General features: G+C 43.9%; 1 protein-coding gene and 1 long non-coding RNA gene across 5 annotated transcripts; one reads left to right on the top strand and one right to left on the bottom strand.

The window, feature by feature from the left end:
- Positions 1 to 43,795: 43,795 nt before the first annotated feature.
- On the bottom strand, positions 43,796 to 142,155 carry PAX3 (paired box 3). 2 transcript variants are annotated; one of them, XM_040450891.1, is made up of 9 exons: positions 141,722 to 142,155; positions 140,179 to 140,414; positions 138,723 to 138,852; positions 137,453 to 137,587; positions 76,435 to 76,640; positions 66,367 to 66,532; positions 65,054 to 65,268; positions 45,843 to 46,089; positions 43,796 to 45,345 (listed from the first exon to the last, which is right to left on the bottom strand). In XM_040450891.1, the coding sequence occupies exons 1-9, from the start codon at positions 141,804 to 141,806 to the stop codon at positions 45,311 to 45,313; spliced, it is 1,455 nt and encodes a 484-aa protein (XP_040306825.1). In that variant the 5' UTR covers positions 141,807 to 142,155; the 3' UTR covers positions 43,796 to 45,310. The 2 variants fall into 2 exon arrangements, with proteins under 2 accessions (XP_040306825.1, XP_040306826.1); XM_040450892.1 differs by having other exon boundaries at positions 138,723 to 138,849.
- Positions 84,955 to 97,379, top strand: LOC121014509 (uncharacterized). Of its 3 annotated transcripts, none has more exons than XR_005783252.1 (4): positions 84,955 to 85,289; positions 87,342 to 87,397; positions 91,150 to 91,234; positions 96,145 to 97,379. It is a non-coding gene; the product is annotated as an uncharacterized LOC121014509 (long non-coding RNA). The 3 variants fall into 3 exon arrangements; XR_005783250.1 differs by having other exon boundaries at positions 84,955 to 86,704; XR_005783251.1 differs by lacking the exon at positions 84,955 to 85,289 and having other exon boundaries at positions 86,851 to 88,718; positions 96,145 to 97,378.
- Positions 142,156 to 144,179: the final 2,024 nt, after the last annotated feature.

Genomic DNA, 144,179 nt, shown 5'->3' with positions numbered 1-144,179 from the left:
AATACGCATGAAATACACAAGTTAACAGTGCAAAGGAAATAAAACGCCAGAGGAAATAAAAACGCAAGTTAACAGGGCAAAGGAAAACCAACAGTAAGAAAATAACGCGAGGCCAGAAGTGTGCGGCTTATTTATTCCTCCGTGAGTTCAATCAACACACATTTACCTGATGCCTGCTGGCGCTCGCTCTGAGCCGTGGGACAGTGCGGTGGCCAAGACATGCGATTCCACATTCTTGGTCTGTATGTTTGAGAAAGATGAACGGCATGTAAAGTGCCCTCTGTATTGAAGCTTTAACAGCCATTTCGTCCTCGTTTTTGATACGTTATCTTGAAATCACAGTTAAATCAATGTAAATATAAACTCTCAGGGCAGATGTGGAGTGAGGATAGTGCTTTATACTATGTGCCTCAGTATGGCCTCACGGCCCCAGGGATGGATCTAGAGGGTGAGGGTTGGACTTCCTGCCTCCATCTGTCCTGTATGTGTGAGCACGTTTCCTGGCTACCCTCTAAAGAGGCATAGCACACACCCCAGGGGATGCTCGAAGTGACTTGGGGGCGGAGGAAGACAATTTCAGATTCTACTTGTATTTTGTAACAATAAAGAAGACAGGTTACACTTTCTTCATATTTAAGGTATGGGTTGGCCCCTGTGCCCTCACTCCGACTGTCCCTGGCGTGCTCCTTAGCCCCTGGCGTGACCTAAGGGAAGAGCCTGATTGACAGTCACAGCTTTCTAGCATTGCATCCTAGAAAATTCGGCAGTTTACATGTGCCAGGCTAACCTGTTTTAAGAGTGGTGTTACCTGATTTTAACTAAAACAAATAACAAAATGAACGAGTGAATTAGAAAGAGTTTGGCAATGGGGCGCCCGGGGGGGCTTGGTCAGATGGGTGTCCGACTCTCAGTTTCGGGTCGGGTCATGATCTCACGGTTCATGAGTTCCAGTCCCACTCCGGGTTCTGCGCTGACAGGGCAGAGCCTGCTTGGGTTTCTCTCTCTCTCTGTCTTTCTCTGCCCTCCTCTCCTCTCTCTCTCTCTCTCTCTCTCTCTCTCAAAAATAAATAAATAAATAAATAAATAAATACACTTAAAAAAAAAAAAAAAAAGAGTCCAGCAGGGAAACCATGCTTTGAAGATAATACAAATAATGGAGGTACAACAGAACAACTTTTTTTTTTTAAAGGCAAAGCTGAGACTTCTCCTGTCCCTAATGCATGCTCTTTGGTGTCACAGTAGTAAAAACAATGACAATCTCATCATATCTGACAAAAAGATGACCAGAAAAATGAGATTGGAAGCACGAGTTTTTATCCACTATACCCGACAATGACCTCGCCCTAAGTGTGTATGATGTGTCCTGAGATATAATACAAGGAGGGGTTTTAAGTCATCATGATAAGCCAGGCACTTAAAACCTTATAAGCATCAGGAACATGAAATCCAAACTGTGATTTTTTTTTTTTCAGCAATTTTTAAAGCCACAGAACAGTCAGGGCTTTACAAAATTTCTCTGAACCTTAATGGAAAATGTTTTGCAGTCACTTAGGAGGTTTCTTGCATAATAATGAGAGCCAAAAAGTATTTGTCTGGCACAAACAATTCTGGGCTAAGATTACAGAGATACCCTTGCACTTGAAACTCCTACCCGGCTCAGAGCTATTGCAACAAAGAAGTGAAAGCCAGAAGTGCACAGATTTCTTCAGGAGGCCATTGGAGTCCTTAGTTTTCCAAAAAATAAGACTTTCCTGTAACAAAATGTTCATCATGCTTTGTCATCAGATGGAGTGATCAGGAAAAGCTTTTGTAACACGGAGGTTCCCCGGCCATCACTTATAATCTTGAAAGTTTCTCAACTTAAAAAAAGAGTGACATATTTTTCTTTCACTACAACACACGTGTTCCAAATTTGCCAACATTTTCTGTAAGGACTGGTCGTTCTCAGTGGTATGCTATGTAGCAGATCTATATCACAAATCTCTACGTATCTGTATTTACGTCTCTTTATCTCTGCCTATATATTTAAATTTCACTTATCCCCTCCAAATTGAGGTGATAGTTTAATAATAGCCGAAAAATAATATTGTTTTTAGAAAATGGTTCAAGCTATGAATTTCAGGCATCTGAAAATAAAAGCTTAGAAATATTGTCATTGTTACACGATCTTGTGGAAGAAAAAGAATGTATGTCACTATAAAAATTCAGATCTGTGCACTCAAACCTGGAAAAGAACTTTCCAACCTGTTTTCAAAACATCTAAATGAGGAATTTCAGGATTTAAAAAATCACAGGCACCTGGGTGGCTCAGTTGGTTAAGCGTCTGACTTCAGCTCAGGTCATGATCTCACGGTTTGTGGGTTCGAGCCCCACATCGGGCTCAGTGCTGACAGCTCAGAGCCTGGAGTCTGCTTCAGATTCTGTGTCTCCCTCTCTCTCTGCCCCTCCCCTAATTGTTCTCTCGCTCTCTCTCTCTCTCTCAAAATAAATAAACATAATTTAAAAATTTTTTTAAAAGAAGCATAAAAATCCAGCATATTCTGATTAACTTGGGAAAATAACTATATAACATCAGAGACTGGAAATTTACCAAATTTCAATAAAAATGAATGATTGACAGAATTTTTAAGTATCACAGTTTAGAAGACCCCACCATGGATGCACATCTTTCATTTGAACTTATGCATCTCTGAAAGGCATTTTTTTCAGCTATGAAATCTGTTATAACCAAGGATCCAAATAAACTGAACTTTGAGACAGATTGTCAAATACCTGCTTCATAATATATTTAACCCATATTTTCAAAATAATGGAGCATGTTTGATCACACTGCTCTTATTAAAATATAACTAGTGATAGCTAAGAGTTAAATATGTTAATAATGTTCTAGTGAGAGCAAAGAGTATACACAAGGATGAATAAAGTTCTAAAATTTATAAAATATTATGTTTCTTCTTGAGAGCATCCTGAAATGTTTAACTTCCATTCTCCTATGTTTTACAATGTGCAGAATGTGCGTATGTAAAAAAAAATAGAGCAGTAGATCGTTTATAAGTAAATCTATTTATAAATAAATGTTACAGCTAGATGTGCATACGTTTACCACTAGGGGTTTGGGGGGGGGTAATTTTTGTTTGTTTTTAAATGTTTATTTATTTGTTTTTGAAAGAGAGAGAGCATGCAGGAGAGGGGCAGAGAGAGAAAGAGAGAATCTCAGGCTGGTTCCACGCCACCAGGGCAGAGCCCGATGCGGGGCTCAAATCCACGAACCAAGAGATCGTGACCTGAACCCAAATCAAGAGTCAAACGCTTAACTGACTGAGCCACCCAGGCGCCCGGTTTTCTTGTTTTATTTTATTTTTTAAAAAGGAGAGGTAGATCACTCTGCCGTAGAGGCGTATTTCTTAAAATGTGGCTTATGAGGGGCACCTGGGTGCTTCAGTCGGTTAAGCGTCTGACTTCAGCTCAGGTCACGATCTCGCGGTTTATGAGTTCGAACCTGTGATGGGCTCTGTGCTGACAGCTCAGAGCCTGAACCCTGCTTCAAATTCTGTGTCTCCCTCTCTCTCAGCCCCTCCCCTACTTTCTCTCTCTCTCTCTCTCTCTCTCTCTCTCTCCCAAAAATAAAGAACCATTTTTTAATGTGGTTTATGAACTGCCTGCCTGTTAAAAATTCTTGTTAAAAATGAAAATTTCTGAATTTCACCCCAGAACTACTATTTCAGCATCTCTGGAGGTGCAGCCCAGGTTTTTGCACTTTCAGCAAGCTCTTGAGGTGATTCTTAGGCATGCCATTGTTTGCAGACCAGGGCCTCCAGCCAAGAAATTCATGCCTGACTCTGAGCCATCAGATGCACATTCTGTGCCCTGAGACCAAAGACTGAGTATCAAGGACCCATCCCCTTGGTTGGTCATGATCAGCCCAGTAGCCCATTCTCAGACTTATTGAGAATAATGTTGGAGACAATAACAGCTGCATGGCCAAGAGAAAGAGAATGCCTTACATACTCCCGCCAGAAAGAGGAAAGAATTGGGTTGATTAGGAAATTCTTCACTTCTCCAGGACTTTTCATCCTTGGAGCTCATGGTAATTTACGGATGTTAACTTCGTTAACCACACAGACCCCTATGGGATAGGCAGGAGGTCAGACTAGGACATTCTGACTATAAAACAAAATATCTAAAGGATAGTACAGTAAAGAAATACAAATATCTCAGTGGGCATTTTAAAAAGATAAGTACTCCTTTATCTCCGAGTAAAATTACACGCAGGAAAACGAGTGTCTTTTGCATCCAGATTTCTGCCAACTGGTAAAATACAACTTGGCCCCCCATTCTGAAAATAAATAGGACTTTGCTTCAGTAATACAGAACCAAGAGCAGCCATTCCAGTGCTGCCTGAGTCCCTCCCTGGCCTTATAATCACCAAGTCTTAGGCTCCTTGGGTCTTACCTTATAATTTGAAGGAACATCTCAGCTTTCCTCGTCAAGCAAAACCTTCCTGCATTTTCGTTAGTCCTGCTCTGTGTCATCTGTCTGTCAAGAAAGCAGTTGCCTGTTTGATTGTTAATTGCTCTTGTTTTTTTTATTATAGGACGCATTCACATTTTGGTAACATGTTCTTCTTTGTAATTAGATATAGTAGTTAAAACATCTTTCAATTCACCATGCCATTTTCCTTTAATCAGTGCATCAGCCAGGCTTTATGATGATGGAACCGTATCTGTATTTTTCCCACAGCAGCGCCGCTCAGAGAAGATTGTGTTGCGAATACATTTTGCAGTTGGAATGAAATTCAGAGGTAGACGTGCTTTGAGTTTGCAGGGCCTCGAGTGTGTAAACCAAATGAAAGTAAGAGGTGGCTGCTTCAATTATTCGTATCACCAAGATCCAAAGATTTTCTATGGGGCGGAGGACACAATAGCTACAACTATTTGGTGACCATGGGTGAAGTTGCCTATCTGAGAAAGTATCAGAGTCCTCCAGAATCTTCTCTGCAGGCCACATGGGCAAGCTGGACACTGGCAGGATCTCTAGACTGCAGTCTTGAGGTAGAATTCCTTCTTTGGGGAATCTCAGGTTTTGCTCTTATGGCCTTCAACAGATTGGAAGAAGCCCACCCGCATCAGCAAGGATGAGTTTCCTTTCTGGAGAGTCAACCGATTGTAGATATTAACCGTATCTAGAAAATGTCACCACCTCGATTAATGTTTGATTAGATCACTGGGTGCCGTAGCCTGGCCAGGCTGATACAGAAAACTACTTGTCACCGAAGACAAGAACATTTTAAAGCCTCTTCTCATTAAATTCCCTTCCAGGGAAGTTGTATTAGCTGTGTTTTACAGATAAGGAAATTGAGGATTAAAAAAAGATAAGTGAGTTGCCCCGGATCAAGGAGGACATAAGCAGATCAGCCGGCCTCCCTCATTCAAAGTCCTGACCCACAGAGCACACCCATCCTGTGCGACTCCCTCCCCTCTGTGGATTGGGAACCGGTGTGAAAACAGGGCTCTGTCCCCCTGCCTGTTGCTTTGATCGCAGGATGAATGGGCCCCACAGCATTTCTCCTGGAACCACCTCGTTCACGAATGAGGGATCAATCCCAGTAACAAAGCAGAAGATGGGGGACTGTTGGGTAAGACAGTGATTGAGAGACGTCCTAGAGTCAGACACCTGAAATTCAAATCTCAGTTGGGCCAAATCTCGGGTAAGTAATACATACTTTCACAAAAACAGCATAACGTTAAGTGACTGTGTCCCGAAGCTGCCTGGGTTTGAAGCCCCATTCTGCCTCTTACCAACTGAGCAACTCCGGGCAGCTGTTTACGTCTTTATGCCTCAGTTTTCACATCTATAAAGTGAGGACAATGGTACCACTGCATTAGGTTACAGTTAAATGACACGATTCCTGTAAAACACTGAGAACCGAGTCTTGCACATAGTAAGGACCCAGCTATCTTCTGCTATTATCTAGAATTCTACTTCCAATATATAAAATGAGGATAGGGGCGCCTGGGTGGCTCAGTCAGTTAAGTGTCTGACTTCAGCTCAGGTCACGATCTCGCGGTTCGTGAGTTCGAGCCCCGCGTCGGGCCCTGTGCTGACGGCTCAGAGCCTGGAGCCTGCTTCGGATTCTGTGTCTCCCCCTCTCTCTGCTCCTCTCCTGCTCCTGCTCTGTCTGTCTCTCTCAAACATAAATAAACATTTAAAAAAATTATTTTAAATAAAAAATAAATAAAATGAGGACAAAAATAGAATATCAAGGGGTTAGTGTGGGAACTAAATTGGCTGATAAGCATGGAGTGCTCAGCCTGGTCATAGCTCACTGGCAAATGCCCAGCAAATGTTAGCAGTCCATTCAAATGCAAGTTCCCAACTGTGGGACCGGTTACCCCTCCTCTCCACTCCCTCCCCACCACCTGACTTGTGGCAGCCGGTTTAAAACATTAAGAAACATAGAATTACCGATAGCCAGAGGCCACACCTAGCAGAATGGCATCCTGGGACTGACCCACTCATCGGAAAAGAAAGGAAGCTAGAATCTACCACTGTGAGTACATGCAGAGAGAGCCATACTTCTTAAATTAAAAAAAAAAAAAAAAAAAAAGTAGGAGGGGCACCTGGGTGGCTCAGTGGGTTAAGCAGTCGACTCTTGGTTTTGATCTCATAGTTCGTGAGATCGAGCCCCTCGTCAGGCTCTGAACTGACAATGGGGAGCCTGCTTGGGATTTTCTCTCTCTCTCTCTCTCTCTCTCTCTCTCTCTCTCTCTTCCCCTCCCCCGCATGGGCATGTGCTCTCTCTCTCCCTCTCTCGAAATAAACTTAAAACATGTGGGAGATAAAGTGCTACTTTTGCTTTATACATACACATCCTTGAACATGCATATTTCTCTACTTTTGTTATGTCCTCTCAGGCAGCAGAAATAAACCCAGAGACAGCGCCCAGAGAGCAGTGGTTAGTATGGGTTCTCCTAGAAAGGGCAACCCTCTTGCACTGTTGGTGGGAACGCAAACTGGTGCAGCCACTCTGGAAAATAGTATGGAGGTTCCTCAAAAAGTTAAAAATAGAACTGCCTTAGCATCCAGCAATGGCACTACTAGGTATTTACCCAAAGGACGCAGAAATATAGATTCAAAGGGGTACATTCACCCTAATGTTCTTAGCAACACTATCTATAATAGCCAAATTATGGAAATAGCCCAAATGTCCACTGACTAATGAATGGATAGAGGATGTGTGGTGTATATATACCATGGGATATTACCGGGCCATCAAAAAGAATGAAATCTTGCCATTTGCAGTGACATGGGTGGAGCTAGAGTGTATTATGCTAAGTGAAATAAGTCAGTCAGAGAAAAACAAATGTCATATGATTTCACTCATATGTGGAATTTGAGAACAAAACAAATGAACAAATGAGGGGGAGGAAACAAAGGAAAAAGAGAGGGGGAAACAAACCATAAGAGACCCTTACCAACAGAGAAAACACTGGGGGGTTGATGGAGGGAGGTGGGTAGGGGGTGGGCTAGATGGGTGATGGGTATTAAGGAGGGCACTTATTGTGATGAGCACTGGGTGTCACATGTTAAGAACTGAGTCACTGAACTCTACTCTTGAAACCAATATTGCACCAATATTGCACTTGACAGTAACTAACTTTAAAATTTAAATAAACATTTGAAAAGGAAAAGAAAAAGTTTGAGTTCTGCTAGCACATGGCCTGCAAGTCAAATCCCCTCTGCCACCTGTTTGCCTACGGCCCACCAGCTAAGAGTGGCTTTTCAGATGCACATTCACAATTGCTTTGATGACAGACAAGTAACTTTGAATCCAAATTAAGTGCAACATTATCCCCCCCTCAAAAACATTCTTCTCATTAGTAGACCTGCATTACAAAAATTGTACACAGTGATCATTATTATTATTTTTTTAACTTTGTCAATAAAAACATTGTGAAAAGTATTTTCTCTCTTGTTGTGTAAGTACCTACATAGTATCTTCAATATTGCCTCTTAACCTACAAAAAATAAATTTAAATAATAAATATTATTCTCTGGCCTTTTACATAAAAATGTTTGCCAACCCCTGCATTAGAGATTCTAACTTGTGACTTTTTAGTCCCAACAGCTGGTTCCTATGAACTCCAAGTGCTTCCCTGATGAGCACATTCGATTTGAGAAGAGGGAATATATTGGTGTCTCAGAACACTTCTTAAACCACAGGGGAAAAAGAGTTCTTTGCCTTGACAGTTTTAAACAAGAAAATGTTACTCACCCAATCCCAGTCCCACACACTTAACTGTGAAATGTATTTATAAAGCCATGTGATCAGAAACATTGTGTAGTGTTTTCTGGTGTGGGAAAGAGGGCCATCCTGTTGCCTAAATGGACCCATTCTTTGGGAAGAAGTTATTTCATATCACATGATTAAAAGTTAACTTCTTGGAACCTCTCCTGAGATTCTGGAAGCTACCATCTTCTAAGCTAGTTCACTTGTTTAAAATGTCACCTCTTTCCAAGAGCCCTTAAAAGTGCACACTCTACTTATTTCATGCTGGATTAAAGCATTCTGGCTGTTAACGTTTCTTAAATGACGGAAGTTAATAATTTCAACTAGCTTCAAACATTAAAAGTCTATTGACTTCTGCTCTTGCCCAGCAGCTTCAAACGTTAAAACTCCAGAGCTAAGGAACCTGTACAGGAAAAGAAATTACAGAGATCATGCCCTTTATTCAGATCCTTATGATTCAAACAACGTTCTCTCCGTAAATGCAAAAGTCAGGTCTGCGTCAAATGGCAAAAGAAGAAAGAAATAAAGAAAGAAAAGGAAGGGAGGGAGGAAGGAAGGGAAAGAGGAAAGAAGGAAAAAAAGAAAGAGAAAGAAAGAAGAAAAGAAGGAAGGAAGGAGGAAAGAAAAAAAGAAAGAAAGAAGAAGGAAGGAAGGAAGGAAGGAAGGAAGGAAGGAAGGGAGAAAGAAAGAAAGAAAGAAAGAAAGAAAGAAAGAAAAGGAAGGGAGGGAGGGAGGAAGGGAGGAAGGAAGGGAGGGAGGAAGGGAGGAAGGAAGGAAGGAAGGAAGGAAGATGAAGGAAGGTAGAAAGAAAGAAAAGAAGGAAGGAAGGAAGGAAGGAAGAAGGAAAGAAAAGAAAAGAAAAGAAATGAAGGAAGGAAGGAAGAAAGATAGAAGAAAAGAAAAATTTTCAGGAGTGAAAAGGGAATATACATATGCATATTAACAAAATATCCTAAGACATGTCAGAATATGGGAGAAACAAGAATGCACAAGTACAAAAAGAGAAAAGCAGTGTCAGATGCACCCTGCTTGGGTCTTTTATCTCGAGAAACCCAGTAGGAAAATGAGGCTGGAGGCCAATTGCAACACCCAGCGCTGTCAGATCTGCAGATAATCAGGGAACATCACAAACAGTGCTCTCCCAAAATAGAAACTCTTTACTTATAGAAGCCATAGGTCATGACCTCCCCAGTTTGGGCCTCCTATGGATCACCCAGTTCTAAAATTACCCTACACTGCCTGCCTGCAGGGTCCACTCAGGGAAAGGAAACAAAGAGGTTTTGACAATTCTTAAAAGTAGAAAATGAAAAAAGCAATGCCTTTGCCTGTTTTTTTTTTTTTTTCTTTTCACCCACTCGGATAGGGAACATCAAATTCCATATACAGTAAGTTATAGATAATTTATTAATATACCCAAATATTAAAACAGCTTTAGGGGGCTTAAGATGTCACAAGCATCCATAAACATCTCTTTAAAAAGGCAAATAAGTATAATTTCTCACCACAAAACTTAAAATACACATTTGAACTGAATAATGTAAACCATCAAAAGACTCAATGGTGCTTTTCATTGACTTGAAATCCTCATAAAAGGGTCCATATATCTCCATCACTTCTTTAACAAGTTTTACTACAGAAAGAAAAAAATCAAAGAGAAAACCACAGAACCACAAATCTTAAAGATGAAATTGACCTTGAGACATTAATTACTCCATCACTCAGCTGCTCCTGCTGCCCTCACATTTACCCCACACCACAACCCAAAGAATATCTTTCATTTTAAGCCTCAAAATATGAGATGCCACCAATTTCCAAAACAAGCAATTGCCTCTTAAAGAAAACTTGACTTACAAGTGACCTATGAGTATAAATGACCACTTCATGCCCACTTGGTTCCAGACTCGCTGGTAGAGGGGCTATACCTTCCTAAGGAACCACTCTGTCCCCTCATCTCTCTTGGGAAAACCCCCACCCACAATCCACTCCCAGCCAGAAAAGTACCAGTACCAGTTCTTACAGGAGCATGTTCCTAGGAGAAGTCACTGGAGTCTCCAGACCCTGCTCCCTGCAGTCAAACCTCGGCCTTGTTCCTTCTTCAAGTCTGTACCTGAAGCCCGCCTATTGCCCAGTTTTGTCTAAATAGACCAAAAGTGGGATGGGAAAGCACCAAAATTAAAAGGCATATATTTATAAACATACAAATATATTAATGCATAATATACATGCATTGTAAATATATATATGTACATGGATGCATAGAAATACCTGCAAACCTGTATGTGTGTTCCATGTACATAGAATGTAGAGATAAATATATGTATATATATATATACACACATACACATATATACACACATACATATACACACATATATATACATATACATACACAAACACATATATATACACATGCATATATACACATGCATATATATACACATACATATATATACATACACATATATACACACATATACACATATATATACCCACACATACACATATATATACATACACATACACACACATATATACACACATGTATACACACACACAAAAATATACATACACATACATACACACATATATGTACACACATATACATATGTATATGTACACATACATATACACACATATATACATACATATATACACACATACACATACACACACACAGATATATACACATGCATATATACACACATATATATACATACACATATATACACACATTATATACATACACACACATATATACACACATGTATACATACACATATATACACATATATGTACACACCTATATGCATACATATATATACACGTGTATATACATGCACATATATACACATATAGAATATATACATACACTGTATACACATGTGTATATACACATATATATACATATATACACACATATACATATATGCACACATACACACAAATATATACACATATATATATGCACAAACACATAATACATGCGTCTGTATACATATACACGCATGTGAAGCCAGGTAGGGATTATAGCAGGCATGGTTGATGCCCCCTCCAGGCCCACTTCCATTACTGAACCAATGATCCCATCCGCCGAGTCTGATCCATCCCCCGCCTCCAGCTAGTAACTCACAGGAAAAACAAAGGACAGAGGAACACACTGAACTGTACCAGGAGTTTCAATCAGCAAAATCCACATGGAGAGAGACTTTACAGGTCACACAGCCCGGAGTGTACAAAAGATAAACTGCAAGGAAAAGACAGGGTTTAAGAGATTCCCTGGAAACAGACTCTGAGACAGATTTGCATGCAGAAGGTTTCTTGGGGAGTGAACTGAGGAACAACATCTGTGAGAAAGAGAGAGAAGCAGGACTGGGCAGAGGGGCGACTGAGCTACCACTTGGTTAGCTGGTCACACAGGAAAGTAAGGGAGCTGGGTGCCCTCTCCCACGTATTCAAACTGACAGAGGGAGGCTGAATCAGGCTCTGCTCAACCAGTCATCAGAAGCAGACTGTCCCCAGGAAAGGAGTAAATGACCTAGCAGCCACCCACAGTTCCTTGCCATGTGGGCTTCCCCGGAATGGTCCCTGACTTCATGAAACCAGCAGTAAGATGCTCTGCCGTGAGTGGGCTGCTGACGATACACAGCCTTACATATGTAACAATCACAGAAGAGACATTCCATCACTGTCACCATATTTTACTGGTTAGAAGCAAGCCATAAGTCCTATCTGCATTCAGTGGAAGAGGACTATACAAAGGTATGGACACAAAGAGAAAGGGCCAGCCTATGAGTGTCCTCCACGGTCCCCCTGGCGGATGGATGTAGGAGAGCCTCAGTCCTGAGGGGCAACTGGGGGGACCCCACGGTCTCCACTCTAAATAGCACCCTGTATGATAGAAGGCACTTACCGATCCGCGAGACCTCTACAGCTTATTAAAAATGGGCAAGACTAAACCATAGTGTCTAAAACCAGACAGTTTAGGGACACGTTTCGGCTCAGGTCATGATCTCACAGCTATGGGAGTTCAAGCCCCACATTAGGCTCCATGCTAACAGCTAGGAGCCTGCTTCCAATTCTCTCTCTCCCTCTCTCCCTGCCCCTCCCTGCTCATGTGTGCTCTCTCTCTGTTTCTCAAACAAACTTAAAAAAACTAAATATTAAAACTGGACGGTTTAGTGATAATATAAGAAAGAGGCTCAATGAAGTGATAATTATAAATGTCATGACCTCTGTTGGGGCTGAGTAAATGGGGCTTCCCAGTTGGCTGACAAAGTCCTGTTACTTGATCTGGTGGGGGGAAGGGGTTTCCCTTATTATTATTATTCACCAAGTTATGCATTTGTTTTGTATTTCTTTTATGTCTGTATTTTATCTTGAAGTTTAAAGCTTAAGAAAAATCCCAGGATAGAAATATGATTAGTCCCACTGAGGCAATTGTCCAGTCTCTTCAATTAAGTTGCAGCTAGAAAGTACAAGGTCATCTATAAAAACATGGCCAGGCAAGTCCACCCCTTTTAGTAGGGCCCTATCAAGTGGGCAACTTCAATAAAGGATATGTGGACGAGAAAGAATGAACAGGCTTCTTCCAATTCCAAACAGTATATTCCCAGCAGAGGCAAGTTGAAAAAAGTAATCTCCAGTGATAGCATTTCCAGCTAAGAAACCCTTTTTCATTTGGAGTAATTGAGGTCAAAAAAAAAAAAAATGTGGATACTTTCTAATATTATCCAAGCAGCCATATGGGTGATGCAATAAAGCTATATCAAAACTTTGGTTCAGCGGTACTAAGAGCAGGTTATATCATTGGGAATGTTATTTGGTTCAAAGCAACAGAACCAAACTCAAAGTGGCTTAAGCGAAAAGAATCTGTAATGTCTCACATCACAGCAAGTCTGAGCTGAATAAAGCTTCAGCGTTGGTTATTCCGTAGACCAACCATGTCAAGAGGCACCCAGGTTCTCTGCCGTCTTCTGCTCACATCAGACGCTCCCCAGGTTGGATCCAAATGGGCACGTGAAAACCAAACATCACATGATGAAACAACATCAGGAGAAAAAGACAGCGTCTGTCTTTTCTTTTGACTTTTTTTGGAGGCAAACTTTTCCCGGAAACCAGCTTGTAGACGTCCCCGCATTAAGTCACGTGCCCAATTTTAAACAAATCCTGATCGAGAGGAATGTGATTTCCCCTTAGACCAGTCACGCCCACCCTGGGCTGGGGCAGCCTCCCCCCAGATACACAGCAGCACGGGGTCGACCGAATACCTGAGTAATATCAAAGTTTTCTGCCAGGAAGGAAGAAGGAGGAAATGGTGCTGTGAGGTCCATTAACAAGGTAACTAACAATGCAACCAGCAAGTGCACCACACAGATAATCCATCCACCTGTGAGCTTGGCTTCTTAAAAGACACAATTATTGACCACAGAACCTTGTGGTTTCCTTACATACAGAAACTTGAAGTCTAAAAAGAAAAAGATTTAAAAGATCGTGCTGTACATTTTGGGATGAGCACTGGGTGTTGTATGGAAACCAATTTGACAATAAATTTCATATATTGAAAAAAATTTAAAAATTTAAAAATTTAAAAATAAAAAAAAAAGAAGATCGTGCCGTAAATACGCGAGCATTCCCCTTTTCTTGTTTGTTCATTCTCAATAGGCTAAACAAGTGTACAATGTCAAGCTTAAAACACACGTAAAAAAAAAAAAATTAATTACGTGTTTTACTAACTCCCTATAAGGTCCCTGCCCATACAGTTTTCCTACACCCACTTGTGGGTCACCGCCATATCATTGCCACAGCCTCTGGAACATGTCCCCAGTAGCAGGAGCAAATGTAGGGACCACAATGCCAAAGGTGGAGTTTAGTTATCCTGGTCACTCATCAGCCCTTCTCTGGACCCATACTAAGCTTCCTGTCTCCAGGAAGTCTTAATGAGCTAGGCCTAAGGCCCTGTAACTAACAGTAAGGAAAAAAAAAAAAAAAAAAAGAGCTTGTGATTCAAACAAATATGGATTCAAACTCAAGTTCACCTTGACTTACCATCAGTGTGACAGTTGACAAATTTCTTAATCTCTCTTTGACTCAGTAAAGTTGGGTAGGGTAATATCTCCCTCCTAAATCCTGGTGCTGGTTAAATAAAATAATGCCAGTGCACTGCTAACTTAATGCCCAGCACAAAGGAAACATTTGATAAAAGTTAGCTTTCATTGTCACTTTTCTCTGGGAATTTGATTTGTGCTAATAAAATCATTATGCTGTAATTTCAAAGTGTAAGCACCCATCTACACACTGGTGTCTGATGTTCTGGGGATTTTTTTTTCTCTTTCTGCAATAGCAATGATTTAAGGAATTTATTGGGGACTTTTCTCCTAAATTAGCACTTGGCTATTTTTGCTATCACTACCTATCCTAGTTTCATCCTTCTATTTTATTTCTCCCTCCCCTAAATGAGTTCAGCACATCTTAAAGCTGAATATTTTTTTAATGTTTTTATTTATTTTTGAGAGAGAGAGACAGAGCACGAGTGAGGGAGCGCAGAGAGAGAGGGGGGAGACACAGAATCAGAAGCAGGCTCCAGGTTCTGAGCCGTCAGCACAGAGCCCGACGCAGGGCTAGAACTCACGAACCGCCAGATCACAACCTGAGCCAAAGTCAGACGCTTAACCGACTGAGTCACCCAAGCGCCCCTGAAAGCTGAAGATTTAAATTACAACATACTAGAGATCCAACCCATTTACCGCTATTGCACTAAAAGAATGAATGACAATTTCATGATCTAAAATAACACCTCTGACTGATGTGGATGATTGCAATGTCTTGATCACATACGGCTCAAGTTTGCACTAAGATAAAACAAAACCGCGCCGTGGAGCGTGAATAGAACCGGTCCACAGGGGAAGGACCGAGCAGAGCTGCGTTGGAGAATTCTACCTTGTGCACAACTTGCACAGCTGTATGAGCAGCCATGGGTCCCAGACACGTCATTTCTCACCTGGACCATTTCAGTAGCTTCCTGGCTGATCTCCCTGACTCCACTCTTGCTTCCCCTGAGTCTATTTTTCAGACAGCAGCCGGAGCGATCTTTTTTTTTTTTTTTTTTTGGGGGGGGGGGGGGACAGAGAGAGACAGAGCATGAACGGGGAAGGGGCAGAGAGAGAGGGAGACACAGAATGGGAAGCAGGCTCCAGGCTCCGGGCCATCAGCCCAGAGCCCGACGCGGGGCTCGAACTCACGGACCGCGAGATCGTGACCTGAGCCGAAGTCGGACGCTTAACCGACTGCGCCACCCAGGCGCCCCCGGAGCGATCTTTTAAAAACAAAAGCCAAAACCCTCCAGTGTCTTCGCTTCATGCTTAAAATAAAATCCAACATGCTTAATGTGACCAGTGAGGCCTTGTGCGATCTGGACCTTTCCCACTCTCCCGGACTTGTGCTCACCACTCCCTCCCTTCCACTACCCCCCACACACAGCGGAATTATTCCTCCAATATGACAGACTCTTCCTTCCACACTGCCTACACGCTTTCTGATCTCTCTGCCAGCATCTTCTTCCCCCAGATCATTATGTAACTAACTCCTATCATTCAAGTCTGCTCAAATATCACCTGCCTGGACATACTGGGTTTAAGCCCCGCCCTAAAACAGCACGCCCAAATCAAACCTTTTACCCTGCTTTGGTTTTCTCGTTGCCATTACAAGTTGGCCTGGCATTTATTTATGGTCTGTTTCCTCCATCTGATTTAAGGTCCCTGAAGGTAAGCTCTTTGTTTTGCACACCCGTACATTTTATTTTTTATTTTTTTTTTAATGCTGTATTTATTTTTTAAAAGAGAGAGTGCAGAGAGGGAGGGGCACAGAGGATCCGAAGTATGCTCTGCACTGACAAGCTGACAGCAACGAGCCCCGTGTGGGGCTCGAACTCACGAACCCGGAGATCATGACCTGAGCCGAAGTTGGACGTTCAACCAACTGAGCCACCCAGGCACCGCACAGATCTATACATTTTAGAGGTGTGTCTGTCATAAACTAGACATCCCGTTAATGAATATGTAGCATAGTGATGGAAGTTGGCCACAGCACAATAATTGTGATGCTTTCATAGGTAGTGGGAACCATTCTTATTTACTACTAAGTTTCGCAGAGTGAAGTTTGCTAATGTAGATGGTGTTATTGTTCTTAAAGCCACTTTGAGAGTGCCACTGAAAATTCTGATATTCAAGGGGCACCTGGGTGGTTCAGTCTGGTAAGCATCGGACTCTTGATTTCAGCTCAGGTCATGACCTCACGGTTCATGGGTCCGAGCCCTGTATCAGGCTTTGCACTGACAGTGCGGACCTTGCTTGGGATTCTCTCTCTCTCCCTCTCTCTCTCTCTGACCCTCCCCACTCCTGCTCTCCCCCCCCATAAATAAATAAACTATTTTTAAAAAAGAGAGAAAATTCTCATATTCAAAACATAGTCTCTAAACTAGTCTATAATGTCAAAGAAATTGTTGACAAAAAGAGTTAGACAATCTGATACATTGTAAATAAATACACATTAAATATACTGCGCCTTTGGGTTGACTTAAGTAGTATTAAAAATACACTTTTTTACTACATTCATAGCAATCATTTGTGGACATAAGTGACCATTAACGGCCACCAATGAAAATCAGACAAACACTCGCGTTATGAGATTTATGAATGTTTTCAAGTCATGGAAAGGAAAATGTCAGCTTTCAACTCCTAGCTTTCCAGTAAAAGGATATAAAACAGCACCGTAATTATGTTCTGCAGATGTTGTGCTAATAATTTTCCCATTGCATATGAACTCAATCCAGTGGAGGGGGTGTGAGGAGGGAATTGATATATTTCCATATTCAGTGGTATTAGTTCATAAGGAAGGATAAAACATGTCCTGCTATACTGCATATACTCCCAGAGTTAATTTCGCCATGGAAGGAAAACCCGTGGTCCTTAGGGCCAGATAATATCGTAAGTGACAAATTCCTTCAAACGATTCACCATTCCCGATTTTAACGGTTTTCTTCTCTCTCTGCCCATGATTTAAAAGAACACAATCCAAAAAATTCCATTTCTGATGTGCCACGATAAATCAGTGGTGTGTTTAGTACCAACTTATAAAGGAAGAAAAAAATCGTTGTAAGTTATGCTGTTGTGGGAAAGGTCTTTTGCAAATAAATCAGGTTTTCAGAAAGTTGGTCTTTTTTCTTCTGCTTCAGACGTCGTCTGCCTTTAGACAATCGTTTTGGCTTATCAAGCTGGATTTGGCTGAATAAGGTGTCTTGTTCCCCCCTCCCCGAGATAGGAGCCTTCTATAAGCATTTAGCACTGTATCCTTGTTTTAGTGTTCAAAGGATGATTTCATCTTCAAAGTAATACTTTTCTGCCATGGACGGGTCACATTCTTGTTCCAGTGCTTACTCTCATTGAACTCCCCGGTAAAGATCTTTCTTTGAAATGGCTTTCTTGGAAGAACTATAACCCAAAAAGACAGTTAATGCCAGGAAAGAGTAAAACAACAGGACAAAGGAAAGAAGAAATAGGCATTGTCATATGGTTTGGATTTTGGATTCTTTTTCTCCTCTGTAACATTTTTTACTTCGCTTTCCAGTTTTCTTTCCACGAGTTGAAAAACCCTGAGAGATGCGACACTCCCGTTTTCCTGATCCACGCCGTAGCCTTTCTCGAGAACACAAAAGGGTAGCTTCAGCCTGAGACCAGTGTCCTGTTCATTTCCTCCTTGCTAAGCGGTTGACTTCCCCACTCGCTCAATTCTGGCAACTTGATCACGGACGATTCGTCCCCAAACCCGATGTACCCTGAGAAGTAAACTCATTTTTAAAACAAACTGAAATGCACTTACACCGTGAATACAAATATAAACTCATTCCAACTTTAACCCAAACAAGCTTTAATCTTAGAGTAACCTGCAGGCTTGACTTCTTCCCCCCGCCTCCCCAGGAAAAATAAACGAAAGGGGAAAAGGATACGTTGGTTTTGTATGTATTATTTTCAAACACACGTCCGAATCCTACCTTTCACTTCAGGTATTTGTCCTTGAAAAAATAAGAGCTAGAAAAGGCATACTCTGACACCCCCAAAACAGACTCAAAACGTAGGTTTTCATTTCAGGTCCCAAACAAAACCATGTTCTAACTTCACTCCCAAGAATAGAAAATACTTTCACAAATTTCTCAGAAAATGAAATCCTTAACGTCGTGCACAAGGCAACTGCCTGGGGAAATTTCAGATGTCCTTTTTGGGGGAGTTGGTCCCGGATCAGGTCTCCTTTCTTGGTATTAATGACCTGGGCTGCTGGGTGCTCTAACTTCCTATGGTGTTTTACCAGCACAGGCCTCTAAAGTAAACTGTTGTCCTACAAAGTAGTGTAACCCTACCTCAGCTACAAACATGCTCAAACACACACAAACCTTCCACCTCGGGACAAACGACAATCCCAGCTGCTTTCTGCCTGGGATCCGGATTCTCGCGGCCAAGCACGCCCCCTTTGAAGTGTAGAGCACCTCTGTCGACCTGCATTTCGCAAACTTTGCACTGTTTCTCTAAGCCTGACCCCTGAACTGATTGTCTGATGACTAATTCACATGCTAAGCTGCGGTATATCAGTATCACTGGCCTGCCTGCGTTTGTCATTAAGGGTTTGCAGTAAAAAAGGAGATGAAAAAGAAAGGTGTAATATTAGACCAGTAGCCAAACATCTTATAAGTGTTTTGAAAACGTGAGTTTAAGAGAAATAGGCAACTCGTCTTAAGTAAGTCTTTCAAGTTATATGGAAGGCCTATATGTTTTTATTTTTGACGTGACTTTTATTCCTTTCTGTCCAAACTGTGGGCTGCTGGTAAAAGCCAACCTCATTCAGGAACAGACTCACTGCTGTGTGAGTTTCAAACCGCAGAAGAAAGTAAAGATGAGCTCTTCGATCGCCCCTGCTTCTGAAACGGACCTGTGTTGCCACCACTAATGTCACCAAAGTAGTCTAACAGAAATTAAAGAAAAGAGTGTCCATGGATGTTTTCTGATTGAAAAAGCGGCTTGTCAGGTCAACGACTGATCTTGCTGGGTGACAACGTTTTGTCTTACGCGTCCATGCCGAAGGTGAAAAATCTCACTTCTTTGGAACTTTTCATCACGAGAGACAATTGCATGAAGCATCATTTTTGTCCACAAGATTTGTGTGCTATTAATACTGTGAAAGATAGTCTGTTGGGACATCTTGCCAAATGCCACCACAAGATTCTTGAAAGGAACAGTGGGGCCTCAAAATGTGGATAATGGCTCTTTGAACAGACTCGGAAGACCCATTTCCATAGACTGGACCAGCTCTTTTAAAGAAATACACAACGAGAAGTCACATAAAAGGGGTGGGGCAAAATGAGAAGATTAAAAAGAAAGTAAAAGATTAAAAGAGGGAAAGAATAGAAGGAAAATTCAAAAGGAAAAAAGATCAAAAAGAGGATTAACCATGTTACTTGTTGTTTTTCAGAAATTAAAAAAGTATGGAGGATAAGGAATTTGTTTCCTTTTGGCCCAAGAAAAATGCCAATTATGGTAGCTAAAGTGCCCGGATCACATATCAGCCTGCTTTGGAAATGTGAGAAATGGTTGGGAACTATAAACACGGAGCAATAGCTTACAGTTATGTTATGAATTAAGCCAGAAAAATATCAAGATTTAGTCACTGAATCAGCTGCCAAGGTTAATTTTCTCTGATGAACTTGAGCAAGATCAGAATAGAAGCGATAGGACTGTAGTTACATGTTTCGTGCAACACCCCCACCACTTTCTAGAATCAAACTTCTCTCCTGGAAAAAAAAAAAAAAAAACTCAGGCTACGACAACGTAGTCAACAATAATGAGGTCACGAAATTCCCTTTCATTTCTTGATTTTTATTTGATCAGTGCCCTAGCTCTGGGTTTAGATCTCGGGTAGAGTAAAATGAGGTAGCCAACATTGATTGCTGTGTTGCCGTCACTTAACAATGCTTTTTGCATACTCGTCCCCTTCGGCTTCTCTTTCCTATCCTTTTGATATCAAGAATTAATCATTTAGGTTTGCCTTAAAATACAGAAAGTGTTTGGGTTGTTTATATTAATCAATTTGGTGAAATTGATCTTGTACATCTTAGAGTATACACTTTATCGTTGGATGTATGTCTGTGTGTGTGTGTGTGTGTGTGTGAGAGAGAGACCATTTAATTTATTTTATTCCTGGTGAATTCATAGCAGTTTTCTCATTACACTTTTTCTGGTCCACATATTTCCTTTTGGGTTTGGCTTTTAAGATGTTCGGTTTTGTTGTGGTGGGTTTTTTTAACCACAGAACTGTTTAATTGCCAAATATTAATTGCTTCAAAAATAAGAAAATCAAACAACTTCCGTGCTCCAAAAGACACAGCAGACAAACAGTAAATCATGAAAGAGAAGCACAAATGAAAGGGGAGAAATCAAAACGTAGTTGTGTGACACTAATATCAAATGAATTCTAATAAAAATACAGATTTAAATTTTAAATTATGTGGTAGAACTGTATAAAAAATGTTTTTGGCATTCAGGCATGCTAATGGTATATTTAATATAGTCTCTCTCACAGGTAAACTATGTAAATTTTACCTAAGTCCCCATGCTTTTAGTTTTCTTCAAATACCCTTAAGGGCAAATCGCACCGACAACAATCCAGAAAAGTGAATGAATTTTATATTAATTGCTCCCTTTGTCAGTGGTCAAAAGGAACAGACTGCCGCTTCTGAGGCGTGTCACTATAAACAAACAACTTAGGTCAGGAGCCACAGAAGTTACTTTACCTCCCGCTGTCGCCATCTTGTGCGCACTTTGGTGAGATGGTTGGGGGTGGGAACTGTGACCCCAGCTGGAGCAAGAAGGATGACAGGTTACTGAAGGGGTGGGAAATTGAAAATAGAGCCCTTACCAAGCCTGCTTCTGGAATCCATCTCATAGAAGCAAAAGTGCCAACATGGAATTAGATATCTATATCATCTATATCTATATCTATATTGGTATCTCCATTCTATCTATCTATCTATCCATCTATCTACATGAGACAGAGAGAGAGAAGGAGAGAAAGTTTACCACAGTATATTTACTGGCAGAAAAAAATCTGAATGTCCATCCATCTATCCATCAGGAAATGGTGTCATGAATTATGACTGATCCCCCCCTCCCCCGCAGTATTATGTAGCAGATGTCCATGATAGCATCTGTTAGGTTAAAAAATAAAGCAGAGGGTACTAAAGACAAAACAAAACAAAAAAACAACTCCGCGTGTGCAAATGAAGGTTGTATTTGTTTATATGAGCATAAAGAATTAGTGAAAGAATACTATTAATTTGGGGAGACTAGAGAAAGATGAGTCACACTTTCAGCTTTTTATTTATGTGCCTCTCTCTGGTATGGTTACACAAAGTGTGATTTCAATTTTACATACGTATTCAAATAAAGAATCATTTTAAAATACATAAGTTTTTTCCGCTATCTGGGGGATAGGAATCTTTCCTGGGGGTAGGAATCTTTGTTATAGAATCTAATTGTTTGAACCAACCTTTAGGCCTCTGAAGATGGCAAAGAAGAATGAGGGGAGGATTTCTAAGCAGGTAAAAGAAACAGACGTTGCAAATACCTGGAGAATGAAGCTTTCAGGAGGAATAAACATCAAGTGCAAAGGCCCTGAGGTAGCTGATGTTTGGAGCATTAAGAAATAGCAGGGCCAGTGTGGTTAGGGCTGATAAACAAGATGGGAAGAAAAGAGCTTTTAAAGAGATCCAGGGACAGATTATAAAACGTGTGTGTGTGTGTGTGTGTGTGTGCAGGCACGACTAGACATAGGGATCACAAACAACAGTTTGAAAACCACCAATCGGATTGTATTCTAAGGGTGAGAAAAAGTCACTAGAAGATGTGAGCTACATCGAAAAGAATCCCTGTGGCTGCTGTGTGGAAAACAGACTTGGGGGGCCATGCGGCAAGAGTGGGAGCAAAGATTCCATTTGGGGGGTGTTGCGGTAGTGGTCTAGGTAAGAGAGGATGACGAGGACACTAGACCGTTAGCAGCAGAGGTCATAAGAGGTTTTGAATTTAGGATATATTTCTACTGCAAAGCTGCTCCAGAAGGCGTGACCGTTTGGATGTGCAGCAGGAAAGAAAAAGAAGGCTCAGAACGACACCCCATTTCCAGGCATGACCGACTGGGTGAATGGTGACGTCGTTGACTTAAATAAAGAGCAACGGGACAGAATGAGATGGTGATGGAGGGGGAATACTGAAATCTGCTCCGGATACATAAATTCGAAGTCAACATGACCACGCGCCTGCTTTGGCTGATGGCACATGGGCAGTAGTGAAGTGCGCCAGCCTGGTGAAGACATAAATCTGGGTGACCTCACTAGATGGCCGGCTAGCAAAGCCATAGAACAAAAGGAAATCTTTGAGGGCGAGAGTTTTCAAACTGTGCAGCTTGGCCATGAAATGAAGAGTCATGAAATGAGTACAGGGGCTGTGACCAGGAGTCTTTTACCAAAATGAAATTAATGATATTGGATTAGATAAAATTGAATAGAAAGGAATCTGACTGGGGCGCCTGGGTGGCTCAGTCAGTTGAATGTCCAACTTGGGCTCAGATCATGATCTCACGGTTCGTGGGTTCAAGCCCCGCGTCAGGCTCAGTGCTGATGGCTTGGAGCCTGGAGCCTGCTTCAGATTCTGTGTCTCCCTCTCTCTCTCTCTCTCTCTGCTCCTCCCCCACTGGTGCCCTGTCTCTCTCTCTCTCTTTCAAAAATAAATAAGAATTAAAAAAATTTTTTGTTTAAAGGAAAGAAAAAGGGGCGCCTGGGTGGCTCAGTTGGTTGAGCGTCCGACTTCGGCCCAGGTAATGATCTCACGGTCTGTGAGTTCGAGCCCCACATCGGGCTCTGTGTTGACAGCTCAGAGCCTGGAGCCCGTTTCAGATTCTGTGTCTCCCTCTCTCTCTGCCCCTCCCCTGTTCATGCTCTGTCTCTCTCTGTCTTAAAAATAAATAAACATCAAAAAAAATTTTTTAATAAAATAAAAAGGAAAGAAAAGAATCTGACTGTATTGAATAGAGTAAAATAGAAAACGTGAAAAGTACCGCATGTGTCCTTGACAAAAACCGCGGCCACTCTGGGGAGCTGTGTGGAAGGCAGTTAGTGAGGGTGATGTCGCGAATCCGTGGATTGACAAACACTACTGTAGATTTGGCCCAAATGCATCTCATTTAACTTTCCAGTAGGTGATGGTTTACCATAACAGGACAGTTAACATCGTACTCATTTTTAGTTAGGACACAGGACGTGAAAGTACGTCAGTGGAGAAAATCCCCAGGCCACAACCTAATGCCAACTCCTCTCCCACTGACCCTTTGTTGCCTTGTTCTTTTTCTTTACAGCCATTTATAACTCATATGGGATACATAATATTAAAAGGACTGAAGGGCCCAGTCATGACCACCCCTCCCACGGTTATTTCTGCGTGTACTCAAGGATCTTGATGATGGTGTCATTTTACCCATCCACGTCCAAGCCTCTACTCAAACCTGTGTGCCTTGGAAGTTAAAGATCATAAAATTAATAAATCCCAGTCTCCTTTCTCATCTTTAAAGTTCAGGGTTGCAGGGTTAAGCCTCCGACTTCGGCTCAGGTCATGAGCTTGCAGTTTGTGAGTTCGAGCCCAGCATCAGGCTCTGTGCCTAGAGCCTGGAGCCTGCTTCAGAGTCTGTGTCTCTCTCTCTCTCTCTCTGTCCCTTCCCTGCTCGTTCTCTGTCTGTCTTCCTCCTCTCAAAAATAAATAAACATTAAAAAATTTTTTTAGGGGCGCCTGGGTGGCGCAGTCGGTTAAGCGTCTGACTTCAGCCAGGTCACGATCTCGCGGTCCGTGAGTTCGAGCCCCGCGTCAGGCTCTGGGCTGATGGCTCGGAGCCTGGAGCCTGTTTCCGATTCTGTGTCTCCCTCTCTGTCTGCCCCTCCCCCGTTCATGCTCTGTCTCTCTCTGTCCCAAAAATAAATGAAAACGTTGAAAAAAAAATTAAAAAAAATTTTTTTTTAATTCAGGGTTTCTACTTAAGAATAGAAAAAAGGATGGGAGAATCTCGAGGGTGCCCATACACTTGCTCTCAGATATTTATGGAACAGCCGTTAGGTTGCGGGAAAACTATCTTGTGTATTTCTTATGACAACCCTGTGAGAGACGAGCTAATATCTCTATTCAATCACCGAGAAAACCAGGACTCCTGAGGTTTAAGGAGTTGCCTGTTCAGCGAGTAAGTGGGATTTGGGATTACAAACCAGGTCTTTCTGAAGCCAAGCCAAGTTGGTTCTTGTTACGCGACACCACAGCAGCTTTACCTAGGTGTGCTGGTAGCACTGTTGTCGAAAGAGGAGGTTAGAAACACCCTACTTGTCCACCAAAACAGGAGCGGTGAATTATGGTATATTTGATGATGAACGTAATGGAGGAAAAACTATATGGAGAAAGGTTTTCAACATATATTACGTAGGAAAAAAACATGTGACAACCAAGGTGGAGAAAAAAGACAGAATGTGTTTATTACAATTACAATTACAATTACAATTACAATTACAATTACAATTAAATAGGGGCGCCTGGGTGGCTCAGTCGGTTGGGCGTCCAACTTTGGCTGAGGTCATGATCTCACAGTTCATGAGTTTGAGCCCCACACCGGGCTCTGTGCTGACAGCTCAGAGCCTGGAGCCTGCTTCAGATTCTGTGTCTCCCTCTCTGTCTCTGCCCCTCCCTGCTCATGCTCTCTCTCTCTCTCAAAAATAAATATTTAAAAAAATCTAATAAATAAAATTAAAATTAAATAGTATTTATTAAATATATTCTTATTTAAGTACCAAAAAAGGGGATACATACATATATCCAAATACACACCACATATGTTTGCATATGAAGAGACTATTTGGAGCAAGATATACCAGAGCCTGTTAACAGGGGCTACTACTGGAGAGAAGGACGGGGGGTCTAGAGTAAGAAATTAAATTACTTTGTATTGTTGGGGCGCCTGGGTGGCGCAGTCGGTTAAGCATCCGACTTCAGCCAGGTCACGATCTCGCGGTCCGTGAGTTCAAGCCCCGCGTCGGGCTCTGGGCTGATGGATCAAAGCCTGGAGCCTGTTTCCGATTCTGTGTCTCCCTCTCTCTCTGCCCCTCCCCCGTTCATGCTCTGTCTCTCTCTGTCCCAAAAATAAATAAATGTTGAAAAAATAAAAAAAAGAAAAAAAAAATAAATAAATAAATTACTTTGTATTGTTAACCAAGTGCATTATTAACTTACATGGTCATCATGAGCACTGTAGTTAAAATAATTCCAAATCTGTTTCCAGGCACACAGTGGGAAGGCATTTCCCCCACCCTATAAAGGGTGTCACATCTAGACAGAAGTCCTAAGAGCCAGCGCCCAATGCATCCATCCCCTTCTGCCATCCTAGCCACACGGAAAGGAGAAAGCAGAAACAAACCCTTCATGAGCCAGGGTCCCCGAGTGCCTGGGATGAGGGGAGCACTCCTCCAGCCTCTCCTGGATGATACGACATAGAAAAGAAAGGCTCGTGTATAGAAAAACATAACCCTGGCAATTACATTAGAACTTCTCAGTATTTTTTTTAAGTTTATTTCTTTATTTGGGGGGGGGTGGGGAGGGGCAGAGAGAGAGGGAGAGAGAGAATCCCAAGCAGGCTCCATGCTGTCAGTGCAGAGCCCAACTCAGGGCTCAGTCTCGAGAAACATGAGATCGTGAGCTGAGCCGAAATCTAGAGTTGGATGCTTAACCGACTGAGCCACCCAGGCGTCCCGGAACAGTTTCATATTTTTAAATGGTAAGGGAAAAGATTTGTGTTAAAATAATAAGTTGGGTCGTTCGTTAGTTAAGTAAATATTTATCGAGGACCAAATATGTCCGAGGCACAGGGAAGTTCCATCAAATAAGACCAACAGGATCCTCACGTCCACAATTAACACAAACAAATAAATGAGCAAGAAGCTATCAGGTCACATTATACCCATCACACATCAGGTGTGCTCCAATGAAAATAAAGCCGCCTGAAGCTTTGGGGAGGGACCCAGTGACTGGTTCGGGAGGTCAGAGAGACCTCTGGGAAGCAACGTCTTCAGCTGATGGTTGCAATTATGATGAGAGTTCTAAAACCACAAAGAAGTTTCTTTCAATTTCTCTGTAGTCTCCAAAGTTTCTCGAGTAGGTCTATATTTCATTTCAAACCAGAATAACACCGTAAAATAAATAGATAACAGTGGATAAAATGAGGGAGTAAGGGAGTCTTTACTTAGAAAACCCCGGAAAGTGGAGAACATATTCAGTTACACCTGCAGATGGAACCGATAGAGTCGTAAGTGGATACAGAAGCAAACGTTGGCACCTCTCTCAGCGGAGGAGGCCACGAATTGAAAATGTATCCCGTAAAACATCCATCAAGATAGCAGTAAAAGGGGTGAAATGTGTACACACATAAAAACAATTGGAAACATATTTGCCTAATTATACAGACAAAGATATCAGGATGAGTGTTGAAAGGGGCTGAGAACCTCGAAGATGTGGAATCTCTGCCTTAATGGAACCCAACCAGGGCTGGGAACATGGCCTCAGGGACAAATGCCACCAATTACAAAAACATTAAAGAGTTAATAAAGCCTGTGAAGTGTTTCCAAAGAAAGGAGGAAGTGAGAGGAGGAAGCCACAATTCCTCTTTTATCAGCAATTATTCTTTCATATGTTTGTATCAAGCGAACTTTATTAAATCATTCTGCAAAGGTCAAGTGGGATGTGTCTTTCCTAGACTATTTTCATATTTCATGACACAGACTGAGTAACTGGATAATATGCACTGTATTTCCGAAGACTGGAAGACATTTACGCCTGAGCACTCACTTCCTGTCATGTGATATTAGTCATTTAGACAATGGGGTTTTATACGACGCAGCATATGTACCCAACTCAGCCAATTCCTTTTTCAGTGCCTGAGAATCTTCCACTCAGCAGCTGTCAGAAACACAGTTTACCTGCTTATCTTTAGGAAAAGCGACTAGTTCCCCGTTCACACCTACAGCGACAAGGTGTGACCTCCCAGGGGACCAACGGCAACACTTTTTCTTAAATCAAATAAAGCATTCAAAAGATTGAAAATCCGTTTCGCGGCTCGCAGAATAATCCATGAGATACAAAGTTCTCTTAGTGAAGATGCCTTCTCTTCCCGAAGGATGGGGCAAGGCTCGAGGCTCTGAAAGCCTGACCCATCCGAGAGGGCCCCGGGACTCACATTTGCCATGGCTTCACCGTTATGACCATTTTGAAAGTGACAGTAAGACTGCAGTGTGCTACATTGGTGTTCCCTCGTTGTTATCTTCTGTCCAGAACTTTCAAAACTTCTCACAAATATTATGTCATTTTGCTTTCGGCACGCCTACCAAGTAGGCACCTATCTGGCGTTGTTACCCCCGATGCGGAGAGGCAAAGGAAACCACACTAAATGTTATCAGTGCTTCTGTTTGAGTTGTGGCTCCTCAGATGAGGGTTGTTTTCATCTCTCTGCTTGGCTGCGTTTTCTATTGTTCTTTAATGGGCCTTTATCATTTTACAACACATTTTATAGTTGTTTTCAATGTTTATTTACTTTTTGAGAGAGAGACAGAGACAGAGCACGAGTGGAGGAGGGGAAGAGAGAGAGAGGGGGACACAGAATCGGAAGCAGGCTCCAGGCTCTGAGCTGTCAGCACAGGGCCCGACGCGGGGCTCGAACCCACCAGCGGAGAGATCGTGACCTGAGCTGAGTCAGATGCTTAACCGACTGAGCCACCCAGGTGCTCCTTTACAACAAATTTTTAATGTTGTGAGGCAAATGCAAACAAACCCTGCTATCCCTGCAGTAGACCCTGTAAGGCAAGGATTCATGTCTTTTCTCTGTGTTACTATCACCAGCCCAGGGCCCTCTAGGCTGCACCCTCTTCTTCATTAAGTACATAACATTCTTGGGGCACCTGGGTGGCTCAGTCGATTGAGCGTCCGACTCTTGATTTCAGTTCAGGTCACGGTCTCATGGGTTCCTGAGATTGATCCCCACGTAAGGCTCCCTGCTGTCAGCTTGGGATTCTCTCTCTCCCTTTTTCTCTACTCCTCCTTTGCTCACGCGCGCATACGTGCTCTCTCTCTCTCTCTCTCTCTCTCTCTCTCTCTTTCTCTCTCCGTGTCTCAAAATAAATAAATAAACTTAAAACAAACAAACAAAACAAAAAGTAGATAACGTTCTTTATCTACACCCGGTAGGGAGGAAAAGAAAATTAGCATTTCTTAGTAGTTGCCCGTGTGCACGGGAACTGAAATAAGACGCATAAAATTCACCCAGTTAATCTCGCTATCTTGGGAGCTGTAAGTATTTACTCACGTGATCTGGAAAGTGGCAGCTCAGAGAAACTACCACCTTAAGGACATTAGTAAATGAGCAACAGGAGAACAAATCAGGATTCAAGCCCCCGCGTGACCGATTTCTCAGCCAACACTCTCTCCAGTACGACACACGCGGGCCATCCTTGTCATGCTACGAGTTCAGTATTTCCATCCTGCCTCCTTCCAATACATCCTCCATGGAGGAGGGGCATTAGCTAATGTTCCTCCTCTGCTTGGAGGCCGCCAGTCACTTCCCATTGCAAATGGAATTTAATCCAAGCTCCTTATTGTGGCTGCACTGGCCCAGCCCAGAATGGCCTCATCCCATGCTCCACTCCCCCTCTGCATACCAGACATAAGGACCTAATTTCAGCACCTCAAACAGGCAAAGCTCTTTCTCAGATTCAGACCACCTCACATGCTGCTTCCTCTGTTTAGAAAACCTCTCTGCTCACTTCCCCAGGCTCATCATACCTGCCAGGCCCTCCCTGACGATTCGGTGTAAGAAGGCCCCATGTTTCACCCTTTCGATCCTCTTTTCCTTCCCCACACTCAGCACGATGCCTAATTATAGGTTCGCTTCTTTACTCGTTTTTGTCTGTCTTCCCTATGTGAGGTTCAGCATCTGCCAAGAACCATATTGACCAAAACATCAAAGACATTCAGTGATTCCCGGCTGACAGAAGATTCTCACAAAGTATTTGCCAAATAAACGCATAAAAGGCTCAAGTCCCGGTGACTCCCAGTTCACATTCTACTTCACTTCCAGGTCATTTGGCCTGCCTGGGTCCCACTGTGTCATCAATCAATCACATGTGCCTTCCTCTCGTCTACAAGAGTGTGTCAGTGGAATTATCGGAACACAATCCTTCCTTACCTCCAACCCTTGCCCTGGATTCCAGTAGGTCCATCTGACCTGAGCATCCACTTGCCATGGAACTGGACAAAGTTGGGGCTCTTTCAGCAAAGAAGAAGACAGATGGAATGACCACCCCCTGCCCACAGACTTGTGCCTATAAAATCTACTCACCTTTCCCCCGCCCCCCACCCACTGCCAAAGACAGAATTCTGTAAAAGCCAAACCAAAAAGAGCCATCCCTCCAAGAGATTCCTGAAGTCCCCCCAAAACTGTTACCCCAGTGCCACCCTCACTGTTAGAAATCGGTCTTGCAGTGGGATAGTCCCCAGTGTATAAGCAAGCCAAGGGGGTGAGAAACCCTGAAGACTATAGCTTCAGACTGATCCTTGCTGTTCTTTCACTGGGTCTTAGACACATACCTGTTTTCATGACTAAAGTTGCAATGGTAAATAAGCCACCATTGGCAAAGATTCTTTGGAGCAGAGGTCAGCTCATTATTTTCTTCTTTGTATCTTCAGTCCCATTATTTTGGGAACTCTCAGTGGTTAGAGGGAGTCGTTTCAAAATTATGACCACACATGGAAAAAAAAAAGAAGAAGAAGAAGAAACTATGAATACATCTCAATAAATTATATTCACATAAAAGCCATTTTTTTGTGACTTTTCCATTCACAGTCATTAAAAATAATCTCTCAGTTATTTTAGTAACTTAGATAAGTGAATGAGTAAGTTTAAGAGCCCAGGAACATGTACAATCTGCATATCATAATTAATGTGATTAAGTAACACTATTGGGACACCTGGGTGGCTCAGTCGGTTAAGTGTCCGACTTCAGCTCAGGTCATGATCTCGCGGTCCGTGAGTTCAAGCCCCGCGTCGGGCTCTGTGCTGACAGCTCAGAGCCTGGAGCCTGTTTCAGATTCTGTGTCTCCCTCTTTCTCTGACCCTCCCCTGTTCATGCTCTCTCTCTGTCTCAAAAATAAATAAACATTAAAAAAAAAAAAAGTAACACTATTCATTGCTAACACTTACCAGTAGCTCACCATCAGTCAGGCATATGCAAGGTAACATTTGACCCTCAACAGAACCCATTGAAGAAACCATCATTTTTCTTTTATTAGAGAATATTCGTTTATGTTTTATTCTTTTTTGAGAGAGAGAGGCAGAGAGAGAAGGGGACAGGAGACCCAGAGCGGCCTCTGCGTTGACAGCAGGAAGCCTGGTGCTGGGCTTGGACTCATGAACCGTGAGATCACGGCCTGAGCGAAAGTTGGACGCTCAACTGACTGAGCCACCCAGGCACCCCTTACAGAATTTGAAATTAGTTTAAAAGAAATCAGATAACGTATCCAAAATCACACAGCTAGTACAAATGTTTGAGTTGCCAATCCAGAATTTCAAACCAAGGTTTTGAGTCCCCGGAGGTCTGTAGCATTAGGCTACACGGTCCTCTACTATTCTTACGATGGCGCGCCATTTTTAAGGACTTAGAAGATTTAAAGAGGTAGGGTTGTCTCGGATGCTCTGGAACCTTATCGAGTCCAGCCTCTTGAGGTGTCTGGGGGATCCATAGCAAGACATGAGTTCGTCTCTTCTCTGGCATGCCATGGAGCCCATCTTGGTTGTATTGTCCCCCAAAGCAGCTCTCTTAGTGATCTTTCCAACAATGTATTGTAGGTGGTTTCTCTCTGCTTTCAAACCATAGCATAGCAGCCTCACATGTACTAAGGAGCAAACCTTCCAATGGCCTCAATGGCCCTCAAAGGCCCAGCAAGACCCAGGCCCCTGCCACCTCCTCCGATGCCATTTCTGCCATTCACACCTTGCTCACTATCCTGCAAATCCCCCTCAAAGAACCAATCTGGTCTCCGGGCCACTCAGTCCCTTATATCTGAGCCACAAAGCACAGCTAAAGAAAAGCACTCCACCCTCACCCGGGCCTCAGGGCTGTTCCACGACCTCCGTGTCCCAAGACAGAGCCCGCACCGCTCCACTGAGACCACTGGAGATGCTTGTGCCTTCCCCGCCGCCCTTAGCCTCGGAGACAACAGGCAGCACAAGTGAACTCCCGCAATTCCACGACCTCCCTCTGGGCCGGCACACACGTCTGTGTTCTTCCCTACTGCCCTTACTTAAGCAGGAAAGGTTTAAAATGATGCTCTCTATCCGGGATAAAGCCAGTCTGTCTAAAACTGCACTGCATCTCGCTCAATCCCTTCCTACTTTGCCGGGCCTACTTGCCTCCCTCATTGACCGTCACTCACCTCCTTTTTTTACACCTCCAGCCTCTCACTGGGCAACAAAGCTTACCGTGTGGCTTTAAAAAAGGTGCTTACGCTTTCTGAGTATCAGATAATGTTACCACATTGTTGGGTTGCTGCGACGGTTTTTAGACAATGCGTGTCTGCAAAAGCTCAATAAAATATAACTATTGGAATTAGAGAGTAATTTCCTAAGTCACGAATCTATGTTGTCAGTCTTCTAGTTAAGAGTTCTTCAATGGCATCCCTTCACTTTTTTTTTTTTTTTTGCATTTTTTAAAGTTTATTTATTTTGAGAGAGAGTGAGTGGGGGAGGGGCTGAGAGAGAGAGAGAGAGAGAGAGAGCGAGAATCCTAAACAGGCTTCACACTCAGTGCAGAGCCTGACACGGAGCTCAATCCCGCGACCCTTGGATCATGACCTGAGCCGAAATCAAAGAGTCAGATGCTCAACTGATTGAGCCGCCCAAGTGCCCCCCTCTCCTTCACTTTTAAAATCAAATACAAATCCTTGGGGCACCTGGGTGGCTCAGTCGGTTGGGCGTCTGACTTCGGCTCAGGTCATGATCTCACCGTCAGTAAGTTCGAGCTCCACATGGGGCTCTGTGCTGACAGCTCAGAGCCTGGAGCCTGCTTCGGATTCTGTGTCTCCATCTCTATCTCTCTCTCTGCCCCTTTCCTGGTCATGCTCTGTCTCCCCTGTCTGTCAAAAATAAATATTTAAAAAAAGTCATCACAGGAAATAAAATAAAATAAAATAAAATAGAAATCCATGAACATGGTATGATATAAGGCATTCTGGACTGGACCCAGACCACCTCTCCAAGCTCATCATTCTGTCGTATGGACAACGGATGTTATATTTATCATTAAGTCTCAAAGGCAGCTTAGGTCTCTTTGTCCCATTCTCCTTGCTCTTCTCTCCCACTCCCCCTCAACCTGCATTTATTATTTTTTGAATATAATTTATTGTCAAATTGGCTAATATGCAGTGTATAAAGTGTGCTCTTGGTCCTAGGGTAGATTCCCGTGGTTCATCACTTCCATACAACACCCAGTGCTCATCCCAACAAGTGCCCTCCTCAATGCCCATCGCCCATTTTCCCCTCTCCCCCACTCCCCCCATCAACCCTCAGTTTGTTCTCTGTATTTAAGAGTCTCTTATGATTTGCTTCCCTCCCCCTCTGTTTGTAACTATTTTTTTCCCCTTTCCCTTCCCCCATGGTCTTAGAAAGACAGATATCCTATGTTTTCACTCATACGGAATCTTGAGAAACTCAACCTGCATTTACACAGCAATTCTGGAGCCGTCAATATTGTAAAGTTGAGTGACTACACTCATTCCTCTTTGTATCAGCCAGCTGGCACTATCTGGCTCTGTATTATAGTATAGGAACAAGCAATGATTCCTACTGCCTCATAAAACTCAGAAAGCTACTTTCTCTTGTAAGTTTAAATCATGTAAGCAGAGACAGACAACAATGTTGAGTTTGTGTTTGAAAACCCACTGAGGACATGCTCTGCTGGATGCATGGTCTTGTAGAGAATCAGAAGCTGAGAATCAGAACATCTGAACTGTATTCCTAAGTCTACCGTTAACAGCTGAGTGTGAAACTGTGGATGATCATTTCACCATCCTGTTGCTTGACATTCTTGCCAAAGACTGAGGATTGTATTCCTGACCTGCCTTCTTCATGAAGATACTGGGAAGATCAATATGATGTGTGTGAACCTTCCTTGAAATTCTCAAGTGTCATACAGACCATTGCGGGTACATAAATACTACTCCTCAAACTCTTTGATATTTATGATGAAAGACAAAGTCTGCAAGTACATGGAGACGTTTTCTTACAATCAATTCTCAAGGTGATGTCTTTTTCCAGTGTTAAATTTGAAAGTAAAGACAAAGGAGAAAGGAAAAGAACTCAGGTCAGGTAAGAAGCCCAAACAAACAGAACCCAAAAGAAAAAAGCTTTTGGATTTTGGGGGAAAAAACAAACAAACAGATTTAAGGAATTTATTTTTTTATTTATATTTTCTTTCTTGTACACTGTAGGTAGAGCAGAAGTCTGAACACAAAAAAGAACTCATAAAAAGCCCTGTATCAGACTAAATCATGAGGGTAACTACATTTCTTGAAAATTACAGTGCATACATGGAGAAAGAGACAACTATGATGTAGAGATTGATATAAATGATTTATTTTTCTTTCCATGATTCCATTTTACTGCTTTTAAAGAACAGTTTTTGTGGCCCCTGGCTGGGTCACTCGGTTGGGTGTCTGACTTCAGCTTAGGTCATGATCTCACGGCTCGTGAGTTCGAGCCACGGCTCGGAGCCTGGAGCCTGCTTCGGATTCTGCGTCTCCCTCTCTCTCCACCCCTCCCCTGCTCATGCTCTCTCTCTCTCCTTCAAAAATAAATAAACATTAAAAAAAATTGAAAGAATAGTTTTAAATGTTGCTATAGACTGAATGTGTCCTCTCAACACTTAGATGATGACATCTAATCCCCCAATGTGATGGTATTAGAAGGTGGGGCCTTGGGGCCTTTTGGAGGTGATTGGGTCATGAGGGTGAAGCCCTCATAAATGGGATTAGTGATCTTGTGAAAAGGGTACCAGAGGATCCCTTCCCTCTTCTGCCAGGTCGGGACACAGACAGAAGACAGCCACCCACGAACCAGGAAGTGAGCCATCACCAGACAAGGAAACTGCCAGTGCCTTGATCTTGAATTTTCCAGACTCCAGACCTGTGAGAAGTACATGGTTGTTGTTTATAAGATGCCCAGTCTTTGCTGTTCTGTTGTAGCGGCTCAAACTCACTCTCAGTGTAATTGAATGATCATGAAAATATATCGGTACACTTAGTTAAAGACTGAAGACAGGGGCACCTGGGTGGCTCAGTCGGTTGAGCATCCGACTTCGGCTCAGGTCATGATCTCACAGTTTGTGAGTTTGAGCCCTGAATGGGGTTTGCTGCTGCTCAGCGCAGAGCCTGCTTCCCTGCTTGGGATCCTCTCTCCCCCTCTCTCTCCGCCCCTCCCCTGCTCGTGCTCCTTCTCTCAAAAATAAAACATTAAAAAAAAAAAAAAGACTGAAAAGAATATGCAAAGCTGAAAATGTCTCTTATGTTGGTGGAACAACATATTTGTCAAACGTTCTCCAGAGTTGGACTATGGTCTTTATTGTTTCAGAACTGGAACCAAATTGAACTGATAGAACTTGTTTTATTATAGAACAGCTTTATTACTGTCAAATATGTATAGTAACTTCAATTACCAACAAATAAAACGTTGCCAGGTATAAATTTCTATCAGTCTTTTAAAAACAAAAGACACGTTCCTCTGAATAATAACTACCATATAACTTTGTTCATTCTTTTTTTTTTTTTAATGTTTATTTATTATTGAGAGACAGGGCGTGAGCAGGGGAGGGGCAGAGAGACAGGGAGACACAGAATCCGAAGCAGGCTCCAGCCTTTGAGCTGTCAGCACAGAGCCCGATGTGGGGCTCGAACTCACAAACCTCGAGATCATGACCTGAGCCGAAGTCGGACGCTTAACCGACTGAGCCACTCAGGCGCCCTTAACTTTGTTCTTTCTTTAATGATTCCTGTGCTGATCTCCAAGACCTGAGCTTTTTAAGTAGGCTGATTACATCGGTATAAGCATATTTACACCATAATTTTTTTTTTTTTTGGCAAATGTTTTCTTCGGTTTTAACACAAAGGTATACTAAAACTTAGCTTTCATCAAATAGTCTTACAAACTACATCATAAATTCATCCATAGATGTATTTATGAGCTTCTTTAAGCAGGAATCATGGTTTGTTTTGTCTTTTCAAGCTCCCCAGTCCTGGGAACTAGAGTAGATTCGGCGAATTCCCTGAAGCCCTACACACTCTCAATATTTTTCCACTCGTAAGACACCGTGCACGTTATATTATCAGCAAACTATAAGCACTAAAATACTACATAAAATTCTATAAAATGCTGTAGAATTTAGTGCTGAACTCAATTACAGCTGAAAACAAGTGAATCTCTTGTATTCAAGGCGCAAAGAACTGTTCGAATGCTTCATAACAACCAAGCATAAATAGTAAGTGACGATTTGGTTCCGTTCAATAAACGCGTCAAGCAGGTTGACAGCGAACAAAATAAAGCTGGAAACGCAAAAATAACCGAGCCGCTGGCCTTGTCTTCCAGAAACTTAAATTGTGGAGGAGATAGACAAGTTTAAAACAGTTATAAAATTATATGGGCAAGGCTTATATTCCAGGTTTCTTGCTATGATAACTATAAAAGAACATGGTCCCTTTCTTTTTTATGTCCAGCTTTTTTTTTTTTAATTTTTTTTTTTAACGTTTATTTATTTTTGAGACAGAGAGAGACAGAGCATGAACGGGGGAGGGTCAGAGAGAGGGAGACACAGAATCTGAAACAGGCTCCAGGCTCTGAGCTGTCAGCACAGAGCCCGACATGGGGCTCAAACTCACAAACTGCGAGATCATCACCTGAGCCAAAATCGGCCGCTTAACCGACTGAGCCACCCAGGCACCCCTTTTACGTCCAGCTTTTTAGAGTGCACACGACCATCCTGCTTAACCCCAAGAAGTCGATCCTGTGACTAGATTCCTCTCACCCGTGTGTCCCCGGAAACTCTTGGCCGATGACTACCTCTCCTGTAAATCTGATCTGCCACCTCAGTCAACCCTCTGACTTTGGGAAGGTGCTGTGCATGACGCCCCTTACCCTCCCCATATCAGCAAACAGTATTTGCTTGTGTGTCCCCTTAGCCCCAACTTGGGCATGGACCCTTCCCTTAATTCCTTAGGATGACAGCTAAGGCCTGACTTCTGTGGAGAGCTGGGAACAACGGGAAAAGACGACAAAACAGAGCACTCAAACCTAGGTGCAATTTGTGGACCCTCCCAGATCCCTCGCCGTCCTTCCCACCCTGCTCTCCACGTAGCAGGCTGCTATCCGGGCCCACATGCGTGGCTCCTGCACCCTCTGGCTTCTAACTGGGTTCGGCCAATGGGACCCCCAGGAGGAGTTGGGAGAGACGAGGAAAATGAAGCCAGGATATTTTCCCCTTGGCTCCCTCTCCCTCGCAGTTGCCTCTGGATGTCTGTGTCCTTTCAAGAGCCATCGCTCTCAGAGCCAACCGTTCTACGTGACGCTCTCTTTCCAGGTTCCAGTAAGTTCTCCCTTCCCGTCCCCTAGCAGCTCTCCTGCTCTCCCCAGGTTTCCACATAATCCCTTGTGATTGCCCTACACCCTCCAACTTTATAGATAATCTCCTTATTGGGAATCCTTCTCTAAATTTCCAAATTCAAGTGTGGCATCTGTTTCTGTTGACTGAGACAAAACCATGGTTGCCTGAGAGCACAGCCCCCTCCCCACCACCCAAGACCCAAACGTTTCCAGAAGGACTCTCAGCGTGCCACTGTGCTTTCGGGAACAGTTGACTTCTCTCAAGCAGGCCTCTGCTGCTGTAAGCCCAGAAAGAAATAACTGGTCCCCTACAAGTAAATATAACACGCAAAGCTGCCTAGTTTCCCGACATCTGTACCTCCACCTATATGTTCTTTATTCCCCATCGCAGAGAGGATATTTGCTCCCTTCTATGTGACCAAGAAACCCAATAGGGTGCATTTGGGAAGGGGGAATGGGTACAATTTGTCCAAAAAGAGAATTTAAACGCGGAGCTTAAAAAGGAAGAAAAGTATTGCTTCCCATCTTTGCCCATCAAGGTTGAGCAAAGAGATCTTGGGGCCCAAACTCAGCGGAGCACCCCATTACACACATTTGGATAATTAGTCACAGTGGATCGTCTCAGTCAGCCTGTAATGAAAGGTACTGCAGGTTCCAGACCTGCGACAAAGAACTTTCCACTGATGAAAATGCAGCTGGGGGCGCCTGGGTGGCGCAGTCGGTTAAGCGTCCGGCTTCAGCCAGGTCACGATCTCGCGATCCGTGAGTTCGAGCCCCGCGTCGGGCTCTGGGCTGATGGCTCAGAGCCTGGAGCCTGTTTCCGATTCTGTGTCTCCCTCTCTCTCTGCCCCTCGCCCGTTCATGCTCTGTCTCTCTCTGTCCCAAAAATAAATAAACGTTGAAAAAAAAAATTAAAAAAAAAAAAAAAAGAAAATGCAGCTGGACCACAAGAGTTGGCATTACACCCCTCCCAAGCTTTTGAGGATCTGTTTAGAAAGGCAATAATCGGGGGGTGCCTGGGTGGCTCAGTCGGTTAAGCAACTAACTCTTGATCTCAGGGTTGTGAGTTCAAGCCCTGTGTTGGATTCCATGTTGGACGTGACACCTACTTAAAAAAAAAAAAAAAAAAAAAAAAAGGCAATGATCATAGATATGTGTTCCTTCTCCCCCAAGTTTCTTATCAGGCTCCCTAGGTAAAAGTCTCTCAATCCATTATTAAGGAAAAAAAGTAATTGCTCATTTAACCTAATCTCCTATCCTTTGAACTCTATAAACTAGGGACTCCCAGAAGGCTCTGGCTTCTTTTGTCTGGAGCCCCCACAGCTAACATCATATAAAAATGAAACTAGGGGTGCCTGGGTGGCTCAGTCAGTTAGGTATCTGACTTTGGCTCAGGTCATGTTCTCACAGTTCGTGAGTTTGAGCCCCGTGTCAGGCTCTGTGCTGACAGCTGTTTCAGATTCTGTGTCTCCCTCCCTCTCTGCCCCTCCCCCACTCATTCTCTCTCTCTCTCTCTCTCTCTCTCTCTCTCAAAAATAAATAAACATTAAAAAAATAAAAATAAATGGAACTGACATGCCCTTTGACACTGCATCTGCCCAGTAACTTCCTATTTCTCCTTAGATATTCTGCCCCAGGGTCCCTTCCTCTGAAAAGTATACAATGCCAGGCGGAGTGATGCCCCGTCTCCTGGCGTTCCCACACTCACTTTCCCTTACGTATCGCTTTGTGTCCCAACACGTTATTTACTGAGCCAGCTAATTCGGAGCTGGGGTCCTCTGGAAGCAGGGACTGTCTTACTTTCCATTAAAACCCCACTGCCCAGCATACAGGAGGAGCTCGGTAAGTATCCAACAAATCATTTAATTAGGAAATAAAAAACACTACCTCCCTCCGTCACTCTACAAGTAGTGAAAAGAACCGGCATTTGTGGGTTTCTGTTCAATGCTCAGGAGCTCAGGAGCTCGGCGTCCCAGATGAGCGGGACCAAACGACAGTCATGTTTTCGGTCCCATGATTCAAACTCTCCCGAATGCCACAGGATCACAAGAGCCTGGGGCACAAGATGTCAATGCACCACTTGGGGAAAAGCCCCACCACTACCGATTGTTGTGTGGTGATGTCCAGCTGGAGAGGTGATGGGGTCATAACACAATGCCAATCAGTGATTCCACACGTTTCACCCTCATTTATGTCGCCCAACTGCCGCCTCTCTACATTTTTCCCTCTGGTTCAAGAACAGGGGGAATATAAGGCTAAGGTGACCTCATATGCCAAAGTGACCTCCCTCGGCTGTGCTGTGAAGAATGACCCTGACCGTAGCTCTGAGCCCCAGAAAGCCCATCAGCCAGTTCCCTGGTCGAGTGTGGCCAAGACTTCAATCCAGCCAAAGGCTTCTCTCTGAGCTCTTGCTTCATCGACCCTCTCTCTGCCCATCTCCGTGGATTCTGAGTCACAAGGCTGGGTAGACCCAGCACTACTTTTTAATAATTAGGTTATGGTACAGGTAGGTGTGAGAACCAGTGCCATCAGCCATCAACCAACTGGCTCTTTCACTGCCTTGTGCCATCTGCCTCGGTCAGAAACACCAGAAAGATGACTCTCGAGTGACTTGTTAGACCCCTGACTCCCGCTCCTTCCCTAAGCTTTTCTACTAATCCAATCCAAGATAATCTGTGTGCCTTTTTGGTCTTACATTAGCCACCTAGCTGGTCCCGCCCGAAGGATTATTGCAATATCAGACTTGTTCACCCCACTTCACACACCCTCAAGATTGAGCTTCTTCTTCAGATCAGGTCAGGAGTACAGTACAAGAGAATCGCTCTTCATTCATTCATTTATTCATTTATTCATTTACTCAACCGGCAGGTACTGAGTACTCATTATGGGCCAGACATGGTGCTAGGCTCTTGGGATTCAGCGGCCGGTGATACCAAAGAGTGGATCTATGAGAAACAGACTAGTTTGTATCACCAGCATTGACAAGAAGGCTGAGCCTAGTTCTGTTTCTTTCTTCTCTCTCACATATTATCCAACACTGATTCCAGACCCAGGAGTGCTTGTCTGGGGCTGAGGTTGGCCTTGTAGATCTCTTTGCATAAACCCTGCTCCTTGTCACTTGCTCTGCTCCTCAGTGTTCAACACCAGCTCTCCTTATCCATAAATAATTAAACACCAAAAATCATTTACTCAGGATGAGGCCCAAGCCTGCGTCCCCAAATAGATTTCCTTTCCATAGACATCTTGGTTCTAGCTCCATAGAGTAATTATGTATTTGGAGGATTGAGTCGTCCATCATATGTCTGCACAAAGGGCATCAATAAATCTATCCCCTCCCCCCATTTCAGACTCTTTCTAAACTCACACCCACGAGCTAGTGACCTTGTCCCTCCCACTGGTTCTATTGCCAGGACTGAGAAGATCCCTCCGAACATAGGATGTTCCCCCAAATACCCAGCGCGTGTGAAAACCCCTTTCCAAACTGGACTAAAACAATCAAGTTTGTTCCCATCGCAGATGTGAAATATGATAGCTATTCCTAGGAACATTGCTGCCAAGGAAGGAATGACTCAGCAACTAACATTCCTACATCCGTTATTTAATAATTTGAGGTTCTAATGTTCAGTTTTTCCTTGTAAGTTTTCAAGCTAAACTGTATTACTATACGAACTACAGGAGCAGGGACTCCAACGAGTGGTCAGGACCGAGGGGAGTCAAGTCCTTGCTCCTCTGGAGATGGATTGGGTACAAACAAAAACACATAAATACGTCAGGGAAAAAAATGATTTCACAGAGACTTTCAACGTGAGGAACATGAGCCGAGCAAGAGATCTCAGAGACACACAGAAATAAGGGCGTCAAGAAGCGTATCAGCAAGAGACGTGAGCGACACACGCCAAGTTCTGAGATTGGGAGGGAAGGGAAAGTGATGTGAACGATCAGGTTCTGTCGTATAATCCCACCTCCTGGAACTTCTGCTCTCATGTCCTGGGAGTGAATCATTATTATTTTTTTTAATACCTGCTTTCAGCTTGAGTTTGGCCCGAGGGTAGGTTGACGTAAGGAAGTGAGGACTGCGAGCAGGATTTGGAAAGGTAAAATGAAGACGGGTTCTGCCACCAGGCTGAGCAGAAGTCAAAGCCTGCTTCTACTGCTCTGTGTATGACCTCGGCCCAACTAATAAACAGCTCGAGGCCTCAGTTTTATTTATAATTTGGGGCTAATGATGCCCACCTCACGGGATTGCATGAAGATTAAACAGGATAACAAAAGTGGTAAAGATGACCTTCCTACCCTGTTCTTGAAACATTTGGGGGGGGGAGGGGGAGGGGGCGCTGGGTGGCTCAACGGGTTAAGCGTCTGACTCTTGGTTCCGGCTCAGGTCATGGTCTCACGATTCGTGAGCTCGAGCTCCGCATGGGGCTCTGCGCTGACGGTGAGGAGCCTGCTTGGGATTCTCTGTCTCCCCCTCTCTCTGCCCCTCCCCTGCTCTCTTTCTCTCTCAAAAATAAATAGGGGCGCCTGGGTGGCTCAGTCCGTTAAGCATCCGACTTCGGCTCAGGCCGTGATCTCACAGTGCGTGAGTTCGAGCCCCGCGTCGGGCTCTGTGCTGACAGCTGGGAGCCTGGAGCCTGCTTTGGATTCTGTGTCTCCCTTTCTCTGACCCTCCCTCGTTCATGCTCTGTCTTTCTCTGTCTCAAAAATAAACAAACATTAAAAAAATTTTTTTAATAAATAAACATTTAAAAAAATTTTTTTGCAGTAGATCATTGTCTCTTTCTTTCTAAGGTTTATTTTTTTGAGAGAGCGAGAGGGAGAGAATGTGTAGACAAGTGGGGGAGGGGCAGAGAGAGAGAGAGAGAGAGAGAGAGAGAGAGAGAGAGAGAGAATCCTAAGCAGGCGCCAAGCCATCAGCGCAGCTCTCACAAACCCTGAGATCATGACCTGGGCCAAAATCAAGGGTCAGATGCTCAGCTGACTGAGCCACCCAGGTGCCCCTGGAAAAGATAACTGTCAAAAAAAAAGAGCAACATACTTGACTGGAAACAAGTGAGCTAAGAACACCTGACACATTTAAAGAATTTGGAAGTTTTACCTCCTGCACTTCAACTCCTGGGGGTTTTAAAAAGACATGCCTTGGGGTGCCTGGGTGGCTCAGTAGGTTAAGCGTCCGACTTCAGCTCAGGTCACGATCTCGCGGTCCGTGGGTTCGAGCCCCGCGTCGGGCTCTGGGCTGACCGCTCAGAGCCTGGAGCCTGTTTCAGATTCTGTGTCTCCCTCTCTCTCTGCCCCTCCCCTGTTCATGCTCTGTCTCTCTCTGTCTCAAAAAAAAAGTTAAAAAAATAAATAAATAAAATTAAAAAGACATGCCTTAGATCAGAGCTGACCAACAGAACCTTCTGCAATGATGGAAATGTTCCATGTCTACACTGCCTGATATAGTGGCTTCTGCCTACATGTGGCTATTGTACACTCGGGACGTAGCTAGTGCAACTGAGGGACTTTTTAGTTTTATTTCCTTCTATTATAAGTGTAAACAGTCATACGTGGCTAGCTGCTTATGGAATTAGATGGCACTCCTTTAGATTTTTCTAGAACTTTCTCTCACACTGGACTTGAGGAGCCAGAAGAGTGACTTTAAGCTCACAGGCTCTGGAAGCAGTGTGCCTGGAATCAAATCCCAGCTCTGCCACTGGGGGATCTCACAAAAGTGCCTTATGCCTCAGTTTCCGCAACTGTGAAAGAGTAATGCTAATGATGCCTGCCTCATATAAGGTATTGGGAGGAATAAATAGATTAATGCAAGTAAGAGTCTCCAAGGGTATTATGACCCATTTACTCAATACTAACAGTGCCCATGGGGCACCTGGGTGGCTCAGGTGGTTGAGCGTCCAACTCTTGATTTGGGCTCAGGTCATAATCTCACAGTTTGTGAGATCGAGCCCCACATCAGGCTCTGTACTGACAGCATGGAACCTGCTTAGAAATCTCTTTCTCTCTGTCTCTCTCTCTCTCTCTTGGAAGGCGGGGGGTGGGGATGAAGGAAGACAGAAGAGTGAATGAAGTAGGCAGTAAGGTTTTTCATGAAGAGTGAAGACAACTTCTAAAATAAAATAAATGACACAATATGAAAGCTCTCAATAAAAATTTCAGCGGGTGACCATTGAAGATGAAGACAGAGAATGTAGTCTGGAGGAAGACACACTCCCAAGTGGTAGTTGAGGAATTCGATCGCTTGGAGAACCACAGAGAGAGAAAAGAGGGCAAAGGCGTCTACTTAAACACCACATATACAAAAATAAAACCTTCAGGGGCGCCTGGGGGCTCAGGAGGTTATGCATCCAACTCTTGATCTCCACTCAGATCACGATCTCATGCGTCATGAGCTCGAGCCCCGTATTGGGCTCTGCACTGACAGCAAGAAGCCTGCTTGGGATTCTCCCTCTCCCTCTCTCTCAAAATAAATAAATAAACATTAAAAAAAAAAAAAAAAAAGAAACCTTCCGTCATTTAAAAAGTGTGCTCAACCAAGCTTGTTCAAGACAATACAATTGTCAGGTATGTGACCCTATCTGTCCATGGTATAGTCTAATCCAAAAGTCACCGTTGTCAGTGAAGTGTGTGTTGTGTGGACTTCCCATACCCGCATTTTTATTAACCCTACAGTCACCAATTCCCCAAAAAAGCAGTATTGGGCAAGTTTTCATAACTGTTTATTCATTATAAATAGTAAATATTTACTGCACTTTTTACATGAAAGACATTTTTACAACACATCGTTGTTGGTTGAGGCTGCGACACAAAGCCCATCGCCTTCTAGGACCAACGTATGAACTACTCTGGAACTACACCTAATCTCACTAACCGACTACATCATCATCCTTAACTCTAAAGGGAATGTATCTGTGCCTACCTCGCTCATGGTTCCAAGAATAGAAAGAAATAAATAACACTGCCTTCCACCTTCTCGTTCCTCGTAACATCTCGAAAAACAAATTTATTGACATTCTAAAATGTCACCACACAAACGTATGTAAACCTCAGTTCCTCTGGTCTTTTAATGTTGGGTATCCTTGTATAATTTAAAAGTACATGAGAGCCACGTGGACATTTCTGTTCTTGCCCTGCCTTTCATAGAAAAGAGAAGAATGTAAACGTCGTCATGTTAAAAGCATTATTCTCGAACACGGTCTCTAGTCAAAAGGAGCAAGCCGGGTGTTGGTTGTCCATTAAATGGCGAACATCATGCATTCTACCGCAATGAATCATGGGCTGCGAAAATAAAGCACCTGCAAAAATAGAGTTCTGATTCTGTTTCTACGGGTCTGGCCACTGCCAGAGCATCCGTGAGGTACACAGTATTGCACACCGATAAGCAGCTGTGGGAACGCACGTCACTTCTTCTCCACCACGCCCTCCCCCCAGGTTGGCCAGGTTGGCTTCCAAACGAAAACGAACTGGGAAGATGTCACATACCTCTCCCCACACCAAGAAAGAAAACAAGCTTTCCTTCCTGTTATCCCATATCCTGTCAGCAAGGCTGCCCGCCCGGGACATTATTTATTGACAACTGGGTTACAAAGGAGGGTGAGATCACAAATAATTTATTTGGGAGGTCCTTTACATCTAGTCTAGCTTCCTAAAAATGGTGCCACTTATGTTTATATCGATTTCCAGTGTGTAAAGGTCAAGGATTCCTCCGTTCCTGCTTCGTTACGTGAGCAGTTTTAAGATCGTAGAAGTGTCAGCATTGAAACATCAAACATGTCATACTTTAGAGTACTTTCTGACTTTACTTTAGAAACATCCTGCTTGCCTGAACCAGTCCAGATAAATCTCACACACACATACACACACACACACACACACACACACACGCACACACAAATGGAATGTTTTAGCTCCTTGATCATCAGCACAGAAGAGTTGGGGTATTTGATATGTAGCCATGTTAAATCATTGCCTTCAAATGTTGTGTTTGTCTTTTTACGGTTCCAGGCCTTCCTTTCTTCCATCGCGTTTGTCCAACACGTTCAAAAGAATTTGAGACCAACTACCGGAGGGGGGGAAAAAAAGAAAAAAAACCACTCTTCTTGGTCTCCTGTCGAGACTGCCCCCCAAAAAGCTGTTTTTGTTTTCTGAGGAGATTCTTCATGTGTAGGCTGGGGAGACCGAAACAAGGCCAGTTCAAGCTCCAAGTGGACAGTTCACTTACGCGATATCAGGCTTGAGATAATGAAAGGCACCTGTAAGGAAACACACACAGCTCTTTAGGTCACGTTGGGACAATTCACAGCAAGAGGCAAAATCAGCTACAGGCTGACGATGTCATATTTCATACCATGGTATCAAAGGATCGAGACCAATATTTTTATTCCCGGGACAAGTTTGACACAAGTCTGTGTCCTTGGGATTATACCCCATGTGATCCTTGAGCTGACCTCATTAAGAACATGTGTTTCTAATGCCAGGGGTTATTTCATTTTGGCCAACCCTCGTGTTTTACCTAGTGGCAATCAGGTTTCACATCTCAGCAATTAATAACCGCAAGATGTTGTTGACATCAGTTAAGAAAATAATTAGACAAGGGAGCCCTTGCCGGGACAATCGGCTGGCTTTGCCACAACATTGATACTGGGATATAAGGCCTAATGGTGCCTCTGCTCCCCCCTCTTTCTTAAGGAAGGGTGGGGACTTTTTGCCCTTTCAGGAGGAAATCCCCCCCAGAAAGACCAAGGCTTACTTTGTCCATACTGCCCATATTGGTAGCCGGTGACAGGGTCCATACTGTAGCCCGTGGTGCTGTAGGTGGGTGGACAGTAGGACTGAGACGTTGGCAGACTGTCCAAGCTCTTCATATGGTCTAGTCTCTGACTGCAGCTGGCCGACACCGTGGTGGTAGGTTCCAGGCCCCCGGTGAGAGGGGAGAGAGCATAATCGGTCTGGGGCTGATGGGGTACACCACCGTGGTTGGTCAGGAGTCCCATTACCTAAAGTAGACAGGCAGATTGGGAGGAAGTAAGAATGCAGGGCAGACCAGATCAGAGCCGAAAGCTGAAAGCATCACCGGAAAGGTCCCTTTTTTATTTCTTCGGAAATCTGCTGTTATAGGGCCTTCCAGAAGACGAGGACTGCAAGGCAAAGGGGCGTGGACACTGCCTCGTGCGCAGTGATAACATCTGACTGCAGTTTCAGAAAAAAGGAAGGAGGGGGGAGGAAGGTGTAGGGGGGAGCGGGGAGGGAAAAGAAAAAGAGGTGGAAAGAGAGACTCACCATGCCTCTCGTGATAAAATCGGACTAGAATTTCAAAGAAGGGGAAAGGAAGGAGGGACACAAGGACAGAGGGAGACATTATATCTGTTCACGTAGAGCACTGGCTAATCATAGATTACATCTGGAAGTTTCACATGTGATTTTTTTTTTTCAACATTTATTTATTTTTGGGACAGAGAGAGACAGAGCATGAACGGGAGAGGGGCACAGAGAGAGGGAGACACAGAATCGGAAACAGGCGCCAGGCTCTGAGCCATCAGCCCAGAGCCCGACGCGGGGCTCGAACTCACGGACCGCGAGATCGTGACCTGAGCTGAAGTCGGACGCTTAACCGACTGCGCCACCCAGGCGCCCCATCCCATGTGGTTTTTAAACACACGTTTGCTTATGTTTTTTAAAAAGCTCAGTGGAGTCCAATGAAATCCTCGTTGTGTATTTTCAGATGTCTAGGTCTACTTTCATAGCGTTCCCTCTCCAGAAGGTTCCTCTCCCTAACGCGGCCATCTTTCAGTAATTAGAAATAATTACTCTCTCCCCGATGTTCCCAAGCCTTGTATTCATCCCTCCCACTGCGCGATCATGACTTTGCTCACCTACTTTGAATTATGAGAGTTTTGAGGCTAATAACCTACTTACCTTTATAGTCCTAGAACCTAACTTGGTACTTGTCACATATTAGGTACTGAGGGAAGGAGGGAGGCAGGGAAGGATGGATGAATGGAAGGAAGGAAGGAAGGGAGTAGTAACCAACTGCCTCCATTACCTGCCTTTTCACTTCTTCTCTAAACATTTCATATATAAGAAGTGTTAATGGGGTGCCTGGGTGGCGCAGTCGGTTAAGCGTCCGACTTCAGCCAGGTCACGATCTCGCGGTCCGTGAGTTCGAGCCCCGCGTCGGGCTCTGGGCTGATGGCTCAGAGCCTGGAGCCTGCTTCCCATTCTGTGTCTCCCTCTCTCTCTGCCCCTTCCCCGTTCATGCTCTGTCTCTCTCTGTCCCCAAAATAAATAAACGTTGAAAAAAAAAAGAAGTGTTAAAAGGAAAGAAAAGGTGGAAATGCAAACATGTTCTAAAAAGTCCATTCGGTGTTGTAAATAACCCTGGAGAGCAAGAGAAGTTTAAAAAGAAAAGAAAAGAAAGAAAAACCACCTTGTGGTAACAGAATGACTTTCAGATGCGCATGGGGAAGCATTTCGCAAACTCAAGCTCGCTGACCCTTACAGCCCCTTGTGATGGAAGTTAAGTGGCTAATTAATTTGGCAGCTGGAAAACTGCCACCCGAGAGAGGGAGGGATTTTTCTCGGCTGCTCTGATCTAGCAGCCGGGGTCAAGAAGCAGTTGCAGAAGAAATCCGGTACTGTGTGTAGAGCCCCCCCCCCAAAATATTACCTGTTTCCCAAGTATTTTAGTGTAGGAGCCCACAACTGCAGGCAATGCCATTATAGTCCTGTTGTGTCAGGGCGCCCGGGTGGTTCAGTCAGTTGAGCATCTGACCTCGGCCCAGGTCATGATCTCGCTGTTCATGAGTTCGAGCCCCTCATCGGGCTCTGTGCTCTGCTGAGAGCCTGGATCCTGCTTCAGATTCTGTCTCCCTCTCTCTGCCCCTCCCCTGCTCATGCTCGTGCACTCTCTCTCTCTCTCTCTCTCAAATAAATAAAAACGCTTTAAAAAATTATTTAAAAGGGGCGCTTGGGTGGCGCAGTTGGTTAAGCGTCCGACTTCAGCCAGGTCACGATCTCGCGGTCCGTGAGTTCGAGCCCCGCGTCGGGCTCTGGGCTGATGGCTCGGAGCCTGGAGCCTGTTTCCGATTCTGTGTCTCCCTCTCTCTCTGCCCCTCCCCCGTTCGTGCTCTGTCTCTCTCTGTCCCAAAAATAAAAATTAAAAAAAGTTGAAAAAAAAATTATTTAAAAAATATTCCTGTTGTATCTGAGGAAGAAATTAAAAGTACAAATAAGGGCAGGAGGAGAGAGTAGCGATGAACCCCAAGCCCCATCTCTGGCCTCGTGCTGTCCCCCGAGGTAATCCAGACCACAAAATCCTGGATGTAGGAGCTCCAGCAAGGGACTACTCTTGCATCCCAGAAAAGGCCCTAAATTAGATTTCAAAACCGAGGATGCCACAATCCCCTTTGGGAGAGGTCTGCATAATCCTCATAGCCAAACAAAATCTTCCTGAAATGCAGCTTTAAACAGATCTATCTTCAATTAGCCCCATGAGACAAAAGGGGGGGTCTGCTTACCACCTTCTATGGATTACCCTTTCTTCCTGTATTTTAACAAATCACCGATTTCCCTCACCTTTTCCCTTAAGAGCTATTCTCTGTTTCCTTGTCTGCCTTTCATTTGACTTGTGTGTGTGAGCATGTGAGAAGGGGGGGGGGGGGGGCCAGTGTGCAGAAAGGGACACAGCAATACCCAAATTTTTAAAGATGTTCCAGGGGCTCTAAATTTCCTTGAGTTATGTAGCAGAATCGCTTTTTAAAAAGCTTTAAAAACTACATACATTTTAAAAAATAATCATATGTGACAGAGGATAGTTTTACTTTACTGGGCATTTGGAGCAAACGAAAGTCACAAAATAAAGAATCAGTCGGATTCAGAGCTGCAGTACGATAGAGGTCTCTAGAACATGGGGTTCTCATGGGCCCTACCCGACGCCGTTTACGGTCAGTTGATTGCTTCATTTTCTCCTTCTAAAAACTGTGAACATAACCCAGAATGCATTTGAGTTATTTCCTGAATGTTCTTCCACCTGCATGGGTTTTTTTTTTCTTTTTTTGCCTTTGAGTTGGTGTAGATGATTTTACAGTATATGTTTGGAACATTCATAAAAATGCTATTGACAGTCTAGTTTATTCAGTATTTTGTTTCAGCCCAAATTATCCATTCGTGTCTCTTAGAAGAAAAGGATCTAAAACGGAAGTCTTTCAGTGCCAAGCACATCCCTTCAAATCATGGGTATCTGGATGGGGAAAATAGCGATATGAAAAATGTAACTATTTCAGTGAAAGGGGGGTAAGGACACAGGGCACAAATACTTTACTGCAAAGAAACTGTGCTGAGTAAAAACAAGTACTTAGAAAAAGCCGTTTGGTAATTACATGAATCCAGAGAAGAAAAATGGCCAATGACACTGGGTAAAAAGGAAATACATTTTAAACTAAAATAGCATCCCTTGTGAAAATACTTACTTGTAGTTAATATTATGTTATGATATTATATTATAATTACAAATATAATATATATTATATATTAGTATATTATAAAATATATAATATTAGTATATTATAATTATGGTATATTATAATTATGTTATATTATAATTATGTTATGTAATTATAACATATTAATATTAATAAATAGTTACTATTATGTCACTTCAAAGGAGAAAAGGAGTACTCTATACACAATGAAGGTTGAGGAGTGAGAACGAAATGTTATTCAAAACACGCACACTCGCCCATGAGGTATCCTGTACATTTTTGTGATAAACTTTTTGTTTCATCCTCTGCCATATATTTCTTAGTCTGCATAACTTTGAAAGCGGTAATAGTGTTGTCCATTGGAGAAAACCTCGAAGATCCGAAAAGAGAAGAAATGAGTCCTTCCTGTAAGCAAAATTCAGCTTACGTTGTTCAGGGAGAAACTTTTTGCAGTTCTGAATTTATGAAATACTTTAGGACAAGACTTAAATCTAAGACCTAGAAGTATATCTGCAGGAGGATGGAGAAGATCCAGCCATATCTGCCAGAGCCGTTTTCCAGGGCCATTGGAAAGATAGTTCCTTAAGGTTCCAGGCACAGCGTCCTTAAGATGTTGCAGAGCATGACCCGGTCAGGAGGGATGGCTGCTGCGTAAATGGAACAGGAAGGAATCCGCGCTGGGTCTTCCTATCAGTATTGCCAATGTCACACACAGAAAGCAAGTGACAGCTTCTGCTTGAGCAAGAGCCCTTCGCTCAGCAGTCCAGGACTTGTAGTGGCCAATGTGAAACACTTAAAAGGACCAGAGCCCAACTTTGGTCTTCCCTGATAGAGCCTAAGAGACATACATTTTCCTACCAGTTCTTCTTTCCACTGTGATGGTCACATATGGCCATCATTTCTTTCTCCAGAATTATTTAAGGATGGGCAAGAGGCACTGGCCCAAAATGGACACTAACAAATAATTCTAAACTAACATGATTGATTTCAGGATTTCACATGGAGAAAACTTGAGACATGTACATCTTTTCAAATAACTTCTCATTTGAAAACTGAAGAGGAGGTCTGTGTCGGGAAGTAAAATAGTGAATATATCAAGGCAACATGCATTACTTTCCCCTAACATAATTTAAAACCTCAAATCTCTATGGAAGGGTCCCATTACACTTTCATGTACATTTCTTTAAAAGCTATTTTGTATTTCATGTGGTTCAAGAGAAGCTATGGAAATTTCTTTTTGTGCTCCACAAAGAAGTTGGTAAACGAACTTCTTAGAGCTCCCCCAATATGGCTATGGAATGTCTTCTAGCCATATTTTCTTTCTAAGAATATTGTCACGATTTCTTTTATACATGTTTTTCCTACAGCAATTTGTCATTTGAAGCCTAAAATAAAACCTCCATTTGTTGCAAAGTGGGGTATGTTCCCCCCTCATAAACCATTGGTGAGCTATTTCTACTACAGGACTGGCATTTTTGCTAATTTTTTTTTTTTAATTTGGAGTCAAGGGAAGAATAATTGCCCAGTTTTCACAAACAATTACAGAGGAAAATAAGTGCACTTGGAACTATTCAGTTCTGTCTACGGAACACTGACCACATTCTTACTAAATGCCACAGAAGCCCAGAAGATACAATGACCAAGATCGCTGCCGTGTCCCCCTGGGACATACAACTCCTTTGAGTCTGAGTACAGCTCCCAGGTGAGGAGTCTGAAAAGGTCTATTAAGTATCTTTCTAAACTGTTACGTCCAAAAACACTTCCCAGACACTGTTTCTAGATTGTTTTAAGGATAAGCTTTTTTAAAAAAAAATTCAAAGCCTTAGAATCATGTGCCGACGCTAATGCTGATTCCTCAGTTATTCGAATGATCAGAGACATTTTCTGAAGATCTCCTTAAAGTCATTCTCCAGGTTCAGAATTCTGACCAGGGTGTTCATATCTTGATTGGAAGATTATACGGTTCAGGAAAAACTAACTCTCGACAATTGTTTCACGACATCTTTCTCTTGAATTAATTTTCCTATTGTAAGATGAAATATAAAAGATAAAAACTATGGGCCAAATGAAGATTTACATTGAAAACAACGTGTCTGGAAAATATTTGTCTTCGCAGGTTACGGTTTTTGCCATCAGCTGAAAGGGCTCAGAGCTCATCAAAAATCTCAAATGATTTAGCAAATTATGGTGCATATCTCGGTGCATCTTTTTTCCTTAGTGGGAATCCTGGTTCGTGTCTTTGTTTTCTTGTTTGTGCCGAACTAATCTTGTGATTTCACATTTAATGATGCACATTTATTTACATTTTAGAAAACTGTCGTGAAATATAGCTATGTAGGCTATAAAGGGGTTTTTTTTAGTTTGTTTTTTTTTTTTTTTTTTAGCTTCTACCCCCCTCCCAAACTCTATATACTGGTTGTATATATATTGAATTTGGCTCTAATTTATTTTCAAAATGAAACAAAAATACTCAAACGTTTAAGAGAGTGTGTGTGTGTGTGTGTGTGTGTGTGTGTGTGTGTGTGTGTGTGTGTTTTGCTAACACGGCTGCTCTGGGAGTCATCTGATGGTTATATTTCAGTGACTGTACCTTTGAGGCTTAAAAAGCCTAAATTTGGACAAGGGAGAACCAGAACATTGCCTTCAGATTCAAATGCCTTAGGAGTTATCCTGCAGTTGATTAGTATCGAAATAATTAGATTTTTGGCCCTGTCCGTTAAAAAGCTGTAAGAGGGAAGTAGCCTGAGGGCAGAGTTTCTTTAAGGTAAGTATGGTGACCTTCTCACCCACACCCACAGTTATGGGAAAGGCATGGCCGACCTTTACCTAACCAGATAGAACACCAGTGCTTATAAAACAGCTACCACATCCTTATTTTTAATTTTAATCCTTAGCTTACATTTTGCAAGGAGCTATGTTTAATGCATGATTCAAAAGTATGAGTGCCGGACAAGTGTGGTTCATACGCTGCGCGTATTTCTAAGATTTTTTGGAAAAGAGCACAGTTTTGTCTCGGATAAACCCTAAGTTCTAGGTGCCCTTTCATCTCCAGCCCTCTGGCCAATCACAGAATAACTTTTGTTTCATCAGTTCTCCAGGGCACCTATTTCTCAATAGAGCTAAGCTGTTAAATTGATAGCAATACTCTTTGGGCCCTGCCGACTAACACTTAAAACCAGGCAAAGACTCAGCACAGAAATGGTTTGCGGTAATGACGTGTATGTGCACACGCATTCACACACACATACACACATGCACGTATACAGTGTTTACTTCTGGCCAATGATGAGCACGTCCATCTAGTACCAACAAAATAAAGCCCATTAAGAAAACGCTTATTCCACCTAAATGAAAAAGTATGCCAGTTAATAACAGTTGGTATTTGACTATGTTAGACCCACCATGGGTCATAATAAAATTCTCATATGTTTTAATTCATTTACGCATGCCTGCATTTAATATGCTTTGTGACCATGTCTACAATTAATATGATTTATGGGAAAAGAACATGTGCAATATTGGGGGGGGGGGGGGAGAGTATAGCGTAGACTTTTTTTCTTCTATGAATGAAAAATATAACAAAACGGCTCAAGGAAAATCGTTGGCTGTTAGCATATTAAGAGGGACTGACAGAGCCCTGAGTAAACTTGAGGGAGTTAATGATATCCTCTTATCTGACCCTGACACATTTGCAGCATGTAATTTACAGAAGCTCTGTCCAGGGAATCTTGACAAATGCTCCTAACGATGTCAGGGCAATGTTCCATTCTAATGGAAAACAGATGTGGGTCAGATACCCTCATTCATCACTTACCACAGAGAGTCTCAAACTCTCTCTGGAAGGAATGGCATTACCTGCTGTTAACTCTTCCCATCACCACCACAGTCCTCTCCAAGGTAAGTACTCAAACCCATCACCGCTTCAAAAACCTGCCTGAGCACATGACTGTAGAAAATCAAACATATATCTGGGTTTAATTTCATGACCACTTCAGGACATGTTTGCTAAATATTCACTGACCCTTTGGGATCTAGGATTCCAAATCACGAAAGCGAAAAGCTCTACACTTGGGTATCTCACAGTACTTCAGAGATTAAAACTTCATCTCTAATTGCCCATAAACTAAACCTGCATTCCAGGAACTGGAGGGCTGATTCACCTTCATAACCATTCATAAATGCAAATCTTGCTGCACACGGTTCACACACACACACACACACACACACACACACACACACAAACTTATAATAAACTTGAAGTCCACGTTGGCTTTTAGAAAGAAGGGCTTCAACTCTGCCCCTCTGAAACCATGGATGTTGGGCTACACTGTATTCTCTTTCCCCCGAGATTTTCCCTTCCCCCCGGTGCTCTAACAACATGGAGGACAGACATTCCAGCCTACCAAGGGAGAAAAACAGTGGCCCATCTCAACAAGGAAATCTCTTCTTCCTTCCAGACCATGTGTGATGTAGGCAAATATTTCTATGGCTGCCCAAGTCCTAAGATGGAGTCCTAAGGCTCCATCTACTAAATGCCTAAAATTACAGAAGAGAAGCTTCCCTACCCTTCTCTTCAAGTGAAAGAAGGTATGTTCTCAGGGTAGAGAAAAGAGCCAACTTAAAAGACCAAGTCATACTAATTTAATGAGTAGATCTCAGGAAGGCGATTTCTATTAACCATGGGAAAGCAGAAGGCAGCCTTGCAAACGTCAAAGAATATACCTTTTAAGAAATGTGTTCCTGCCTATTTCACAGGATTTCCGAGATGCATGGACACTTGCAGCAAGGCCATCAATATGGGACGTCTGAGAAGACAGTCTTCCAAGAACCAGAAGCTACTACCCCACTAAGCTAAAATCCTATGTACCTTAATTCTCTTTCTTACCCAACTCCAGGGACACCGAGCCAACACAAAGATGTTGTGTTGCTCATCTACCTGAAATGTGCTTGTGTACTTTGCGATCATCAATTGGACAGTGGCTATGTCTCCTATTGCACAGGCAACTTGATAGATGCTGGGAACTTATGGGGCCCACAGTGAAACCACTTACATGGTTCTCTGAGCTACAGAAACTAAACTTGCGCCTCCCGATCTTGACTAAAGAGAGTCTTTGTAATTTACTGACTAAAAGACTATTCCCCAATTAGTAACTCAACTACTCAGATTGTCCCTTACTTTCAAAGATCCTTCCACTGTACCTGTTATTTTAGCTACCTTTATCTTCTACTGATGAGAGAGAAGCATAGCGTTCATCAGATTCGCTTATCTTTCCAGTCCCATAGGAGCTGAACCGTAGATTTTTCAAAACGTGTTCATGTCAATATTGTATTTCAATAAATCAAAATGAGAATGAGAAAAGGAACCATTAGGATAACCCTGCCCTTCCCCACCCTAAGGCCCATGGAATGACGGATCGTGGCCCTATTCTTGCTGGAGTGAGTGTTCTTACATTCTTGCGATCTGAATTTCTCTTTAAAAAAAAGTTTATCTAGGGGCGCCTGGGTGGCTCAGTCGGTTGAGCGTCTGACTTCAGCTCAGGTCATGATCTTGCGGTCCGTGGGTTCGAGCCCTGCGTCGGGCTCTGTGCTGACAGCTCGGAGCCCGGAGCCTGTCTCGGATTCTGTGTCTCCCTATCTCTCTGCCCGTCCCCTGCTCATGCTCTGTCTCTCTCTGTCTCAAAAATAAATAAAAACATTAAAAAAAATTTTTTTTTAAAGTTTATCTATTTTTGAGAGAGAGAGCAAGCAGGGAAGGAGCAGAGAGAGGGCGAGAGAGAATCCCAAGCAGGCTCTGCACTGACAGCTCTGACATGGGGTCAAATTCACAAAGGGTAAGATCAGGACCTGAGCTGAGATCAAGAGTCAGACGCTTAACCGACTGAGCCACCCAGGCACCCCGTGATCTGAATCTCTCAAACAAAACTAAGTGTTGTACATTGTATTTCTGGGGACTCTCCTGTCTCAGGCACATGACAATTACTGCATTCTAAGCGGACATCAAAAGGAGTCCTTACTTCTGTACCAGTTTAACAAGAAGATGGAACAGAAGTGAAGACAGTTTAAGCAACGTGCCTGAAGACACACAGCTGATCAGTTTTGGAATCTAGTTGCTTTTGACCTTGAGGCCTTCTTGAGATCAATGGGTTACATCCACACTGCAATCTAGTCACTAGAATTCTCTTGCCTCTCTTTACACCCTTCTCTGCCTTATCTAAACATTATTAAGCAGTTAATAGCTTCTTCCTTAAAATTACTCTTTTGCATGCTACGTTATTATTATACGGGTGGTGGGGATGGTGTGGACAATGTGTCCAAGTAAAAGATAACATCAGACATTAAATAGGAAGAAAATTCACTTGCGGAAAAAAACCAAGGGAGGCGTTTTAGAAATGGACAACTCATGAGCAGATCTCCACCCATGTTTTCTCTCATTTAGCACTTCCTAGGAAGTGTTCCACAAAACCTGGTGGTTTAATACTCAACAAAAGGGCTCCACAGTTGAATTAGAAAACACTGAATTAGACAAACGTGCTTCCATACTGCAAGCCTTGTCAGAGCCTTTAGTAGTCTCATGGGCCCTGGGATTTTGAAAGGTAACACTTATCAAATTGTTGACTCAGAATCCCTTTTCCCCAAACCACTGTTTCAGGGAGCCCACTATGGGGAATGAGCCTGGATTATGAGGCACTGTTTGGTTTCTGGGTGTTCAAAGATGATTATGACCTAGCACCACTCCTCTAGAAGCTCACAGTAAAAGGGGGAATGGGTGCTTTGTTATGTAATACAGCCTGGTAGGTGCTTTAACAAGGTGCAAACACACCGATGTACATCAACAGAGGCTGAAAGAAAAAATTCTGCCTGCGAGAGTCATGGATGGGCTGACACTGAACTAGAAATTTTCCTGTGGAGTCACACATAAATAGAGGCTCACCACTACGGAGCGTTCTTAAATCAGAAGTTCAGTTAAATTTTTTTAATGCAAACTGTCCAAAATGAGACATCAGTTTTGTTTTGTTGTAAGATAAAAAGATATTTCTTTCAAGAACGCCTGCCTCCTTCATTGTTCAGGGTTGAGGTTCTCTCACCAGGAGGAAATACCCCCTTCCAGGTGGAAACACTACGCTGTGTGTGAGTCTACAAAATGCACTGTCTCACAATCTCCCATCGTTCTCATAGGGACAATCAGCAGGAACAGTGCTGTCGCTCATCTCAGCAATTCTGGTTTACCAAACTCCAGCTAAATGTCAAGCGTAATTTTTAAATATCATACAGTACATTGAAAAATACACACCTCTGATGAAACCCAGACTGTTTCGCAAAAACAGATTTCTTTAGAAAAAAAAGAAAACAAAAAATAGTACACAACTAATGACTAAAGCCAGTCTTCTGCGTCTGCACTACAAAGCACACATTCAGCCCCTAATTGAATAAATATGCAAGTATTCAGATTTCTGTAGATATTGCCATTTTGCAAATGCAGTAATAAATTAAAAGCTTTACGTTGCATTCCAACCACATATAAAGGGTTGATTCAGACCAGTGGCCTCACACTAGGACCCAGCACGGTCTTCCTGTGTTTTACCGACGACAAAGAAAAACTTTTTATTCTAGTAGCTCCGTTATAGACCCAGCAACCACACACAATTTTTTTCTCCCCCACAGCTAAAAAAATCCGAATGGGCCTAAAAACCATGGGCGTGTTGCGTTTGATTTGTGCAATGTACAGGAGAAAGCAGCTGATGGAGTTTCTATTTAAATCAACTCAGCAGACACACAAAAAATTTAATTCAGCGAGAAAGGTTTGCTTGTGGCTCATTTCAGTGAGATGATGTAAGATTCAGTCATTGATGCTGCTCCCGCCCTTCTTTCAAAAGGAGATTTTGGCCAAGTAGCTGTTTCTTTCAAAATTCTCCCAATCTGTAACTAACTCAAGAGGCTGTGGCCAGAGCTGACACAAACCAGGGCTTTCCTCATATTCTGTAAGGGTAGCAACCACAGCCTTCGGAGAAAAACCAAAGGCACCAGGTCAATTACATCCTGCACTGAATTCAACAGATGGATTAGCAACGATGTTTTCACCACGGAGAACATCTGAAAACCTAGGCGGGGAACAGAAACATGCACACGGTCAACAGTGATCCTGGTGTGGCTGAAATGGGCTCATTTTTGGTCATAAACATCCTGGAGCCTTCCTCAACATGGGAGGCTTTGGCAGCCTTGGATTTGAGCTCACGGCCTGCTTCAGAAATGAAACAATGAGACTCGAGCCTCGGAAGGGCTGCTGCTTTTGCATGGCATGTCTGTCTCTCCGTCCATCCGAGCTCTGTTTGGACCAATCTCTTTAATCAAAATCCCTCCTCTTTGCTCCACAGGTGACTTTCTAGAAAGTGTAGACAGAGGGAAGCGCCTCTTTGGGACATGGGCTGCTGGGCTGGCTCTTTGCAATGATAAAAGAGGGTAGAGGGCACAGATCCTGCAACCGAAAACAAATGGCCTGGCATGAAGCGGCTTCTGTGTGTACGCCCGAAAACGTCCAGAAAAATCCCTCTCCTGAAACAGGAGCCGGCCCCGCCACCAGGGTGAATCGTACTGCTTTTCCATGGATCAGAGGCACAAGAAAAGGTCAAGGAATTACCACGCCACAGTGAAGAAGATTGCTCCTTGCGTGAAACAGAAAATCACCCCTCGCAACCGTTCTTAATGACTACACCTCATCCACGTAACAAGCTGATCCGCGGTAAGCTAGCCCTTATTCCTTCGCTGGACAAAGAACCATCAACTGGCCTTGCAGCTAAGGAATCTGAGATAATGCGAACACCGTGGTGCAAAAAAAAAAAAAAAAAAAAAAAAAAAAAAATGACAAGCAAAATCAAAAGCAGTCTTGAGTTTTGTGTACACATATTAACACTCAAATGCTTCTCCCTAATAAGTTTCGGGATTAACAAATGTTTGTCAAAAGAAACTGCGCTGAGCAATTGAAGTCTAATTTGAAATGGAACCACGACGGTCTAATACATATATGCATGAAATGAGGACACTCGCTAACAGGCACGGCTGCCACCAAATATGCAATTTACATACATTACACACTAATAATCTCAATTTTAATATTATTCTTTAAAAGCGACTGGATGGGTGGCGGAGCTAAAGGTTTTCTTTTGTAAAATGCGAATAAGAACAAAAGTTGATCCTGGTTGTCCTCTGCCGTTAACCACGATCTCATTACTGTGAGGAGCTATTGGCTCTTTCTTGGGTCTGCCCCATCCCCTCCGAGCTGCGAGGATACAACCAGACCTCACAGATGAGTGGTCGACAGCCTTGATGAGACGTGCAGACCTGTGCTTTGTTCCTTAGGTGACGAGCGGCGAGCAAACATTCGAGCATTTTTAAGCCTCGTACACAACGAGTCTGCAGGAGAATTTTTTTCTTTCCTCAGCAGATTATCCATGAAATAGGACAGGTGTACTGGTTACTCAGTTACATCTTATCCCAGACCGGGACGAAAATTTGAGATGAGGCCTCCGAGCATAGCTCTTACCGTGGGGATTTATTAATAACAGTTATAGGTTGCTTAACACAAAACTTTTTTTTTGTAATTTAAGCCTATTTTCTTATTTTGTTGTTGGTTTCACCCATAAACCAGAAACGAAAATCTGCCCATCTGCTCTACACATAAAATGTGTTCATAATAATCCAGATTTATACCAAATGTATTTTTAAATATTGCTGAATCGAGAGAGCACTAAAAATTTATGGCCTCTGAGGTTGCAAAGAGGATTTCCTCTTTTTTAAGGAGGAAAATGCTTAAAATGAACATAGGAAAGGCTCAGAAAGCTTCTTGGATATCAAATGGCTCCGTAGGAAAAAAAAAGAAAAAAAAAAGGTCCATGATATAAGAGTAAATGAATCAAAACCATATGGATCAAATTTTCCCTAAAATACACAGTTTGAAAAATTAAGGAGGAAAAGTGCTTGGCAAAATGTGTTTTAGGTTTTACCAAACCCAAAACATTTGAAGAATCATTTGCAATGGTTGATGAACCCTAAATGCAGCCAAGTTGGCCCATTTTTGTATACAACATAACAGTAAAAAAAAAAAAAAAGAGAGAGAGAGAGCTTTCTAGAAACCATGTAACCCCACCGATACTGTATTTTACTCAAGAAATCATTAGAAGCTGTGACCAAAAACCGTGGTGACTGTAGACGTGGGATGGGGGTGGGGCACGAAATGATAGAAGTTTGTGAAATTAATTGGCCTTGTTTTTGGGGTTTGGCTATGTATGTTCTGGGGGGAGGGGCAGGGAGGGGAGTGTTTCTTGCAAAGGAAAGTTAATTGGAAGAACATGGGCCAAATGTTAATTAGTCTCATGTCTTAAGCATCTGGTAGTATTTCCTCGGCACTTCATACTCCAAGTCGACATTCCTTTTTCTCTCCTGCATGTGCAGCAAGGTGCTGGTAACATGCCATCCGGGTCTGCAGGGGGAAACGCGTGGTCTCTATTTCCCTGCGTTCTGTCTGCATTGTCCCCACACCAAGAGAACACAACTTTTCCAAAGAAGGCTGCTACCAGGGCGGGGCGGGGGGAAAGCCCTCGCTAGAGTGACTCAAACGGTTTTCTTCTTCTCCGGGGCTGTTTGTCATTCATGATACAAGCCCCATCCCCTCAAGGCGTTATGTAGTTCAAACAAAATGCAAGTCAGAGACGGCAGAAAAGGTTCGGGCCATAGCCGATCCCCTCTGTCACCCATCACTGAGACTCTTGCCTCAGGTCCCCCTGACAGATCCAGTCTTTAGGGGAATATGAAGGCAAACCCTCCATTTGTGAAGCTTTTGGCCACGCCTGCAGGGAAATCAGGTCAAATATCGTCAGTGCCAGAGCCTATGGAAAACTTGCTAGGCTATGACGCTTCTTCATCAAGCGAAATGTGTGTACTTTGTGTTTATACAAGAATAACAATTGGAAGAGAGAGAGATTTGGCTCTTAAGTCCGCCGGTAACTCACCCTGTCATTTAGATGACCGCGTTGCACTGGCCTCAGTTTTTCCATAAGAAAAATGGCCGTGTTCCTCAGATATAGTTACTGATTTCCTCAGAACAAGATAAACTTGCCAACGATTAGGTGGTGCACAGACCCTTTCAGCAACCCGAGGAAGGCTATGCCCAAAGTTCCTAACAGTTTTTGTCAATATTCTGATATTTTGTTCAGATACGTGTCAGTCCATTGCTGCTCAAATCTGGCCAGCTGAACAAGTGTGACCTTCCTGAGTCACTGCTTCACACCTGTCCCTCATGAGGCTGAGACCCTCCCTGAGAAAAGCACTGAGGACATTTAAGAAATACCATTTGGCTAATGGCTCCGATTCCAAGCTTCAGAGGAATCTTTGCTTGAGGGAGCAGACGTGTTGGAGGCTCCGAAAGAAACGCACGCACACACAGAGAAACAATCTGCCCTTCTTTATGGTGGTATCTATTAATTTCTTGACAGGAAACTAGAAAGCCCACGCCATCACAGTTCACACACATTCTAGTTCGTGAGTTCCAAGTGTGAATGGCCAACACCACTAGAAAAAGAGTCAAATAAAATGGGCAAATTATTTTCAACATGTCAACCAGCCTCCACTGGAAAGATCTACAATGAATTGACCATAATAACTCCAAAACCATTAGGCCCAATTCCATTTAAGTTAGTAGGTAGGGAAAGGCCTCTGATGAAATGTAACGGTAGAAAGAAGAAAGCTATATACACTAGTATCTCAGTTATATATATATATATATGTATATATATATACATATATATATTTTTTTTTCAAAGTTTATTTATTTCTGAGAGAGTGTAAGCAGGGGAGGAGCAGAGTGAGGGGGAGAGAGGATCCAAAGCGCGCTCCACGCTGACAGCACAGAGCCCAACGCAGGGCTCGAACTCACCAACCGCGGGATCATGCCCTGAGCCAAAGTCAGATGTGCAACTGACTGAGCCACTCAGGTGCCCCAGTTATATGTTTCTTTAAAGGCGTAAGACTCAAAAAAGCTGGAAGGCAATATGCAAAAATATTAACAGTATTGCCCAGGGGAGTTTTTTTTTCCACTCTGAAGACACTCTTAAAAAAATGTTTTCCATTTTCTACAATAACCATGTGGTACCTTTATTATTGGGGGAAGTTAAAAGATTGGTAGACAAACTGAGTGAAGCTGAAAAAGCATGTAAAAAATGTATTAGCAAGAGTATCAGTTAACCTGAACCAAAAGTTTAGAAAATTTGTCTCTACTAAATGATTTTAAAATATGACAAAAGCCCCCCCCCCCCCCCGACCCGCCGCTATTTTTCATGAAACCTGTTTCCTCTTTGCCCAACTGTGTACTCTCATGGGGGAGATCCTACTACGGGCCAAGCCTCCCAGCTTCCAACCTCAAATCTCTCTATCTGGTGGTCTTCAGCGGGCCTCAAGCAAGCTCTCTGAGCCTCGGTTGATTTGTCTGCATATCAGATGGTCCAGAGAGAAGCAGGGGAAATGGAGGAGTAGGAGAGGAAGAGGAGACATGGAAGGATTAGTTCCATTTTGAATATCATATGATCTAACATGTTAATAAGCACTTCTATATAATAAGTCATAAGGCTGAAGACCCTTCCTCTTTATTTATTTATTTTTATTTTTTTTAATTTTTTTTTCAACGTTTTTATTTATTTATGGGACAGACAGAGACAGAGCATGAACGGGGGAGGGGCAGAGAGAGAGGGAGACACGGAATCGGAAACAGGCTCCAGGCTCCGAGCCATCAGCCCAGAGCCTGACGCGGGGCTCGAACTCATGGGCCGCGAGATCGTGACCTGGCTGAAGTCGGACGCTTAACCGACTGCGCCACCCAGGCGCCCCCTCTTTATTTATTTTTGAAAGAGAGACAGAGTGAGCAGGGGAGGGGCAGAAAGAGAGGGGGGCGGGGGGGGGGGGGGAGAGAGCACCCCAAGCGGGCTCCACGCTGTCGGCGCAGAGCCTGACGCAGGGTTCGAATTCGTGAACCATGAGATCGTGACCTGAACTAAAACCAAGAGTCGGAGGCCTAACTGACTGAGCCAACCAGGTGCCCCTAAAGACCCTTTCTTTACTCTCTTCTTTGGTTAATAGGTAAACCGGGCTGTTCAAAGTGGCCTCGTCTTCAAGTTGTCTTTACAATATTCCTAACAAAGCCAAACAACCAAGGCTTGGTCCTCCCCCCCTTGCTTAAATAGAGGCGATCCTGAGAAGTGATGAATCCCAAAGCTATAGAAATCCAAGTTCTAATTTCCAATTCTCCTACTCTGTTGTTTTTTTAAATGTTTGGCATGATTCTGATCCACTCGCCATCTTTCACTCCCCAGCTCTGCCTGAAGAAATAAGGAGGAATTTCATCATGTCTTATTTGTCCCTTTTCCAACTCACTGGGGATGTTGTGAGGAATAAAACAACATGGATTCCTCGTGGTAGTTTGAGGGGGAAATGTCTGGCTGAAATGCAAAATATCCTGAATATGTATGAAGTAATAGGTGAGAAAATTAACAGAATATGGAAGAGCATAGAAAAGAAATACTAGAGGAGTTGCCCGTGGAATTTTCCATTGCTTGATATTGGAATGATTCCCACTCTACTGTCAACCCTGGAATCATAAAATGAAAGATTAACAGTTTCAAGACTAAGTGCTAATAGCTCCAATTATATACTATAAAACATATAATATAATATACTGATTATAACCTACAAGCTCATACGCTTACACGAAGCCAGGAGTTTCACTTCTAGAATACAGATTTGTGTCATTCTTCTAGTTGCCGCTGAACAGGAAAGAAATGCCAAGGGAGTGCTGGGTCTCACCTTACAGAAGCAGTTAGGGTTATTGAGGGTTACTTTTGTTAAAACATTCAACCAAACCGTGTTCAAAACAGCTCCGCTATGGCCCCAGACTACTGATGCTAAAAACCGCAGAGATAACTACTTCTGATGTAACTTCTAAACTATGGAAGAAGCTTATACCCTCTAAATCTGGGCGTTTTAAAGAGGAATCTACTAATCGAAGTCTATGGTTTTCATGCAAAAGCACATTTACAAATGCCAGCACTTGGAAATTAAATGTATTAGAGTCCTGTAAGAAGCACGTTCATTGTTTTCATGTTGTTATTTTTCAGCCGAGGTTTAAAGCCACCTCTTATTTCTTATCCCAGGATGTGCTATAGGAATCTATGAAACTTAATTACATTGACTGTTACAAAAAAGGATTTATGAACTTTTGCCTTTAGGCAGAAATGTTTATTTCATTGCCTTTGCTCTTCATTCTTTTCAACTCCGACGGCTTTGAACTTTTCAGCTGCTCAGAGTTATCACCCTCGTGCAGAGCCCAGGAACTGCACTCCCAACACACAAACCACAAGTTGAAGAAAACGAAGAAGGCGAAGATATGTGAGTCGTTATTTTGGCCACCCTTTGTGCCATTAAAATCTCATTTTCTGCCTATTAGAATGCCCTCTTGGTGCTTAGGCAGCGGTGATAGTCGGTGATTAGTGTGTAATTGAGTATAATTGTCTTTTCACTTTTCATTTCTGTCATTCTGAGCTTCTCTCTGTTTTTCTCACCACCAAAAGGAAAAAGGGGGTTAAGAAAAGATAAAGCTGTTAAAACTCTCACTCTCCGCCCTGAAGAGATTCTCGATTGCAATTATAGATTGCAACCCCTTTGTGACATTACTCCAAATTCAGTGGGCAGCTATCCTCGCCACCTGGGCCAAGAGCTCTCTTAATAAAATCAAGCGATCTGTATTTAAACTAGTGCTAATAATGTCAACCTCACACAGATGCCACATGTAGGAAATTTATCCAACCCTCCAACATGCAATTACCAAGGCAATTTATTAATATGATCTCTGAAGAAAGGCTCACAGTCCAATGCAAATTAGAAAAACAATTACAACATTCAAATATCTATATATTCCCAAAGTAGCAGTAATTCTCCTACTCTGTGCATTTATAACTCATTTATCCCAGAGTTCTGTAGTCATCAGCTGATCTCTCCCCACGCAATTTGTTTGCTTCCCCTCCGATCGCTTTATAAAAGCTTTGGTGTTTTCATATTGGGTGCTTTTGTTCACAACCGTATCAGCTGATCAAGTACCTTTTTGAAAACAACAACGACAACAACAGCAACAAAGGTGCGTGAGCTTCTGACCCAAAGCTCAGACCCAGGGGTGGAGCCCACCACTGCCTTGACAACTCGGGGTAAACACAGAATATCCACGATGACCTTAAAAATCACTTGGGGTTTAAGTCCAAGCTCCAACTTTTGATACGGGCCCGTAGGAAGGGTGGAGAGAAAGGAAACCAGAAAACTGAAATCATGTGGCTTGTAGAAAGAATACATTATGGTTTAAATTTGGCAATTCATTATACGACCGCCTCGGGGAATTGACTGTTCGGTTCTAGTATACAGCAAATCGTCTGTCTGGAAACACGGGACTGACCTGAGGTGAAAGGCCATTGCCAATGGCGGGGTTCATGGGGTTGGAGGGCCCAGACGGAGGCACAAAGCTGTCTGTATAGCTGGAAAATCCATGCCTGGTGCTGGGGAGGCAGTAGGCAGTGTTGCCGTCTGGGTTCGAAGGAAGAGTGCTTTGGTGTACTGTGCTCGGAGGAAGAGGCTGAGGTCTGTGAACGGTGCTGCTGGGATCCGACACGGCTGCAAGGGAGAAGACTGTCAGCTCGGAGGCACCGGTGCAGGCCAGCAGAAGACGGTCACATCACCGAGCCACCGGCGGTATCTACCGCTCAGACCACACAGTAATTTCAAACTGCATTCCATAACATGCGTATAGAGCCACTCGTAACAGCCACGGCCACATCTCTGCACTTACGCGCAAGTACGTAACTGACGTCCATACTTCCCTGGCATACTCACCCAGAAAACGAGAGCAGAAATCACGTTAACAATGATAATGAGCCTATTTTGGTAGCGAATGTTATTAATCAGGGTAAGGATTAACCAGTGTCAGAATCGCAAGGCTCACATTTCTTGTCAAATATTCTTTCTTTTTTTTTTTTTCATGTTTATTTATTTTTGAGAGAGAGAGAAAGAGAGAGAGGACCAGCAGAGGAGGGGCAGAGAGAGAGGGAGAGAGAGAGAGCATCCCAATCAAGGTCTTTGCTACCAGCTCTGAGCCCAACGCAGGGCTCGAACTCACCCATGGTGAGCCAAGATCAAGCCAAGATCAAGAGTCAGACGCTTACCGACCGAGCCACCCAGGTGCCCCCGGTCAAACGTACTTTCAAAGCACCTAAATATTCGTGTGGAACGTCTGCAGTGCTATCTTCCGTAATCCCAAGTAATTTATCACTTATCCCATTTACCTCTGTATGCCATCCAGCAGTGACTTTATCAAAGCTTACCTTCGCTCGATTACTATTGTTAGTAACCATCAAAGGACTTTAGTTAACTGCAGACTGGAGTACAAACGAAGTAAAATTTTAATAAAGCCATAGCTAATCCCATATTGATTTAGGAGAGCTGTTTTGTTTGGTCTCATTGTTTTTGTTTTAAAATAATGAAATCGTATTACATTATAGCACGGTTCATCTAGAGAGATCCAAATAATGTCATAGAGCCAACTATGTTTCTGAAATGTGACAGGTACATGTAGGATCACCTGATACCATGCAATCAACCTACAAGTAGCAACAACGTCAGCATCGCCCCGGGTTCCCCTGGCTGTGTAAAACAAGCAGCAGAGAAAGCCTTGGGAGTTACGCTTCAACCCCTGGACTCCCCCTTCCCCCATACCTTGCGGAATAGCTGTGGGCTGGTAAGATGTCTCCGACAGCTGGTATGTTGGCAGAGTCGGCATGGCGGTGGGAGGGAACCCCCCCGGAATGAGATGGTTGAAGGCCATCAGTTGATTGGCCCCAGCTTGCTTCCTCCATCTTGCACGGCGGTTGCTAAACCAAACCTATGGATTTAATTTAAAATTTGAGGATTTCACTGATGAAATAATAGTACGTTCTTAAAGAATTTTTCATGCTAAAACAGATGAAAGGCCCCTTACGGACAGGGCAAATAGACACAAGAGCCCTCTACCTTCTGTGTTGTATTGTCAGGGGAGAAAGGAGAGTTAAATGTCAGGGGTCAGGAGAGGGGTTTCCAGGACCGACCACGGGCCCGCGGAGCCCCCACGAGCCCCATGGCGACCATGGGCAGGGATGGCTGAGCATGACTGGGAACCACAGGAGCTCTCCACTGTCCCCATCACCAACACCTACCCACCTCGATCTCTTTCCACATCGAAGCGAGGACACAAGCACCTCTCGGACCCGTACGTGACATATATCCTAATTAGGGCTTGCCTATCACGCTAACTTTGTATTTAATATTTTCATCAGTCTGACTTAGCATTTCTATGTTATAAGCATAGCTCCCGTGTCGTGATAATTGATTAAATGAAGCCATCTTACCATCTCTTTCAAAGCTGACACATTGTTCTGGTCTTAATGGAAATAAATGCCAAAGAGGTAAGTATTTCAAGAAATGAAAGCATTTTATTTAAGAAGATCCTTTAAATAATTAGTTTATTATTTCTCTCAACAACAGCTTAAAGCACCTAATCTACGCTATGCCAAGCACTATCATAACCACATATACTCAGAAAAACTTTGGTAGAATATAGTAAAATGCCTTGAAAGAATTCAAAGTAAGTAGCCGGAGAGATGGCAACCATAGGGGTGAGAAATGTAACTTTACACCCAAACGTTAAGCAACTGTGATATAAGGCTTTTAATGGGACCCATCATCTTGCTCAATTCTTACAGCTGCAGCTTCAAAGTGGAACCTTTTTTTAAAGTTTGTTTATTTATTTTTGAGGGCAGGAAGGGGCCGAGAGAGAAGGAGAGAGAAAATCCCAAGCAGGCTCTGCGCTGTCAGCACGGACCTGACGCAGGGTTCCAACTCACGAACCATGAGATCATGACTGGAGCTGAAGTCGCTTAACCAACTGCGCCAACCAGGCACCCCTTAAATGTGGAACTTGGGATGATTTGAGACAGCGTGTATGTGACGTTTCCCTTAAAATTAGAGAGTGTTTCTACCAACTAAAGATAGTCTAAGTCCTATATCAGAAGTTCGTTGAGGGGCGCCTGGGTGGCGCAGTCGGTTGAGCGTCCGACTTCAGCCAGGTCACGATCTCGCGGTCCGTGAGTTCGAGCCCTGCGTCAGGCTCTGGGCTGATGGCTCAGAGCCTGGAGCCTGTTTCCGATTCTGTGTCTCCCTCTCTCTCCGCCCCTCCCCCGTTCATGCTCTGTCTCTCTCTGTCCCCAAAATAAATAAACGTTGAAAAAAAAAATTAAAAAAAAGAAGTTCGTTGAAAACTTCACGTGGATAAAGCACTGTGCTTGGGGGTCAGAGGGAAGGAGGGATGAAGAAAGGTCAGGGCAAGCCAGAATTCCCTGCACTCCAGCAGCTTTCAGACTTGTCCTCTGGAACGCACAGAGCCCTTGAGGAAACCAAGATAATCGCTCCCTGCAAGCAGAAGCTCCATATTTGGAAACGCAGAGCATCAGGGAGCGTTTGGAGGGGAGCCGGAATTTGAATTCATTTTAGAATACGGATGTGATTTTAACAAAAGGTCACTCCTGATGGAGGTGACCACACAGGAGACCAGAGTGTCCAAGAAAAGGTAAGACCTGATTTCCTCACGGAGCAAGGTTAACAATTAGACAACTTCATTGTTTTGTTTTTAAGTCATGGAAACTTTTAACAGAGTGGGGGGAAGACTTCCTCCATCTTGGAGCAAGAAAACCCAGTTTAACAAATACCTGGCCAAGGTATCTGCTTAAACTTTTGTGATTCACCCAAGCATTTGCCTGGAAAGCAGTCTGGTGTTCTCCTGGTATGGTGTAAGACACTGGTAAGGAAAGCTGTTTGAACTTCCTCAAAATACTAGCATTTAATGCTCCTTAAGTTTCCAACGGGAAAAGAAGGGAAGTCAATATTTTCCCATGTTGATACATAATTGAATTAGAGTTTTACTTAACTTAATAAATTGCCACCTGGGATAATAGAACCATGAACAGCAAGCAGTCAATTTCAGGTTTGTATCAACTGTGTTTTCTCACCGCAAAGCTAAGCGTCTGTTATCATGACTCCCAGAAGTGCTTAGCACAAGCTGTTTGGGGCTGAAGGAGTCTGAGAGTAAGGAATGTGGGCTGTGTTCAAGCCTGAGTGTATTGTACTATCCCACACACCGTGGTGGTATTTTATATTTAAACCCTTCGGATTAATGAGTCACACTCGGCCCAGGTGAAGTGATCTCTGACACCTATGTGCACTGTAGGCTGGGAAGAGAGCTGAATTTTCAAAAGTTCACTCACTCGGACTAGCTATCCTCCCTTCTTCTGTTGAGATTGTTTATGAAGAACTGAGTCCGTACTTCCATCGTTATCAGAACATGCTCCCGACCTCTCTGTGCCAACTTCCTTCTGTAACCTTTAGATAAGTAGACCAAGTTTGATTTATCCAGTGGGTGGTGATGCCTGATCACTCCTTCAATCTCAACCTACTTTTGATCCAAGATCACTCTAACTCCTCCAATAACCCACTTTTTTTTTTTTTTACATGAAAAATGTCTTTGCTCAAACAAGAAGTAATAAGAAACATCACGACTTCCTACAAATATCTTCAGGCATCCGAAAGACTAGGGATGTATGGTTTTGGGGGGTTTCCTTTTCTTTTTTCCAAAATGATACAAATACTGAAGACACTGAGTAAACCTACCAGGAGTTGTATTTAAAAGTCCTTAAAGTATTTACAATGCGATTTCTATTATACCTACAACAAAAGATGACGAGAAATCGTTGGGGGAAGCAAATCTTTACTGCAAAACAAACCTTCGACAGGAGGTTCAAGAGTTTGCCAGTGGAAGGAATTTAAATGATGTTTAAATTTAGGCTAAATAAATCCAGAGGGCTATTCCTGAGAGAACCAGAGATTACTAAGGACTGTCCTTCCTGTCTCTAGCCATTTAACCAGATTTTTTATTATCTTGCCATTGCCAGCCTTCTGCATTTCCTAGAACCAGCTGTATCTGCCAAAAGAAACATTAATATATATATTAACAATAATATACATAATTTGATATATATTTTATATATAATTTTATAATTACATCCGAAAGTAGTCCTTGCCTTCTTTCTACTTTGAAACTCATAAAAGACGTAGCTACTGTTTTTAATAGGAAAAAAAAAGTGTCCTTGAAATAACCTTCATTTTCAATATCTAAACTGACCAAGCACAGGGATCCTGGGGTACTGTTATGACCCCATCTTTGACTGAAAGACATTCTCTGAGCGTTCAGAGGTCTTCTGTTGTATCACTAACATTGTATTCAATATTGTATCACTAATTCCTAAACATCAATGATTCATCTACTAAATGAGCTGGGTGAGTGCACCACACTGAATAACTTCATCTGAAACGGGTGGAATGCATTTATGACTCAGTTGTTACAATTACTAGAAACTGCTCTTTGTTCTGAAAAGAATAGCATGGGCAACAGAAACAAACTGGCCTCTGATGTTCCAAAGGAGAATATGGGTCTTGCATCAATTTCTTAGCCAGTAGGGCAGAAAGAACAAGTTTTACAAAGTTGGCTACCTACGTGTTAAATGTAAGTCTATGATCTATAATTCAATGTAATCTCACCCTCCCCACACATTACCTGGCCTCCCACATAACACCTAACATGGTAAGGAAGTGGGGCAGGAGGCATACGTTGGTTGATAACGACATCAGCTACAGCTAAATGCTGATAATTAACTTGTATAATACCACAGGGCATCAAAACCCTCCCTCAAAGCAAGTTTTTAATTCATCTGATGAACTGCCACCTGGTTCATTTTCATCTGCGCCCGGATCTTTCCCTACTGGTCCCTCTACAGACCCTTTCCACAAAGCTGTATTCCTGCCTTTGGAAATGATCTTCAGACCCATTTCTGAGGTACTGTAATATCCAATGAATTTTTGAAGCAAAATTTAAATTGATTGAAAGATCCTCATCACATCATGATAACTGTGGGAAAAAAAGATAATGATCCACAAAAAGAGAATAAGGTTTTCTTAAACTTTTCTCTTCTTGGGTCACATACATAACCAATTTGTCCAGACTTTCAACAATACAAGTTGAAGAAAGCTTTGTGCTTTAAAAGATACAATAATACCTTTTATTCGCCCAGGTACAATGCAGACCTGGCAAAAAATTGAATCCCATGCCCCCCACCTTGCTACCTCTGTGACCCTGAACAAATTGTTGACTATCTGTGGGCCTCTGCTTTCTCATCTTCTAAATGGGAGAAACAAAAAGCTACTTCACAAGATTGTTGTGACAATTAAATAAGACACTACAATTAAAGCCCTTGAAAGAACACCTAGGAAGTATTTAGTGTTTAATAAAAGTTAGCTATTGGGGTGCCTGGGTGGCTCAGTTGGTTAAGCGTCCGACTTCGGCTCAGGTCATGATCTCACGGTTCGTGAGTTCGAGCCCCATATTGGGCTCTGTGCTGACAGCCCAGAGCCTGGAGCCTGCTTCTGATTCTGTGTCTCCCTCTCTCTCTGCCCTTCCCCCGTTCATGCTCTGTCTCTCTCTGTCTCTCAAAAATAAACAAATGTAAAAAAAATAATAATAATAAAAAGTTAGCTATGAAGTATAAACATCATGCCGTCACTATCTTAGACACCCAAGAATTAAACCCTTGCTTTGTCTTCCCAGCTCTGTGGTCTACAGCCAAAGCCTTTTGTGCCCATGAGCAACCAGGAAAGTGCCCAAATAACACCTCAAATAATTGAAAGCCAGTTTGGCTTGAATGGAGAGTTGGGTTAATTTTGCTTCCAAGTTTCATGGATTAGTGCTAATTATCCCATGGTGTAAGTCTAATTTTGCCCATCAAGAAATTACCGGTTCAGATTTTTGGTGTGGTTCTCAAAGGCAAGCTAACCTACATTATTCCAGATGGGTTATTTCAAATGTAATTGGAAAAATGGGGAGAGGATATAATACTTAATGCTTACAAAGGGAATTCACAACGTTTAAAATGCTTGATTAAACACAACATTCAGCGATGTGTAATGTGACAAGGCCAACATAGTACTTTCCAAGTAGGTAAATTCAGGATAAGCTGCAATATCCCTGGAGCTTCTCATTCACTCCACACCCCCTCTCTTTCCACATCCCACTCTCCCAGTGCTGCTTTCCAAGCTGTGACCACTGTACAGAGAACAGGTCGGGGGTGGGGGGAAGAATGGGTAAGGTTGACAAGGAGAAGCGCCAGGCTCTGAGGAATGTCAGAGGACCGTGAACACACAGAAAGGCAAGTTCAACTGCATGCATCTTCATTCACCCCAAGAGCAAACTCCTGCTGAGAATTTCAGGGTGATGACATTTTTGCATCATTACAGAATTCAGGCCCAAGTGTTCCACACCTATCTTAACTTCTGAGCGACACAGATTTGCTGGATGGCTTCAAATTCCCATTGGATCAAAAATACAAGAAAACACGTGTTTGGCGAGAATGTAGAGACAAAGGAGCCCTCGCGCACTATTGGTGGGAATGCAGACTGGTACGGCCACTGTGGAGATTCCGTAAAAACTTAAAAATAAAACTGTCATATGATCCAGTAATTCTACTACTGGATATTTACCCAAAGAATATGAAAACACTAATTCAAGGGCGCCTGGGTGGCACAGTCGGTTAAGCGTCCGACTTCAGCCAGGTCACGATCTCGCGGTCCGGGAGTTCGAGCCCCGCGTCGGGCTCTGGGCTGATGGCTCAGAGCCTGGAGCCTGTTTCCGATTCTGTGTCTCCCTCTCTCTCTGCCCCTTCCCCGTTCGTGCTCTGTCTCTCTCTGTCCCAAAAATAAATAAACGTTGAAAAAAAAAATTAAAAAAAAAAAAAGAAAACACTAATTCAAAAAGCTATATTCACCTTTATGTTTACTGCAGCATTATTAACATAGCCAAATTATGGAAGCAGCCTACATGCCCATCGATAGATGAATGGATAAAGAAGATGTGATAAATATATAGATGGATAGACATACATATACATATATACATACATACATACATACATACAATGGACTCAGCCATAAAAACAAATGAAATCTTTCCATTTGCAACAACATGGATGGATCTAGAAGTTATAATGCTAAGTGAAATCAGAGAAAGACAAATACCATATGATTTCACTCATGTGAAAACTGAGAAATAAAGAAAAAAGAGATGAGCCAAACACCAGACTCTTAACTATAGAGAACAAACTGATGGTTACCAGAGGGGAGGTGACTGGCAGATGGGTGAAATAGGTGAAAGGGATTATGAGGACACTTATTGTGATGAGCACTGAATAACGTATAAAAATGTTGAAGTTCACTATATTGTACACCTGAAACTAATAGATCATTGTGTGTTAACTATACTGAAATTAAAATCAATCAATCACTCAGTCCCTATTGGATTTCCCTGAGAATCTCAAATTACTGATGAGAAATCATGCATCCTAGATATTTAGTTATTTACTTATTTTATTTTAGAAAGAGAGAAAGAGAGGGCAGGGGAGAGGGGCGGAGGGAGACAAGAGAGTGAATCTAAAGCAGGCTTCATGCGCAGTGTGGAGTTCAACACAGGGCTTGATCCCACGATCCCAGGATCGTGAACTGAGCCCAAATCAAGTCAGATGCTCAATTAACTGAGCCACTCAGGTGCCCCTTAGTTATTTTTAATCGGGGGATGGGAGAGGGGAAGATAACATTTGAGAATATGACAAAGTCAGGGACCCCTCTCTGGTTAACCCTTGTGTATACACATACATACGCACACACGCACACACACACACACACACACACACACACAGAGGCAGAGGCAAAGGCACAAAATTGTGTGTACAAATCTCAAGTCCCCTAGATTTCTTGAAGTTCTTCCATGATTACCCTGGTCATCTGTGGACCCAAACTGAGATCATCTGATCTAACCTATCCCATATTTGAAAACAAAACAAAACAAAACAAAACAAAACAACAACGACAACAAAAAACTGAAGCCAGCAGGATTACAGCAGAATCAAGTGACTTCCTCAACAAAACACGTTTGGCAAGCTGAGACCAAAACCCACATCTTGTGACTCCTAATTAAATGCTGTTTCCTCCAACAGCTTCCTTTGCTGTCTTCCGTTATCCTGGTGGGAAAAGTGATACTTCTCTGCTTTGTGGAGTTCTCAGATGGAATATTTACCAAAACTTTTGCACATCATAAATATTTGCATTCTTCCCCACAAAACGAATGCTTCCCATTATTTGCATAATAATACCCAGGAGGGGAATTGGGCACATCAGTCTTTGGTGTAATTCTTAGACTGTGTACTCAGATTCGGTTGTGATAAACACGACATAGCTACTGTCTAAACAAGTTTTTATGAGATACTGACAAACGCCTAAGTTATTATACGTTAATGCCATCTGTACCCAGAAGACTTTAGAAATATTTTACTCAGGGGGAAGAAATAGAATGTAGACTTGTTTGGAGGTGGGGAGGGGGGGCTTCGTTTGGTGTTTGGTTTTCCCAGGTGCCCCAAATTAAACTAACTCACACTTTCTGGCTATCGCTCAAACTGAGTTGACTTTGTTACTGCTTTCCCAGATCCTTCTAAAAACTAAAGGATTTTGTTCTGGCATTTTAATCAGTGATTAACTACTCCCTTCTTTTTCCTGCTGTGTTAAGTAAAAGATCCATATGCCGGGTGTTGTAGGGAATTTGTTAGGCTGTAGATCATAGCTGTGGTGCAAGACATGATGTGTCTCAAGGGAACTAATGAAGCTATAAGGAATGTAAAGAGTCACCGGGTTAAAGCCACATTAGGACAGCTGTTAGGTTAATGAGGGCCCTGCTTTGGAGAGGAGGTCACTGTATAGAAAAATATGAACCACTCTTTATTGGTTTGATCCCATGTCCTCTGCAAGTTCACGGGCCTTTCTCATTCTCCTCTGACATTCACGGAGCCAGATGTGAATGCGGGGCACTGCGCAAATTGCAAGGGCTTGAGATTTATTCTGTCCCCCGTCCTTGTTTTTGGCAAAGGCAGGAACGAGGTACAACAACACTGAACATTCTTTTAGTTTCCCGTCACTCTCTTTGTTTGATTTCTTTAAAATCCATGCTTATTTTTTGACTCCGAGTTCAGAGCTGTCTTCTGTCTGTCTAAAGGACAGACTCGGGATGTGGGCTTGACCAACAGGGAGTATAGGGACCAAATCCTGGAATCTAGTGGGCACTCAATAAAAGTTTGCTGGAAGAATAGAGATTGGAATGGATCTGACTTCAGATTTAAATCAGGTCATCACAGAACTATAATAAAACAATTAGATTTGAGGTATATCATATTTGTAACACTGTGATATGTAATAACAGAATACGTACACCACATATATTATATAATACAGTATTTATGTACACATAGTATCATAATTTGTGGTTAGTGGTGGTCATTTCTGGAGAGGAACACCGTATCCCAATGTAACAGGTAGAGAGATTCAATAGTTCCAGCTGTAAAACACTTGCACCATAACACCTCCCCAAATCTGTGGCCCTTCTCTTCACTCACCCTTCCATCCACGTCCTGCTTACACAATCGGTTGCCTACATTCCAGCTCTGGCTACCTTTGGCCACCATCCTTTCCCTTCCACTCCCATGGCCACTGACCCGTTTCATGCCCACGGCTTCCACTGCCTATCACACCACCTGTGAGAGCCTTCCCCTGAAACCCAAGCCCTCCACAGGATGTGCTCAGCCTAGATGGCCAACTCTATTCCTCCCTGCCCCCTCTTACCTCTCCCTAGCCTCCAGCCAAATTGAACAATTCACTGTGCCTTCAACATGAATGGAAATGAAATGTCACCAGGTCTGTAACTCATGTGGTGACTCACGTTGTACTCACCCCACCCTCCCTGACCAGTGAATTTCTCTTTAGCTTCGAAAGTTCATCTTCAACTGGCCTTCTTCATGAGCCTCTCCTGTTACTCCAGCAAGATCTCATTCTTTCCTCTTCTTAACTCTCACTGCACTCTGTTTCTGTCTTAGGGTACTTATTATATCTGGTTTATTATTATTATTATTTGTGCTGACTGCATTAACCATATTAGACTGCAGCTCCTTGAGAGATTTCTCTTAATCCCTCTTAGCGTCCCTTCACTTTGTTAGCACTATGATACACGGAAAGCCAAGTTGAGTGAGACAGTTCTTCTGACGAGGCTTTGTAACCTGGAAGAGGCTATTTCTGAAAAAGTCTGTAACAGGAGAGGTAATCAGCTGCATATGAGACGCACTGATCAATCTAGAGACCAGGTCAACTGAGCAGTTCACTGCTGAGTCTCCAACCTCACTTTGACTATGAAAGTCAAGTCGCCGGGAAGAACACAGCATCTCCAGATGAGGCAACTTAACCAGAGAGAGGGGTGCCTGGGTGGCTCAGTCGGTTCAGCATCTGGCTCTCGGTTTTGGCTCAGGTCGTGGTCTCACGGTTTCTGAGTTCAAGCCTCTCTGCTGACCGCACAGAGCCTACTGGCGATTCTCTCTCTCCCTCTCTCTCTGCCCCTTCCCTGCTCTCCCTCTCTCCTCTCAAAATAAAGAAATAAACGTTTTCAAAAAGGCACTAGAGAGAAAGGTGGGACCTTTATACTACTAAAGGCTACAGTTCACAATGAAGTGCCTTCGCTAACATATTTATTTTCTTGGTTTCAAATCTGCTTCAGATGAGAGGACACTTTTTTGTTTCCTGTCCGGATTCAATCAGGACGTGGCTGTCTGGAGTCAGTACCTGTACTCGGGCCTCCGTGAGCTTCGCCCTCTGTGCCAGCTCCTCCCTGGTATAAATGTCAGGGTAGTGGGTTCTCTCGAAAGCTCTTTCCAGTTCTTCAAGCTGTTCTGCTGTGAAGGTGGTTCGGCTCCTGCGTTGTTTTCTCTTCAGGGGCAAATCTGGTTCGGAGTCAATGTCGGAGCCTTCATCCGATTGGGGTGCTGAGGCTAAAGGCACAAGAGAGAGAAGGTGATAAAATGGGGGTCAAAAAACGAGGGCGACCAAGCCTTAATGATTCAAATCCTAACGTCCATCCCCAATGTCTTCCCTGGGACACCAAGCCCCTCTCTGCAGTATTATATTATTAAATGATATCTCCTCCCCTATTTTGTCTCCAGGCCCCCCAGGCAGAAATCATTGTTCTCTGCATCTGTCAGTCGTGGTCCATTATGAGATCTTAGCAAACAGGGACGGCATTCTTTCACTTTTATGGCCCTTGTCCTTAACACTTAATGGGTACTCCATCTGTGTTTGATGAATGAATCATTTAATTTGGTTCCAAATTAACTTTCTCCAACTTTTACATGAGGAAATCAGTTTAAAACGGTAGTTCTTTAGAAAAGAAATTCCAGGGGCGCCTGGGTGGCTCAGTCGGTTAAGTGTCCGACTTCAGCTCAGGTCACCATCTCGCGGTCCGTGAGTTCGAGCCCCGCGTCGGGCTCTGGGCTGATGGCTCAGAGCCTGGAGCCTGTTTCCGATTCTGTGTCTCCCTCTCTCTCTGCCCCTCCCCCGTTCATGCTCTGTCTCTCTCTGTCTCAAAAATAAATAAACGTTAAAAATTTTTTTTTAAAAAGAAAAAAATTCCAAAACTAATGTAGTATCTAAAAAGCCAATAATAGTGAACTGTTACAGGATCCCAACAAATTTATAGACTCTACCGCTCCTACAGAAGAAATCACACTTATAGTTAGTATCTTATTACCAGATACTGAGAAATATTTAAGAAGAGTTTAGATACTGTTGATGTAAACCTCCTGAACTGACTCCAGAAAAAGCAGGCACAGTCTAGTGACCTGTCCCTACACCAAAAGTTCAAAGTCTGGGTCTCTGCTGAGTGGCAAGCAGCTGCCCAGAGGCTGTCGCCTCATTTGAGGAACACGGTGAAAAATTAAAATACGAGTGCCTGTGTTCAAAAATTATCGCAGCTGTGAGATGGCCACAACAGAGCATAAAAAGCAAACACAGAGCCCTTCTGAGCACGGGGCCATGAGTGAGCGACTGCACAGGTCACATGTCCCTGAAGCCAGGCCCGTTGCAGGCCCCTTCCCAGCAAGTTTGAGTTTGTCTGTGTTAGCAGACATCAGGGAAGGAGATTTTCCATAGTTAGTGTGTGAGCATCTCCGAAAGAGAGGAAGGAACGGGGAAATTAGATAGGAATTTGCATTAATGATGCAATATGGCATCCGTGAGTTCCGGCAATAACACAGTAACTGTCAGCCTGGAGAGTGTTCTGAGGTTTGTGGGCACAGCAGACACAGGGCTCTGGGCAGTAGCACAGCCATCTCCCGGAAGGCCCTGGACATCAGGGCAGTAGCAGGGGGCCATCAGAGGGCTCTCAGGCCACACACTCTGAGCAGAGCTCAGGACACCCAAGGGCCTTGCTCCTGAGCATATCCAAATGCACTCTGAAAACTCCCCAAATAGCTGAGGGATCCTCTGGGGAAGGGGCTGAAGTGTGCTATCTGCAAATGAGGAAGGAATTGTAGATCATTAATGTCATTGTCAAGGTAACTCCTTTGCACACCCAGGCTGTAGGACCCGAGGAAACACAGGTGGTGCCAGAAGCGATGACAAGATGCAAAAAAGTACCGATTCTCATTTATCTTAAACTCCAACAACTCTGCCCTACAGAAATCAAAAATGTCATTCGACCTCAGTATCAATTATAAGCTGCCCAAAAGGGGTACACGTCCAACATAACCCATAAATATAATTTTAATTTTTTAATATTTAATACTTTTGTAATTTATTCACACTCAAACTTGAAAATTAAGAGAGCGAATTAATAATCTATATGCCAAATTAAAGAAAAACAAGTTCCTGTACGTAAAAGCAAAATGGAAGCATCATATATAATGCTCTGCTATATGTTAGCCATGAGGCTTGGTTTTTCAATTATGTTGTCTAATTTAACATAAAATGGTCTCATTTTCTTAGTTTATTTTATTTATTTTGAGAGAGAGACAGAGAGAGAGAATCCCAATCAGGCTCCGCACTATCAGCACAGAGCCCAATAGAGCTTGAACTCATGAGCCAGAAGACCATGAAATGAACCGAGATCAAGAGTTGGATGCTCAACCGACTGAGCCACCCAGGCGCCCCTAAAATAGTCTAATTTGATATAAATCTTGTTTTAGGATACTTAGGAAATAAAACCAGACTTTCTTTAAGTGTGGGAATGTTTCAAAGGAGCAGTAACACGCTAAGAAATGTGCCATACGTTGCATTATAAACTTCAAACGCTCCCAAAACAACTTATGTGTGTATGTGTTTGATAAATGTGAGTCCGATTAAAAGAGCGGTAATTTGTGCATCATTGTAGGGCAGTGGATCTTGAGCTGTTGGAGCATCAGAATCACTTGAAAAGCTTGTGAAAACACAGATTGCTGCCCCCACCTCGTTCCAGAGTTTTCTGCTTTCACAGGTGGTATGCCAACTTTACTGATCCTAAACGATACTTTGAGAACCACCTCTACAGAATATTCCAGACTCTCATTTTCTCTCCCCAAATTCCCCAGGATATAATATTTTTCCGGCTGTAATTTATCAAAGCAACACTTCCACATACATAATACACTTTTCAAGAAATGGATTAGTTGTTCTCCTAAGACCATTGCGTACCATAAAATGCTTCCCTTCCCTGCTTCCAGTTTCTGTTGCCCTGACTTTTCTGTCTTCTGTAAATTCAGGTGCAAACCCCAACAGCATTTAAGGGCTGACCAACAGCTTCCTCTGCCTGTGAGAACCTTAAATCTTTGCTTCCCCTTTCTCTGACGATGATCCCATTAGGATAATAGTATGTGGAAATTTTCATGTTTCCTCTGGGAGTCTCTAGGGTTATTAAATCCTCCCAAGTAAATATGATGTGCCATGCACTGTCAGGTCAATTAATCAACATCACCTCTAGTTTCTGAAGAAAGGGGGCTGCTTACATTTGCGAGCGAGTACCAGTGAGAGTTAATTCTGAGGGTCAAGGCCACCGTGTTTCACCTGAACAATCCACATCCCCCTGAATATAAGCTTTGTGAGCCTCTCTCCATCTTGTTCACTGTTGGAAGCCTTGGAACACCGTAGGTGCTCAATAAACACATGATGACTGAATGGAAACACCAGGTAGAATTTAAGTTTTGGACCAACACTGATTTCTCTGCCACTATTTTGCACCTTTAAATGGAAATGCTGGGGCGCCTGGGTGGCGCAGTCGGTTAAGCGTCCGACTTCAGCCAGGTCACGATCTCGCGGTCCGTGAGTTCGAGCCCCGCGTCAGGCTCTGGGCTGATGGCTCGGAGCCTGGAGCCTGTTTCCACTTCTGTGTCTCCCTCTCTCTCTGCCCCTCCCCCGTTCATGCTCTGTCTCTGTCTGTCCCATAAATAAATAAAAACGTTGAAAAAAAAATTAAAAAATAAATAAATAAATAAATAAATAAATAAATAAATAAATAAATAAATAAATGGAAATGCTGCCCTTCTGAGTCTCCCAGCATGGACTGAAATGAGGTTCAGGAGTCCACAAATCCTCAAACATTATTTGGAAGTTTTTGCAAGTATTTGCGTAACTGTATTTTTCTGGGAAATAATTATCAATTTTTTCTGAGGATTGTGATTTTTTTTAAAAAACAAGTTGATCACCAACAGCTAGTAATTAAAAAGACTCAGAACGGGGCGCCTGAGTGACTCAGTTGGTTAAGCGTCGAACTTCAGCTCAGGTCATGACCTCGCGGTTCACCAAGTTCGAGCCCTGCATCAGGCTCTGTGCTGACAGCTCAGAGCGTGGAGACTGCTTTAGCTTCTCTCTCTCCCTCTCTCTCTGCCCCTCACCCACTCACACTGTATCTCTCTCTCTCAAAAATAAATGAGCATAAAAAAAAATTAAAAAGACTCAGAATGTCTAGGAGTTCAATAATACAGGCTTTGCCACCAAAAATAAAATTTTCTTTGACAAGCTAATAAGTCGCTACTTGTATTTCTAGACTGCTTATTCAAGAGCAGTCCAATGGTTGTGCCTAACTAGGAAAACCTCCATAAAGCACCATTTCAAAAGACACTGAGGAAATGACTTGCCTATTTCTCTGTGGGAAAATTATCCGAACCAATGGATCCTTTCTGGCAACATGAAGCCACAGTTGTACCAGTTAATTCTAACTTGTCCCCATCTGTACAGCCCAAAAGGATGTGGGCTTGAAGATATGTTAAGTCAGCCACCCAAGACTAATCTACCAGCCAGGAGATACTAGCTACTTCTAAAGATGGAAACACTACCGTGTCTTGTATCACCAATAGAAATAAGATTCATTATTTGTGCAGAACACGAATCACAATAATGTCATGAATTTGAATCATTCCGTTTTTACCAAAAACAAGTCTGACACTTACATTTTAACAGCACAAGAAAAAATGTTTTGAAGTTCATCTATTTCACATATTCAACTTTCCTCTAGATACTAGATACAAAATACCTAATCCTCCTAAATATTACAGCAAAGTAGAAACAAGGCTTTTTTTTTTTTTTCAGACAGCTCAACACAAAGAAATTACAGTTTTTCTAATGTTATGACTTGGACCCCACAAGACAGTTCTCTAAAATAGACTGCCGGGATATAACAACTAGATTAAATATAATCTCTTCGGTAATATAATCTCTTTGGATTACTTCTTCTGTCTAGCCTTAATATTAAGAGGAGATTTTCAATGGCATTTAAGTTACTCAGTCATATTCTACACACGCCTTCACAAAGTTTGCTTTATTATTCATTAAATAGAGATATTGTTCCCCAACTTGAAATTCCAGAACCGCTCTCATAAGAAACCCACACCAACATATGATACATGACTTTTTGAGTGGAGATTGTATTGCTCTAAATTGCATAATTCTCCAATTTTACCCCAATCCATATTCTTATCAGACCTTGAAAGTTTTGACTCTATTTTCAAAACCCCCTCACAATCCATTTTCTGACTTATACATTAGTGTAATTCAATGTCTCCAATGAGCCTGGAGCAAACCTCTCTCTTACCAATGTAAGTACACAAAAACCCTGTGAAATAAATACCCCTTTGTACAAAAAAAGGAAACTGAGACTCAGAGACAACATTATTCAGATCACGTGACTAAGGAAGCTAGGATTTGACCCAGGTGTATGGGGCTTCGGAGGACATACTTTCTTTCTTCTAGCCTGGTATGTTCTAAATAGGTGCTCAGTTCCTTCCTTTCTCTCTCTCTCTCTCTCTCTCTCTCTCTCCCTCTCTCTCTCTCTCTCTCTCTCTCTCACGTGTGTGTGCGCACATGCACACGTGCGCGCGCGCGCACACACACACACACACACACGGTCCTTTTGAAGAGAAATACCAGAAACAAATCCAAACAGGAATTCTAATACAAGTTATTTAGCTGATTGCCACCAATGACTCATTTGTCCAAGGTTTTCAAAAACCTCCTAGAATCAAATGAAATTTATGAAAACACAACCGTTTAATATTATACACCAAATCAATTTCCTGATCGAATTTAACTCCATTCAATGAACATTTATTGAATTCTTTGTATATTCAAGGGTAGTCATTAAACAAGGGTAAAGCCCTAAGAAACTAATCCATTTGCCAAGATGCTGAATGGATTTATTTAAGAAAACAAAATAGTCTGACCATTTGAAGTCTCCCTTAAGAATCATTGCAGAGCCCTGGTCATAAGATCCAGCGTCGATCTAGAAGATACTATTGGTCACAAGCAGTTGAACTGATCACTCATTTTACAGCTTTACTAAATCCTTCTTTTTTGCTATTAAAAACATCTTAGTGAAAGGATCTCAAGCCCTGTAAAGTAACCTCAAACTGTTTTCAGACAAAAGTGCAGGAATAAATAACTTGAAATCTGTTGGGGTATTCACAAGTTATTCAGTAGATGCCCCACAGTGATCCCAGGCAAACAGTCACCTCTCCCCAGGTGCCTCAGTGTTTCAGTTCCGTGCTTTGTATGAAAGGTCATTTCTTCCTTTTCCCTCTCAAGCTAATTTTAGGTCTCAGCAGCCAAATTTTTAGTGACCCCAATGATTTCACATTAACTCCCAAGATTAACCTTGGGAACGTGGACATCATCAGTTTAAAAAAAAAAAGAGAGAGAGAGAGAGAGAGAGAGAGAGAAAGAGGTCAAGCATAGGCAACAATCATTACCCCCACAGGATTACAAATTCTTCCTTCGGAAACAAATCAAACTGGGAGGAGAAGGCAGAAGTATTTACCACCAGCGGACCAACCATGAAGTTTAATTAAAGAAGGAATTACAGAATTAGAGAGTATGTCTTTGTCCGTTAACCCCTTGTGACCTCTTCTGTAGCCTGAAGAAATATTTCATCCTAGTTAACGCTATTATACATGAGATCTTACCTCAATTTTATAGGGATTTAGTCACGTGGACTTCTATAATTATTGGTTTCCAGACCAATATAATTCAGGGATGGGAGACAGGCAAAAAATGGAGAAACAAAATAATTCACAAGCATGAATTTGGCACACTGTCTTTCTTCTCAGCAAGACCTTTCATTTGAATAATTAAAGAATCAAAACATGACAACCATTTAAACTCTATGTTTGTCCCAGATATAATACGATGCAATTTACAGACACGGAGGAGGTGGGGGTGGGAATCTCTCTCTGCGGGCTCTGAGGCTGAACGTCATCATCAGTCATTCACTCTAAGATGGCCCCAGACCACATCAGACGGTCTTTTCGTCTGTACTAATCTTTGCAAGCTCGACCTATCAGCATTTGTACTCAAAGCTGTGTCTTGCTGATTAAAAAATAACAAGAATACAACACAAATTAAAGTAAGAATCGTGCCTGAGAGCTCCCTGAGATCACTTCCTCCCATATCCGAAGGTCTTCGGGGACCTCGCAGGTATATTCCACAAGGTCTTTCACGGGTCAGCTCAAAGTTTGAGGCACCCGCTTGGCTAACTGCAGAATGTCTCCTGCGTTTGTGAGTGTTGCCATCCAGCATGAAGGGGACGATGGGACAGCTAACTGTTTTCTGATGTGAAGGGGCCCTTCTCCACTGAGAGAGATGTGAATGACCTCTCTCGTGTTTACTCGGGTGAAAGCCAGGAGGAGTGAGGCAAGACTGATATTCCCTCACAGACCCAGAGTAAATGACAAATGACATTTTCCCTTTGTGATCTTTGGGATTTTTGTTGACTTATTTGGAGGCTTTTGTTGGATCCCAAGAAATGGCCTGTGGCTGAGGCCTATTCTACCGATTTCCACGCTCCATCTGTGGAATCCATCAACGGGGCATTTTACCCTCATTCAGGGGTCTGACACCTGCCTGGCAGGGAGCAGCAGACACAAAGAAAGCCGGGAGTGGATGAGAAAGGGGAGGTTGGTTGTTTTTTTTTTTTTTCTTCCAGGGGCGGGGGGGGGGGGCGGTTGAAATGGATGCACAGTAGGGGTTAATCCAAGCCAGTCTAGAGACTTCAGCACCTGGAACCTTCTCTTCCACATTAATTCACAAGCTGAGAAGTAATCGGCGACATTATTTTTTTAAGTGTGTTTAAATCCTATCTAGGTCAAGAAAGGAAAAGAGATACAGAAAGGAAAAGAGATACCCGCCTGAAAGGAACACACGGGAAGACTGACGACCAAATCCAAAGGTGGACGTAGAAAGTGCGTGAGTGACCTAACAAACGATCAAGCATCCAAGAGAACTTCCCAGAATTCCTGACTCAGGGACGATTTGAGGAGCTGTTATTTTGCTGGTGGATAAACAGGGAGAAATGGCCCTTCACCTCATCGGTGGTCCATGTGGAGGGGAGGGGGTCCTGTTTTGCTTTTTGTTGCCTCTACAACTTCTCCAAAGGTGCCAGCCAAGAATCTTTAACAAGTACCCCCCCCCCCAAAAAAAAGAATAAGAATAAAATAAAAGGAGGTAGGACGATCTGTGGCAAGAATATTCTGGGCTTTCTCCAAGAAAGGTTCTTTTCAGAACACTCCATCTAATTAAGACCCGCAGCCACTTCCCCACTGCGGCCCCTGCCCCGCAGTCCCCATTTGGGGGTTGCAGAGATGTAACGCTATTCCCCTCCCCCCGCCCCCAGGTCCTTCCCTCGGAAGCCGCCTTCTCCCAGCACGGGGTCATTAGAAGGAAAATAAGCTCCTGCCAGGTTGGTGCTAATCAAAATAGCACAAATAAACCCTGACACTCAACAACTCCCCGAGTGCCTGCCGCCCCGGGAGGAGAGTACAGATTGGTTATGAATCCGGCCAGCCGCGCGTGCTGCACACCCGCCCCGGAGTTCTCGCAAGTGCACGACATGGACCGTTGGGTGTTTACTTAAGATAAGAGCTGTGGCGCCGCCAGAGCAGCCGAGCTGCCTCCCAGGCGATGAGCAGCACGGCCCCAAAGACCCCCCAGAGCCTAAGGTCCCGATCTCGGCGCAATGTCAGGTGCGCGGCGCACCTGCAGCTAGGTTACGCTGAGACACCTTAACTCGGAGTGGAGTTCCTCCCCACGGCCTCGCCTGATCATCGGTCACCGCAAAGGCCTCCTTTGTAACAACAAAGCCAGAAAGAAAGGCTTATGCTTCCTTGTTCGTCACAGCCCCGCCAGTAAGTGGCCTGTAACAGCTATATGCACTTGATACATTTAAGGAAAAACCTGCCTGGGCCCTTTTTCTTCCCGCGCTACAGCAGCATCTCGTCTGGGGGAGCCGCAGAATCGTGACCAAAGTGTTTCAGCACCTCCCTCCCCAGGCTTCAAGTGCAGGACGCATCCTTGCTTGCTTAGAGACCCTGACGCTGACCCAGATTACCTCGGTGGCTTCTTGAACCCTCTGGTTTACGACCTGGAGGTGCGCGTGACGAGAATTGCTCTCAACAACATGAATCTCTCTCGCCGAGGGAAAAGATGAAGTGACACTTCCCTACCCCACCCCTGCAAACGATTTTTATTTGCAGTTGTCTCATGGCTTTTTAAAAACGCCGCGGTCACTGCCACTGGAGCATTTCAAAGAGGAACAGAGGAAAGCCCCCAGAAAATGTGTTGCTATTCAATTAGGAAAACTGATTAGTTGACTAATTAATCAGTTAACAGCTTTCTAAGAATAGTCTCCCATGATAAGAATTCCCCCCCTCAAGAGCTTAAAAGTCAGTCATAATTAAAATTAAGAACCAGAGCTCGCTCTCTCCGTGTTAGGTCCCCATGGCCCTAAAAGCAGGCAAGCTAGGTTCTGGTTTCCCGGGGACTGGGCTGCATGGAGCAAAGAAAGGTAATTTGCACACTGAAGGGGAACAGGAAAACGGTAGTTCTCGTGAAAGGAAAAGAGCCAAGTGACTTTTATTTACAATTGCCAAGAGAGAGGCCATTATTGACCATATGTGCCACAATGGCCCTCTTATCACGGGCTGGCCATCATGTCCTTTGGGAGCTGTTAATGAACTGGGTAATTGAGCTGCTGACATGTGTTACCAAAACAAAACAATAGGAAGAGGAGACAAATGAACATTTTATTTGCCAATCAGAGTAGGTTCGCCTTTTCACGGAGCTGCGGCTAAGTTACTGACTGAATACATAAAACAGTGCATTGAAAGCAAGCAGATGTAGACACAATAATAGTTAACTGACAGCTTCTGGCCCATCTGTGCTTAACATTTTGTTAAAGAAATTACTTGACTTGCTAAAGAGGCCAATCATACAGCTGCCCCGAGTGCTACATTATAAGAGATAAATCATTAGCTAAACTGTTTCATGCTTAAAATGACAATGCTTATTAACAGTTGCGTTGGGACATTTTTGCCGGCACAGCTTGACACAGTTATTACTTGCTAAAAATGGGACAACTCCTGGATTTTCAACAGAAGGGAGTTGGGGCAGGGGGAGGAATCAGAACACTGCAAACCCTTTGAAAGAACAATAGGCATTTTTAATCTCTCACGATTAAGTCTGCATTTCTAAGATGTTACAAATGGGGGAGGGGGGAGACCTGTGAAATGGACCACAAGATGATGTTCCATGTGGTAATTAGGTATCTTTCTTCCATATCTCTTTACTATGGTGGGGGGTGGGGGACACCATGTTGCAAAAGACTTGCTGTCTGAGAAGATTTGGCTAATGTTTTTGTTACTGCGTCTGAATTGAAACCACATTTTTTCCCCCAGGTCCAAGTGTGGTTCATCCACTGCCATGCAGGACGGCTTACCTCTGAAATCATGTCTTTGTAAACTGGTTACCCAGAGACAGAACATGGGTCCCTCAAAGCCCTTCTTGTGATGATTCCTTCAACATTCTGGGCAAAATTGAGTCAACAGTAGCAACAGTGATATATGAAAGGCTGCTATTCTGACTCACTGACTGCCTGGTATAGTCAACTCCTGCTTCCTTCCTCCTTCATGTACACGTTCTTTCATTTTTCCCAAAACCCTATTGGAGGAGTGTTGTCACCCCCATCTTATAGATGAGAGGGGGAAAAAAATGAGGTCTGGGGAGTAATGTAACCTACCTGATCCATGAGAACGCAGAGAGGTTATCCAAATATAAGATCGTATATATCAAATATAAGATCTAATTAGCATTGCCATTTGAGGAGGAAGATTGATGTGGGCTGGAAGAAAAACTGTAGCCAATATCATCACATTTTTTTTCTTCCTGGTCTACACTGCCAGGACTCCGATGTCACAGTCAACTCTGCAAATCAGTTGTGAAAACACGACTATAAAAGGTGAGTGGTATTCTCAGTGGTGGTTGGTGTGTGTGAAAATTATGTTATGCACAGTTACTAACAGAGATCGCTGGCTATGAAACAGAAACCCTAGCTATGTATACAGAGCTTTAAAATAAGACACCACCTGACTCGCGACACAGTGGACAAAGACAAAGAACCACCCTGCCTTCACCTTTATTTCCCACGACTGGATATTTTTGCCATTGTGCGCATCAGTCACTTTCACGTCGACAAATAAATCCAAAGCAGAATATATAAAAGAGATAACAAGTTGCACAAAGAGCCTTTCAGGGGGTAGAAAAACAAAAGAACGCTTTTGCCACCCTTATTGAGACAGGACTAGCAAAGACACACGCGACCCACGCTGTTTTACCGACAACTAAATTTTGTCAGGATTAGCATGGCGGGAGATATTCGGGGCGGGGGGGGGGGGATACCAAACACAAGAAAGGCAGATTTAAGAAGAAAGTTAAATACGACACCTTTTGTGCCAGAAACCTACATAAAGAGATAGACGCCTGACAGCCTGGACAGACCAGGGGAAAGCACTCCTGCAATTGCTGAACCGTCAGAAACCCTAGGCCAGTCCCTTCGTCTCAGAGCCGAAGCCCAGAGAGCAAGCAGGGTTGTCCAGAATCACACACATGCTCCAGGAAACAGCGGCTGATGTTGTCCTCGGCACCAAGGATGCAAAGATGAATGATGTGTGGACTTAAAGTCAGAAAGCAAAAGTCGCATCACCTGGCTCCCATCACAGTGCTCTCTCCACGGAGGCCAAGCCTGGGTACGCACAGAAGATAATCCAGCCGTGTCCTGCAGCAACAGGGGGATTAAACGGCCTCTCAAGGCTGAAACACCTAGATACATTATTTACCAAATAACGGAGCCATAGATTCTGTGAGCCTGTGATCTTTAATATAGAGATCAAATTCATACATAGATGCTTTCACTGACACCTCCCATATGGCATTTCAAGATTGTTTCTTCGCTTTTTGTCTCCTACGGGATTCCGTGAGGGTTTCAGAAAAGGGGCAGCACAGGAAGCTTGTTTTGAAAATCCAAATCTTACCTGGGCCAATTATGGCTTCTTGGAAGAGAGAAAGAGGTAATAACTGAACATAAGCGAAAGAGGAAACTTTTCCTGGAGGCAAGAGAGGAGGCTGAGCGTAATTCTCGCTGGCACAGGTCACCGTCAGAAATCAAGGTCACCGTCAGAAATCATTCACGGAATACCTACTGCGCAAGAAACTTCAGTCGAGGCTGGGAGGGAAGGGAAAACAAGGAAGAGACCGTGATTTCGCCCCTTCAGCCTGCAGAGGTATGAGGCTCAGGTCTGGGAAGTTGGCCAACCGGTCGAGATGACTAAGGAGAGGGTATGAACGATTTATCAACCTCCCCGCTTTTTGAAATGTTGTTTTCTTCTCTTTGCGTCTGAGCCACAGTCACCATTGAACTCAGAAGTGATTCCAGAGGTCTGGGCACACAAAGCTGGCCGTCTGGCAGAAGACCTCCAGCCCTGGAGACAGGCCAGTCGACTCCAAATGCCCAATGGGCCGCTTCCTCTCTGATATGGGGAAAGCTGCTTAACCCTTGAAACCGGTTCTTTCATGAGTAAGTGTGGCTCCATACACCTGCCTCAAAGGCGGATTTAAAGGAAAGGCAAGCGTTTGTAAAGCACAGAACAGTTCCCGACGAGCAATGTATCCTCAGCAAATATGGCCCCCCTCTGCCTCCCTTCACCACCATATTGTCCAAGCTCACCAGGCATAAAGGACTAGCGTGAGGAAAATGCTCTCTCTAGGTTAAGACTGAGGGAAAAGTGGCCACTGAAGCCTTGTAGAAATTTCCAAATTTGTGAAATAAGAGCCTCGTCCAATGTCTCATCTGCTACCTCTTCCAAAGATCCTGTCTATAATCAGCCAGTATACATGTATCCAATTAAAAAGGGTATTCAACTCTTGCTCCATATCTAATTCCCTTAGAAACCCAAAATGTTGGCCAGGGTACTCTACTCCTGCTGACCCAGGACACGTGTCTGTGCTGTGTGTCAATGTTTAAGGTAGCTCTGAAAGTAAATAAATTCTGTGCTCCCAAGTACCTCAGGGCCTGAACAAGAAGGCTGATGGATCAAAAATCAGGCAACTAGCCTAAAAGAAATTAAATATACTTGGCCTCCCCTCTATGCCAACATTCATTTTGGTTTCCATGGGAAAGAGCTTTGAATATGTTTGCTCGGAGGCAAATTCGCATCTGCTTTTATGTCTACTGATACACGTCTAAAAAACAAAATTGAAATATAGTTTTAAGCAATTCACTCTCTGATCGTGTTGATTAGTGTCCCCAGCCAGTGTGAACAGCTCAGGCACCCAGTCTCAGAAGAAGAAAAAAAAAAAAAAAAAAATACAAGGATGTCTTCGGTAGCCGGCTTCTATGTGAATTACTAGACAACTGCCTTGCCCCTCTACGTTGCCTTTTCAGGAATAATCTTTCAGAACTGAAGGGAAATTAATAAGGAAATGCCGGGTAGAAGGGAGCAATGGAGGGAGAGAAGAAAGAAGAGAAGAGGGTTAGCTGTCTATCCTAGCAAAGACGAGTAATAATGCAGTAAGTGATTTTAGAGTCAGTGGGTTGACCCCAGACACTCCTTTCCCAGAAGACTGATGACAAGTCCTTTTGAGTTGGGAAAGCCTGCTCTGAGGGACGAGAGTGGGAGAGTGAGGGTCTTAAAACATGTCCTGATCCTTGGCAGCTTTGAATAAATTACAGACCCTCTTGGATGGAAACCAAAGATAGTCCTACTCATGTTTTCCACTCACGCCAGCCAGTGATTTTAACTGGGAATCACCCCATCAGCATGTCAGGATAGTGCTAATATTTAATCCAATTCAAACTCAAGTCCTACTCTTCACTACCCAACAATAAGTTTATTCTTAAGAAGAGTTTCATGGACAAAATATATTTTCTATTTTTGGGGCACTTTTGTTTTCACTCGGTAAATGTACATTACAGTAAAAAATAAAATTTGGGCAGTGCAAAAAAAAAAAAAAAAAAATAACCCCAGAAACCAAAACAAACACAATTGATTTTAAATTAAGGAGTTAGATTCTATAAATGGACGTTTGGCTGGCTGGCTGGCTGGCTGGATGAATGGATGGACAGAGCAAGAGTTAGATATAGATTGACCAAACTTCTTTACTTGTTTCTTTCCAGTCTTTTGTTCTGTGTATATTATTAACGAAATGTAAGTTTTTAAAAACTCTTTCTTGATTAATTACACCTTAAAAAGGTAAATAAAACTCTTCCCTCCAGCAAGCATTCAAATGAATTTATCTTTGTCGTTTTGGTAATAACAACAAATTTGGTTGATAGTATTATTATGTGCAAATTTAACTTGAGTTCTGAAATTCTGTAGCACTACTCCTTCCTGTTTACTCATATACACCTGCAGATACATTTGAAGGTGCAAATATAAGCATGTGCCCATCTCTCTATATACGGACCAAGATAAATGACATGTACTCGCACTGCATTCACAGGACGCCAGCATATAATTCACTCCAACGAGCACAGAAGCTGTTCCCATACATCTCACTATAAATAAGCCAGTCTTGTTTAAAAGCTTCTCAAAGGCCTGAAGCATCCAAGGTGGTTGTCTTTACTGGCCATTCCTCCCAATCCTTATCCCCATTTCTAACTAGGCTATCACTAAGTAAGAGGGGGCCCCTAAAATGCTTCCTTCTCCCTGATAGAAGCCAGAGCAGGATCAGTATGTGCACAGAGCGGGACACCGGCTGGAGAAGAAAACCAGCAGAAGCACAGCAAGATGACATCCAGGTAAATAACAATGTAAATTACAGGGGGGGGGGGGGGGGCGGGGATATGAATACATCACTGTTTAAAATCTTTTTTACCACTACTTACTAGTGGTCATGCTTTACGTTAAACGTGCTGCTTAGCATTGGAACTTTAAAAGCTAGAAATCATTTTAAAGATCATCAGACTGTACTTTACCTTACAGATTCAAAACAAAACAAGACTGAGTTTCAAACAGATGAAATGATACTTCTATCATCACCTGGCCTGTTAGTGGCAGAGTTAAATCTCAAACTTACATCTTTGAATTCTAAATTTTGGTTCTTTCCTTTTTATCACAGTGTCAACGCATAATTTTCTGTGGCTCTGTGGCTGAATTGACTTCTATATTCTAGTCAGCTCTGGTAGCTACAGTCCCCCTCCCAGAACCACTGAATCTAAAGATGAATCAGGGGCGCCTGGCTGGCAATTCTTGATCTTGAGGTTGTGAGTTCAAGCCCCACGTTGAGTGTAGAGCTTATTTGAAACAAACAAACAAACAAACAAACAAACAAACAAACACTTTTAAATAAATATGAAAAAAATGAGATGGACTTTGGACTCAAATTGGGCCTTGGGGGGAAAAAAGTAAACATTTAGCCTCCCAACCATTCCATGTACATCTAACCATTACATGATGCTGTTTTTGTTCCTGACTTTTAACACTCTTTATTATATCTTTTTAACAATTCTGTGAGTTAGACAGTATTATCCTTTTTAAAAAAATAAAGTTGACACTCGGAGTGTTTAAAAGGATTTGCCCAAAGTCTCAACAAGCCAGCTAGGCATTAGCCAAATAAGTGTTGAGAAGATAATCATCAGGCCTTCTCTCTTAAAATGCATGCAAATAATTTCTATCATCTTAGTACCATTAGCAAATTTCTTTGCTCAAGTAACATATATATTCAAATATAGATGACTAATAACCATTTTTATAAGAAATAATGATTAGTGTATTTCTGAGTAAATCCGCTTTAAAATGTAGAAACCTATTAATTTTTTTTAATTTTTTAATGTTTATGCATTTTTGAAAGAGACAGAGAGAGCGTAAGCCAGGAAGGGGCAGAGAATGAGGGAGACACAGAATCCGAAGCAGGCTCCAGGCTCTGAGCTGTCAGCACAGAGCCAGACGCAGGGCTCAAACCCATGAACCGTGAGATCATGACCTGAGCCAAAGTCAGATGCTTAACCAGCTGAGCCACCCAGGCATCCTGAACACTAATAATTAACGCGAAGTTGAACACATATGCAAAAATCTGCTAAGGGTTCACTGTATGGAACTATTTTCACTGGACTGGAACAAACATACTTTTCCAGAATCCCATGAACTTGCCAAAAGGGACCAAGGACTCGTCCTATCTTGATTTTCCCACCCTAACTAACTGAACCTGGCGTGCCCTTTCTGCCCATCTTAACGTGATGTCCTCATAGGTCCCCAAACTTCCCAGGAACCCCCCACCCATCAATACCCCTCCTTTCTCTGGACTGCAAGAGCACTTCATACTTTCCATACATTCAGCACTTGTGCTTCTTAACTGAACTATTGACTAAACTTTGAGGTCAGCTCTTTTGCAACCATACATTTCTCTGACCACTTCCTTGAATTACTATAAATTTAGTTGTGCATCCCAATGGTGCTTTTTCATTTAATGGGTCAAACATTCAGAGGTCAGCAGAGCAACTAGTAAGTCCATACAGACAAATCTAATGAATGCAAACACCACCGAGAGCAGGTTTTGAGGGATCTTGGTTCTGTGCTTGCCAGATGAGTAGTTTTGCAAGCAAAAACTTAGAGGCCATTCTAAGAGCACTGGCTTTGTGTGTCAAAGTTCAATGGTTATTTTGACTGCCATGATGCTGAAGAATTTACAAAAGAGAAGCTGACTGATGGTGTCACGGCTCCGTCACAAAATAAGGAAAGAATATTGAAAGAAGCACAGGGACCCCATTCTACCTCAATCTTTCATAGAACTCCAGTTAATTTGGAAGGCATCCACAGGCCATAGGTAAAGAGACTTTCTCTTGGTTTTGGTTATTACCAATGAGAAAAAAAATACGGCAAAGTGCTCAGTAAACTGTAACGGTCGCATAACATGCATGTTTTTCTCATCACCATCACCGCCATATTGTCACTATTATTGTAGGAGATGATGCAGCACCAATTATACAAAATGTATTAGCCAATGTCAAATTAAAATGGCATTACGTTAAGGCTTTCACTTTCTCTGGAAAAGAAAAAGATGAGTGTATAAGAGGTTCTTCTTTGATCAGCTAAAGACACGTGCCCCTCTTTTTCCCAAACTTCTCAAATTTCTTTGAATACAGGAGGACACCAACAGCGTCTACGTGCTTCTTTCCCAGAGAAGATCTTTCCCTTTCACAATTTCTTCTTCAACTGTAGGCCTTATGGAAGATTAACCCTCAACTTCCAGGATCCTACTTATCTTTCAACAAAGACGTTCTTCTTCCCTTCCAAAAAGGTTTGAGTAAGTCCCACCCTGAAAATATAGAGCCAGAAGCAGATCGATGTTTTGTGGAGCCTGAAGTTTCTACAATTTGGTGTCTGGGAATGCTGCTTTTAAACAAAGAACAGGGGCACCTGGGTGGCTCAGTCGGTTAAGCGTCCAACTCTTGATTTCAGCTCAGGTCATGATCTCAGGGTTGTGAAACTGAGCCCTGTGTTGGGCTCCACATTGGGTGGGGAGCCTGCTTAAAATTCTCTCTCTCTCTCCCCACCCTCCCTCTGCCCCTCCCCCACTCGCTTGTGCGTGTGCACACTCTTTCTCAAAAATAAATAAATAACAAATACATAAATATTTTTAAATGACATAAAACTAGCTTAATTTGGCATGTTTTACAGAATTACATGACCATGGGACACACTGTTGAGGCCTTTGCAGGAATTTGAAAGGCATCCTTATCAGTGAAGGTTCTGAAGTTTGCTTTGTTGTAAACCCACTACCACTCATGAATTGCTGCTAAAGCCAGAAAGCCCCTAAATGCAATGCACAAGGGAAAGACGCTCGCTTTCTACATCCACACGTCCCTCCACGAAAGGTCTAAACATCCATCAACAGTGGCAATGACAACCCATCCTACCACAAGTAGCAGGGACAGACAAGTCAACCAGTAGTCATAATTATAAGCTACCTAGAATCTTTCACAGGCGCATGGCGTTTCTTGCCCAATTCTGAAATCAACTCTTGGACGTAGCCACTTCCACAGCCTGTGAGTAAAGCTTATCCTATAAACTATAACAGTGGAGACATGCCCTTCACAGACGTTCAGAGAACCTCATGATAAATATGGGAAGCCATTTTGCTTTGTCTTCTAACCTTCAGGAAGTATCCTGGAACCTGGAACATATCCTAGGTAGGGATCTCATGAGCCTGGTGACACCCTCGCGAAATCACTACCACGAGTGTGGTGCCTTCCACGTGCATGTTGCTTATACCCATTAGGGCCTCAAACGGAATGCAACTGAAATGTTTGGGGAAAGTCTACTTCAAGATGTTTTCTGCAATAAATACGTATGACTTTTATAATAATGGAAACAGTTCCAGTGTTGAGAAGTACCCTCAAAAAAGCCTGGGTCTTCTTATGAGAAGTTGCAAAGAATCCCAACAAGCAGGCTCTGAGCCGTCAGCGCAGAGCCCCACGCGGGGCTCAAACCCACGAACCATGAGCAGAAGTCGGACGCTTAACCAACTGAGCCACCCAGGCTCCCCTGCATTTCTTCTTTACTTGCATCTGAAGATGTGGCTTTATTCTCATCTGAGATTTCTTAAATCCTGAATAGGGTATAGGATGTCACATAGCTTTACCCCAAATGACTCACTGGGGACTAGATTCCTTTACATTTCCTTGCACTTGTAAATACATCAGACACTACTTTCCGCTTATCTCAGAGCAGTTCTACCGCATCATGTGAGAAAGATTTATTACATATGAAATTTTGAGCCGACCTTGCTAAGACTCCACAAAATTAAAAATGTACATTTGCACTTATGGACCATCTACCCTATTACTTCAATGGTCTTCTAGAAGTGTTCCATTTGGATAGCCAATTTGGGGTGAGTGAGGAAGACTGTCAACCCCCCTCGCCACCCCCCCCACCCCTCCCACTGTCACATGCTTTGCTGCATAACCAGAAGATGCCAACAGAAAGAACCCTAAGCATGAGAATCACCACAAACAAAGATGTGGCGCTAGGAAATAACATAATTTCTTCCAAATTAAAGACGTGAAGGTCTACACCAGGGAGCAGCCAAACACAAACCACTGTCGATATCTGCATGTCCTGTGATCCAAGCATGGTTCTTACACTCTTAAATGGTTGGGGGGAAAATCCAAAGGAAGTAGAACATCAAGAGCAACTGGGTGGCTCAGTCCGTTAAGTGTCTGACTTCAGCTCAGGTCATGATCTTGCAGTTCGTGAGTTCGAATCCCGCATCAGACTCTGTGCTGACAGCTCAGAGCCTGGAGCCTGCTTCGGATTCTGTGTCTCCCTCTCTCTCTCTCTGCCCCTCCCCTGCTTGCTCTCTCTCTCTCAAAAATAAATAAAAACATTTAAAAATTGTTAAGAATAACATCAGCACAGAAAGACTAAAGGAAATCTTCGCGTCTATAAATACAGATTATTAGGACATAGCCACACGCTTATGTATTTTTTGTGATCACGGGCTACAAAGGCAAGCTGACAGAGACCAATGGTCTGCAAAACCAAAAATACTCACTCTATAGCCCTTTGCAGAAAAAAAAAAATGGCCTGGCCTATACAACGACCAACATTTTATGGGGACTCAATTTGCACCAAGTACCATGTCAAGCACCTTTACTTGCTTTCATTCATCTAAAGCAAATGAACACTATGATCATCCCTTGTTTTGCAGATGAAATGCTGAGGCACAGAAACAGTCAGGTAGCTAGTATGGCCGCCCCCCCCCCCCCCCCCCCCCGCCTGATGTAATGTATACGGAGATTCATGTTTATTGATTCTGGGCCAAGCTTCATCCCCAAAGCCCATCATCACTACCACCATCCGAGGGCACGCAAAATACAGAGCCAAAACTCTCACTTTTCCCTAGCATGTCTCAAGTCCCAATATCCTCCTGTGGTGTGTAGGAGGGGATGCCTGGCCCCATCTCCTGCTGCTGTCATTCCCTCATGTCCAGGCATGAATGAAGCCAGAATTGTGGGGGACTTTTTCCCACAAGAATCCAGGTCCCTGTGTTGTTACTCAACTTCATACAGCCGGTGCCACATGTAATTCACGGGCTAATTACGCCCAAGAACCACGCTATTGCTCAGCTCACAAGAAGAGAGAGAATGAGGAAACTCTTCTGATTGGACAACAGTTTCCCAGGGGATGTGAGTCTTGCTGTTGTGGTTACTTAAGTTTCATGTTGACGTTTGCTTTGAGTTCGGACTCTTGGATTATCTTGGATATCTTGGATTATCTTGGATATCTTGGATACCTTGGATTATCTTGGATATCTTCAGACTCTTGGATATCTTGGATCTCTATGTTATACACTCGATGACCTCTGCCATGAACCGCTGGTTACACCCACAGAAACGGTAGAAACGCAGTTGTCCCCTCACTCCCTAATCCTATGCCCCTGATGCCCCATACACCACTCTCACCCTGTTTATCCAAATTGCCACCACCGGGGCAGCAAATTTACCAATCCGCTAAACAAGGAAGCTAGAAGCAGCACAGAAGAGAGACATATTCTATTCCCAGGATCCTGTTCTCAACCCAGATGGTCTGTTGGGCACGTTGCCTAAACTGTATCGCTCTCACATTCCCCATTTGTAAAGGAGTAATAACAAGCCACAGGTGATTATGAGGAACCAATTTACAGGGGTATGAATAGTCTCTGAAAAATGCAGAGTACTAGAGAAAGGCAAACTAAAGGTAAGCCACGGTGTTGAAGTATAAAATGTATATCCTGGTTTGACATTAGTGTGCTAACTTTCTCGAACACTGAAGACACGTTGGGGTGTGATTCAAGGATTCAACACTTCATGCTAAGACTCCGGATGTCGATACCAATCAATCTAGATGGTGCACCACCAGAAACGGCAATAAAACAAGTTGTCAAAGATAAGTACGTTGAGACACATGCTCTCTTTCCCAGGGAGGAAAAAAAAAAGGTCAAAGTTTTTAATAACTTTGTCACAACACTTTTCTCTAATTTTACATTCATTTATTCACAAGACAGTTGGACTCCCAATCCCAGTATGTGTTCGGTAGATACATTCTTTGCCAGGGAATGGGAGGGGGTGGCCGTCACAGTCTTGTCCCACCCTTACATTTAGATTGGGTTTGTTGGATCCAAGTATGCTGGCCTGTTCTGACATGCTTCCTCCTACAATAAGAACCATCGATGCTTTAAACATACAAGGTTACCCTGGAGGTCTGAAATTCAAGGACTCTTCCGTGTCCAGAAAGACCTTTGGAAATCTAGGTTTCCCAGAGTCTCTGGGTATTATTTTACCACAAAGGCACCTCTGAGACCCACCTCTGGGTCTGCCCCTCCACTGATGGAGACATCAATGCCATGATTACTTAGGATGCAAGAGAGTATCGTGGCTGGCTGAGAACGCCCAAAGATCTCTTCGAGATCTTCTTTTCATAGTATCTTCCTATCGCTCTAGGGCATGAGGATATCAAACACCTCAGTTAATGTCAAAACGCACGTATCACAGAGTGTCCTATGCTTAAGGCTTACAATTAAACGTTCTATTCTCAATTCGGTTGAGCACGTTGCGATATCTATAGAAATGGAGATTTTGCCTGGTTCAATAGCCAAACACATTTACAGATTTCACTGGAGAAAGAGGGAATGTATATAGTCTTCAAAACCGTGAGCCATGGGATCTGATTTTAATACTGAGAATGAGTCAGGCGTATGGTAGGAAATGCCTGCCCTGCCTAAATGTGGTCAAAGTCTCAAGGAGATGGAGAAAGGGGTGTCCTTCTTGCTGGAGCGTCCTCACTGGGTGATAAAATCTTAGCATCACTATTACATGGGAATATTGTGCAAATCATCTACCAACATCTGCATCAGAATCACCCGAGGTGTTTGAGGAAAATGATGATATCTAAGCCCGACCCCTGTTCTGCAAAATCCAAATCACCTGAAAGTGATCCTAGAAATAGTCTTTTAAGCAAGGAACCCAGAAATTAAGTGTAATAATGACAACATTTGTCTGGCGTTTACCGCGTCAGTCAATGTTCTGAGCACCTTACATACACTAACTCAGGTTCTCTTATGTGTGACTGGTAGATTCCGGAAGTTGGCGTACCACTGGGCTAGGTTTTCACCTAACGCGTGGAGAGTCAAATCCTGGATCATTTTTCTGCCACTATGGCCCTCAAAAGGCTACTTGATCTCCTCCAACCCCAAGGAGCTCATGCGTAAAACAAGGGTGATCATTCCTAATTTGCATGGTGTTGTGATGATGGCCTTTCTTTTCTTTTTTTCCTTTTCTTGGGGGGCGGGGGGGAGGATAGCATATCAGCTACACATTAAGCTCAAAAGAGATGTGCTCCAAAACTCCTCCGTGAACTGACAGAGGCACACCCTTCCTACCACGAGAGCTCAGGTGCATTTGAGAAAACGTCCCTAACTGGGCAGTGATGATATATATGCCCAGTCATATGCCTTACCCACAGTTCAAGAGCCTCCTTGAAGATGAGCTATCACCTCCCTATGGCTTGTGCCAGGTCCTGTCATTGGAAGCATCAGAGCCCACGGACTCTTTCCTTCCTTCTGGGATTGGGGCGTATCAGAACCAATCACATTCCAAGGGGGCAAACTGGCCCGACAGGCACATCCTCTTGAGTGTTTTCACAGTTCCCATGAGGGACTCTTTCTGCGCACAGAAAACCATTCTTCCCTCCAACCAGCCACAAGGACTGTGCTCACCATCCCTGGAAGATTCCCTGATCCGCGCCACCCCTCCCTCTCAGCCTGCTCCCCCCTCTCCTCCCCCATCCCTCCTTGATCCCTGGGCTCACACCGAGGAAGGCACTTCCTGATCCCTCCCGCTCCCTCTCTCCACTCCCACTGAGACAATCCCCCAGGCACAAAGACCCCCTAACCTCCTCCAGGCTCAGCCCGGGAGACTCGGAAACTGCTCTTTGATTTCTCTACTGCAAGGAATTAACTTTTCTTCCCTAGTAGCCTGGAAGTCTCAATTTCTCATAAATACAAAAACAAAATACTGTATCTAACAGCGATGTTGAAACGGACAGTCTTTCACATTTCCTTTTCCTGAAACTCAGGACGTGAGTGCCAATACGGTACTTTTAATGCGATGCTCCCAGGACACGACTTGTGTTGGGGAAAGTAACCTGACTCCATCCCAGAAAGCCAGCATTGAATTTGATGAACTGGCTCTCCATTTTGAAATTTTACACTGTCCCTAGACCGACTCTCCCTCAAAGCACAGATGCGGCCACCCGACCCTAAACCCTAAAGCTCAATCTGCAGCACGGAAGTGACTCCTGGAGCTGTGAGATAACTTCGGTTTAATAAGGCAAGTTGGAGACAGTGAAATACAACTAGTAATAGTTACAACATGTTGTATAACCCGCTAGTAAAATCTGGAAAATATTCACAGAATGAGCACACAACAGGGGCAACAGTCCACAGGCCATTTTTTTTGGTGAGGAAAAACAGTACTAAATGGGGGGCGGGGTGGGGGAGAGCAGGTTCCACATAGATATACGCTTTAAACTGTCTACACTTCGTTTAAATGTCTCCGGGTGCCTTCTCCCAACAGGGACCCAATCAATATTTCTTCAGTAAATGGCTCCGCATGTTCAGACCTTCAGAATTTCTAACTCTTCACCCTCTTTGTCTGCCTATTGGAATTTTGCACATCATCGTAATTCAAGATGGATTTTGTTTTCCTTCGCTTTTAACTCATGCAGCCAAACATAAAGGGCCAATTAATACTACACTTTCATGTTTTGGGCACTCGTACAAGCCTAGGACAATTATTTTTCTGCCCCAACAGCTACCAGAGAAGTTAAAACCTGCATCACCAGTGAACTTTGAAATAATTCTTTGAGGCTTTATCACGCTCGTTCCGGAGACTCCTGTTGCCCGTGATCTCCACGAAGCAACTCACTGCCTATTTTCCAGACATTGTTGCAAAGTCACTCGTGATTCTGTGTAGGAAAGGTCACCAAATGAACTACCTGCTCATTGGTCTGTTTAGAAGGCCCAGGGGCATGCATGCCCGTGGCCACCGATCCCAAAGTCCCACTGGGATATTTTTCCAGGAAACAATGAGGAGTCCTGGGGACTCTGGGGCCCTTGGCATCTGAGAGCCGCGCGGAGCCCAGGGCCTCCGGGGCTGGAAGGCTCCCGGCCGGCGTGCAGGGACCTTGCGCTTTGGGGCTTTGGGGCCCGCGGGGGTCGCCTGCGCCGCCTGGCCCTGGTGGCGACCCCCTCGAGGCGTTCCCACACCGGAGGGCTGTGGGAACCCAGGCGGGGACAGAACCGCAGACCCTTCTGGGGGAAAGGGGAGAAAAAAAAGGACCGCTTCAAGGAAGAGGAATATTCGAGAGACGTCCTTCCATCCTAAAACCCACTTGGTTTTCTGGAACGCTCTGGGGCACATTTGTATTTTATGTTAAATCAAATGAGGACTAATTCACATCGTCACCATCCTTTTATTGTTTGTTTGTTTTTGGAGGAAGAGGGGTGGAAGGAACAGTGTATTTATGTGCCCCTATCTATAATTTTAGAAGAGATGCTCATGCATCTAAGCCTCTAGTATTTCATCCACAGAGTGGGAGTATGTCCCTCACGGCATTGTTTTGACGATTAAACTACGTATGTGAAGATTTATTTTCCTACACCTATTATTAGTATTATTACTCCATATGAATTATGAGTGAGAACAATTTTTATTCCATTAGTAAATAACCTTTAATAAACCTTATAGGGTAATTTTTTAAGAACTGAATATTTTGCCACAAATTTATTTAAATACAAAGCTTATATTCAGAGCCTGAAGGATGGCCCTCCCCCCCTCCTTTTCATTGACCTAGAGATAAACTTTGACCCCTTGTTTGATAACCACATTTTTCTGAAGATGCCTTGTTCCTTTCAAGAACAGCAGCTTGGCCCCAGAATCTGGAAACTGACATGCTTCAGTATACCTCTTTCCTCCCTTTTTGGCTTGACAGCAAGAACCTTTAGCCTTTAGGCTTGATTCCTAAACTTTGTGTATTGTTTGCAGTGAGAGAATATTCGGGGGCAGATGGAGAATTTGCCTCATTCTAAATTTCATTGGGTTGCTGACTATATCTTTCTAAAGTGTGAATCTGAAATTCGGTTCTTAAAAAAAAAAAAGTATCTTACTGGCAATGCTGAGATTTTTTTTTCTTTTCTTTTCTTTTCCCTAAGTCTTATTCTCTTGGGTCAAATCATGGCACTGATTTAACACACACTATAAAAATCTCAACCCCTGAGGCATAAGTGAGCTGCTAAGCTGACCTCGACAAAACAACTGGAATGAGGAAACTTTTTCCCGCAGATTGGAAGTCCCATGGCTTCCTCAAAAGAAAAAAAAAAAAAAAATTTAAATGTAAAATTTTCCTAAACCAAATGTATTCTATATTTTACCTTATCTACAGCAGCTGAGAACCACTTTCCAAGAATGATTTGTTGGAAAGCAAAAACCTGCTCTTACTGCTTCTAAACGAACACACACATACTTGTAAGCAACCAACACAATTCATCCAACAAAACATCATTGTTGAATAAACCCATTCCCCACTTCCGGCTGCATTCTGAAGTGCAAATTCCTAATGTCTGGAATCCTATTACATTAAAGACAGGAATCACATTGCTTCTGCCGGTTTTATCTTAGATCAAAAGGTAAAACCAAAAGATTGTACAAAGCAAAGAAGAACTTTGCAGGTAATACATGATATATCGAATATAAAGACTAGGCATGGCATTCTACCAATCAACATCTATTAAGAACATCAAAATAAAAGGGATTTATAACTCCGAGTCCAAACAGAGAAATGACACTGGGAAATAACACTGTGTTTAGAGAAAGAAAATGCAAGTGCCCATATTGTTTAAATAGTTCCAAACCAGAGCTGGTGCCACAGAATTCAACACTTTTGCCTTTTTCCTTTTTGTTTTAATGGGGGGGGGGGGGGGGGCGGGGAGAAAGACAGGGGAATCTCATAGCTTGTGCCTTCGAATCAGAAGTTTATCAGTGGCCTTGGATCAGTCACTTAACTTCTCTGAGCCTTGCTTTCTTCATCTCTGCGGTGGGCAACAAAATGCCTTTTTACAGCCCATCACCACACTGAAATGGCTAATAAAAACTATAGGTAAGGGTGCCTGGGTGGCTCAGTCGGTTAAGCGTCCGACTTCGGCTCAGGTCACGATCTCACGGTCCATGAGTTTGAGCCCCGCATGGGGCTCTGTGCCGACAGCTCAGAACCTGGAGCCTGTTTCGGATTCTGTGTCTTCCTGTCTCTCTCTGCCCCTCCCCCACTCACGCTTTGTCTCTGTCTCTCAAAAATAAATAAATGTTCAAAAAAATTTTGTTTTTAAACACTACATGTAAAGGAACTATAGCCAAATGACACATTATAATTATCATGGCTGGATTGTGACAGTTTTACTGAGCTAGATTTCTATTTTTTTTCTTTAACTCAGAAATGCAATAACTACTTTTCATTTACGGGTGGCTATATTTCAACACTATATGGTCTTAGCTGAGGAACAAAACTAGAAGTATTTCTGGCAACGTAAAATTTAAGAGTAATGCTTAGAATCACTGAAGAATCACCTAGACTTTGCATAAATCACGGAAATTAACTGAAGTAGCCACAAACGTGGAGCACCGAATCCTTCAGTGCAGCACAGTCTCAAGGCGAAATTCCTGAAACTACTTAACTGATTAACCTTGGATATTCATTTCAACGTACGGTTTTTACAGAGTAACCTGAATTCAGCGGACTTATCTGGTCCAAAGTTTCCAAAATCAGGCCGACACACCAAAATATTCTGGCAGACCTGGAGTGCCCATGACAAGCTGCCAAGTTGCCCAGGATGATCGGTTTTAGCAACCTCCCTAGAAAATCCAGGAGTTTGACAGCCATCTCTGCCAATCTGAGAGCCACATGTTGGATCCTTGATTACGTTTGAGATTCACGTGTTGAATCATTGGTTAAGTGTTCACTGTGAATTCTGCTCTACATGTTAGAAAGTGGGGAGGAAAAAAAAACCATGTTAAATACCTGGCATATGTGTCAATTTCTATAAAACATTAGGACAGGGGCGCCTGGGTGGCGCAGTCGGTTAAGCGTCCGACTTCAGCCAGGTCACGATCTCGCGGTCCGTGAGTTCGAGCCCCGCGTCGGGCTCTGGGCTGATGGCTCAGAGCCTGGAGCCTGTTTCCGATTCTGTGTCTCCCTCTCTCTCTGCCCCTCCCCCGTTCATGCTCTGTCTCTCTCTGTCCCAAAAATAAATAAATGTTGAAAAAAAAAAATTTAAAAAAATAAAAAATAAAAAAAATAAAAAAACATTAGGACAGAGCATTCAAAGTTCACTGGAATTTGGCAAAGAAATTCTAGACTCAGAGGAAAGGATACCAAGATTATAACCTCTCTCATTATTCCTTTCTGAAGCAGAGCAGGGGTGGTTTTCTTTCTTCACTCAAAACAAGAAAGAAAAAAAGGGGGTGCCTGGGTGGCTCAGTCGGTTAAGTGGCCGACTTTGGCTCAGGTCATGATCTCACAACCGTGGGTTCGAGCCCCGCATCGGGCTCTGTGCTGACAGCTCAGAGCCTGGAGCCTGCCTGGGATTCTGTGTCTCCCTCTCTCTCTCTGCCCCTCCCCTGCTCACACACTCTCTCTCTCTGTCTCTCAAAAAATGAATAAACGTTAAAAAAAAAGAAGAAAAAAAAAAGCAAAGCCTCCTGCCGTCTACTCCCCTCCCTGAGTTTCTAATATCTTAGCATTTAACTCATGGGCTAGACCATTGACCTGGAAACCCTATAATATTGCACATTTACAAATGTTTTTGAAAGGACCCAAAGACTTCAAACCATATACATTTAATAAATGATAAAAAAAAAAAAAAAAGCCACGGGTAGATTGACCTGGTCTTCATGAACATACATCAAATACCTTCCTTGTTCTCCGAGATCGATTTTAAATGTTGCATGACAAATGCAGGCAGCAGGTGAAACGCATGGTGATTCAAAGTTCATCTCTGGGGTAGACATGACTTTCCTCAACCTCTCTGACTTACAGCCAAACATTTCACTAAAATCAAGCACTTACACAGAGGAAGAATTGGTAATAGAACGACATCCCCCATTTGGTAGATAACGTTATTAAATTTACATGGAATAGAAACCGATTCATTTTATTATCACCCTCTGATTGCTAAAATGTTTAAAGACCAAAACAAAATAGCTTTCAATAAATGAAATCTTCCCAGCAGAAATCGTTAGTAGATACAGACAAATGTATATGGAAAAGCAACAAAATGGATACAAACAATTTTGAAAAGGAAGAAAAGGTTGAAGGAATCACATTAGTGGATCTTAAGAATTACGACAAAACTATAGTGGTCAAGACATTGTGGGATTAGGAAAAGGAAAGGCACATAAATCAATGGAACAGAATAAAGTACAGAAAGAGACCTATACAAATATGGCCAGTTGATTTTGACAACAAAGCAAATGCAATTTGGTGAAGAAAGGGCAGTCTTTTCAACAAACGGTGTGGCAACAATTGGACAAATGAAAAAAATAAACAAACAAACCTTGCCCTACACATAAAACCACAAGCAAGAATTGACTAAAAATGGATTACAGACCTAAATGTAAAATCTGTATTTAATACGAGAAAATCTTCATGACCAGAGGCTAGGCAAAAAGTTCTTAGATGTGACGCTAAAAAGCACAACCATAAAATTAAAAATTGACAAACTGAACTACATTGAAAGCAAAACTTTTGTGCTGCAAAAGACACTTGGAAGAATTCGAAACAAACAAACAAACAAACAAAAACCAAGCTAGAGACAGAGAGAAAACATTAGCAAATCATATATTTGACAAAGGACTTGTATCCAGAATATAAAAAGAACTCTCAGAACTTAACAATGAGAAAACAAAATAGCAATTTAGAAATGAGCAAAAGAGTTGAATAGACACTCACCAGAGAGGACATATGGGTGGCAAAAAAAAGCGTATGAAAAGATGTTCTATATCATTAGCCATTAGGAAAATGTGAATTAAAACCATGATTAGGTTTCACTGCACATCTGTTAGAATAGCTAAAATTTAAAAAAGAAAAAAATACTGATAATACAAAGGCCTGGCACAGATATAGAGCACCTAGAATGTTCATGTGTTGTGGGGCGCCTGGGTGGCTCAGTCGGTTGAGCATCCGACTTCGGCTCAGGTCATGATCTCATGGTTGGTGAATTCGAGCCCCGTGTCGGGACTGTGCTGACAGCTCAGCGCCTGGAGCCTGCTTCGGATTCTGTGTCTCCCTCTCTCTCTGTTCCTCCCCCGCTCACACTCTGTCTCTCTCTCTCTCTCTGTCTCTCTCTCTCTCTCAAAAATAAAGATTAAAAATTAAAAAAAAAAAAAAAAGAATGTTCACGTGTTGCTGGCAGACCGATATAGCTACTGTGGAAAACAGTTGGGCACTTTCTTACAAAGTTAGAAAGTTAAACATACACTTAACATGTGACCTGACAATTCCACAACCTGGGGTAAAGATAAATGAAACTTGTGTTCACACGATATCTTTACACAAATGTTTATAGCAATTCTATTCACAATGAACAAAAACTGGAAGTAACTGAAATGTTCAACAGGTGAATGGATAAACAAACTATGACACATCCATTCAATTGAATATTATTCAGCAATAAAAAGGAATAAAATGTTGACACATGCAATGACTTGAGGGAATCTCAAAATAATTATACTAAGTGAAAAAAGCCAATCTTAAAAAGCTACATATTATATGGTTCGATTTATAGGCTATTCTTTTTTATTTTTTTTAATTTGAGAGAGACAGCAGGTGCACATATAAGCAGGAGGAGCAGTGGAGGGAGAGGGAAAGGGAGGGAGAGAAAATCCCAAGCAGGCTCCTCATTCAGTGCAGAGCCCAATGCAGGGCTTGATCCTACAATCCTGGCATCATGACGTGAGCCAAAATCAGGAGTCCAATGTTCAACTGACTGTGTCACCCAGGCAGCCCAATTTATAGGATATTATTTTTTTTAACGTTTATTTATTTTTGAGAGAGAGAGAGAGACAGAGCATGAGCGGGGGAGGGGCAGAGAGAGAGGGAGACACAGAATCGGAAGCAGGCTCCAGGCTCCGAGCCATCAGCCCAGAGCCCGACGTGGGGCTCGAACTCACGGACCGTGAGATCGTGACCTGAGCTGAAGTCGGATGCTTAACCGACCGAGCCACCCAGGCGCCCCTAGGATATTCTTAAAAGAACAAAACGACACTGATGGACAACAGATGAGTGGTTTCCAGGAGTTAGGGGTGGGAGGAGTGTATGATTTGAATGGGACAGCAGAGAGTTTTGGGGTGACAGAACTATTCCCTGTCCTGATTGTGAGGCAGTTACATGAATTTATATATGTGTTAAAATTCCAAAAAAGAACAAGCACACATGTTCATAGCTGCACCATCCATAAGACTCAAAAGGTGGAAACAGTCCAAATGTCCACCAATGGAAGAATGGGTAAACAAATTGTGGTATGTGCACACAATGGAGTATTATTCAGCCATAAAGAAGAATGAGGTACTGATATATACTACAACATGGACAAACCTTTAAAACATTATGCTAAATGAAAAAAGCCAACCACACATCATATATCCTATGATTCCATTTATATAAAATATCCTATGATTCCACTTATATAAAATAAAAACTATCCCAGAAGAGTTAAGGACATTGAGACAGAACACAGATTAGTGGTTACTAGGGATTAGGGAGCATTTCCTTAAAGGTGCAGGCTTTCCTTTTGGGGTGATGGAAATGTTTTAGACGTAGACAGATCTGCTGGTTGCACTACATCACGGACGTACTAAACGCCACCGAATTGTTCCGTGTTTTTTTTTTGAAATTCACAAATACAAGAAATCCAAGAAAGTCTATTTGGGACAATTTTGTAACAATAAATTTAAAGTAAAAAAAAAGAGAAAATTATAAAAATGCAATGAGTTGATAACTCCAGGCTCCAATTACCTCCTTGAACAGAGCATAAAAGTAAAGATGTTACATTCTAGAAGACTTCCCGTTTGTGTCCTTTAGGCTCCGGTCTTCCTGAAACTGCTCCTGCAAGACGGTCACTCACAGGACGAGAATGTTTTGTCCAATTAAAAAAAAAAAAGCCTCAGCTGTCTGAAATTCATTTTCTTTTCAAACACTTCCTTAATGACCATGTTAAACTGACCTACCTATGGGGACAACATAGATGGACCTTGAAGACATTATCCTGAGTGAACTAAGTCAGACAAAGACAAATACTTGATGATCTCACTTTTACCTTGGATCTAAAAAAGTCAAATTCATAGAAACAGAGACCAAATGGTGGTTCCTAGGGGCTGGAGGATGAGGGAAGGGACGAGAAATAGTGACTACGAGACGTGACGCAGGTGTTAGCACAGCTACGGTGGTAATCATTTTGCAATACATAAATGTGTATCAAACCATCATGGTAGATACTTAAAACTCACACAGTGTTATCTGTCAATTATATCTTAATAAAGCTGGGGTGGGGGGGAAGCAACCCACTTAGCCTTTGGAAAATGTGGCTGTGTTTAGAGCATACTGCCTGTTAATTTTTAACAGAAGAGAGATGAAAAGGGGGAAGTTTATTTTGCTTTTTTTTTTTTAATATATATTTATTTTTGAGAGTGAGAGAGACAGAGCATGAGCAGGGGAGGGGAAGAGAGAGAGGGAGACACAGAATCTAAAGCACATTCCAGGCTCTGAGCGGTCGGCACACAGCCCGATGCGAGACTCGAGCTCACTGACAGCAAGATCATGACCGGAGCTGAAGTTGGACGCTTAACCGATTGAGCCACCCAGACGCCCCTTGTTTTGCCTTTTAAGACTGAGGAATTCTGGTGACAGGACCCCTTTTTGTGTTCAGCTGCTTGCCAATTCCCACCTACACTGTGTTTTGGCCGCTCCGTGTCTTTGCCCATGCTGTTCCTTCTGCCTTTAATACCTTTCCTCTTCAGTGCTTTTTGCTCTGGCCAACTCCTAGTCATCTTCTAAAACTCAGCTCTGAGATCTTGTCCAGGAAGCATCCCTGAGGCTGGGGATGGCCAAACAATTTCCCCCTGCATTCCCACAGTGCCCTGGGCTTTACAAGCCCTTCAACGAGTGATTGGCAGTGATCTGCTCACGTGACCATCTTTCCCCCAGGCGATAGGCTTCTCAAGAGGAGAGGGCATATTTTGCTCATCATTATTCTTTCCAGTAACTACTGTAGAGTAGACATTCAATAAGTGTGGTTGGTTTGTGTGGATTGTTGTATGTTTCTCATAAAACAATCTGAATTGGTGTCTGAATAAGTTCTAGTCTCTCCTCATTCACACAGGTTGTTACTCTTGCTTTGTGATCAATTCTGATTCTCCAGGTTCTATATTTTCCCAGTGGTTCTAAGTTAGTTTCGTGTGGACTTCTAATATCTGGAACAAGGTTTTTCTGCTCTTTAAGAATACCAGAAGTTGGGACATTTGGCAAGCCAGACTTCAAACAATTCCAGAACAGGATGATGGTTTTGACTTCTTTAGCTCACGTACACATGCGTAGAATCTGACAGCACAGCTAGAATTCTCAGTTAATGCCTGTGAATGAATCAAACTCAACCAACAAATCAGGAAAGTAAGCCATCTCCTATCTCCTGCCATCACCTGGCTCCCCGTGCCTACAGAGGGTTTCTCTCCAAGGGTTTAAAGGCAGGACAAACACAACAGTGCCGGAAATATCCAGTAGCTAACCTAGGTTTTGAAGGACTCTCTTTTTTTTCTTCTTAAAATCTTATTTTTTAGAAAGACAGCACGTGCACAAGCGGGGGGAGGGGGTGGAGGAGAGAGAGAGAGAGAGGGAGAGAGTCTCAAGCAGGCTCCATGCCCAGTGCAGAGCCCGACGTAGGGCTCGATCCCATGACCCTGGGATCATGACCTGAGCCAAAATCAAGAATCAGACACTCAATCGACTGAGCCACCCAGACGCCTCTTCGAAAGATTCTCTTTTTTAAATAGATTTACAAACACAGGAAACAACAGGTGTTGGCAAGGATGCAGAGAAAGGGAAGCCCTCTTACACTATTGGTGGGAATGCAAACTGGGGCAGCCACCCTGGAAAACAGTATGGAGGGTCCTCAGAAAGTTAAAAACAGAGCTACCCTATTATCCAGCAATTGCACTACGAGGTATTTATCCAAAGCATACCAAAATTACTGATTTAAAGGGATACATGCACCCTGATGTTTATAGCAGCGTATCAAAAATAGCCAAGTTATGGAGAGAGCCCAAATATCCATTGACAGATGAATGGATAGAGGATATGCGGCATACATATACAATAGACTATTACTCGGCCATAAAAAAGAATGAAAGTTTGCCATTTGCCACAACAGGGATGGAACTAGAGAGTATTACGCTAAGTAAAATTAATCAGTCAGAGAAAGACAAATACCATGTGATTTCACTCATATGTGGAATTTAAGAAACAAAACAGATGAACATAAGGGGAAAAAAAAAGAGAGAGAGAGAGAGAGAGATGAAACCAGAAAACAGACTCTTAACTATAGAGAACTGAGGGTTACTGGAGGAGAGGTGGGCAGGGGGACAGGTTAAATGGGTGGTGGATCTTAAGGAGAACACTTGTGATGAGCACCAGGTGTTGTGTGTAAGTGGTGAATCACTAGGCGCTACACCTGAAACTAACGTTACTCTGTGTTAACTGCAGGGATTTTAAAAACTTAAAATAAAAAAATAAATTAAAATAAAATAAAATAAAATGGAATAGAATAGAATAGAATAAAAATAAAATAAAATAAAACAAAACAAAACAAAATAAAATAAAATAAAAATAAAATAAAATAGATTTACAAATACAAAATCCTTAGAATGGGGAGAAAAATCACCGTAAGTTAGGGGCTCCCTCTGGTGCGTCTCTGTCCAGGTGATTTGCTAGGAACGACTACACAGAAACAATTCGTGACTGCATCCTGACTTCCCCTCCCCACCTAGAACACCTTACAACACCCGGCAAACAGCCAACACGCTCAGGGGTTCAAGTAAGTTCCTGGGAATCCCGCCTCTGAGCCACACCCCACGAATAAGATGAACAAAGATAAAGTCTGGTGCTTACTGCGGGGCACAAAGTGTCCCTGTGTACTCTCTCATATAATTTTCAATCACGATTCTATATGGCAAGTACTATTAGTGGCCCCTTTTCATAAACCTACCAGCTGCAGAAGCACTTAAGTACACTCCCTGAAAACAGACCCACTCTTCAATACTCGCTCAATGCGGCTTGTCTCCCAGAGGCCACGACCCAGTTAAGCAGCGTGCCAGTTGGGATACAAGTTCTGGAGTCAGGCAAACCTGGACTCTGAGCCCAGAACCACCTCGACAAGATGCATTACCCAACCTCTCTAAACTTTCGCATCCTTAGCTATCAGATAGGACGTCCATTCTCATTATTGCTTTGTTGTTATCTGTCTGGCCCCTAACTAAAGGGCCGACTGTGAATTCAAGGATAAATTCTAATTGGGGGGAACCATTAGCACCAATAGATCCCAAAGATCATCCAGATTCCAGGAATTCCCTATGTGCTTCTAGGATGCAGCTTTGGAATGACAGAACTAGGTTGCTAGCATCGTAAACCTGAGAAAGCATATGGCATCGAACCTGTTTACAGCCTAATTACTATAACCTTGCTCTGTAAGCTAGATTCAGCCCTTTCAATCTGAAATGCACCACGGGATAGGCAGAGCACATGAAATAATCTATGTGGACCTCCGAACCACAGTCTCACCCAAAGGGGCATGTGATTCTGATAGTTCAGGCCGGTGGGCAAATTTAAAATGAGAGGAAAACAGGATCATAAATTGCTCTTCACTGGTCCCCAGCCTTCACTTACTGAAACAGAAACTGGGGGTTCGTGTGGGAAAAGGAGTAAGAAAACAGAGGCTAGAAGGGTAAAAGTTGCTGGAAATCTGTAAATCACCCAGAAGTGGGGAGAGCATGGTGACAGCAAAGGCCCCCAGTTTTCCCACGAGAGCTGATTTTGATCTGAAAGGTACACCAGCATTTTCAGTATTCTAGGATCATGGACATCTCCTAATAGTTCCAGATACTATGATTTTTAATCACCCTGAAAAAGGACATCCAAAGGAGTCCTTTGATAAAAGAAACGCCCTCCTTCTAGAAGTAGAAAAGTTTCCGTGGTTACTACTGGTGAAATGTCCTAGCTCATTTATTCTACTTCTATTATTGCCTATGTTTTTCCTTATTTCACAATCATTGTTTACTCAGGTTTTATTATTATTTGGGGTATTTGGCGGTACTTTCCTCCCAAGACACCTAAGGGAATTTACAAAACCACATAGTTGATTCCTGCTAGTTAAGCTGTTACTGTTCTGTTGACTGTTTCTGTGGTAGAAAACACCTCTTACCCCCTCAAACATTGTTCTGTCGTAGCCTTAAACAGGACAAGGAGGGAGAATGTGTGGGTTGACTCTACTATATAGCTAAAGTCATTACTAGATTCAAAAATTAACCATATAATTTGTTTTTCTAGTTTTGTATACCGATCATCATTGGTGACCCCCCAAATCAGGTTTTTTTTTTTTTTAAACAAGGAAAGTTTTCAAGCACCAGGGTATGATTGGTGCGTTAAAAGGCAGAGTGATGGAGTATTTACTTCAATAATGGACTTTTTACAAAGGCAGAAACTTTTATATTAATAGCTACATTCTGGAACAGTATGTCAAAAAGCTGCATAACAGATCGTTCAGATGAATTACTGTCCCTCCAAACAAAATCCATTATGCACAAAACGCGACATCAAACGACAATGTGCAACAGCCCATGTTTCAAAAAAATCCGAACAGCGTCCTCAGGGACCTCTTTACAAGCCAGCCTCTGTGTTTTGTATTTAGAGACACCTTTGGTTCGACCTATCTGCAGACATTCATACAGGTGTTTGGGGTTTTCTCGGTCTCTTACCTATCCACCCCTGGGGAAGCCTGGAAATCTTTTTTTTAAATCAGTTTGCTCACACTTGCAAAGAAGTGCTCGGTTAATGTTTTTTGTCTTTCAAAATGACCCATAAAAAGTGGAATCCAAAATTATCCCCGCTCAACACACTGATAGAAACCGATCCAGCCTCCAATCAGACCCCCAGCCCTGCCACCCCACCTCACCCCTCTAGGTGACGTCTACGAACCCCCAGCTCAGCTCGGCGGGTTACCCAGGAAGGCTTTCCAGCCGCTTCCCCCCAAGGGTGTGTCAACAGCCAGCCACGATGGGGAAAGCTAAGACAGGAATCCCCCTCCGCCCCGAATCTCCTCTTCTCCACGGGGGCAGAGTGGAGTGTTAGCCAAATCCTTCACATTATTTAAGCACAGCTTTTGCTGGCTAATTTTTTTTTTTTCCTAAAGAACTTTCCTAGATGGGTAAACATGTTTGTCTTTAAGGGTTGTTGAAGAAGAAATCCTGCATATTTCAGCCAGCTCCAGATGAATCGAGTTAAGTGACTCTCCAGCATGCTAATGTTTGAAAATCCCATATTTGTGCCATATTCGGACTTTTTACTAGGAACTCGACTTCAATGCAGCCCCCGCCCCCCCTCCAGCCTCCTCCTACCCCCTCCTCCTCCTTTATGTATATATGTTGCATAATTATGGAGCAGTGAGTATTTATCACCTTTTCTGGGCAGTAAGCAGAAAGAAATACAATACCATTACTTCCAGTTACTGCCTTTCCCAAGATAATTAGGTAACACAGCGGAGGGAGCCTCCGTAGGCCTAATGCTGTCCAAGTTAAGTGATTGACATGGCTCTGTCTGGCTGCTCTATTAACTGTTTCATTTTGTTGCTATTTGCAGTTTGCTTGGCTAATACTCCGAACAAATACAGACTGTTTCTTTAGCCCCTTTTTTCTCTTTGACCTTCTCCTGCCCATTTTCTTTGACTCACTTCAAACTGCCTTGAAAAGGCCTGTTGAATACACACAGTCCATCAGAGGCCCAGGTTCATCCCTACCCTTGCCCCGAATGCCTTACTTCAAAGATGGGCCGCATTCTTTAATTGCCCTTTGAATTGATATCAAAGGGTCACAATGCGAGTGCCAAAAGAGAAAGGGGCTTTAATGAAGCGAAGAGCTGCCATTCATTTGCAGATAAGCACGTTTTTATGCCTGAACGGTCACCGCAGCTAAAGGCTTGGGGAAGGGGAGGAAAAGACCTTAAGCAGTGATTAGTTCAAACAAACAAGAGTAAACAAATACCAAAAAAAAAGTCTACAAACAGCGACAACGTAAAATAAATAATAAGGCTAAATTCGTGAGCCGCACATCCCCTCCCAAACATCCGTTAAAAAAAAAAAAAACAGCAAAAAAAAAAACCCCTGTATGTCGTTAGCAAATCCATTCACCATTTTTAATCCCATATTTCAACACTGAAATTCCAAGGGCGGGACTTAACAACAGGCCGGAGATAAAGTATTTTCGCTTTGTGCCATTGGTAACACCGAGGTAAAATGTTAAGAGTTTAAAACGTAGGGGGGGAAACATGTACCCTTCGCAAAAAAAAAAAAAAAAAAAAAGTCCCAGTGCTCCGGACATAATTACTTTGGATGTGAACATTTGTGTTGAAATGATTGATGCTTCACTAACCCTTCCAGCGTAGAGAATTTAGTTTGAGTCTAAAATAGTAAAACGCTTCTATCAGTCATCTCTAGATGTAGATGAGATCTGTCCCAGGGAAATCACTATGTGGTGGTGCCTTCATTTGTCCCCTTGTGATACTGTAGCTGCAACAATAGACTCAGTCTATCAGCAGCACCGGAGGTCAACAGAAGGTAAAATACTGCTCAAATCGTAAGTGATCATAGTGAAAGAGTAAGCCTCGCTTCTCCTCTCCATCATTCTTCTTTTGGAGAGGCTGGTGATTGAAGGAAGCATTTCAGTCTCAGTGAATTATCATCTTAACTAAAGCTCAGACAACATCCTTGGTGCCCGGATACAAAGTGGATGGCTGGCTGGCCTCTGGCAGACGCAACATTCGGACCATCCCCTGGACTTTCCTCCCCCCCCCGGCGGATGCCTGATAAACAGAGTTCAGTTTACTCTCCATGACGTAACAAGGAAGGTCCTTGTTCAAATGGTTCAAACGGCCTCTGAAAGTGAGATGCCAATTTTGAATTCGTGCGCAGAAAATTGCCACTGCAGGGGCGCCAGGGTGGCTCAGTCGGTTGCGCGTCCGACTTCGGGTCAGGTCATGATCTCACAGTCTGTGAGTTCGAGCCCCGGTCGGGCTCTGTGCTGACAGCTCGGAGCCTGGAGCCTGCTTCGGATTCCGTGTCTCCCTCTCTCTCTGCCCCTCCCCCACGTGTGCTCTGTCTCTCTCTGTCTCAGAAATAAATAAAAACATTTAAGAAAATTTAGAAAATTGCCACTGCTAGGTCAAGAGAGAGAGAGAGAGAGAGCTTATCTTTGAAGAAATCAAAAGCACCTTCTCTTCACTGGCCTTATTTTCCATGAGCTTGTCCCTCTGGTTCATAGTTGCCAGCACAGAGGGAGAAAAGGACAGCAAATAAATGTCAGAGAGGCAGTCAATCTGCATAAATCTCCAACTCCTTCCAGAGAAACTCCTTCCTGGCCTGCTGGGCCTTCTAATCTTGTGACATGAGCCAAGAGGCATCAGAACAATGTGGAAATCAAAAGCCTTATTTTGCCCGGATCCAAACCCCTAACAGCACTTTCTCCCATCCTGCTTTTCAACCAGAAATGCACCAGGGTGCTGCTCTGCAGTAAAGCAGCGTGATCTCAACAACTAGGTCCCTTCAGTCCTGCATACGGAAGGAATTCCGTTTTGGGCTGACCACAGGAAGATCCACTTAATTCTTATTAGGCCGCACTCAGAAAGCATTAAGGCAACTCAATCAGCTCCCAAATCTTGTTTCAATAAGCACAAAAGCAAGGAGCAGATTAGGAGTAAATAATGCTTCATATCTGTTCAGAACTCCCAATGTGTTCAGGGCGTTAATACCTCCCTCCCATGCTTGGAGCTGGTGGAGCAAATATCATCAGTCCCACCTCAGAAGAACCCAGCTCAGGGTGGCGAGTGAGTTTCCCTCGATCACACAGCTAGTAAAGAGAGTAGACCGGCTCAGAAAGTACAGTCATTTAACTCCGAAGTCTTTCATGAAATCTCAGTTACATCTGGTGCAGAAATAGATTTTGGCAGCCCAACGTGCTCTGGTTTCTTTACCGACAGCCACAAGTGGAATAAACTTCAACACACTGCAAATCCAGCTTAATGGGCCACAAGAGAAATGTTTGGACCATGTATTTCAATTTCCTCATACAGATGCAACCATCGATTGGCTCCATTCAAACGAAGCAATAATAGCAGTGCCAATAGTAATGATTATACTTCACAGGCATCCAGGGCTTTACGCGTACAAGTGTTTTCACACCCACTACCTGATGTCATTCTATTTTTTCCGATGGGGGGAAAAATACGTTTTCACTTTCATGTCAAGCGCCTAGGAACGAAGCAGTGTGAATCTCGAATATGCCCTGGTGTCAGGTGAAGGAAAGCATCGGGAAGTTTTCACATCTAAACAGTCTTCTCCTTAACGCTGCCCGAGTAACGGGTTTCTTATTTCCTCTGTGACTCTGGATCAAACTCAGGGGCGTTTGATACTCCAGCAGAATCGATGAGCCAAGGGACAGATGGCTCATGCCAGCATTCTCTTCTCCACCCACCTTTCCATTCACAGCTGGCAAAAGAAGTTTCGGAAACTCAGGTCCGGGGGAACCACCCCTCTCTGAAGCTTAGCCTGCAACGTGCCAACACGGGAACAGGAACGCACCCAACGTCACAGGTAGCTGTTTTGTTAAAGGGCTCTCCTAAACGTAAACGGGAGTCTTGTCCCCTCTGTCCTGAAGGTTCGCACTTTGCCTCTCTCACCAACTCATGACCACAGGGCTGAGCTGCTGGCTTTGCGCACCACCCTCCACACGGACAACCTGGCCCGGGAGATCTGATGAATATTTAGTGCCGAAGACACAGCAGCCACAGCTCCTACCCTTTATCCCCCGTTAGGAATCAGAAGCGTGCTCGCAAGAAACTCTCACCTTCAGGGAAGAACAAACAGAGCAGCCTGTCCTGCAATTTGCAGACTTACAAAAGTCGCATTCGCTCAGCTTCTTAACACACGTGAAGTCTACCTCTTCCGCTCTCGCCACTTCTCCCAAGAACCAGCCCGGAGTGAGTGTTATGTCAACTAAAGGGGCTTAGAGGGGAAGAAAATGTGATCCAAACAAACCTCTAGGAGCAGACATCCTGCTGTAGGCCTTCAATGGGAAACAGTTGTCATGAAGTAATAAGAATTTGCATAATTTGGGGGAAGGCTGTTTTCAAAGTCATCTTCTTTTTCACCTGCTTAGGCCTTTGCCGTGTATGGCTTTGGTTAAGTTTTGTTGATGGAGGCTCATGTTTAACCAACTGTTTTTAATTTACAAATTAAACTTGTCAGAAGTAGAAATCCTTCCCTTGGAACTCTTCCAATATGTCAAGAATTAATTCTAATGAAAACGGCATTGCCTAAATGCAGGATGGCCAGTCGCTTATTTTATTTACACAAAGTCCTTCTCAGTTTCTTTGATAAAAGCAGCTAAATCTTTTTCCTCTTTCATGTTTTGTCAGCACTTGATTCCTTTTGTCCCTTGGCTATTTGCCTAGCTGTGGACAATAAGGCAGGAAGAAAAGAAGCAGATTGTTGGAATGGCCCTCAATAAACCTAATTATGACATGTTGACTGCCCTCACCATGACAAAGTCAAGGGACCCAGGCTTATTCAATTACCCTTGCCAGGTTTCCCTTTCAGACCTAAAGTTATCCTTTGACTGTTTGTATTTCTGAACAGTATTCATGTTCATTGTGAAAGAAAATCCCCCGGACTTTGAGGGGTTTTTAAGTTGATGCTGTTATTGTAGCTAATTTTTATTAACTGAATGATAACATGATAAAGAAATAGACTTTTGTGATGTAATAAGAACAAATCAGTGTGTGCTGAAAGTTACACCTCTCTTGCCTTTCTCGTCCAGCCACCCTGGCAGGACGTGTAACCTGAATTAATAAACAAAATAATTTTTCAACCTGCGCGTCCCTTACAACATGATACAGAGTCTAGCGCCACAGAACGGGACTGTTGCTTCGGTGTGATTCTTCTTAACTTAAAAAATAATAATGACACCATTTTGGGGTGTGTGCGTTCTGTGCGTTTTGTTTTGTTTTGCTTTTTAAGCGCCAAGAAGGTTCTTGGCCCCATTAACACCAGAGAACATAAGTTCATTGATACCTTTATGCCAACAGCTATTTCTTCAGCTGTTTGAGATAGACAGGATGAACAGTATTTAATTAAAACTCTGGCTGCTGGTTGGACGAGCCCTTTCCTCCTCGAACAGATTGTTCGGAGATCACGCCAGTGGTTCCCGCAAAGCCAGTGTATAAAAGCTGTGTGTCAAGTCAACAAAAGAGTGGAAAAATGAAGGAATGCCAAAAATCAGCTCCTGATCCATCGTAGCTTTTAAGTCAACTGGGTCTGATAGAATTAATATTCAATTGTATTTAAAGCTGCACAAAGCTTAGCAAGAACAATTGTTTTGTAAGTTACAGCATCCCTCGGTAATTTCTTTTCCTTTCTTTCTTTTTTTAAATTTTCTGTTGAGAAACTCATTGTTCTTTTTAGGTAATCTGGCAGCCCTTGGGACTATGAGAGAATAAAAGTTCAACCACAATATGACAAAGTAGGTGTTATAATTTCTTCAACTTGTTCGTCAACTCATTCCCTTTGTTAGAAAATTCCCATCGTTTGAATAAAAGCGAGCCTAAATCGTAATCTGCCCTGCTAGCGCATTTGGACTTTGGCGTTTATTTGCTTTCTAGGGAAATTACTTTTTTAATCCTAATGTGAGAAATCAACTTCACAAAGGACCTTGAGAAATGAAATAGACGGCATCCGCAGCGTTTGAAGAACGTTCAGAATAAGGTCTCTCTAGAACGTTTTCTGCTCAGCTAGCCCCTCTCCTTGCACACGGCAACACTTTCATTTTCTCCAAATCCTAAACGGATATTTTTAATCTCAAGCACCCAAAATGAACTGTACAACAAAGTCTTTCAGCCTCGTTAACATAAATAATTTCAGCGAAATGCATCCCTACCTTGTATGTTATAGACTGTCACTCTACGGTTAGCTGTAGCATTTGATTTCATTTCTTCAGTGAATATCAATCTGTATTCACACTGACTTTAAAATCCCTCTGAGCAATCACAAAACAACCATAATAGCACTCTACTGAGAAACAAACAAACAAACAAACAAAAAAAACACCTCTTTTAATAGCACAGCAGAAAACAGTAAATGCCTCACCACCAGAAAGTTGAAGTGTTCTTCCAAAGTGTTCAAATTACTTTAATCAACGAATGTAACCTCCTGTCTAAAGGAAGTTAAAAAATAAGTCTGCTCTTGCTACTTTATAGTGGAAATATTATTAAAATATCCAAGATGTCTCAATATTTTAACCTGAAGCATATGTATTCCTGCATTCCCTAAAATGCTTTTTAATGTTTTCATACAGTTAAATAGAATGGCAACTCTTCTCCGAATCTCGAATCTTGCTAGCACTTCCCTAAGAAAACATGAAAGAAAGCAAGTGGAGGAAATCAAATACTAGGTCGAGCACTGCTCACCACCCCAAACTTGGCAACGCATTATAAATGCCTGCCGTTCTAAAAGTTATGTGGTTATCTTACTATTCAAACTATATTAAACAAATATATGCCATAACTCACCAAATCAACTTCTTCAAACCTGCTGGGAGTGCAGTTCGTGGGCAGCGTAAGTCAGAGGTTGGCTTATGGATACGGAAAGGGGAGTCGACAACCTGAATTGTTTTGATTTGTATGGAGTTACTCAACAAAAATTCTAATGTTGGCTAAGAGTAGCTAAGATCAGATTTCTTCTTTAATCTGCAGGTCAAGTGGTGACTTTCTCTCTTATCACATAAAAATTTTCATTTGCGATTCAAAGTTCAAAATCGCAATACATTGGATCTGACTACAGGATAATGACTAAGAAAAATAGAAACAAACTCTTTCGTATGGTAAACAGTAGTTCTTATTATTCTGAATGTATAAAGGGGTAGAGTTCCCCTTCCTGATGTTCTCATTTTATAACGTTCAGCTTCTATTTCAGAAGATTAGTTGATATTTTGTAGCAATATTTGCTCACACGTGTTTCCACAAACCTATTTGTTTAAGATAAGGAAAGCCTCAACAAACCTTGAGCCATAGATTATCAGATACGTAAGAAAAATTATGCATGCAGAGATTAGTCTGGATATTTTCATGCTCTAAAAATTCTTCAAAAAATAAATTTTCACAATGCATTTTACATTGTTAGCTTTGTCATTTTGCCTCTGCAGTGAAGGTTCACCATATTTGAATGATTCATTGTCTATTTTCAGAATATAGACCTATAAAGTCAATAGGTAGATGTTGACTCCTCAAATAATTTTCTTCCGCAAAAATAAAAGAATAAAACATTGAAGAGAAAAAAAAAATTCAAATCTCGTCTTGATAGGCTATGACATCTTGCCTTGAATTGTTTTCAATGCAAGAAAATTATTTCTTACATTCTTTTCAAATTTCTAAAACGCTTAATTGCAAAGGCCTTGCAAAAACAACAAAAGTTTTCGGATTTGAAATTATATACTGTTTAATCTTTGAGTTTTCTCTCAAACTCTACTATGCATGAAAAAATTTAATTGATTCAAATATGATTTTTTTTTAATTCACGAGTGTCTATGCGTGTCTTTTAACCCAAGGCAAAAAAAAAAAAAAAAAGCCACTTTATCTGATTTAGTTTTTGACAACTACTGATGGGGGAGTTAATTTATGTTTAAAATACGACAGCAGAATCAGATGAAGTGAACGCACCATTGTCTGATTCTCTCTCCTCAAGCCCAGTTTCCAGCTCTGACTTGGTCAGCTACCAGAAATCTCACGTGTCCCTCTCTGGTCACAGGAGAATATGTCCAGACACAGACGATTTGAAAGAGGGAATGTTACTGTCCTGCTTCAGCAACTCTAGCTTAAAGGGAAGCTCTCCAAATAATATCCCCAGGGGTTTCCAGGCGCTTCTGGAAGCCACAGTTTTGACAGGAGGTACAAGAAACCGTGCACTGCCCCACGTGGACGGGGAAGAGCCAGTGGGTCCACCTGTTCAACAGTACAGCAAGCTTCTGTTCCCACCCTCACCGTTCCAGCACCTGGAACCTTCTTTCCACAGATGAGACAGATAGGAGTTCCTCGCCTTCTAAGACATCCTTGCCCTGATTCTCCGGCTGCCCAGAGGCCCCACTGTTTCTTCAAACAGCTGCCTGGGGCTCCCGGCAGAGTCTGCTGAGAACAGACGCGACACGTGGCCGGAGCCACCACGTCCTGCCAGAGCTGGGACAGACCATACCCTTCACCTCGCCAATGCCTCTGTTCTCGGAGGAAAGGAGAATGAGGCCCAGAGAGGGAAAGCGACCTGGTCATAGCAATGGTTTTGGAGACCTACAAGAAACATCTAAAAACTGCCTAACCCAACTTCTACAGCTGAGGAAATCAAAGCCCTCCCCCCCCAAAACTGGGGCTCTTGCCCACCTCCCTGTGTCCAGGGAGTAGATGGATGTTCCTCATCTTCTGGTAAGGAATCTGTCCAGGATCCCTCTAAGGGGCTCCCTGCAAGGACCTAAGATGCTGTGCAATATCAGGGCCACATAGGTAAACTCTCAGTAGCTCAGACTTTGGTCCCCTAAGTAAACAGGATAAGGCATGAGAAATGAGGAAGCATCCCGGCCAACTCTAAGGCCTAAGACACAGTGGAGGGAAATTGAGTATTATTATTATTATTACTACTACTACTATTTTGCTCTCACACAGGTGTACCAGGCCGTCTCCATGCTCAGGGACCATCTCTGCTCACTTCTACCTTTCCCACCCGAAACTAAGCAAGGACAAGGATAAACGCAGCTTTGAGGGACCCGAAGCTTTTATAGTTGAGGGAGCCCCTTCTGAGCAGTAAATACGAACAGACCTTAATTTTGCACCATTTGCCAAAAACCTAATGGCATGAAGACGCTGTAGGTACCCTTCCAGAGCCTGCAAGGGCCCACGCAGGTGAGGAGCCCCGGAACTCAAGGTTCATTCACTGTATGATAAGCTCACCTCTCTGACAAGGACTCGTCTTTTATCCTCCACCTGAGGAGGCCCCGGGGGAGATGTAGACCGTTTCTACATGCTTGTGCCTGCTGTCATTACCTAACACTTGTAAAAGGTCGATCAAGTCTGAGTGATCAAGCCCCCACTTTGGGGGCTCAGCAGGAATCCAGGGTCGTCAGTTAATAGTCCACAAACATGACAGGCTATTTCTGAACCCCATATATCATGGATGCAATAAATCCCAGCTGTTCCCCTGAGGCGCTCGTGGCATACGTTCTCCAAAGCAACGTGTTGCCGAGGCTCTCCGGGACTCCAGTACTGAGAGTCTAGGAGTCTCTGGCCATCCAGAAGATTCCTAGAAGTGCTTCAGTGCACTTGCCGGAAGCTTTCCCAGCCAGCGGATCCATCATGGCTGCCCCTTGGGCCCTAGTCCTCTAGAGGAGGGAGCCTCACTTCTTCTGACCTCTGCCATCTGTCCAGGTGGCACTAAAAGTGTTAAGAGCTCAGATCAGATGTCTGTTCCTTAGGAGGGTTTTGAGCTCTGAGGCAAGATAGGCCCCTCAGTGCCCTCCACGCCTGTGGCTCTAGGCCAGAACAGACCCTTTCTGTTCTTCAGGAAGTCCAAAGGACACAAGCCAAGGCCCTTCCCTGGCACCCAGGAAGCGTGGAAAATCTACCTGCGATGGAGAATGCTCTCGGCCCTACCTGGACCTGCCTCCTCCTGGATAGCTCAGTGGTGTACCACACCCGGGCAGGCCATACTCACCAGCAAGAAGCTCCCTCATTTCAGAATGAGTCTCGCCGCTCACAGTGAAGAGAGGATCCACAGGGGTGTGATTGAGGGGCACCAGAAACCCATCCCTTGCCCCCACCCCCCATAAAAATGTCCTTCCTACTTGGACACCTGGAATTCTACCACTAGAGTTTCTTTCTTCCACGCTAGGTTATCAGCTCCCAGGGTCCTTCTGGAAACTACCAACATCCCAGGAAGAGGTAATGGGTTGAAGTCTCGATGTGAACGAGGAAGAGTTGGTGGAAATAGGACAAGGGGTGGGGGACACAGGGAAGGAGAGGAGACGACATCCAAGACCGACCTCCCTCTTTTTACCCCAGGTCAGCCCAGAAAGCCCTTTGTGAAAGGAAAATGGGGGGAAACATTTTCAAAAGATTTGAAAGGCAGAGCATTGGGGTAGGGAGATTTTCAAACATCCCTGTAAAAGGCCCAAACTTGTTCCGGTAATATCATTTCCTATACACTACAGTTTGAGTGACAGTTCTATTTTTCCTGAAGCTTTTCCAAAAGGATTTTCCAAGTACCAGGAATTGCAACGTGAAAGATTGTCATTGTCCTTCCTAATGAATTTAATTTGGGTCTTCAACTAAAGGAAAAAATAAAAAGGATTCATTTCCGGGGGAAAATTGTTAAACTAGTAACATTAAATTATAGTAATTCAATAAAATGATAAAGTTAGCAAACCAAATTCAGACCAAATTTGGTGCTCTGTGTCATTTGTATTTTGTAATAGGGAAATTGTTCCTCTCCTTATCTGCCCAAGGTATATGCTAGTACCCCATTAGAAATAAAAGCCCGTTAGGGGCGCCTGTGTGGCTCAGTCGGTTGAGCGTCCGACTTCGGCTCAGGTCATGATCTCATGGTTCGTGGGTTCGAGCCCCGCGTCGGGCTCTGTGCTGCCAGCTCGGAGCCTGGAGCCTGGTTCAGATTCTGTGTCTCCCTCTCTCTCTGCCCCTCCCCTGCTCATGCTCTGTCTCTGTCAAAAATAAACATTAAAAGAAAAGAAAGAAAAGCCTGTTCAGGGACTTAGTTTCAACTTCCCTAAAAAAGGACAGACCCCATGACACAAGTGCACCAGGTAATGAGGACTTGCTCCCATCTGCACAAGAGTTGTATGTCCCCACCCTCTACTGACCACCACATGAGCCTCTGAGGAACACAAGGTGAGGCGCCCTTCCCAGCCACCAACTGGCTTTTGGCTCAGGAATGGCCTGAGACACACCAGCTGACAACTTTCCACAGGGAAGAAAAAGACACTGAGGATTCAGGGCCCAGAAAGTTCCCTGAGAAGAGCCCAGAAGCTAAATCCCAAGTAGGCCAGTTGACTTTCCAGCCTGGCCTCCATCTTGGAACCCAACCCCCAGTGTGTGTGTGGGGGGGGCGGGGGTGCCAATACCCAGCATCCCCCCTAAGCCCTGGACTCTTCAGCCCGGCTCTTTGTAGTGTCTGACCTGATGCTGAGATCCCAGTCTTCCATTTGCCATCTTTTTTTCAGACAAAAATTCAGCAAGTATTCAGAGCTTGGCAGGGCCAGTGACCACAAGCAGACATTGGCTTCCAGGAAGAAACCATAGAAGTTGCCTTTCTGCCGCCCTCTGACAAACGTGTGTCGTGCGCACACAAACCCCGGATGTGCCCTGTCTGCACAAAAGCCAAGCAAGCCTACCGCCTGGAAAGTTTCCACACTGGATGGCTTCCCAAGTCATATTCCTCTCTGGCATGTTGCTAGTCTGCCGGAGGCACCGTGAGGAGACCCCATTTATTTGCTGGACTTCCTGAAATGGACTCCCAGCCCCTTTTAGAAATGGTCTGAGAAGATGTTAGAAGTTCCAGCATTTTTCAGACTGAACCAATGATTCCGGACCCTGAGGTCCCATTGACTTGGGAATCACGAAATGGAAAGTTGAAGTATTTCCCCTAATGAATTCATGGGTCCCTTTTTATTGAAAAAAAAAAAAAATGGCAAACGTACAAATCAGAAGAGGGAGCTGCTCTCCCACCAAAATCCCTGCTCGCTGACCCCGAGCCAGCCCGCTGGAGAATGTTCTCCCCGTACCTGTGCGGATGAGAACCGTGTAAAGACGCGTCAAGTATCTCAAGTTCGGTTACTCTGCCGACACAGCTCTGAAAACCGCATCTTTCCCGGGGTCTAAATTTCTGTTGGGAACGTCACAGCAATCTGACAAACAAATCAACATTTCTTCAAACTTAACCCCTCCCTAGCCACCCCCACCCCCACCCCCAGCACCCATCCTATGTGGAGAGTTGCCTACGTTTGCCGGGAGTAATCAGAGGTCACAAATTATGGGCCTGATTCGATCCAAATTACGCACCGAGCTGGGAGAGGGCAGGGAAAAAAAAGCTGCTTCTGATTCTTCTCAGCTCTTCACAGATGCTCTGGACACCAGGCCTGTTTGCATGTTCAAACTGACTCCTTTAGATTTCCATAAGCAAGTCAGAGAGGAAGCAGGGAGAGGACCGAGAGGATCCCCCTAGCTGCGTTCTGTCGAAGCACACACAAAAGTTCTGGCAGGAGAACTCACCTTCCTGCCACTGCCTGGCACAACCGTGCTCCGGGGACGGGCGGCAAGAACGGTCAAGAAAGAAGACGGGTTCTGTTTCTCGGTGATGTTTGTTTTTTTTTTTTAACCAAATCAAGATTTTGATTCTCAAAAGCAAATCCTAGCTCCTAGCTTATTCTCCCATTTCTGCAAGGCCCATTCCTAAAAAGGAATGACTCGAAACCTTCACTTCATAACATTTATTGGCGCTCACATCGTCAGTTTTCCCAAGAGGGTTTGCAGCGGGTTGTTTTTCTCATAGGGTTGGAACACAGCTCTCCCTGGCTCACTTCACAGACTCGGACTTCCAGCTTAGGTAAGCCAGGTACTTAACAGCATCAACAACTGAATTCCTGGGCATCAGATTGAAGGGAAAATAGGCTGAAATGATTTGAGGGAGGTGAGGTATGTGCAAAAACATAAAAAGTCCTTTGTGCATAGGAGGGAATGGATACATGCCCCTTAAGAGTTTGCAAAATTAAAAATCAGCCTTTCCCAAACTCGAGAAACCCCCGAGAGCACCGGGCTAGCCCGTCTCAAGAATCAGAAATACAAGACGTGTTTTACTATTCATGACCTGCTCTCTTACTAGTTCAAACCGAACTTGGTGACCCTGAAAGACAACTTCTCTTTCGTAACTAAACCATCAGGATAAGTTGCCACTAAATTGTTATAAAATTATCCATAGTTTTTCCAGCCCAGAAGGAAAAATAACTAAGGCTTAACATAAATATGTTAATAAATGACGGGGGTGGGGAGTGAAGCGAACAGTAGATAAGAAAAAAAGAGGAGGGGCACCTGGGTGGCTCAGTCAGTCAAGTGTCTGACTTCGGCTCAGGCCATGATCTTGCAGTCCGTGAGTTTGAGCCCCGTGTCGGGCTCTGTGCTGACAGCTCAGAGCCTGGAGCCTGTTTCAGATTCAGTGTCTCCCTCTCTCTCTCTGACCCTCCCCCGTTCATGCTCTGTCTCTGTCTCAAAAGTAAATAAACGTTAAAAAAAAAATTTTTTTTTTTAAAGAAAAAAAAAGAGGAACCAAAAAGTCAAAGAAAAAAGCTTTCCTGGGATTTAGAGATTTCTCCATTTGGAACAAAAAGAGAGTAGAGGAAATTTCCAGAGTGTAGTCGCTATCGGAAGACCAACTTCCTAAGCAGAAATTTCAAAATCTCGGCTCCTATAAACATACAGCGGTAGAGAAAACTGTTTCATTTCTCTCGTGCACGTAGCCAGCATGCTCCTGTTCCACGCTAAGTATCCCATGATTTGTTCTGGACACAGTACTAAAATTCCACCAAAGCCACCAAAGTTGCAAACACTTTCTCTTTGTCCCTACCATGGAGGAATTATTTTATAAATAAACTCACACATATTAGATTGGAAACTATCTAATGCTAAATAAATCACCTTTTGCCATCGCAATGGAATAGTATACAGCTATACAAAAGGCTGCGGAGACCATCAGACCCTGATGTGGAGTAATTGCTGAGATATAGTCTCAAATGGAAAGAAAAAAAAAAACCAAGGCACAGAATAGTTTCTATAGTGAGCTACCATTTGTGCAAAAGGAGGGAGAATATTTTTTAAAGAGAGAGAGCAATGTAATTATTTATGTGTAGACTCTCTAGAGGGGTGACCAAGATACTGAGGGACATAGATGGGAAGAAAACCTATTAACACCTGTTCCTGTAAATCCTTCTGTATCTTTGGAATTAGGCGCAGAGTGAATGCTTTACTCAGTCAAAGTAAATGGGACGATTTAAAAATGAAATCTGACAAAGTATATCTTTCTTTTGAATGTTTGCATCAACAAGAGTACAATCCCCGGAATAAAAGAACGCTTCCCTTTTGAGGCTGAGAGCTGGCCCCCATAATCCAGGAGTCCTCTTGCATCTAAAAGCCTTCGGGGGGGGGGGGGGGCGCAGGGGTGCAGCACAGTCCAGAAGGAAGGCCCAATGGCTCGCCAGCGAATTTTTATCAGTTCACTGGGGGCCGCCTGCCGGGACGCCTAAGCCCCAACAGCTGCATAAACTGGCTGTGCCCCAGCCTGACCTATTTCGGAGACAGGTCAGACCAGTGCATGCGGGGATAAGAAAACAACCTTCCTTTTCTGCAGTGGCTGCACCAGCAAGGCCCTCCCCCCAAGCCTCACAAGCCAGGCTACTTTGTTTTCAACTCTCCAAACGGCACCCCGGAAAACACAACACACAAGTTCCCGAGCTCGGGGAACTGGATGGAGGGAAATCGAATCGAAAGGTCACCGAAATGTGTCCTCCAACTTCACGAATGCTATTTTGGAAAGTTTCGTTAATATTTCTGAACTCGAATTTGATAGGAGAGGGGTTAAGAAGAATCATGCACAAAGAAAGAAGAATGCACAAAATCTCACGTGCAGAGCTAAGGAGATATTTAAGAACACGGAGGGGGCTGAAGAGGGGACAGACAGAATGAGAGATGAGGCAAGACCAATTCCGGAAAATGCAGCATTGCAACAGAATTTCACAAGTCAGAATGCATGTATGAGACCGATTTTCAAACAACAACTTGTTTGTCAAGTTGAGAGAAAGGAACTTGTGCAAAAAAAAAAAAATCGAAGAAAAGTTTGATATGGAGGACTCTTAAAGAGCCAAGTGAATCTAAGAGAGAAAAGTAATCTTTGTAGAACTAGGAGAAAAACATAATTTAGAAATATCTTTTGACATCTCAGTGAATGGCTTTAGAATTTTGTTATTTTTCTTATCTATTAAGACAATAAAATCTGTTACATTAAATAGTGGCTTACAAACTCAATCTTTTTGACTCAGTGAAAGTGGACTCTGTGCGTCTGTGTGTGTGTGTGTGTGTGTGTGTGTGTGTGTGTGTGTTTCTTCATTGTTGCTCCTAAGCCCTGAATTAAGCTTTTATCTGCCTTTGGGCAGAGCCCATCTGCCAGCAGGCTGGTCATTTTCTGCACGTTCAGAAGGTTTTCTCCCCCAAGATTTTGAGTGTTCCATCATACGTGTAATTTGCACATAACTTGCATTTTCTCATTTTCTTTTCATATCACCCTGGGAAAGTAGTATGATGTGCCCCATCTTATAGACTTCCAAGCCGAAGTTCAAGAGGATCACACCTGAAGTGTGGTTGGTCTCAATTTTAGAGTAAAATAAGGGAGGCAAGAACCCTTTTTACCTTGGGTACTGGGCTCTTACAATGCAAGCAAAGGCAGGAAAGAGGACTTTGGGTGTGATTAAGTCAGAACATACAAGAAACACTCAATCAGGAAACTGGCCAAGTAGGAATTCAAAAAGAAGAAACCTGTTGCTTTTCTTATAACAAAATGAATTGGACCAATTAGTTTTCTTTAGTTCAGGTTAAGCTCAACCATGGTAACTGAGACACACACACACACACACACACACACACACACACACACACACGCACACACACACACACACACACATTAGCCAAGATTTTCTTAATCATGGTAATATATTTGAAAACTGGCCAAACTTTAATATGTTTGAAGACAGACTCCATAATTCTACAGTTATTTAAAAATAAAACGCTTTTGGGGGTGCCTGGGTGACTCAGTTGGTTAAGCATCTGACTTTGGCTCAGGTCATGATCTCACAGTTTGTGGGTTTGAGCCTTGCCTCAGGCTCTGCGATAACAGCTCAGAGCCTGGAGCCTGCTTCAGATTCTGTGTCTCCCTCTCTCTCTCTCTTCCCCTCCCTTGCTTGTGCTCTCTCTCTCTCTCTCTCTCTCTCTCTCTCTCTCAAAAATAAATAAACATTTAAAAAATGTTTTTTAAAAAAGATAAGCCCTATAAGGAAAATAAGGAAGATATTAATATCCCCATACAATGCCCAAGTGCCTGTCGACTGGATAAATCATGTCTATATTAGGGTTTGCCAAAAAACATAGATAAGAAGGGTATATATTGACTGTACTATTAGCATTGCTGTGTACCTATAAAATCACCAGCCTACAAATGCAAGCTTTCTATTAAAAATGCAAATTTGTGCGTGACCATGTAAGTATTTACTATAAAAGTACATTAAAAACCAAACCAATCCCATTGGTTTAATTGCACAGCAATTAACTTTCTTTTCTTAACTATTCTACCCTAACTTACTTATTATTTCCATCTAACGACATAAAGGCAAGGACATTTAATTCTGCGGCAGTTTCCAGAAATATGCCTACCAGCCGATCATAAAAATTCTGAAAATTTACATTTAAGCCTCCGTAAAACTATACTATTTGAATTCCCAATATGACCCTGGACATTTGTTAATGCTGAAAATTAGTGGTATTTCCTCTCCCTCAGCCAAGAAAAGTCTCTCCTATCCTCGTCACAAAGCGTTTTGAACAGCTATTTTTAAATGGAATCCATTGATTACCCCCCTAGAACTGAGATTTTATGTTAATATACTGTTGTAGATGCATTGAATCTGGCCAAAGAAAGTACATATAGTCACAAAATCCCAAAATATAGTTGAAGGAGACAAATATACAGCTAGCTTCTTGTTGCCTGTCATGTCTTCTAACTTGTTTTACTGAGGGAGACTGATTCCTCAATCACTGCAGTAAGGAGGACACAAAAACTCAAGACTACTTTGATCAAGTTGCTTCACCCCAACGAGAAGAGTTTCTTTGTTGTTGTTTACTTAAAATCCTGCAACAAAAATCAAAATGCTACAAACTTTGCTACATGCAATGTTCAGGATAAAACTCTTTCTCAAGATTGCCCTTCTTAGGAGAAATGTGCATTGAATCAAATTCTAAATTTTGCATCACCCTTTATGATGAGGCACTTTCTTCTACCTTAAAGAGAAGTGGTCACTTCCATAGCAGAAGTCTGTTAGTCTTAGTTTTTATCAGGAAGGAAGGAAAACCAACATTGAAGGTACGAATTCATAAAACCTTTCCTCAAGTGTCCTCAGCAACTGCTTTGCATGGTTTTCATATCTGCTTCTGACAATGATGACGTTTCTAACTCCTCTCCCCTGAACATATGTTTTATAATGTTAATGGGCATTTTGATAACTGTGCGTGTTCCAGTAACAAACTGGAAATTATATGGTTGGGGAGCATAATCCTAATACAGATAATTTGAGAGAAAGATTTCTTAGAAGACAGAGGTCTTGATTCCAGCAAAAGTTCCATGCTTTTGAGGCTCAGTGTTTGGCCCGACACCACAAGGCAGAGCTGAAAGGTGCACTGTGACCCTCTCCACCAGAGCCTGGCAGGTACAGGGCAAGAAAATCTTTCCCAATAGAGCAGAAGATGGTCCTCTGTTCCTGATTTGCTGTGCATCTTCCAAGAGAAAGACAACTTCTGAAATTCCCTTCCACTTTCTCTGATCATAGTTCCTCGGTGAAAGGCAACCCATCCTCTTTTTTTTTTTTTTTTTTTTTAAAAAAATAAAATATGGTTTTGGGGGGGGGGGGGGCGGGGTTGAGATATAATTGACACAAGCCAATTCTCATATCAGGAATTCTGCCTTGGTACTGAGATCAGACCCAGTTTGGAGCTCGATTCTGCTGCCCCCCGCCTTCACAGTATAGGAATACATAGCCTGATACCCAAGGGGGAACAGTCACTTAAGCTCCATATGTATATTTCATATACATGCACATATGACGTATGCAACAAAGAACGCCCTAATGCTGCATCTGGACCCAGGACAGGGTAACCATAACAGATCTGAGCTGACTCACACTTCCAGCTTAATCTATTTCAGGCAGTTGCTCTACACTGAATGATTGGGACTATATCAAAGAACATTTGAGCACAGGTAGGTTATTAATTAATTGGGAGATGATAATAGAATAGAAAATATCCACTAGTAATTCTGTACGTCAAGACTCATCTTGTTCAAGAGTGAGTAAGAAAGAATAAAAACAAAATAAAATAAAATAAAGCCCTATGCACAATTTAGGACTTCAATGAACACAATCAGAGAAGAAGATTCAGAAAGACAGATCCATGATGCATATTTGAATAGCCAAAGCCTGAATCTGGCATAAATTTCACAACCTCAGAGTGATTTGTTGGAATTTGCAAATTAAGCACAGAGATGGTATTTCTAAAAAAGGTCTTGCAGGAATTTTAACTCTCATAATAAAAGAAAAATTTATCTAGATATGTTGAATTCTTAAACTTAAAAAAAAAAAGTCTAATAGTTCATCTAAACATCAACAGCCAAAAAGTCATAAAATCATTCAGGGAAATTTTTTTCCTAGCATTAAACAGAAGGGCTGAATAAGAATTGGGAAGTTGTGCTATTATCTCAAATTCTGATGACTCTAGAAAGTGTAATCCATAGGACAAATAAGTCTTTACTTTGCGCAACGATATAGTTTACTGCCAGCATAATTCATAGTGAGCAACTTATAAATAAACTCCAACGATGCACAAACTATACACAAATACATATCGACTCCTACATTATAGAGGGTTAAAAATATGCATGAGACTCATGTAAACAAAAAATATAGAAGCACATGTAGAGAAACATACTTAGTGTAACTCCCAGTTTCCTGGGTATTTAACTAGTCCCCACCTAGTTTTACATAAAAATCTGACCTCTTTCCTTTCCATCCTTCCAGCTTTGAGGGCAACTTCGGTGAAAGCAAGTTCCACATTTAGAAATTTAGGGATGAGAGAATGGTAGGTGCCATGCCTCCGGCCACCCTCCAAAAATGAGAATCTATTTGATGATAAATTCACCATCTTAGCCTCAGCTCTAAACAAGAAATCACCATAGGATAATTAAAAACACCCCATGAATCTCTTCTCTACAAACCTACGACGTGTAACTGGTTTGGGTTCCTATTTCTTAAAGAGAATTTGGCCAATCCTCCTTAGAGATTTCAGAGGAAAAGGAGGATTTTCCAAGACAGATAAGTTGAAATGATCCCGCTTTGATCTCTGTGGTTAAGAATCCCTCACAATAGAAGATGGCCACCGAGGGGCCGCGATCCCGGCCTTTTAATGCGTAACAATGCTATCAACAAACAGCTACTTAATCAATATTTGGCCAGAGCTGCTGAAAACTTCCTTTTCAGATTTTAATTCCTAGTTGTAAAACAACCCCAGAGCAGCCAGTGAGATAAGGCATTAAACTGACTGCTTAATTGCCTGTTAGTGTCTTGTTAGTTATATATGTACATTCTTAATGGTTCTTTAATCTTTATTTACCCACATAAATAAGTTACCTGTCTAGAACCCCACCAAACTGAACCTTCTCTGTCCTCAGTCCTGAACAAACTTTGTCTCACTCTTTGTTTAGGGCTGATGTTGCGACTTTTAACTTTCATTGGCTATTTACTTATGTGCAGCTTAAACATTTAACCTTACGGTTAGGAGGGATTTTTTTTTTTTGTCTTGAAAACATATTTATTCATGGAAATTGAGTTCAGTGGCAACGCTCCTATTCACCTGATTGATTTCCACATATCCCACTCTCCTGAACCGCGGGGCACTTGCTGGTTCCGCCTCACCGCCCCGGTGGGTTTTATTGCGAAGCCCTGGGGACTCTTAAATGACCCTTCAGTAATTATTACGCACTTGAAGCCCCTAGTCCCCATTCCGGTGCTATCAACAATCAAATCAAGCCCCAAAATAAACATACGATTTCAAGCATTAATTAGAAAATCTGCATGTTTTCAATAAGGCCAGAAAGTAAGCATACAGCAGCCAAACAAACAAACAAGCAAAAAAGAAAAACCTGCAAAGATCTGAACTCTGGTGGTTTTCTTTTTTCTTTCCTCTTTTGTTTTCTTTCTTTCTTTCTCTCCCCCTCCCTCTCCCTCTCTCTCTCTCTCTTTCTCTCTCTCTCTCTCTCTCATCATTCCAACAGGAAAATCGCTACCATTACGTCCCTGAAAAGGACCCAGCCTGGTGTTTTAATTTAATTCAAGTGCTGATATTTCCAATACACTTTTACATGGGTGCTATTTCCTTGTTGCGTATTTTAAGGACTTCAGAAAACATAAACTTCACTCATAAGACTAGAAGGCGACATTGGGGTCAAATTGAGGATTCTGACCAACGGACTTGGAGAGTGGCCTGTCCACTTTAATAAAGGTTCCGATGCCACAACCCTAAGATCTTATACCCCGGGATTTCAGTCTGTGGGAAAGTTCCTCCCCCCCTCCCCCGCTTCGCCTCGCGCCAAAACGTCCTTCCCTTGCTAAGTCGGGGGGAAGAAATGGCCTTCGTTCCTCTCGACTTCAGTAGCGCCCCCGTCAATGATAAAGTGTTCTTTTCATGATTCCATTGGAAACGAAATATTTCAAGGGCCTTTAAAACTTCTGTGCGTTTTTACTTGCTTTATCTTCTGCCCCGCCGAAAAACTGACAGCGTCCTAGTTATTTCAGAAAAGCTCACAAGGTTTCAAACAAAAAGGGACACGAGCAAAACTTTGGTCACTTTTACTTTCTCAAACAAACAAACAAACAAAAAACAAACAAAAAAAACCCACACAGACCTGCTTTTCATAAATGTCAAATAGGAAGGGAGAGATATGAATGGAGTATAAGCCCCAACCGACCTATGCTTGCGGTCTCTGAGCTCAATCTTTGAAACTGTTGCAAACCTCCCACACTCACTAGTGATTTTTAAAGCGGGAAAGGAAAGTCCTAGGAAAGTGTATCTCCAGCCTCAATCAAAACATCAATTGGGCGATCTGGGCGGCCCCCCCCCCCCCCCCCGCACTCCCGAACTGCCACATCAAAGCCTCTGCAACAAGTCGGTAATTGTAATGTTGCATCTAAATATTTAAGCGAGAGTCTTGCCGTCGCGTGTCCATTTACAGTCCTCATCTGTCCTCTAATTCCATTACGGCACAAAGCAAAAATGTTTCCCAAAACTCACAAACAGGAAAAGCGTCACCCTGCTGGAGGAGGAGGAGGGGGGAGGGAGGGAGGGAGGAGGAGGAGGAGGAGGAGGAGGAGGAGGAGGAGGAGGAGATGATGAAGGAGCACTTTCTATTGATTAGTCACTGCTTTTGTGTTAAGGGCTTTCTTTAAAATAAGAAAAAAATGGGGGGAGGCTGCAGAAATTTCACTAATGTGAGCCTCAGGCAAGAGAGGGGGGAAAAAAGGAGAAGAAGGGGGGGAGGCGGGCTGTGTCTAGATGAAAGTGAGAAGGACATAAAGGAGGCAATTGAGTCGGCTGCAGCCCGGCGAGCTAAGCTTCGAGCCGGCCGGAGCGCAAGGGAGGGGGCGGCGCGGCGCGGCGCTTTGGCGCAGGGCGCAGGAGTGGGGGCCGACCCATTGTGACGGCGCCCGCGGGCCCGCTCCGCCGCGCTGGGGGAGGAACAGAGGCGCCCATTGAGTGGCCGCGGCGGAGGCTGTGCTCACAGCCCCCGATGCTGCGACCGGGGCTTGGCTCCTGCGACTGCGCCTGTTCCGATCACGGTGCTGGCCGGAGGGCCGGGACCAAGCGGGGTGGGGGTGGGGATGGGGGGCGGTTTGCTGTCCCCCGGCCTCCCAGCTTTCTCCTTTCACCCGGGCAAAGGAGCTGGAAGGACGGACGGAGGAGGGCTGCACAGCGTCTAGTGCGCTCCAGGGCGCAAGGGCCTGAGCGCGCCGAGTCAGCACGCCGCGCTGCCCTTGGATTGGGCAAGGGACGAGGGAAAGTTGAGAAGGTAAAGGGGGTCACCTAGAAGAAAGGCCAAACGCTGGAGAAAAACGAAGGCAGTTCTGACCTCTTTCAGGGTGCCTCTCTTCCTGTGCCCTCGAGTCTGACAAGCGGAAAGACGACTCCTGGAAAGCCAGTCTCAGCTTCCGTCGCCCCCCTTCCCGGCCCCGCAAGGAAGCTGGAACCTCCAGAGAGAGCGCGTCCCCTGCTCAGAGCACCCAAAGGTCCTTTCCTGGCCCGGCCCCCCTCCCCCCCCCCCACCCCCCAGAGAACTCAGACCCCTTTGTCAACATTCATCCCGTTTTACAAGCGGGGGCAGTCGATGACTTTTGGTGCCCCAAGAACAGAGGTAATTTTTTTAGGTTCCTAGATTTCCCTTTAAACTATACTTCACTCCTACACTTGTCCTTTCTCTGGGCCCCATATGCCCTCCAGGGCTTATCTGGAAAGGGAGCTAGAGCCGCTAAAGAAACGGTCGCCGTATCCTCTCTGACAACCCCAAATTAAATTAGGCTTCAGCCTCCGCGGAGTGTGTGTGTTTTCAACGGCACAGCCCCCGCTGGGGAGAATACTCTGATTTTAAAACTGGTAGCAATCGCCCTTGAATGGCAGCCGGCCCAGCTAGACGGCCCAAAAGACTAGAAACATTTTGTAGGTGAAATAGCCACTTTTTCCACGCTGGAGAGTCCATAAAACTTCCTGGCGCAGCAGCTATTGGAGCTCATTGAATAATTCATCCCTCATTGCAAGCCCATAATGTCTATTCTCAGCCCTTTGTGGGGCTGTTTTCTCTTCTTTTCTCCTTGAATTATAAAAAGGTTGCCTTCCTTTGTTCACATCAAGCTGCTGCGAGCTGGAGCTTTGTCTGGGCCGAGCTAAAGTGTGAGTTTCAATGGACTCTCCAGGCTTTGTCTCCCAAGTTCATCTCCAAGTGTAGATTGTGTAGAGAAGGCCTTCTTTGTAAAAGCTGGAAAAGTTGTACAAATGTTTGACCAGCTCATTTGGGGCGTTTTGTCTCCTGGGCCTTGGTTGCCTGTGCTGTGAGGGAGCGGCCGCTCGGCCGCCGGTGCCTCCAGCAACAAGTAGCAAAGCCGTGCCCCCCCTCCCCCCTTCCTGAGCCTCTCTGATAGCTCTGGGCTTCTTGCCCCTGTGCCCGCAGGGGCCCGTTGGGTTTGGGATTAGCTGGTTCCTCTCCTTCCTCCCTCACCAGTACCTCTCTGCTCCATCTAGGTCTGGAATAAAACCTGGGGTGTCTCCTCAGAGACTACAGCAGAAAATCACCCCTCCCAGAGGAGAGGCTTAGACTAAGACCTTGTGAGTCCCCTGCTTTAAAGGGAGGGTAACAACAGTATGTGTATCGCCCTGCCGTGGTTGGGGGTGTCTTTTCTTGGTTGTCCGTGTGTACCGGAGCATCTAGGCTTCTGTGTATCCCTGAAATCTGCTGTTTGGGTTTGTAACATCTAAATCTGAGTGTCCCTTCAAGGTTGTGTACAGAGCTTGCCTCGGCTCGCAAAGCTGCTGCCATCCGCCAGGTTGGGCGATGAAGGCAAGAGCAATAACCAGCTTTCTACCCGCAGTCCTGACTCTGGAAGCCACAGTCCTGACTCTGGAAGTCACAGTGGGTGTTCAAGCCCATCTGGAGAGCCGCCTGCCCTTCTAAGGCAAGTCAAAACTCATCTCTACCCACCAAAGTCCAGGCCCAGAAGCAGGAACTCTAGGCATGGCTGGGACTCCAGGTGCCTCCCGACCGTCCATGCCTTTGAAGAGGTGCAACCATCCCCAAGGCCAAAACTGCTCACGGGGAAACTGCTGCAGTGACCCCTTTCTGGTTCAACTTCCGCCTCCCCTGGGGGGCTGCCCTTCCTTGGGCGGGGGCGGGACACCTTTAGGCTCTCCAGACCAAGTGCTGCAGGTATACGAGAAGGAAGCCGCAACTCATGGCTCCAAAGGAGAGACTTTCTCTTGATGATGCCAGGTCACAGCCAACAGGGAGCAGGTGGCCTGTACCTTCCCGTGGAGACAGGGTGCCAAACCGGCGGGCCCAAGAGCCCACATCTTAGGCTGGTTTTACTTCCTAGACACACACAGAAATCCAACCCTATCGCATTTGAAAAACAATTGAAAGCACAAAACAGCCAACTTACATGTATGTATGGATGTATAAGGCAACCGATGGCGTGGAATTTGGGGGCCCCCCCCGCTGCACCAAAGAGTTTTGAATCCTTCTTTCCCCGCCCTTCCTCTGATAATGGGACTCTGGAAATCTGGGCCTTTCCTGAGGGCGCAAAAGTTCCTCCGGGGACTCACAGACTGTCCCCAGCCCCTCAACCCCCCACGCCTGGTCCTGTATACCTGAGGGCAAGTGGGAAGCCCTTCACCAAACCGCAGCTCGCGGTTCCAGACTCCAAGGGGCTGAGGCTGGTACAGAAGAAAGGCTTACAAAGTAGAAAAAAAAAAAAAAGACCAGAGATTTTTGTTTTAATTTCAAGTGCGTCTCTGGTCTTTCATGTGAATGCTCCGTACGCGGGTGCAGTGGGTACCAAGGGAGAGACCTTGACACGAGCGGGAGCTGGCCGGCGCTCTGGGCGCCGACGTCAGAGCGCGGACGTGGCCGAGGCAAGGGCCTCCGTGCGCCGCCCGAGCGCGCCGCCGCTTACCTCGCTCGCTCAGGATGCCGTCGATGCTGTGTTTCGCCTTCTTCTCGCTCTCCTCTGTCTCCTTCCTCTCCAGGTCAGCCTCCTCCTCTTCGCCTTTCCCGAATTTACTCCTCAGGATACGGCTGATGGAACTCACTGGAGAGGGGGGGGGGAGGAAGCGCGGACGACTGAGCCGTGCCAGGCCAGGCCGTAGGAGCCCCGAACCCCCGACCCGAGCCGTAGAGAGGCTGCCTTGCACAACTCGCCTGTTTCCTCGCCTGTGTCTTCGTCGTTCTACCACCCCATTCACCCGCCCACTCCATTCTCCCCACCACACAGTCTGCACCGATCTACGCGGAGCTACTGGGAGCCCTAAGCCTGGGAAGCCCGCACCTCCCAAGTTAGGGCCGGGAACCGCCGTCTGTGTCCCACTTGGCAGAAAGCATTCCCCTTTTTGACCCTATAGACGGGGCTCTGGATCTCCAATCCAAGAGAATTCTCCGGCCATCCCACCACCCCTACCACCACCTGGGTATTGGACCCCCTCGGTTCGCGTTAAGGGAGGAAGAACCACAGCGGACCCGTCCCCTGCAATTCAACGTTTTTTTGAGGCTATAAAGGGTTTAAATTTCAACTGCAGAATCGTTTCCTATTGTGAAAAATCAAAAGAAAATGCACTCTCCCCCATTTATTTTTTCCAGATTCCAGTCTGGTAAACAAATCCATACTCTGAAATATCTCGTTCTCGCAGGGGTGGTGGGGGGGGGAGGGAGTTTCCTTTTAATTAAAAACAAACTCTCCCGCGCGCTCGCCCTGCGTTCGCCCCTCTCTCCGCCTTCCCCCGGCTGCCGGGGGCGCCGGATGGTCCCTGGGACTCTCGGGAAAAAGCCGGGCCGTTGCCGAAGCCTCCCCTCCTTTGCGCACTGGGCAGAGCCTGGGCTGGCGCGGCCCCATCTCCCTTCGGTTGGGGTTACCAAAACATTTGTTTCTCTTTAAAAGGGAACATCAATATTAATAAACAGTTGGCCTCCGCCTCGCGTTTCCTGCTTTCGTCCTCGACAGAAATCCTCTTTGGGGAGCCGTTGGCGGTCTCTCAACCCCAGGACCAGCAGCTGTGCCCTCCCTGGGTAAAACACCCAGAGCGCGTCTGGCTCGTGAATGTTTCAGGGCCCTAGGAGGGGCTGCCTCCCGATCGCCCGGATGGATCTCTGGGGTGATTGTGTCTTGGATGACCGCCCGGGGAATAGCGACCGACGTTGGCGCCTGGGGAAGATGTTAATGGGCCTCGTACCTGAGGGCACAGTGTTTCGATCACAGACAGCATCCTTGAGTAATTTGTCTCGAATTTCCCAGCTGAACATGCCCGGGTTCTCTCTTTTGTATTCCTCAATTTTCTTCTCCACGTCAGGCGTTGTCACCTGCTTTAAGAGAACAGGCAGGCAGGCGTTGGTACCCAGGACTCTGGGCCAAATGTGGTGGCCCCATCGCCTCCAGGCCCGGTGGGATGCTCCTTCCTGAATCCCCTGGGAAGGTCCCCCTTGTTAGCAAAAGGACCTCATTGTCCGGAGCAATTTACTTTTAGGAAGGGGTAGAAATGTGATCACCTCACCCCTGTCGACCCTGTTCCTCCCTAGGTAAGCTTGGGCACTTAGAATAAATTAAGAAGACTTATAACATCTTGGGGGAGAGGGGTTTACTTTCTGATCCCTGAAAATAAAGTCAACTTCTTCCACAGAAACATGAAAACGAAACTAAAAAGGGGAATGTCTGAAGGAGAAGCAGGAAAATCAAGTTACAGCTACAACTCTCACCTCTCCAAAAATAAGCACAAGATTTTAGCTACCCTCAAGAGCAGAATGCAATGTAAAAGGTGATTATATGGGTTTTAAAAAATCAGAGTGGATAAACAAATACGGATAATTCGAAACACTGGGTCTTTTTTTTTTTCTCTCTCTCTCTCTCTCAATAAAAGTTGTTTCTAGAGATTCTCGGAGAGGTTGGAAAGGGAGCTAGGAGTGGGAGGAAGGAGGGTGTTTGGAAGTCTTCAGTTTGCCAGAATCCTCCTTTCGATTTTGCCCCGTGGCAACTAGAAAATTATATTGGATTTTCCCCACATCCAGAAGAAAAGGCAGACCCACTGCAATCCCCTCCCACTGAGTCTTAGCCAGTGTGACTCCTTCATTTTTTAAAAGGAACCAAAATAATTTGAGGATAGTACCAAACTGCTTTTTAAATGCCAAGTAATCTGCCCATTACAAAGGAAACAAATCACCCTAGCTTTTGACTCCCTGAAGACAATTTGGACTGGAGGAGATTGGGGACAGAAGGTGGGAGAGAAACCATTTAGAAAACCAAAAGTGGCTCTTTAGATCTGGCAAAAGTGGGTTGGAGCTGGGAAGATTCTTGGGAAACCAGCAACAGGTGGGCACGCACAGTTGCATGCTTCATGTGTTTGCCTATTAAAATAATTTGATGAGTATTCTAGGGTTCCGGGACATTCTTAAAAATGCTGTATCTCCTTTGCAAAAAGGCTGGAGTTTTCCCTTAGTGTTTATCAAGGAGCAGCGCCCAGGCAGCAACCTTGTTCTGGCCCCCCCCCCCCCCCCCCCCCCCCCCCCCCTCTTTTTGGGCTTGAAAAATAACTCCTTGGAAAGCTCCAGATGAGCGTCCTTGCCCCCTGCCCCGATCCTCCCTAACCGGGGAGACCACAGGCCTGGAGGCCTCCGGGGCCAGGCCCCAGCACTCACCTTGGGTTTGCTGCCACCAATGGCACCGGGACGGATGGAGCCGGTCTCCTGGTACCTGCACAGGATCTTAGAGACGCAGCCGTGGGACACGCGCAACTGGCGGGAGATGACGCAGGGCCGGATTCCATGGTGGGCCATCTCCACGATCTTGTGGCGGATGTGGTTGGGTAGTGGCCTGCCGTTGATAAATACACCACCGAGCTGGTTGACGCGGCCCTGGCCGAGGGGAGTGGACACTGGGAGCGGAAGGCGAAAAGAGAGGCAAAGGGAAAGTCACTTCTGGAGAACAGAGAGCAGCTGGGAAGATGAGCCCACCTAATTCCTGACGCTTGGGGACCATCCGCGTGTTACAGCCACAGCTGAAAATGCAAGACAGCCGGCTCCCAGCCCCAGCCCCTCTTCCAATCACATCTGTTCAAAGTATTAAGCAATTCGGGGGCACATAATCTTGTGTGAAGGGGAGCAACGACAGCAAACTAACTTGCCCCAGAGAAACTGTCTTCCTTTCGGGCCCGGAGAAAGTGGCATCTTTGGAAGGGAAGACCCTCGGGCCAGTATCTTGAAGCTTGCTCGAGAAACAGCCTCCAGGCAGAGAGAAGGTTACCCGGACACTGGCCTCCTGAACTCCACTCCTCCGAAACCCCGTTCAATTGGAACCACTCCTTTTCTAAGGGACTCAGAGGAGCTGACAGCCCTTGGGGTTTCTGGCTGAGAGTGCAGCAGCCAAAGGTCAAAGAGGGTCCCCAAAGGAGGCCTCGGGTGGTAGCGAGTCACCTGTTACACCTGGGGACCCAGACGACAGCAGGGTCTGCAGGCAGCCCCCTTCACCTCCATCCATGCTCTAGGTATGACATTCTACTCCAGACCCAGCCTGAAGGGGGGACGCCTCTGCATCAGCTTCCCGCTCCTGCTGCCCCAACCTCTTCGACTATCCAAAGTCTTCCTGCCTTGGGATTCCCTTCTGGATGACTGCAAGGCAGTTCCCCCAAAAGGGTTTATGGAAACTTCGAGATGCCACTTGAGATGAATGGAACTCTAATTAATTAATCGGTTAATCCTAAAAATTCCAAGCACGAAGCCACCGGGCTCCTGCCACTGCACTTTGCGGCCGGCGAGAAAATTCTTTCGGAACTAACAAGAGCTTAGCAAATGTCCGCGCAGCCGCGACAATTTTGAAAGGCCCTGGGGTGGGCAAAGTGCGGAGATGGTGCTTTCTGGCGCTCAGAAGCCGGTCCATCCCTTCCCCGCCGCCGCCGCCGCCGCCGCACTTGCAAAACAGCAGAGGAAAGTGGACCGGCCCGGAGCAGGCCCGGCCGCCGAGCTTCGCGAGGGTTTGCAGAAAGAACTGCGCTCTGTTTGCAGGGAGAAAATCGAGCGGAGATCTCTCCCCGACTGGTTAGCTCGGGGGGGGGGGGGCGCCGGGCCCCGGGGCACCCAGGGAATGGGGCTCCCAGGGCACGCCGAGGAAGCCTGTGGCGACGCTGGAGCAGCCCGGCTCGGGCCCCGGGCTCCGCGCGGCGCTGAGGCGCCCCCCGACCCTTACCTTCCAGAGGGAAGCCGCTGCGCGGGTAGTTCTGCCCCGGGCCCGGCCGCATCATCCTGGGCACGGCTCCGGCCAGCGTGGTCATCCTCGAGGCAGCTTCGCTGGGAAATTATATCCAGGTGAAGGCGAAAGAGAAAGGCGAGCGCGGTGCCGGCGGCTCTCGGGAACTGCCCCCGAGCACGGAGAGCCCCTCCCCAAAAAGGCTGGAAAGAGAGGGAGGGACGTGGGCAGGAGGGCTGCTCGCTCCTCGTCCAGAGAGCGGCTCGGGAAGGAACCGGGGAAAGGGGCGGGCAGGGAGGCCCCGGAGTCCGGGATCGCGAGCCCAGGGCGGAGAAGTTTGGTTTGAGTCTGAGCGAGTGGCCCTGCGGCGGGGGGCGCTGGGGAGGGGGGCTGCGAGCGCCGCGACGAGCCAGGGAGGGGGGGGGTGGGGGTGGGAGCGCGGCCGGCCTGAATCTCCTCCCGTCGTGACACCGAGTGCGGGGATCCGGGCTCGGGAGCATTTATTAGTTCTTTCACCCAAAGCTTGGTCAGGAGCCCTGAGCTGCGATTGGCCGACGGGGAGACCGTCCCGGGTGGCGGAGACACGCGCTGATTGGGCGACAGCGGCCACTTTCTCTTCCCATCCCCGGCGGTGCCAAGGCCTTGGCCGGCCCGGAGAGGGACCCACGCTGCTCCCCTTCCCCGGAAGAGAAGGGCAGAGCCGTGGAACCTGGGAGAGACAGCCCGAGGGAGGTGGCAGCTGCTCAGAGGAGTCCCTGTTTCTTTTTTTCACTTCACGTGTGTCCCTCTCTCCTTGACTTTCTATTGCTCTCTTTGTCTCTGTCTCCCTCTGTGTATCTCTGTGTGGCTTTCTCCGTCTCTGACTCTATTCTTCCCGTTCCGTCTCCTTGTCTCTCTATGTCTCTATTTTTGTGACTCTTTTTTCTAATTTTTTTTTTGTTTTGTTTTGTTTTACAACCACTGGAGAGGTTCAATTCCAATAAGAAGGCATTGGGACCCTCCGCCCGCCCCCCCCCCCCTTGTTTAGCTTTCCGTCTTCTGGTCAATGCCCCTTTGGCCTAGGTTTGTTATAGGGGTCCTCCCGGTGGGGTTCCTCCCAGGAGGAGTCCAGAGTGTGCTGATAAAGTTCTTTTGTCTTCTCGGTCTGGGAGCAGGAGTGGTGAGGAGCTTCGGCAGCCATCGGGGAGGCCCTAGGACTCGCTAGTTGAAGTCTGGGGCGGGGAGGGAGAAGAAAACCGCCTCTTGATTGAAAAACCCACTCTGGGAAGCCCCAGCTCTAAATCTCGAGGTATGGATCCCCAATGCGGCAGCAGAGATGCGTCTATATGTTAAAGTTTTGCCCGGCTGCTGCGTTTGTTCTCAGGAATTTATTATGGTATTCAGACTAAACTGCTGGAAAAATAAAAGGAGCGAAGTCTTGGCTAGGAGCTGAAGTGTCCCCAGCAGGATATGACGCCAGGAGTGTTGTAAAGGCTGTCTGTCCTTAGAGAAGGTACCATTGTGCATAGCCCTTTATTTATAACTTGGTAAGTGCCAGCGAACTCGCCTCCTTTACACCCCGAGTGCCAGCCCCGCGCTCTGCCTGCGCTTTATTCGCTGAAGTCTATTCAAGGACTGTCACTCTGGGGCTGCGAGGTATTCAGGGCCTTAATCAATCAAAAGGATGAGAATCGGGCAGGTTTTTCCCTTTGAAATAAAGGAAACAATGACTTCTGGGCTTCATGTTCCCCCTTTTCCTTTTACGATTTTTGAATTTTTCCTGCGCGGGAGTTCTCCGCCCCTCTCTCTAGGTCCCCCATCCCCCAACGCCTTTGACAGTTTTTACATGAAGGCGGCCCCCAACCCCACTTCCCCACCCCCTAATTAAGGCAAACTCAAAAGGGAAGATGGGGTGGGGGGGTGGGTAGCTTATAAGTGCTCAACCTTCTGGGAGTTGGCTCTTTAAAAATCCACTCGCAAGTGGGAAAAGCAGGCAGTTTTCGGCTGGCTGGGCTTCAACATTAAAAGGCTTGACTGACCTTCCGAGCTGTGGAGACAGGCCTCTGGAAACACGGAAAAAAGTCTGGACATCTCCTCACTCACCAAAGGGAGGGGGGCTGACGTGCATTCATAGTACAAAGGACAGTCACCGCTAAAAATGAAGCCCTATTTAACCTGATATTACATAAAATGATTCAATTTGTCAAGGGGAAAACGTTCTCATTTCCTTTTTGGGGATCACCAAAATCCGTGTCCTTGTTTCTTCCTAAGCCACTTCTCAGGGATTGCAACCCCCGAGCTAGAAATTCTTTTTTTTTTTTTTTTTTAGTTTTCCGTCTTTAAAAAGTTGAGTGGAGCCGATAGGGCACTTTCTAGGGTCAGCGGTAGTTGGAAGAGGGAGGTACCCAAGGTGTATTTTAAGAGGGCAAATGCAGACTCAACTCGCCACTGAAAGGAACCCAGGAACATCCGGGACTGA

The sequence above is a fragment of the Herpailurus yagouaroundi genome, unplaced genomic scaffold (assembly GCF_014898765.1).
Source record: "Herpailurus yagouaroundi ecotype Mexico unplaced genomic scaffold, PumYag 202, whole genome shotgun sequence".
Classification (NCBI taxonomy): domain Eukaryota; kingdom Metazoa; phylum Chordata; class Mammalia; order Carnivora; family Felidae; genus Herpailurus; species Herpailurus yagouaroundi.
The sequence above is the reverse complement of the archived record's forward strand: the minus strand, read 5'-3'. Positions and strand labels throughout refer to the sequence as shown.

Bases quoted from the DNA above. Each gene is read 5' to 3' on its own strand.
- PAX3 (XM_040450891.1), bottom strand. From the start codon at position 141,806: ATGACCACGCTGGCCGGAGCCGTGCCCAGGATGATGCGGCCGGGCCCG. The intron at 138,853-140,178 runs GTGAGTGCTGGG...GTTCTCTTAAAG, and splicing joins TTGGTGGCAGCAAACCCAAG to CAGGTGACAACGCCTGACGT. The intron at 65,269-66,366 runs GTATGGGGGAAG...TCTCCCTTGCAG, and splicing joins GCCCACAGCTATTCCGCAAG to CCGTGTCGGATCCCAGCAGC.